Consider the following 121,896-nt stretch of genomic DNA (forward strand, 5'->3'; position numbering starts at 1 on the left):
ATGTGCTTTCTTCTTACCTACCTGGATTGTTTGTCTTGATGATATAACCTTTCCTTGTTAGAGTTGACATAGAAGACCAAGCTGTGTAATGACTTCCTGTATCACGCTGCAAATTACAAAACAGTTTACAGTCTCTTATTATAATCATTTGCAAAGCGGTACACTATTCAAAGAGGCTGCTGGTTTTCCCAGACGTGCCAGGGAGCCCTACAGATGTACTGATACAGTTAGACGTAACAATTCAATTCTAATTAGCAATCTTGACAATTCTTTGTCCTACTTCGAATCTCAAGTGAGACGTCATATTAAAGCTTACAGATGTGCCATGTAATCCGTGAGTAGTACTTTCAAGAAATCGCGGTCTGTATGTCTGACTGCAAGAGTTATCTGGATGAAGATTGTACCCTAATCAACGTGGCACCTAATTTCTGCCTGCTCTTATTTAAGGGATTTTTGCGGCTTTTCATGATCCGCAAAAATAGTTCCCGCAAATAAAAACTACCGCATTTATTTTTCCGCAAAGCTTTATTCCATAGTAAAATTATCAGTACACATCAGTTTCGGCTTTACATGTGCATCAAAAATTATGTTGGTGCTGACGAAAACATCTCTTTTCGAAGTTTTTATAGCATTTCATTGTACCGAAAACAATAATGGTTAACATCTACATGGCGTTTGACCTGTAATTTGACTGTTACTTAATTGAGAAACGAAAATGTCGTAAATTCAATTGAAATAGACTTCCTGAATATCGCAAAATTTATTTCCTGCAAGAAAAGCTATCCTTTACTAATCGCAACAACTAGTTATCGCAAAAAAAAAAATAAATAAAAAATGGCCAATCCGCAAATTAAATTTTATCACAAGGTTCCTCTCTTGTGTCCACCACTACTATCTCAACAGCCAGCATAACTATTGAATAATGCAGCCAGATGGATAATCATGTGACGTGTCAAGCTCACAGTGCACAGGAAAATGACATCAAATTTGGAGCACAAAACTAACTACGCAAAAGAAGACAGGAAAGAGCTTCAGTGGGTTTAAAACAGCGTGCAGTTCATTAAAGGAGCTTTTATGTTGTCTCCATTTACTACGCACATACTTGGTACAGTCGCACATTTGCATCAGTTCTTAAAATATCCAGTTATGGCTGCCAGGCATCACGAGTTAAAGTTAATACTCAAAGGTTCAAATGGCTTTTAGCAACCACACTATAAAGTTGTTGGCATTCTTTCCTTATATGAAATGGAGAGGAACCAAGAGAACAAAAATATTTTCCTTTACACACTTCCCCACTTGCAGTTGAGAGCACATTTAACCGATGAGAAAAGAGAAACCAATTAAAATAGTAATAATATAGGGGAAACAGGGAGAGCGATGCAAGAAAGGATAAAAGAACACGACAGAGACATACGGCTTGCTCATACGCAAACCTCCGCAGTTTCGGAGCACGCAAACGAAACGGGGCATATTCCTTTATGAAATCAAGTCAAGTTTATCGATCGTGACCCTCACCGATACACACGCAGGGTCAAAGAGGCTATCCAAATAAGACTTCATTCTAATAACATCCAGACAGCGGAATTGAAACTCCTGAAGCATGGATACCTACGATCAGAAAGCATAAAAGCCGTTCAACTACAAATCAGACCTCTGAGGGAACATCATCTGTTAGTCGGAATAATAATGAGGATCGAAATGCACCAATCACAGCGAACCAACGTGCATAAATAGCGACGCGTAAACAATCAACCTCATCGCCTGATGAAGACTAGCAGTATTGCAGTCGAAACGTCGCGATCAACATCTCAAAGCAATTCTATCGTGAGACAAACGAATAAACGTTCATTCCTAGCATAAACATTTTTGTGACCTTTTGATAAGATGGAAACCACAAACCATTTTTAATGACCACATTGGGACCGTGAAGATTTTTACCACAGTTTTCTGAAGAACACTCTATTACTTATTCTTAGATATAAGTCAGGAGAATCTAAAACAAAGTCGCTTCAAGTAAAAAGTTGTAAACTAAAGCATTAAAATTAAAGCATTAAGCGCATTCAAGTAGCAGTGGCCAACTATTCACGTAGAGTTCCTCAAGATTGTTCTTCCGTTTTGATAAGGTTTTGGTTTTTACGATGAGTTGATTTAAAAATCTTTAAGGTTTTTGCAACTTAATATTTTTTGGATTTTTTTCATGACAACTTTAAAGATCTAACATTTTGATTAATTTCAAAATCCAAACTGCTTCCATGATGGCGGACTTTTTGTGATGCATGGCACCATTTTGGAGTGATATTACGTCATAATTGACATTAAAAAACACATTTTTGGATCATTAAGACTCTTGGTTTTAGGCCATCGTAACTTGATTAAAAATATGAAACAAACCGGCAGCGGTAATGAACATGCATTATGAAAAATCACATTTTACTTAATTGACGTTTCGTATGCTAAGCTACATACATTTTCTAAAGTATGACCGTTACAAATTTATGACAATTATTTATATATTGCTATGAAATGGGGTTTGGAGCCTAGACTGAGATAATTGATCTTCAGCAGTAACTTAATATTAACGTTTCAGTTAATAAAGCTGACTGCCAACGTTGGCACTTAATGGATGCTTTCAACAACTGGCAAGTATGATTACTATATGTGGCGTGAATACTTTTGTTGAGACATATGGGAATCCTTACTGTCCCCTCCCTTCCCCTCCCATCCCCTCCCACCCGACCCTACCCCACCCAAAGCACAACGCCATTCCTGATTCGAACAACCGGGACAAGACACTCGAGTAAGGTCGTGCGGGACCCTTGCTCATTAATAAATTCATTTGCCAAATTCCTTGACGGAGTGCTATCTTGTAAAGCTTTAATTCACTACATTTTGAACATCGATTCCTCTAAAATTTAACAAGGATATTCGGGGATGATGGAATTACATCATGATTGTCCTTTTACTGACAGATGACCGTTGTCTGTGATGTTACCAGCCCATAAAAGTTTAAATGCAGATAATGCGATTTTGTGTCCAAGTTTTCAGCTAGAACAGCGCACCAAATTAAATGATTCTATAGCTTAGTGATAAATCATAACCTCTTTTGTGCTATGACTAGAACGAAATTTTCGATTTCAAAAACTGCTACAAGTTAATGGCTTCTAAGAGAGCAAAAATGTGAAATCGAAACTTTGAAACGTGCTATCTTCATTTTGAGAAGGAAATTTAAAAATTCGCTCTATCTATAGCACAATAGAGTACACCAAGTTTATGTTCCTCGCGAATCAACTCTTGAAATTCTTTATCGGCGGAGAAAACTTGGACACAAAATTGCAGGTTTTGAGGCTTCCGAAGACCTTCCGAGTCAGTGTTTACAACAACGTGTGATTTATTCAAAGCTGTGAATCTAATTATGATAATTCCCTATGTTCCAGCGCACGTGCACAAAGCTGAGAACAATTACTTGTAATTACTTGTACAAAAGAGTTTAAAAACAAACATTCTCATGAATATTTCGTTTGTTGTTAATGCTCCTAGAAATTCTCGCATAAAGCCAAAAAAATGCTAAAATAATGCCTGATTTCTTCAAAAAATGCCACTTGAATTCCAAAGAATGCTTTGTTTTATTTCAAACAAAACGTACAAACTCTTACATTATATGCTCATATCAACAACAGGTGATACTTAATAATTGTTTGTTTATAAAACTTGGGTCAGAATTAAAACTTTTCCAGCCAAAAGCAACTAAACAGTCATATTTGAAGCATCTTGGCCGAGCAAAAGAAAGAGTTACCGCTGACCACCCATACCTTTTTTCCCGTTGGTGTACACCCACAAGTAACACAACACAAGTAACACAACGCACAAACAGTCGAAACAGACAGAAAACAATCAAATTAAGTAATCAAAATTGTGAAACTTTAGGATTGTTTATCCTTCTGAGTTCTGAGTGCTGAAATCTGGATCACAGTCATGAAAAATGACAGAAAATGCTAGCAATTCTTTTTCAAGAAAAAACGAAAAAAATGCTCGTTTTCCCAAAAAATGCCGAAAAAAATGCTAGCATAATCGAGAAAGGCCTAATCGAGCGGTGGGTTTCATTCTCTATAACTGGCCTGTTTTCTGGTATGGCAACACTTAGGCTAGTGAGAAAAGATGCAAAATACTCCCAGGTACACCGACAAAGCTTTAGCGGATGTTGACGTATTTCCGGGTCAGTATTTTTAGCGTTTAGACGCAGCCGCAGATAGCAATGTCTGTGGGCGACAAGAGAGCTTCCGCTTTCGCTTTCCTTCAATCGTTGCGAGGATCCGATAGGTACGAGTAAAGCTTTTTCATTCTTTGCACAACTCCCTGGCCTACTCTTAAACTATATTTGTTGTCCCATCATCCCTCTATAGTTCAACATGGCATCACACGACTCGGAGCTAATCAATGCCGAGGACCTTGAAGAAGTTAAAGAATACATCAAACAAAATGGCGTTTCAAAGATTAAAGAATTGTTCAAGAAAAAATTGGAGAAATGGCAAGATGTCGAGGTTAACATTGGAATTACTGGCGACACAGGAGCTGGGAAATCCAGTTTTATTAACGCGATACGAGGGTAAGTACATTTCTTCTACGAGTAATGTCTGCATGCTACCAACTGAATAATGCTTTCCATGCAAGGTTAAAAGAAATAAAACAGAAATTTGTACAAAATTCGTGTTCACCACGCACAAACACCTTTGCGACAAGAAATCTTATATTACATCAATAGTTTCAGTATATTTTGTTTTTATGGGCCAAGAATTTAAACAGGACAAATAACGATGTTTGGGAAGCAGTCGTTATTTATTTGGCGAACTGAAAGCGAACCGAGAGTACGCTCTTTTCAAACGTGTCATGTTGTATTGTCGTGAAACAGGAACAATCCATTTATGCAACTTAAAGCTAAAACTTCAAAACGACAAGCTGCGTTTGCTCTCTTAACTCTACATATGTGGTATACCTGGTTGACTAAAACGTTTTTCTCCAGCAATATGTAAGTGGGTGACTCCAGAAAACGAATTTATTTTTAGGAAGCCCACAAAATTTGTTTGTTTATACTTGCAACGCATTTTTCCAATACTCAGGTTACCGGCACAGCTCGGGCACTTGCGAGAAGGAAAATCCGTGATTTCACAGAATAATGCAAGATAGCTACATGTATCTTTCACTATTTCTAGGCCTTGTTTTTGATCGTTTGAACCCTCACAACAAAACGGCGAATTTTTAACAAGGGAATCTAGATAAAATACTTCTTGCCGTGTGCCGATTTAATTCTATTTTAAGCCACCCCAAAAGCCATTTGAGTGCAGTTCTCAACCAATGAAATCGTCTCAATGGAATTTGTGATTGACAGGCTGACGGCCGTTTCGAGAAAGGTCGGAAAAAAGCACAAAATTGCACGCGACAAGACCGAATGGTGGTCTGGGTATTCACTTGAAGTTGGAGTAGTGGAAAACGCGGGGCCGGGGTAAACGCGGGGTCCCGGGGTCTGTGGAAAACGCGGGGTCCCGGGGTGTGGAAAACGCTGGGTCCCACGTATTTTTATTCCAAAGTTGAATTTGTGTTTTATTTGAAAACGGTTCCTAGCGGCTTCTGCTTTGTAAAAGTTCATAGTATCGCTTTGTTTCATCACCAACTTTAGTCGTGAGGCGGAACAATCAAGATGCGTGACATTCTTGTTTATCCACAAGATTGTTCGTAGCTTTTCATGACTTCTTGACATCTTAGTAAAAAAATACAAAAAAATGGCCCAACGTCATTTTTTGGGGGCAGTCAACGTAATAATTACAAAAGAAAGAGAACATATGTAGTGTTCTTCTTATCAGGCGGTAACCGGTAAAATAAACCGCTTGTAACACGACTCTTTACCGCCTAGAACCGCTTAGAAATCATAAAAATAGGTCACCAAGGGTGACATGAGTCTAATGCCGTATGGCATAGTGATACAGATTGCGCGGTTTTCGTAAGCCGGTTAAAATTGGTTAGAGGTTTGTGTTCGGGAGTTTAATTTAAAATGCTTATAGCAAGCTAGGGGCATCGTGGATGATTATGGATGAAAACGAAACAGTCATAAATGTTATATGCTTCACAAAATTTAAAGTATGAACAGGAGTTGATGTTACTTCTTCCGTATTGTCCGTAAAAGCAGAAACGATTAAACATTTGGACAAGATTGCGTGACGATTTACAAAAAGCATGTTCATTACAACAAGGGTTGAAGAACTTCACATCGTTTTCTTTCAGATTTTTCACCATTTTGATGATGACTCTTGAAACAGACTTTTGCAATAAAAGCACTTGAAATAGTGACTGTTACTCCATTGTACTGTAAGCACTTAGTGACAGATTTTCCTAAAAACGGGTGTAAATGCTCACGTCAATATAATGATGACCTTTTGAACGCTGGAAACTAGGCAATTATTATCGAGCTACCATACACAGGAGCGAAGACTGTTAATCATGATGTACAAATTTCGCGAATCATCACTTCCATATCAATGTAACCATTTTATGATTTTTCTAGCTGTAAGAAGAACTTAAGATCTCTGAGAGTCGTAAAAGCATGAAATTCGATTTCAGTGTATGGCAAAGGCCGGGACAGTGTAATACTGCAAAGCGGCCAAACAAACGCATTTTGATTTAGTCGCGTAACTTGATTTACATTTATCCATGTACATCTTTTATTTTTGAAGGTTTTTGTTTGCACTGTAAAGAAAAAATTGGTCAAAATTCGAATGACTTAAATACAAAATACGAGGTAAAGTTTTCTATTTTTTAAAACAAAATAAATATTTGGTCGCATTGTGTAAATAAACGCGAGTCGCCGTCGAAATATTTTTTCTCAAAGACGTCTTGCTTTTTAAGCAAGACGAAAACACAAGTGCTTAACTGAACTGAAAACGAAGATTTATTTTCACAAAAAGCTTACAAATGTCTTAACTGGAAAATTATTACGTCCTGTTCAAGTGTTGAATAATCGTGACTTGAGAAAGAACTTTTAATTATGCGTGGGAACACGTGTCGCTGATTGGCTGTTTTTAATTGAAACTAATCGTGCGTGTCCGTACGGAGTCCGTTCTTGCAGCTGATCATTGTTTTCTACATTACAGCGAACGATTATCGATCCCGAACCATTCCCTTGGGATTGCTAACAGCTTTTTTCATATAACAAAGAGTCTAATGCGCATGCGCAAAGCGCACGCAAGCATTAGACTCAAAAATTCAACAAGTAAAAAGCAAAGTAACGCCACTCGTTTCACCTTTGTAGTCACGATCGAAAATAAATAACAGATGGAAAATAAACGGCGACAAATGCAATATTCATTTACGACTTTGTGCTAGTATTCAATATTCTTTATTTCCCTTCGCTTTCCGAATCTCTGAGGGCTGATACCTATCGAAGAAAGAGCAAGTGTTGGTGGTCTTTTTCAACAAGTGCACATCTGTTGTTGCACAGTTTCCACGGTCGATTCCACAATGAAGCAGCAGCAATATTCGTGCTGTCCTTTCACTTTGTCCGTTGCCAATGAAAACAATCACAAAGGCAAAGAGGTAAAAATAATTTCAGAAGTGAAAAATATCACTTACATATAATAGTTCAGTTTTCGAAAACATGCAAAATGCAGAAAATAGTTGATTGCTTAGTTGACCGTAGCTGACGCGTAGTGAAGACAAAGACAGCTTTCGTTGTCAAATTCTTCTCATTAAGTTCCTAAGTATTTTTTAAACAAAATCCAGACGACAGGTTAAAAGAAGCATCCAGAATACAGTAAATACAACTTTTCAACAACGCCGTTGTGAATGCTGAGTATTTGAAGCAAAGAAAAAAGAGCTGCAGCGATTCGTAGGCTCGCACTATTGAATACATTTTGTCTAGCCGCATATAAAGTGTCATTGCCTTTGTGCTTTGCTTTCAATTAATATTCTCCATTTTTGCTTAAACTTGTCAGAAGCTTTGTTTGTTGTTAATCAGTGTGATCACCGAAAACACCCATCTGTACCAGACATGGTTTTTGTTTGTTTGTTTTTTTGCCCTCGCCTTGAAATTCTGGTCTTCCTGGACCTTGATGGGTTGTAAAAACAAACCCTACTGATATGTGTACCCCCCATGATGAACCCCTAAAATTGAATATGAATATGTTTTCTATAGTTGTCCAAGATAGATGTTCATAGTTTAATGATCATTTGCACTGAGAACGTAGTAAGCTGGGGCAGGGCATGTTTTTCTGGGAGTCAACCATTTCTGGAGGATCGAGAAACAAAACTTAAAACAGTAAGGGACTGCAACGTTGGACCTACTAAGAGATCTGATCAGCGAAAGAAATGAAAAACAAAACAAACAATACAGAAAGGCTGATCATACTATGAAAAAAAAGTAAACTTTGCGAGACACCAGCACGACTAGAACTGACAGAGCAGGATTGCAACCGTGACAGCTGTTTGCCCTTACTGGGGCTTGCCAGCACGGTGTAGCAAATCTTAATGATGTTAGCTCGAAAGCAGATGCAAATAAACTGCACAATAACCCATACACTGTATCAAATTCTGTACTTTGAACTCACTTGTCGCCCGCTCGAGAAACACTCTGGATTTTTTTCTGCCCTGTTCAGTTTGTTGTTTTTTTGTTTTTGTTTTTGGGAGCTCAAAGCATTCTGTTCATTGTCTCTGACTTGCTTAAATATCAGTCTAATATTATATCGTGGCAAAATGTTGTATTCAGTATTAAACAACTGAATAACAAAATACCTTAACAAACTGTTACAATCGTTGCAAAATTTTCAAAAAAACCGGTTATATAGCCCTTATAAAATACAACTCATTTGTGAAACAATGCACAGCAACATGATTTTTCCCGTTCCTAGTGCAACCTTTCGCTCTTCAGTTTTGTGCCCTAGCTACCATCAGAGTTAATCGGGGAGGGCGAGCACTGTGTCAGAAACATTTTTATAATTTGTGAGTGCATTTGGTCAGCTAATGTAACCAAAATGACCTTAAATGGGAAACTTGGGGAATTGAAGGACATATATTGTCTGCAAGATTTGCGTTTCATATAATTTCTTGTTAAAATAAAGCTATTCATGGCAATCCTGTTACAAATACAATAATATTAAATGCATCTTTTTAGACTGAATGACGATGATCACATGGCAGCCCCAGTTGGCGTGACTGAGATGACTGTACAGCCGACCTGGTATGATCACCCAACCAATCCAAAAATAAAGTTCTGCGATTTACCAGGAATTGGGTCTCCAAAATACCCTGACATAGAAACGTACTGCAAGGAAGTAAAGTTAGAGGAATTGCATGCCTTCCTCATCTTCACAAGCACCCGATTTACCGATAATGACAGCCAATTGGCCAAGAAAATTGAAATGATGGATAAGAAATTTTTCTTCATTCGTGCAAAAATTGATCAAGATGTTCAAGCTGAGAAGCGAAAGTGGTTATTCAATGAAGATGCCACGCTAAAGAGAATCCAAACTAACTGCTCTACAAATCTTGCTGAACTGCTGAGGAATGAAGAAGATATTTTTCTGATAAGCAACCACGATCCTGCTAAGTGGGACTTTGATCGCCTAAGTCAAGCCATTCTAGATGCATTGCCGATATATCAGCGAGAGAGCCTAACCTTGAGCCTTAGCATCCTAACAAGCTCGTCAAGCATTATTTTGCAGAGGAAAGTTGAGATTCTCAGAAGGCGTATGTGGATAATTGCTTCAATATCTGCCTCTGTTGCAGTTTTCCCAATTCCCGGATTATCTATCGCCATGGATCTCTTACTGATTATGGAGGAAATCAGCTTTTACAGATCCCAGCTTGGTATTCCACAAGAAGGGTCAGATAGATTTGCAATGCTCAGTGGCACCACCCAAAAAGAAGTCAAGGCAATTTGGGCGACCATGGCCAGTGTAACGCAAGTTGGAGGGCTTGTGGCAAAATATGCTTCTGAACAAGCCGCTGAGGAAGTCACTCGTATGATCCCATTTGTAGGTTTCCTTGCAGCTGGTGCTATGTCTTGTGGTAGCACATATTATTTTCTTAAGCATTGTTTGGAAAACATGGAAAAAACGGCATTGTTAGTCCTGAAAGAGGCTTCCGACAATTTCCCGATCGATTAAAAATTAACTGCTATATTGTATTCAGTGAAACAAGCATAAGCTATATAGTTTAGAATATAACTGTATAATTTCTTGAATGTCTAACGAATTGTCAAAGTCCAGCAAAATATTTCGCCCTTGGACGTTTTCCACCAACTGTATAAATCCGAATGACCATTTTACATGTAACAAGGAAGAGATCGAGGTCATTTGAGTGTCATTTCATCGTATGACAATTGTTTTCTTTCTGTTTTAGAATGACAAGGATATAATGTAGTCATAGTCAATAGGAGTAACATGAAAGTATATGCATGTATTGTAAGCTTTCTTAGAATAAGTACGCTGACTGTGTAGCTGAAGAACTGTGAAAACTTTGGTTTCCTTTAATATATAAACGAAAATAGAACATTTTTCTAATTACTTGAAGTAACTTAAAGATATTTACTCAATATCTACTCATTCTTATACAGTAATCTTATACAGTATAAACAAACAAAAGAACATTTTTTTATAAAAGTTTAGTCGGTTACTTGAAGATATTTACCCAATCTTGTACAGTAGCATAGTTTTTCTTTGTCCAGGTACTACTGTGATTTGTCTAAAAAGCTATTACTTTTTATTTGAACCAAGCATAGACTTTCGTGAATCATTCATTAATAAATTTATAACTCTGAACTCCAAGTGCAACTAGCTACCACCATTTCTAATTGTTGTCGCTAATTTCAAGTGTAAGGTTTCCAGTTACTCTAGTTGTGTTGAGCTGTATGGCTAGAAGTTAACTATTAAATGGTCTGTTGATCCAAGATTAAAGATGCCTCGTCTCTAACACACTCCCCAACAAGTACAACCCTAACAGAAAAAAACCCTCTTCGGCATAAAAAACGGCCTATTACAGAAACCACAAACCGAGCTCATTCGAGTCTTGAGCGCACTAAGGCTATGGCCAATCTCTTCAAAACTGTCACAGGGACCACGCGGGGTGGGCTTTAGCGTCTCTTAGGAAAAAGACGAAAAAAGGCATGTTTCCTCATTTTGTCCGTTTCGATCCAACACATGAATTGGTTTATTTTATAAGGCGATACGGTCCATTGACTAGTTCATTTGCTAAAGGTATGATAATTGCATTTTCATTTTTGTAACAATGAAAGTGAAATTGTCTTTTCTCTCTTTATTCGCTCTGGTATCATCCATTTCCTCTACTTGGCGAGAAAAGTTCGTGTCTTGAGTAGTCATATCGAATTTTGAATTAGTTGAAACACTTTGTCGTTTAAAGCAATATTTTTACAATGTTTTAAGCGCTAAACGTTTGAGTTTGAGAGAAATTAAAATCCAAATTTTCTCGGGGAGCATGCCCCTGGAACCCCCTATCTCGCTCACTCTATCGTGTTCGCTTTCTTTCTGCGCGGGCCCTGATTACGATCATTACGCACAGGGGCCAAAGCCGAGAGGACACCCTTGAGACAAAAAGGCCACTAGTGCACCCAAGAAAAATCATGAAGACTGGAAATTATCGAGGCCTTGTAAGACGCATAGTCACAAAAGAGACGGGTTCAGGTATATTTAACAATTATTCCATAAGCGCGCGTCGGATATGAGTTGCCTATAACTATCTCATATCTAACAAGCGCGAGTGGAATAATTGTTTTATTAAAAACGCCCAAAGAATTACAATAATTGAGCTCCTCGGCTGTTCTCGTTAAAGCGTATTGGCTACCATATTTGTAAGTGTAAAGCCTGCATTCGAGCCAAGTGGCTCATCAGGGCGGAGCTTATCCCGGTTTCTGTAGCATTTAGCGGCTAGGAGTATTTCTACTTCCTCCTGGATGGGATGCTCAGGCTCCATCGCAGGGTTACCCCCCAGCAGTAAATTCGCCGGTACCCATTTATCCAGGCATAACTAATCGATAACATAATGACATCAATGAAATCAATGAGTAATCAATAGGTAATCAGTTGATTACCTTATTATTGGAATATAACGGGGCGTTTTAACAACGCGAACCAATTTACGCGTAACGCGAATTTAAGACAACTTCTGGTTAAATCCTTATAGTAAAAAAGTTAACATCAATAAAATTAACGGGAATTTTTGAAATTCGCGTTAATAACATCGTTAATTTCCTATAATAAGGCAGTCATTGATTATTGCCGATGATCAATAAGTAATCGATGACTAATCGATAGGCCACAAAAATTTTTTGTCATCGACTTAGCCTCCTACGCAGACGTTCTTAGGGCTCGGCACGCGGAAAAACGCTTGCCGAGCCCTAAGAACGTCTGCGTAGGAGGCTATGATTAGTCATTCATTTCATTCATTACTCATCGATATCATCTCATTTAGGTGCGTAATGTAACTGCTTACGCCGGCTGTTTCCCAAAGCCAAAGCAGTTTTACTTTGCTGACAAACATCAACCGAGCAAAATCTACAACCACGTAGTTGATTCTTGTCAGCGTACTTGTTAGTTTCATTTTCAGACTGGTTGGTTCCTGTTTAGTTGTTTTGTTATTGAATTAAGAGTTGGGTTAAGTGAAACATTGCACAAATCATCTGTTTTTGTGATTAGCACTTCACGTCTCGACATGCCGGAAGATAGTTGAACTTTTTATAAAGTGGTAATTTCCTCAACAGGAACGCCAGTTATAAAGACAAATACGTCTGACACAGATAAAAAAATCACAAACAAAAAAAATGCTACCTTATAGTTACTTATTTTCGCGGGAACTTAATTTCGCGAAAATGGACCGGGCATATTTCGCGGGGTTTTAATTTCGCGATTTGGCCAAAAAAAATACGTTTAAAGGAACTAAATTTCGCGAAAATTGTCAAAATACTGGTCTGCATTAACAAGCAGTTAGTCAAAATTGGCACAACTGATTATAAATTTCCACAGCAATAGTTTCCAATGACACTGAACAAAACCATATCACGAGACGAAACCGGCCTAAAACAGTTTGATATGTTCCTTTGTAACAAAGTAGAGTTAGTTTGACGACTGTACCAAGATAATTATGTAGTAAACTGACGGCAACGTTGATTAATCATAACGAATTATATAGAAGGGTATTAAAGTTCGCGTTGTTATTTTTCGCGGGTCTTTAATTTCGCGATTTTTTGAAAATCGCGAAAATCGCGAAAATTAAGTCCCGCGAAAATAAGTAACACTAAGGTACAACAAAGCAAATGTGTCTTTTGTGCGCAGTATAATAGTCGATGAGTTATCAATAACATCAATAGGTAATCAATCGCATCAACGAGTAATCGATGTCATCGATGAGTAATCAATAGGCCACAAAATTTTTGGGCTTCGATTAGTCATCGATTACTCATTGATCATCGCCAATAACCAATGAATAATCAACTGATTACCCATCAATTACTCATTGATTACCAATTGATGTCATTGATCATCGATTAGTTATGCCTGGATTTATACATTTTGGTGGAGAGAGGCACTGTGAGAGTAAAGTGTCTTGCCTAAGAACACAATCCAATGCCCCAGCCAGGTCTCGAACCCGGACCGCTCGATCCAGAGTCCGGCGTATTAACTATTAGGCCACCACGCTTCCTTTACCATATTTGTGGTCAACAGTATATGAGCTCATATACCATTGCCTGTTAACCAATCAAAACTCAGGAATTGCAATATACCATTGCTAGTTTTTAATAAATGCTATGATAGAACAACACGTCAAGAAACAATGATTAAATTTCAGACTTGTTTTCAGTTTTACATACTTTTTTGGTCTAAATTTATCCACAGGATTTGCACACAGATACGTGAAGAAAGTACACTGGTGTATGTAGTTTCACAAATGAGAAGAAAAATCGAGCCTAACAGGAATGATGGAGGGAAGGGGGAGGTGAAGATGGAATCATGGTGTTCTTGAGGGAAAAGAATGGAGGCAAAACTCAGGACCCAAAAAAATCCCTGCACCAAAAATAACTCCCTGTAACACAAAGAAAACCATAAAAAATTGAACGCTCGTGTTTGTTTATTCATCATACCATAATTACGCCAAGGCCGGGCCTAGTTCGTTTTTAATACCCCTCTAAAAATCCCCTATTTAAATCAAGTCACCCAAAAAAATACTTGCCAAATTTTCTAACCCCAAAAAATCCCGGAATCTAAAATTTCAAACCCAAAAAAATCTTTCGATTATCCCCGTCATTTACAAGCCGGAGTGCCCCCCCTGGGGGCCTGAGCTTGTTGGAAATTAATTTAAATATCGTATATGACATTCTTATTGGCCGCTAAATAGAGGTAAAAGCAATAGAAGAACGCTCATCGGGACGGCAGAAAGCTGGCCGCGGCCGCTTAAAAGGGGTTATATTTACAGTATTATACTGACAATATTTTCTGGACTTAAGTAACTGGTCGCTTAATAGGGGGTGGCCGCTTAATGGGTGGCCGCTTAATAGGGGTTCGACTGTATAACGACCAACCGGATTTCGCTTTATACCATTATTCTACCAGGCGTTCCTTTCCGCTCACTCTATCTAGCGCGAAATTCAGTGTTGTTTTCTGTCGATATAGCTGAATATTTTGAGAAAGAAAACAAATTTTTGACGAAGAAGATTGGCTGATGCTGTTTACTCTCGTCAGCTGTTCCATGAAACGCGATTTAAACAAAATACAAGGTTATTTAAAGGTAACTGTTCCCACCTACGCACGGAGTGAATTTCGCAGTCGAGTGACAATTGGCACGTTCGAGCTTGATCCTGTCCTGAGAAAAAATATTAACACATTTCCAACGTGGAATACCAGAGGCAGGCAGCTTATCGAAGCTTATTTCTTCTGTTAAACAAGTGCTGACATTTCTATGGTCGAGGTGAACATACACGTTCTATATCGGTATAAAGACGCCACATTGTAAACACGACTAAACCCGCGTGGAGGTGCTAAAAAGGGCCTGGAAACGGAAGATTTGTTCAAATGGTAAGAAAATTTCCGACGGTTCGTACCAACCGGAATAAAAGGAATACCTCAACACGTATTCCACAATTTTCGAACGGAATTTCCGGAAAATTGCTGTTCCATTTAACTTTCAACCGAAATTTCCGTTTTTTTGGATCAAAACGTAGTCCACAATTTCCGAACGAAGTTTCCGGAAAATTACCTTTCCATTTGACTTCAAACCGAAATTTCCGGATTTTTTGGCTAAATGGTAAGCACCCTTGGTCAGACTCGTACCCAGTCGCTTCTCTTCCTTTTTTACTTTTTCTATGTCCTTCCCATCAACCTCTTCGAACGTAGCGAAAACGAAAAAACGAGTAACGACTGGGTACGAGTCTGGAATTTGGATTTACGGATTTCGGGACGGGGGTACCAAAAACACGGGGATACCAAAGTCACTGTGACAGCTGCGTCATTACGCGCATTCTCTTCCAATAAGAGAAACGATATGGGCTATGGGGACGAGAATGCATAACGCGTTGACATGACGCGTCTGAACGTATACCGTAAAATTCCGGTTATAAGCCCTCCCGCTTATAAGCCCCCCCCGGTTTTAGGCCTATCTATCTGGCAACAAAAACATACATCCGATTATAAGCCCCCCCGGATATAAGCCCCCCTCTGCCAGATGACAGTACTGAACAGTGCTAAATGTTGCTTTATTATGCGTTTGTAACTTAAAAACGTATTTCGAACAACACTCCCGTGGCTCGTTTCGAAACGTTTTTTTTATTCCGCTTATAAGCCCTCCCGGATATAAGCCCCTCCGTTTATAAGCCCACCCGAAACCCCTTACGAAGTTGTATAAGCCCAGGGCTTATAACCAGAATTTTACGGTATGCCGCAAATAAACCGCAATAAATAAACATCTTTTCTCGTCTTTTGTGCTTGCTTATGCCGATTTCTTGCATAATTGCATAACCTAGCTTTGAGACAGTATTTTATTTTTCACTTACAACTGATGGGGAGTTTTGGGGGCGTAGAAATATTTCTAGGCACTTTATGCTATGGAAACCTGGTAAGCCACTTATGCTTGAAGATAGACTTATCAGCACCTCCTCTTCATAGGGGTACTTCTTAGAGAAAACCTATGGGGAGGCTCCACCTGAAAGGGGGGGTGGGGCTTTTTTAGGCTGGAGGTATTTAAAAGTGTAGGGATTTCACATGCTGGAGTGAAGAAAAGGGAGGGAAATCTACCTTTAAGGTATTTTAAAGGGGCTTTCAAAATATGCAGTGGTCAGGGTTCGAATACCGGCAAGCTCAATTTTTTTTCAGGCTTTCTTTTCGCAACTGCAGAATTTGTGTAAATAACTGCCACGATCTTCTCTACATTTATTTCTTTTTTCCACAGTTCAAATATATGAATTTCATATTAGAGTACTTAAGTGTGACGTCGCGGTGTCATGGCAATTAAATTCTCGGTTCTAAATAAAGTCACGCGAAGCTCACGCCGACGCTATTTTGGATATTGTCTTTACTTTTGTTAAGTAAAACCTTTGTTGTATTGTTTAGACTATAAAAGTAGGTGGTTTAAAATCCGAACTTTGAGTTCCTCGCAAAACTTTCATGCTCTACGAAAGATAAAACGCTGGACGTGACTGTATGTGGATGTTTTCGAATACTGTTCGTGTTATTAAAAAACAAAAGGACAAAAATCGAAATAAAACGCTTGGTCTTCAAATCCGGGGGATGACATGTCACAGCAGTCAAACGTGAGTATACCTAACTGTCGTGGGTAGAAAAATGTCTTATTAAATAGTAAAGAAAGGAACTACTCCACAGTTTCTTGTCCTTGAGCCTAATTTGCTGTCTGTGATGTAGAGGAAAAACTGGGACCAACATTAATTTTGTCGTTATAATTTGCTACGATATTTGCTTCCCAAAAAAAGAAGTTGGCACAAAATTATAAGCAATGCGTCGGCTGTTAGTTTACAAGTTATAAAAAGCTCTCGCCAAAGCCTTTAGGTCAAGCCCTCACAATTCCAGGTGTGTAATGGATTGTAGTAAACGTGTTGGCTGCAACAGTTCCTTGTCCTAATCGCACATCTTGTCGCTTTGACCAACAAGCAAGCATCAATTTTATCAGTAATCCAATCATAGGCGGCGGAGCAAGGGGCTCTAGTTCCCCTCGCCCCTACAAAAATTTGGGGCTCATCCCCCTCCACATTTCAGTGCCGAAAGTATTGCTAGTGCAGCATTAATTGACCTTAATTGGTTGTCAAGACACAAATAGTTTTATCAGGATCGTACTCGGCGAAATAATATGGTGTAGAACTTTTAACAAAACTCATTTCCCAATAACGCTACTTTTAGAGGTCCGTACTCTGTTAAGATTTTATTTGACATTACCTGTGGCATCGGCGACTTAAGAGCGTGTCTTCTGCACTCAGATGTCTAAAGAAAACCCAACCCAGCATGATCGTCTGAACTGCCTTGTTATGCATTGTCACAAATTAATTACGGATACGCCGGACGCTGAAAGGGACATTTTGGGAAGTTTGAGTTTGGGGATGCGCCCCCTGGGGGTATGCACTTGGCTTGCAGAACGGTTCCCTCCCCCCAACGTTTCAAAACGCTCCGCCGCCTTTGACCAATCAGAATATTTTGAAGTGTTATCTCAGAAAGGGGCTTCGTAAATGTAAGGACTTCGAAACTTTTCGTTAACATTACCCGAGATCTTCAGTTTTAGTCCATTTGTGAGCGATCTGATCGCAAAATTCTAAGCAATGATCATGCCTAATTTCATAATACTTGTTTCTTTAATATTTTTACTTTATTTTAATATTGATATTTATTTTTGCTTATCTGTGTTTTGGTGTTCCAGGAAGCAGAAAGGCCTCTGAAGAGTATCTTGGTCGAGACGCATTTCTCACTTAGACTGTTCACAGCCCTCTATTTTTTCGTGTTTTTTTTTATCGATGAGCGCGCTAATCGTTTGCTTTTGTGCGTTGAAAAATCGAAAGGGCTGTGGACAGTCTACATCATACTAGCCTTGCACGAACTATGTTGTCCCAATTTTTTTGTTCAGTGTGTGTGTTTTATTTTTAATATCTATGACTTTTTTCTGCTACCCACCCACGGCCCACGACAGTTAGCTCATACTCTCCATAAAATACTCGTTAAGCCAAATTATGCCGACAAAAATGCTCGCATAATCAGGAAGAGCCTAAAAATAAGCCACCCCCGACAGGGTAATATCTTTTTAAAATGGTATTCTCGTTGACAAGTTGTAGTGTTTTGCACAGTTTAATTTTTTTCACCCTTTTCAACATTGGTCAGTACCACCGAACTGAAATAGATTTCTCATGTCACCATGTGGTGATTATGACAGAAATCATGTTTACGTCGTAGAATCATCTCTTTTTTTCCTTGCAGCTAACATGTCATCAATAAATAAAAAGACCAGTTTACAGTTGGTCAGCTCACTGTTAAACAGGCTTCGTACTCTTTTGAGCTTTTGAAATTCTGACTTTCCATGACCTTTTCCATGTCTTTCAGGGTTGCCACTCATTAAAACTAAAAAAATTCCCTAACGTTTCCCTGACCACGTTGCTAAGTCTTGCGCATGGCTTGATGAATACAACTACCGTGATTCCCTGCAGGCGCGCGCTATAGAGGGAATCGGGTATTAGGTGAATTAACAAATAAGCCCAACCTTTTTTTTACATTTGCTTCAGCTTCTTTTGCAGACCATTGATATTCTTCTCTTCATTTTTGATCTGTACGTTTTTCACGGGACTTTGAACGGATGGCATTTGACATCGCCCTAAAAATCCATTTTGTTTTTTGCTTCAGCCAAAATTCCCAGACTTTTCACTGACTTTGACAAAAACTTAGATTTCCCCTGACCTTGAAATTTTTTTTTCCCTGACCGTGGCAACCCTGACTTTTCAAAGTTTTCCATGACCTAAATTCGAAAAAAAAATTTCTCGGAAATTTTCAAAAAAATATCTTTCCTTGCAAAAGATAACCTGCCTAACAATTTTGTAGAATCAATACCATTTCCATGACTGTCCATGACGCACACTTAAATTCCATTACTTTCCAGGCCTGGAAAATGAAATTCTAAAATTCCATGACCTTCCAGGTTTTTCATAACTTGTACGAACCTTGCTGTACAGCTCTGTACATACAGCACATACCACAAAAAAATGAACAAAGTTGATAAAAACGAATTTATTATAACAAAACTACAGCACTCAATCACATAATGTAATTTCAATGTCAAATCATATGAGAATAATCGTGGGAGCGTTTAAGAGTACGTTTGTTTTTCTTCCCGAAAACGGCATAAGGAAAAACTCTTGCCGTTTGCTTCTTATACTACCAAAGTGAATACTTTCGTGTTTGTTGTGAAAAAGTAATTTATATTACATTATTAATATTTTATCTTTTTTCTGATGGATTTATTTAAAACATTAGAGAAAAAGTAAACAGAATCGGCAGCATTCTGACCTTTACCGCTTCCCATTACAAAACTGAAGCTAAATCTCTCTATTATCCGTGAAACTGTTATCGAGTCTCTCTTAGTCTTCAGTGTATTAAATTAAAAATATCGACAGCTTCTCTCCTGGTTTAAACCTGGCAACGAATGAACTCACTGAGAGTTGCCGAGGTTTATTCGACAGCAAAGGTTAGCCGCACAAGTTCCAAGTTCCCTCAATGGCTGTCTAGCCCTTTCAGTGTGTTTGCCTGAGTCAGTGTAACCAATTCTTCATGTATTAAAATTTTCAACAAAATAAGGGACGGACCATTATTTTTTTGGAGGGAGGGGGGGGGGGGAGGATGAAAAATATTGAAAAAAATTGTTTGCAGGGCCTGGAAAGACAAAATAAATTGTTTGCAAAAACGATATGAATAACAAAAAATAGTAAGAATTTCGAAAAAAAATGTTTGCAGAGGTGCATAAACTAAAAAAAAAGTTTGCAGAGGAAAATTTTTCATCCCCCCCTCCAAGAAAATATTGGTCCGTCCCTAAGTCAAACACTCTTCCGCAACACCTTCAGAAGTAACCAACACCACAGAATGATGGTATTCTCGCGTTTTCAGCTTAGGGTAGGCGAGCAGAACAATTGATAAATCAATTTACTAACAGACGGTCCCAGTGCCCTGTAGGTTTAAAAGACAAACGACACTAGATTAAGCTTAACAAGCTGAATATCTAATTAGTAAATATTATAGATGTGTTAAACTTACGTTCCCTTTGCTTCGTGTGGCCAGCACTCAGCCCTTAATGATTCTTATTTTTACAGCAAACCTAATATCCTAGCGGTTAAGTTTGTTCAAACGTTATAAGTTTATTGATCCTAAGGAATCTAGAGGTATACCTACTAAAGCCTGAAAATTCTTTCATATGCACTCAAAGGTCTACCCCCAAAACACAAATCACTGCCATACTTTAAAGCGAACATCAAGTACCTTTGGTTCTTGCCACACTTCAGAGCAGACAGGAGTAATTCCCTCTCTTTCACACTATCTTGCGCCTTGTATGCATCTAGCAACCTAGCCACATAGGTAAAACAAAGTATGTGTAAAGAACTCATAGCTTCTCATCTACCTCAATTCCTTTCAACGCCAGTGAAATTCCTGTTTGCACCATACATGAACCAGTTTTGAATTTCATCAAGTTGGGCTTGTGGCTTAAAGCAATAGGTTCTTGGAGAAGCCCCTCATTAAAAGTAGAAGAACAAAACGCATTACTGTAAATAACGAATAAAAAATGTTTTAGATTATGAAATTCTGCTCGGTACCTTTTAGGAGTGGGATATTTCTCCAAGATGGCAACAGCTTTATCAGGAGATACACCGCTCAGTTGCATAAGCTGTTTGGCAAAAACCTCACTCACTGTCATCACCTACAAACAACAATCGCAGGGAAAGGAAAACAGTTATTAGCCTTGTAATCCAGATTTTCTCCAAAGAGCACGGGAAACTGGGTTCGTGATTAAAATGACACGCAAAAACGATCCAAAATCCGACGTCTGAAAGGCAAGTACTAAGTCCTGTCTTCAAATTAACGTTTTTTTAGTTTGAATAAGATGTTTCGCCTGAGAAACGTTGGCCACAGACTGCGTATGCTGTTTTTCTTCTGTTTATAATTGCTTTGTAGTAATACTCCTACGTGTGATTATATCAACATTCGTTTATGACAAAAGAAAGGTTTTGTGAAGACTGCAAGTAAAGTATTCACAAATCCATTTTATTTGTATTTCCAGGCGGAAGTCCATACATTCCATCTACTCTTTAGTAGACAGTTTAAACTTGCATTTAGTCAATAAAACCACCCCCTCCCCCCCCCCCCCCACACACACACACACACACACACAAAAGGAGCAAAGCCGGTTTAAAAGAATGTTACGTCGAATGACTTCTCAAGGAAATCGTCGTCCCGAATAATCGGTCTACATTGCAGTTCCTTTAACACGTCTGTTACAAATGAACCTTGGATTATTGTTGTTGAGCACAAAACTGCCAAGTGAAAAAAAAATCCTGTTACCTTGTTTTTGACAGTCGAGTCGTTAAAGTCTGGGAAATTCATAAGGTACATTTTATCGTTTCCATTGGTGCTATTTGACCGCGCTTGCTCCAAGCCTCCTTGGGGACAGCTGGCAAGGGTTTTATTCTGTGCAGAAATTGGACGATAAATAAAAGAGCATGAAAATTACGAAAAAAATGTGCATGGCTACATTGAAGGACTTGACTGAGGACTTACCGAGTAAAGTCTCTGCAGATACCGAGTCATGACCGTCAAATAAGCGACAGTCTCTTTCAGGTCACGTGTCCGCTTCACAAAAAAGCCATCCACTACCTAAAGGCGTTCATAAACAATACACAAATTTATTTTCCTGTTTGCAAAAAACAAGACTTAGTATGGTTGCATGGACCAAGGAGAAAGAAGTAACGCTATTTTCTGTTAGTTATGTTTACCACGTGACGGCTGCTGTACGCTATAACAATTATTATTGCCAAAATATTGTGAAATAACAGTGGTAGGTGATAAAATAGGGATGACAATAATTAAAAGTGGATAAAAGTGTAAAGCGTTTCGATGAAGGATCACTAATAAAAGTGATCGAAACGTTTTACATCTGCACCCCTATTTATCGGCGTCAACCCTATGTTATTATTGATTACGCCTGATTTATGACCACTGTATTTTTAATTTGTGAGGTGTTTAAGTTTTTTTTGTTTCGAAACCAAACATTGATTGTAATTTAACTAAGTAGTTTATTATCTTTTCAGATTTTTACGTGATTTTTTTTTAGATGCAGTTCCCCTCTGGATACCAGCCTATGAGCTGAATGAGGTTCCTAACGTTACTCTAACATGCCGATATGAAATCAACTGCTGACCAACCTGAGTGTTAACAATAGCTTGTAGTAGTGTACTCTCTGGAAGACTCATGTGCTGAATGGAACCAAAATCCTCCACAAGGTAAATTGGATGATTAAGGCCACAATGGCGAAGTCGAAACTATAACAATCAAGCAGGGAAAACATAAAAGTTTTAACTTTCGAAGAGAGAATTACAGTAGTCAAGGTAGGCAAACTCAGTTATTAGTTCTCTAAGTATGGTGTTACATCACGTGGACATTGAACTTGTGCTGGGCATATTCAACAAATTTCAAAGAATCAAAATCTCCTTCCTTGTCCTTTTGAAAGCAAATGTAAATGTACTAAGGTACTGGTGGCCGATGTGGTGAATTCAATTTTCTTGGCTTTGAGATGTCGCAATACATAAGCTATCAAATAAAATGCTGACATATCGACATACCTATTGTAAAACTTAAAACAAAAACATTTGTTTACTCTACATGTAAATATTTAGAAGAGTTTCAGAAGAAACTAACTCTCATTTGCGTATTAAAAAGAAAAAGTGAAAAGCGCGTAAGATTTGTTAATTTCTTCTTCGCCACTTTTGCGTCAGTGTAAGCAGAGGTTAAATAGAACAAAATTCAATAAAAAAAAATAAGATGTAACTTTTTGACAATACCTTTTGTTCACGGAAACGACCATCGATGATACTGCCACAGAGATCATCCATTCTCTTCCGTTCAATAATATAATCCAAAACTAATTCCCGAGCCACTGGTACTGACAAGCAACCTAAGTATGTGCACAGAAGACATGATAACCAAACTAAGAATTACTTGCTCCAAACTACATTAAGTAGACACTCATCGTGTTCTATTGGAAATCCGCGAATCTGATTGGTTCGCCCAGTGTTTTCTATTATAGTCCCTGTATACGCGCAGTTCTCTGCTGAGGGGACTGTTGATAAAATAATAAAGAAATCTTTCCATTAGGAAATAATGTTTTCGTGCAAATGTGACCAAACTTTTAAGATAACTTGCGCTTCGGACTAAAGAGGTTTATGCAGATTCATCAAAGTTCCTTAAATATAAGCAAAATAGAGATCTTGTTTGGCTTTAACTGGAGTCTAGGAAGACTACACTGTACCTGGTGTTGGAACAGTTCTTTCTCGGGCCACCCACAGAAAGTCGCCCAGCTGAAGTTTGCGAACATCAAATTGCACTCCTGAGAAGGAATTCAAATGAACATGCTCAAATCTTTCTTGTTTTGAAAAGAATGGTCAGTTAAATGGTGATTAAGAATAATAGTTAAACGTATAGTTGTAAAATATGAAAGCCAACATCAAACAATAGTGGATTTGTTATTTGCGTTTGGTTTGAAATTGTTCAAACCAGTCTGATCCCCGTTATTAGATTACACAGAACAAAAACGAGAATAAAATCAGACTGTTTGATAACGTTCATACCAGAAACAAAACTAAACTACAACAGATAGTAATGCAGCTTTATATAATAAGTTGATTATGTACCATTGTTCTTCAGTTCGGGTACAAGAGCATCTTTTCTTGACTTAGCCTGTCCTCCTGTTGTCTCGATTACATCAACACATAAAATAACATCAAATGTCCCTACGAGAAAACAATAAACCTTAGCCTCTACTCAAATGTGTCTTCAGGACAAGTATTATGCAGTAAAAAACTCTCTTTTAAGTCGTTTAAGCCGTCTGTGTCGATCATCTTTGTTTAATTAAATCCTCTCCCTTCTTCACAGATCCTCGCTTACTCGAGCTAACGACAGTTATTATTCTAGTAATTTTGAGCATTGGTAATGAAATTGATCTAATAAACGGGTTTGTTTATTGATAAGTTCTCTTTGCAAAACAGACAATTAATTTACTGTCTGTCGATGACAATCAGTTAAAAAAATATCATATCAAATGAGCTTAACGTTATAAATTATCGATTGTCTTTGGTCTTCTCTTCTACAAACACATACCTGGTCTCAGGACAAAATCAGGAGTGAAGCTCGCGTCTTCTTCTAAAATTCTATCAAACAACAAAAAATTATATTTATTATACTGTACTTAATGTACATGCACAAATACTATATGTATTTTGCAGTTTTTCATATACAAACTCTCTTATTAACCTTGTTTTTTTTCGGTAAAGCATAGATAAAGTCATTTCGTTTTTTATGTTGATTTATGGCCCAAGCGCGATCAAGGGAACAGGCCACAAATTAACCAGGACAAAATCCGTTTGTTGAAATTAGAGAGCAAGAAAACGAACTTAATATTCTTCTGTAACAATTCCATTGCGAAGACAGTGTTATTGGCATTACTTTCAACATTAATACTTCCCTAGTTCATACCTTGCAGGTTTACGTTCTTCTTCTTTTCTTTCTGCTATGCTCGTAAATCTGCCATGGCTACTTGCAGAATTGTCATGGAGATCTGAAACCTTTTCTTTTAAGTCTACACACAGTTTCGAGTTCCTTGATACATCCACAGTAGATAAACTGTCAAAGTTATGGTCAGATGTCAAATCAATTGAGGCATGTGATGAAGATTTAATTGAGTCAGTAACAAAGGTTGCAGCACTTCCTGTTAATACTGGTGACAAGCTGTCTCCTGTTACAGTCTCAAGCTTCTCAGCTAATGTACAACCTGCATCTGTGATGGAATATCTAAAAACACAAATTGACAGGAATACACCTCACATGTATGTAGGTTTTGCTTCATCTGCATCATCCGAGACGCAATACATAGCCCGAAACATATTGGCAAAGTCACACTGGTTTGACGTTTGTCCATTTATGGACATTTTAGTAGGCTGAAGAAGTAAGACCATTAACAAGAGTGCTTCAGGCAAGTGGCACACAAAAAACCATAACGTTAACATGGAAATTCACTTTCTATGCACTTTGATAGCTCTCTGTGTACGAATATGCTGAAATCTCAGTTGCAGCCCAAGCCTAATTATATCTGTTGCCTTATAAGTTCATTCCCATAACTGAACGACATACATTTCACTAAATATTTGTTCTGGGAATTTGGAAATTATTATGTCAAGACAATATGTTTAGCTAGTTAATGATTAACAATGGTAATAGGACTGAGTGGAGTCCAATTCGGTCTGTAATCATACGAGTGATAAACAAAATCGGACGACCGCGAAGCGGGAGTCCGATTTGTTTAATCACGAGTATGATTACAGACAGAATTGGACGACACGAAGTCCTGATTACCAGTTAATCAAAACTATGACAAAATTTGAGAAACAAACTAACCTTTAGTCAAATGGTTTAACGTTTTTATAAAAACTGAAAAACATAGCAGTTTACTCAACAAAATGCACAACAACAGCGCGCGCAAAATGACGCGTACTGTCCAATTACACAGGCATGACGCGTTAACTGCCCTATTACACTGTCCAATTACAAGCATGACGCGCACACTGTCCTATTAGTGCTCAAATCGGGCTGCTGATAACCAATCACCGATCGAGAATTTTGTTATAGTTTTGATTAATTTTGTTATTGTTGTTATCACCTGTCATTTGACATTGCATTGACAATAAAAGTAGAAATATTACTGAATATAATGCCCCTTACATTTTTTCCAAACATTATTGATGAATAGCCTTAACACACTCAGCTTACTGATCTAAACTATCAAATAATTCTTAAGGTGATTCCAATGAAAAAAAAAAATTGTAACCAAAATTTCTTCAAACTTTGCGCAGTTGTTAATTACAACCAGTACACCAAATAAATGAAATAAAAAGACGGGGTTACCATACTTGTTTTTGCGCTCTAAAGCTATAGTTTATAAGTACTTTGCAAGTTTATAAAAGCAAAAGTTAATGCCGAAATTTTGCCGTAAAAAGGAAAAGTAATGAAATAAAAGGGCTTTTAAAGCAACTATAGGGTTCCATTGAAACACGTAAAAACGGATCTTAATGAAGATTCAATGAGAATATTTCAAAATCGGAAAATCAAAAATAGTTAAAACTTAGATATATCATTGAGAGTCCTTTTCTTCTTTAAAATATATAATAAAAAGGGGGTCACCATGCTCGTTTAAAAGAAAACGACCATTGATTTCCCTGTCGAGCTTCTCCTCTTAGAAACCTCGTAATGCTCTGTGCGCACACGCGCTCGTGCGCGCGCAAGATGACGCATACATAGAGGATATTACATGGTTGCGCGGAGATATGAAATTTATCTTCGAGTGTTCAAATCGATATCTCACGAGTGAGCGCAGCGAACGAGTGGGATATTGATTTGAACACGAGAAGATAAACTTCATATCTCCAAGCAACCATGTAATATTCTGTTTATTATATAAACCTACTAATTACCATGTTTTTGACGATTTTCCGAAGATTTCCGACCGTTTTCCGAGGATTTCCGAAGATTTTCAAAATGTTGTCGGAAGGTTGTACGAATGTTTCTGAACATTTTCCGAACTTTTCCGAAAATTTCCGAAGATATCCGAAGATTGCCGAAGATTGCCGAGGAAGATCCGAGGATGTTTCGACTTAATATCGATTTTCTTTGGCTCATTAAGCATTGAAACAGGGCACACTTGCCAGAAAATGTTCCGAAATCGATATCTTCACATGTGAAAATAACATGTTATTTTCACGTGTGAAGATATGATTTTTTCGTGCGAAAGATTTCCTGGTATTTCACTGATGTTTATATAATAAAATCGTATACAAACATGTGACGAGGGATTGCGTTCTCAGCTGGGTTCTTTGGGACTCTCAGTTTAAATAGGGTCAAAATTAAAAAACCTTTGAAGCACACACCTATCCTAAATTGACGGGGCACGAAGACCTTTATAGCAGTCCAAAGTTTATATTTGGGTAAATTGACTACACATCAGCCACCTGGGTTGCATCGCATGTCAAAATATCAGGTTGCAAAAATAGTTAAACTAAAACGTACTTATCTGAAATAATTTACAGTTGCAAAATATTCTTACAGTAAACAAAATATTGAAACAGACTGGTATTTAAACAACTCTATTATGATTCCTTTATACCTAGCTGGATTATTTGTCTTGATGATATAGCCTTTCCTTGTAAGAGTTGACATAGAAGACCAAGCTGTGTAATGACTTCCTGGGTCAGGCTGTAACAAATGAATTCAAAAGTTTAAATCCAGCAAGTTTCCAATAATTGCAAGGTACGGCATTTGTAAACCCTTGTTTCCGGATCCAGAAAGCATTATTTACCAGAGAGCCTGATGGATCTGATGAAAGACAGAGGGCGTAAACTTACTATACCTGCCCGCTGTCGCATCTTAGGTTAAAGTATCGTTAGATTTTTTTTTAGTACAGATGATAAGCTCCCAGATTACAACCACATACAGTTTCGATGGGATGTTTAGTAAACTTGACCATGGGTAAAATTTATGTTCTGACATCTACTTTAATATTTGTCGGCCAACAATTTAGCAAAAATTTACCAACAGCCTTGTATGGAGACTCTTCTTCACAAATGGCAAAAGTGATGACGAAGCAACCAATAACTCAAGCTGCTAATCCAGCAATTTTATATGTATTGAAGGTGAGTGAATTGTGAATAGCCACACCTATTTACAGCAGGAAATTTAGTTCTTGCATTAATCAAAAGGGCTTTTACAAACTGGACATGGTTTTTTACAGGGCCTACTATAAGAGTAGGACTATCCATAAGGGAAGCCTCGAATCAAGTGGCTCATACTTGCCGGAGCTTATCCCGGTTTTTGTAGCATTAAGCGACTAGGAATAGTTCTACTTCCCCTGGATGGGATGCTAGTCCATCGTAGGGTACACCCCCCAGCATTGTTGTGTCCCAAAAACACAACACAGTGAAAACCCGGTCAAGCCTCGAGCCCGGACCGCTCCCACGACTACCCAGACATACTCTAATTGTACGCTTTGGTCACCTGTGGGTTTTTAATTTTAGATGGTTTGATCTATAATTATAATAGTGCTTAAATACTCGTATCTGATTGGTTAACAGCAAAACAATTTAGCCCAAATTTTATCGCTAGCTGAACAATTAATTGTATCGCTCAGAAATTCACGCAAAAAAAAACACGGCTGCACCACGTTCACAACTCGTTTCCAGTCCACTTCACTCGCGGCTTTGTTTTTAAAAAATCGTCAACAAGTAGCTATTTTTTTAAAAAAAGATAGTGTTTCGTTTCAGGTTCGCGGAACAATAAGCATAATAATATGAGTGATAAGTACGGCGGAAACGCTTGAGGAGAGACGGGTTTGTGAAATATTTGAGGAGACCCTTGCAGGGCGAGAATGACGTTTTTTGCACACCAGCAATTTCCTTTGTCCTAATCGCTTTGCTTTCAATTTGCCCTTGAGCGGTTTATATCTACATTTTGGTATAGCTGGTCAAAAATTAGATTCTCAAAAATATTTGCAGTGTGGGATTACCGAGAAAGTCGATAGTTATTCAGGTCTAGCTTACTGCCATTCATTAAAACTGGGAAAACCCTTGCCTTCTTCCAATCATGTGGGAATATTCACGTCGAAAGTGATCGGTTGAAAATGGCGGTAATAGAGGAGCTAAGACGAAATTTTGTCAAGCCCAGTAGCCTTTTTCATGTCAATTTTTCTGATAAGAGAAAGATATCATTGATAGTGAATTCTCGGGACCCGAATGAGGTGCTTGTAGGCTTTACGAAAGTTAGCGGGTCTACAATTGAATTATGAATTTCCTTTTAATAGCTAGTTCTTCGCCAACTCCATGCAAACAAACACCAGACAAGCGAAGCCATCGTGTCTTTATTTGCTCTTCTAAGCGCTCTATTGGTGGAAATTTACAAAGTCAACCAAAACGTCCAAAAGGATGGAAATTTTGCTAGAATGTTTACATAACAACTAAACACGGAAGGGCTCTCTATATTGTTCAACAATACATCGCTTTAATCGAAGTTAAAAGTATTGTTGTCTTCAGATATTTCTATTTGTAATAAATTTCCGTACTTTTCGTTTTCCTGCTAATTATAATTACGATATTTGCAGAACATGTTTTTACCAGGTTGTTTGGTTGTGCTAAAACGTGTTGACATTGTGGTTACAAGCGTTCTTCTGATTCTGATCCTGTTTCTACAGAAACAAAACAAAAACCGTGCTGAAAACGACGAACGTTGACGGTTCTTATCGACGAATTTAACCCGGAACAGAATTTAAGAAACAAGAAGGCATTAAGGTAAAATTTTAAGTAGTCTTTTCAATGAAAAGCACACCTTATCGACTTTTAAAGCAAAGATGACACGTAAAAACGAACATTCGCTCGATTTAGAAGCTCGTATTTATGGTAGCATTAAGCTTAACATCAAAAGGAAATTGGTTTTTCTTCTCGCAACGATTAATTGCACATGTGAACAGATCAGACTTTTTCTAATTTGCACGAGTGGCAATTAGAAAAAGTCTGATCTCCTCACTCGTACAATTAATCCCTTTACTGTTTGGTGATTTTCGTAACATCTTTCGCAAAGTAGTACTTTTACCAAAATTACTATTTTGCAAAATGGGGTTATAATATTCTTAAGCCAATTGATGTCACTTTCCACGCAAAAAGTAATAAGAGACCTTCGACGTTGTAAACTCGAATTTGAACAGAAACACGATTTTCCTGCACGAAAAAAGAAAAATTTAACGCAGGCATCACAACACACAATCGAAAGGAAAACCGTAACATTAAGCCGCAAGTATATCGATTTTATTACTTAGAAGCATTTTTGTCGTCAAATATTTCTATTTGTAATACATTTTTCTTGGCTTTTTGCCCTTCAGAGGGTACCGGGTACTAGGGACGGTTCATTTTTTATGAGGTAGGGGGGGCTGGTGGAATTTGAGGGGGGGCCATCCCAAAAAAATTGACTTTAAAGGGGGGGCCAGCCGAAAAAATATGGTCTGTAAGGGGGGGTCACTAAAAATAATTATACTTTTAAGTGTTGTAAAGAGGCTTCTGTAAGAGTAAAAAATCTTGTCAGAATGCCCAAAATGACATTCCTGAGGTTCAGAAAATTCTAATTTTCCCGGGGGAGCATGCCCCCGGACCCCCCGACTTTGTTATGTACCAAACGCCATTAACTCAACCCAACAGCTTATTGGTTACAAATGCAGAAAACCCATACTAATAGACGGCATCCACAATAAACAGTTGAGGCAATGCCAGCTACCGGTATTTGGGAATGTGATTTTTGTACACTGATACATTCTTTAGTCACAAGGCTCGATATATTTGAATTTCACTTCATTATTGTTTTTTTTTTCTTTTTTTTTGGGGGGGGGGGGTCATCGGAAAAAATTTGGATTTCGAGGGGGGGCCAGGAAAAAATTTTCGATGAAGAAGGGGCGGCCATTATATATAACAGTGACTATCTATCAAATCCCACCAGCCCTCCCCCCCCCTACCCCATAAAAAAATGAACGGTCCCCTAAAAGCTTAAGTGCCTCACACTTTACACAAACTTACACGAGATGCTGTATATAATTATTTTTAATTCTTTTGCAATGTTAAAATGTTATTGCAAGTCAAAATACAACAAAGACACACACGAGAGAAAACAAATTTGTTACAAGACTCAGATCCATCTTCAGTAGAATACGAAAATTTTTGCGATGGAATAATGGCCCTGGTTTGGGGAATAAGGGAAGCGTTGTTTCTTTTGGAATAACCAGCGAAATTTCTCTGGAATATTTTTTGCTTGTCTGGAAACAGAAGGGGAAAAATGGAAATTTGAGAGCAGAAATAATGGACGTTACATTATTCCTCTTCAGTCCCTGATTCGGTTGTGAGGGAGAATAACAAACATGATGGCCGTGTTCCACGCCGCGTCGGCCGGTGGACGATGGGGATGTTCCACGGACCAATTCGTAGTGTATTGATTGAACTTGTCCACTGCGGGAAGGGCCAGGGACCGGGGGGTCAAGCTTTTTAACTCTCCCTAAACGAAGGCGCGAAATAGCTGATCGTGATTACGTTCGTACTGTGTTCTAATGAGGCAAAAATAATCTGAAAAAATTCGGGAAACTGAGCACGCTTGGTTTGACCCTAAAAGTTTCGCATTTTGTGGTTGCGGTTGTATCATGTAAATTTGCCATTACATTTCAGACATTTAGCCCCATCGTTCGTCATGGCTGCTAAGGATCCGGGTAAGGATTGGGAGTCAGAATATGCCAAGGGTGTTAAAGAATTCCTTGATAATTATGGCGTTGCGCACATTGAAAAATATTTTAAGCAGAAATTGGATGGATGGCAAGATGTCGAGGTAAACATTGCAGTAACTGGCGGCACAGGAGTTGGAAAGTCAAGTTTCATCAATGCAATACGAGGGTATGTACATTTCTACACCACGAATGAATTATGCAAGCCTATAGCCAGACTTTTCTGACAACCGAGGCAACTGAGAAGTTCCGAATGCGCCAGCCGCTGGAAGGTCAAATTTCGAAATCTAGAAGCACGGAAATGGGCTTCCAGAAAAAAGAAACTCTTGCATATTTACGTACTTACTTACTAGTAATGCATAGCCTCTTACAGGAACATGAAAAAAAAATAATTAATTCAAGATTTTAACCGAAGGCAAGTGTTTTGGTTCGCCTGTTACTAGCTACGGCCTAGTAACGGACTTAAACGAAAGTACAATGCTGTCAAATCAAACAGAAATAACTTCATAAAAAATGGAATGGTATACATTCTAAAGAACTTCTTATTCAAGAATTGATTTGCATACAACACTTAGAAAATTCTACTTGAATTCCACTTGAATCGATCGAATCGACAAGATTCTTCTGCGTTTATGTCGACCTGTCATTCCGGAAGTCGATTGTTGTAACACTTAGAAAACATACAGGGTATACAGCGACTCGAACCGACAAGACCTGTCATCCCAGAAGTCGATTTACGCGACACTGCCTGGCTGACTTGCCAAAAGACGATTCGCGAATCGTGTCATCATGATTTAAATTGACAAAGCTATTTTCGTCTCAAAGTACAATAACATGTATATATTAGTATGTTTGTTTGTATTTGTAGACTTGATGGCAGTGATAACATTGGCAAGAGAGCCAAAGTTGGCGTGACCGAGACCACTAAAGAGCTGGCCGAGTATGTTCACCCAACCAATCCCAAAATAAAGTTCTGGGATTTACCAGGAATAGGTACTCCAAATTACCCTGAAAAAACATACTGTGAGAAAGTAAAGTTGGACAAGTTCGATGCCTTCCTAATCTTCACAAGCGACCGATTCAAGGAGAACTACTTGAAATTGGCCAAAAAAATCAAATCGATTCACAAGAAGTTTTTTTTCATTCGCACGAAAATTGATCAAGATGTTCGTAATGAGAAGCACGAGAAGCGCGAGCAAAATGAATCATTCAATGAAGATGCCATGTAAAAGAGAATCCGGAGCGAATGTTCCGAAAATCTTGCTAAACAGCTGAGGAGTGAAGAAGATATTTTCCTGATAAGTAACCACTTTCCTGCCAGGTGGGATTTTGGTCGCCTAAGTAAAGCCATTCTAGAAAGAAAGTCTGACCTTTGGCTTAAGCAGCTTGTCCACCGACATCTTAAAGGAGAAAGCTGAGATTCTCAAAGGACGCATGTGGATCGTTGCTTCATTATCAGCTGTTGGCGCAGCTGTTCCAGTACCCGGATTATCCATTGCCGTTGATTTCGGGCTGATTTCGCACGAACTCAGCTTTTACAGATCCCAGCTTGGTTTTCCCAAAGAAGGATCGAGTCATTTTTTGATGCTCAGTCTCTCCACCCAAGATGGCGTTCGTGCAATTTGGCAAATGATAGCGGATGTCGTGAAATGTAGCAGCACACTTTTGGCAGCCAATGCTTCAGAGCTAGTCGCTGAGGAATTCGTTCGCTTTATTCCAGTGGTGGGATCTGTTATTGCCGGTGGTATGTCATTTGCTAGCACATACTTCATTCTCAAGCATTTTTTGAAAAAAATGGAAGAAATGGCATTGAAAGTAGTGGAAGAAGTTGCCAAAAAAATTGTTGACGACTTCGAGATGGATTAAGCTTTTCTTTAATCTTGCATTTGAATTGTTTACAGCTTTATTGTACATTAAGTGTACTAAGTGTAAGCTGTAGACTCGTAAAGGACTGATTTAGTATACAATCCTTAGAATCTTAGAAATCCTTCGCTTTTTGCGGGTGACGAAGTACGCCTCTTTATATTGTCGTATGTCAAAAAAATTGAGAAAGCACAGGAATATTCTTCGTGTCCTGCACTTTTAAAGGCCCATGTTCAACACTGTTTCAACCGTTTGGCTTTGCGGCCATTTTTTACTGTTTTGAAACAAGATTGTCTCCCCAAAACAGTAACACAAGATCACGCAGCCAAACGGGTGAAAACAACCACTGACATCGCAAAGGTAGAATGTTAACTTGATCTGCTTGTCTTGTATATGCCCGGTGTACAAAAACAACTTCAGAATTTAAGAATGTTTTTACGGTCTTAAATTTAACTCTTCAAGCCAATTGCACACTAAAGTTTTACTTGGTAAAATTAGCCAGGATTTTATTTACCTATTTAAATAAATGTTACACATACCTAGGGAATTAACACGGGGTACTGTTTACGAATATCTGTGAGCTGTGAGAATAAACTGAACACGACAATTTTAGATACACATTAAAAAAATGTTAACCCAAGCCCTCTGTCCAGGTTCAATACTAGTTCAAGGAAATTATGATTGTTCTCAGTCACTCAACCATGTTTACCTTAGTGAATTTTCTCGAAAACAGAAATAAGCAAGACAGAGGTCTACAGAAATACAAAAAAAAAGACAAACATGCAGTCAAAGAGACACAGAGAAAATATTGCCCAGACTTCCTAATGTGTCATTGCTTCTAGTTCTAATAAAAGGATGGAATTCAGGCAATTTGGCTAATTTGAATGTAATCTATTATTAATTTTACTTGTTGTGTACACATGTGCAAGGCCACCCAGAAAGACATTTTGTCAGAAACCGTCCATAGGTATCCTTAAATGGTGAAATAACCAGTGGCAAAAACTAATCATTCCTCTTCTTGGAAAAGAACCTACATACAAGCAAAATTTTTCAGTCAACCTCTCAAGTTTCTTTTTCTAGCAATTAATCCAGCAATCAGCACCTTTTAATTAAAAAGGGTAACAGATAGGACCTGGTTCAAACAGTATATGTAGAGAGGGATAGAAAATTACACTCTCAAAACCACTTTCCCAAAACATACCACTTCAGGAAATATTCTTGTGGGCTCATTATTTTCTTGGAGCATTTTTCCCTTAATAGAAGTTCTAACATTATTGCGAGGAGACCAGTGGCTGAAACACTGTCTTCTCACAGAAACCGATTACCTAAAGGAACAGATAACATTAGGAATAGATTTGTTGAGTCCTAATAGGAATTAATGGAAGAGATTCTAGTATACATAAACTTTTTTAGCCTTAGTTTGATGCGCTATTTGACAAGAAGACAACTCTAAAAAGAGCATCGCTTATTTCGATTACTCTGAACTAATGACTTGAGTGTTTCAAGCGTGATGAAATTTCGTTGATGTTAGCAAGTAACAAGGGTGTAATGTAGTTATTGTACAGCTCTAGTTAATAAGAGTAAAGTATGCAAATTAATGTGAACGCATAGAGAATAAGCTTTTTTAGAATAAGTAAGCTGGCTGTGTAGCTAAGGAACTGTGGAAACTTTGGTTTCCATTTAAAACGAACAATAGAACATTTTATTATTAAAGTTTACTTAGATACTTGAAAATATTTACTGGATCGTGTACAGTACTGTAGTTTTCTCTTTTTTTGCGTAAAAGTTGGGTCATGGTCGTTTTAATTAAGATGCATGTTGTCCAGGCACTACAGTGAATGGTCCCAAAAACTTACAGTTCTGAAAGTTACTTGTAATGAAAAGAAGAACAGACTCAGTTCGGATTCAATAGATAATTAATAAGTTTATTAATCTCAATAAGTAGAACTTTGCCAAAAAAGCTGCTCCTATTTTAAAAGTGTTGTCACTTGTGTAGTTTCAATGACCATATAAAATTATTCATTATTACTCTTGTTGTGTATGGTACAAGCTAACTATTAAATGGCGTGTTGTTCGAAAATCAAACTGGCTTCATCTCTGACTCGCACTCTCCAACAAGTACATACTAACTCTGCTTTGTAACGGGGTGCAAAAGCTTCAAATGGACAAGACACCAGCCATACATGTACTGAAGGTAAGTATCTGGTATCTTCTGACACTTATTTAGGATGTATGTCTGCTTATTTTTAATACACCTTCTTACTTTTAATCACCTGATTAAACAAGACTGACGGGCAAGACTGCCTTACGTCAAATTCCTTCATTACCTAAATCACAGTTTGCTGAAAACCCTCCCTAAAGTGGAGATGTTTTGAAAATGCATCACTGTTGCGAGCTATTGTTTCAGTGCAGACAGGTAATTATCCTGTACCATGAAGAATAGAGACAATCATGAGCCTTAAAAGCCGTTGCATATTCTGGGGTATTTTACGGTTCGGGTTTCCCGGCGTTCATTACGGCTTCCAAGTTTTCCTGCCAAAAGCCGGCAGCGCACTCTGTTTTATTTATTCAGCTCAGTTTAGATTTTGAGAAAAAATGTTGAAACATGAATGAAGAGTTGAACGAAGTTATTCTCTCGAATTCGACACCTAATATCAGAGACAGAAAAGTATGGCGGTGCCGACGTCGAGGAATTTGCCAAGCAGCGACTGAAACCCAGGAACGGTTGAGTAAACAGCTTTGGATTGCGACCTGGATGTATCGCTTTTTTTAACATGTGAAATAAGCTTAAATCCCCGGTATTGAATTCTATTTGCAAGGTTCATTGCCTAAAATTCTCGCTATATATTATAATAATAAGATCACGTTGCGGCTTTCACAAGCCTGTTAACTACCGGCAGCCCTGCATCCTGGTGATACATAATGCATAACAAGCTGAAAATCCAGGTTTACCCTACAAAATTATATCGAAGTTATTTAACGCAGTAAAGTGGACGTTTTTACAGGATTTTTAGCGTCAGGATGCAGCCGCAGACACCAATGTCTGTAGGCGAAAGGGAACAATTCTGGGAAAAACCGGAAGTTTTCACTTTCGCTGAATCAGTGCAAGGATAGAAGAAGACTGTAAAGTGGTGGTTTTTATCTTCTGCATTACTTCCCGGCCTGTTAACTTCTTATATCGGAAATTTGTACTCAAAGCGTCCCTTTGATATTCAACATGGAATTTATAAACGACTGGGAGCTACTCAGTGCAGAGGACGTGGAGGAATTTAAAGAACACGTCGATCAAAATGGTGTTTCAAAGATGGAAGAAGTTTTAAAGAAAAAATTGGAGAGATGGCAAGACGTCGAGGTTAACATTGGAATTACTGGCGACTCAGGAGCCGGGAAATCTAGTTTTATCAATGCGATACGAGGGTAAGTACACTCTTAGCACGAGTCATGCATTTTTTTACAGTCAGTTGAAGATGTTAAAATCTGCTGTAAAGCTTATTTAAAAGCTTCTGTCAGAAATGAATGAGACAAGAGAACCCTCACATTTGCTATTAATACGAATATTTTTTCAGTTTTAATCTTTGACAGTTGATTATCCTTGCGTTGTATTGCTGCACAAAGTTTGGACACTGCAGATCAAATTTCAGAGTGTTTTCCTTGTATATTTAAAGCTTTCTTTGCGACATGACCATCTCAAATACATCTAAATAACATAGCATATTTCAGTGCAATCCGTGGACAGTGTTTCCACAAGATTTTGCTTAATATATCTTTGATTATCAAGTTGCTTTATACGAAGTATATTTTAGTTTCACTTTACAGACGGAACAAAACCGGAAGTGAAAAGCGACCGAATTTTCAGAATCGATACGCTGTGTTTCCTTAATAAAGCATTGTTGTGGCCATCAATTTAAATATTTAGAAAGGCTGTGGTGATCCGCATTTAATTTCGCTTTACGAGACACCATCTTGACAGTTTGTCTTCTTGCTCCCCAAAACACGTGATGTGGCAACGCGCTAGTCAAAGTAAGGAACTTGATACAGTGTGCGGCTCCATTGTGCAATCTATTTGCGTCAGCCCTCTGAGCTGGTGCTCTCTCCTACTTTTCATCGCTTCCCATTTCCCAGAGGAAAGAGGAGCTGGTGTCATTTAGATTTGCTACACAGTGCACAGCTGTCCGGGAAGGCAACCCTACACTATCAGTCCTAGTCGTGTTGGTCTTTTACCTAATATTAGCCTCGCTTGTTTTTTTTTTGAGGGGGGGGTGAATAGGTATGCGGTACTTCACTTGCTTTTCTTTAATCTCTTGTGATTGACTCTTATTTGATTAACCTTTACATAGGTATGCCAATTCATTTAAGCAAACATTTTCTGTTTGGGATTTATAGCAAACACCATTCTTTACTCAGGCTCATTGAGGGACTCAACATTGAAAATGACCGCACACGAGTAGTATACTATACAAAGATTTTGTGACACAGTCATTCTAGGTTCCTGTACCAAGAAAATTAAAGCAGGAAAAAAAGGAAGAACGTCTATTGCCAGCCTAGATGGGTCCATATAAGGAAAAATTGTACCCTCGGTCTACAGTCTCGGGCTGTTCTCAAGACCTCAGGCACAGTTTTTCCCGATATGGACCTCATGGCCAGCAAATACAACATATATTTATTTAGCAGATATTTATTGAATGCGTCTTTTAGACTCGATGACGATGATGATGCAGCAGCCCCAGTTGGCGTGACTGAGACGACTCTAGAGCCAACATGTTATGATCACCCAACCAATCCAAAAATAAAGTTCTGGGATCTACCAGGAATAGGGACTCCAAATTACCCTGACATGGAAACATACTGCAAGAAAGTACCTCTGGAAAAGTACCATACATTCCTCATCTTCACAAGCAGCCGATTTACAGAGAATGACATCCAATTGGCCCGCAAAATTGGAACAATGAATAAGAAATTTTTCTTCATTCGTGCAAAAATTGATGAAAATGTTCGAGCTGAGAAGCGAAAGAAGTCATTCAATGAATATGGCATGCTAAGGGAAATCCGCAGCACCTGCTCTTCAAAACTGGCTGACCTCTTGACAACTGAAGAAGATATATTTTTGATAAGCAACCATTATCCTACCAAGTGGGACTTTGCTCGACTAACCCAAGCCATTCTGGATGCATTGCCTAGATATCAACGAGAGAGCCTTACTTTGTCCCTTGGCATCCTGACAAGCTTATCAACTGAAGTTTTGCAGAGGAAAGTTGAAATTCTCAGAAAGCGTATCTGGATGGTTTCTTCAGCATCTGCCGCTGCCGCAGTTGTTCCTCTTCCTGGATTATCTATAGCTGTTGACCTTGCAATGATTATGAAAGAAATCACCTTTTACAGATCTCAGCTTGGTCTTCCAGAAGAAGGGTCAGACAGATTTGTGATGCTAAGTGATGACACCCGAAAGCAAGTTAAGGCAATTTATGCAACTGTGAGCGGTGCCTCGCACGTTGGAGGGCTTATGGCAGCCTATGCTTCTCAACAAGCCGCTGAGGAAGTCACTCGCATTATTCCATTTGTAGGTTTGTTTGCAGCTGGTGCTATGTCGTTTGCTAGCACTTACTATTTTCTAAAACATTGTTTGGAAAAGATGGAAAAAACTGCATTGTTAGTCCTTAAAGAAGCTTTCATCAATTTCCCAATTGATTAAGTCTTCACTTCTTTATTGCATTCATTGATATGTATTCGTATATGATTTTGAAAATTTAAACTAAGTTTTCTACCAAATGAATAAATCTGAGTGACCATTTTACATGTAACCCAAGGTAGAGATAAAGGTTTTAATTTGCTGTTTTAGAGTGACAAAGATGTACTGTAGTCATAGTCTCGTGCACAAATTGTAAGCATTCCTAGAATAGAACATGTACGCTGGCAGTGTAGCTGAAGTTTCTTTTATAAATGAAAATAGAACATTTTTAAAAATAAAAGTTCTACTCAATTTTATACTGACAGTAGTACAGTATTAGTTTTCTTCCAGGCTTTTTTTGGCAAAAAAGATTATGACCATTTTAATTGAGATGCCTTTTGTCCAGACAATGATTGGTCCAAAAAGCTTCGAATTCTATAGTTGAAACAAGCATAGACTTTCATGAATCGTTCATTAACAGTGCTCGAAATTAGCGGTTGTCCGGTCGTCCGAGACGACTAAAAGTGTGCTCGGGCAACCAGGTTTTAAGAAAATTTAAGGCCTGGTTGCCCGAGAAAAAAACCGCCGGACAACCCAAGAATTTACATTACCGTGATCACCCAACAGAATAAACCAAAGAAGTTATAATTTTAAAACATGAAATTAGCTCTCTTCTAATCGATGGAATATACCACAATTCTTAAAAAAATGGAAATCAAAGGTTGAAACAGTAAATTGGACGTTTGTCGAGTTCAATTAAGCCCGGATAAGCTTGCCGTGTTGTCTTCTATAAAAAACGTACATCGAAATACTTTGGTGCACGCGTGTTGAAAGTGACTAATTAATTACTCAAGCAGATTTGCATGACTTTGAAATTGACAACATTTTGGCGCGTTTCCTGCCTTCATCTTGAGTGAAATTCAATTCTTAGCAAAGTTTAATTCAAGTTTCTTTTATATTTCAATCTATAGTTCAGAATTTTTGGCTTCTTTAAGCGAACAGATTTGTGACCCATGTGTAATCTGAGCTTCTAAAAGTACGAAGAAGTATTTTTATTAACGCTAAAACTAAGTAAAAGTGTTATGTTCATTAAGTATAAAGGAATTCTGCAGTTTTTTTAGGATGAGCCTGTTTCACACCGTTGCAAATTGTAAAATAAATGTTATCGTCTCATGGCCTGAGAAAAAATATATATACAGCACTTATACGGACAACCAAGCCCTCGGAAGGGCAACCAAACTCAGGGGTTAGGTTGTCCGGCATTTGCCATAAGGACAACCTGGATGTTTTTCTTATTTCGAGCACTGCATTAATAAGTTAAATACTCTGAACTCCAAGAGCAACTAGACGCCTCCATTTCTAATTGTTGTCACCAAATTCAAGAATGTACTAAATGACCAATTGCAATACAGAGCATGGACACAGTGTGTTCCACCTAACTGTTGTATTTGTTTAAGGTTTGCTGCTACTCTAGTTGACTGGAGCTACATGATGTATATGGCTACAAGCTTAGCTATTAAATTGTCAGTTGATCCTTATCTCTGATTCACACCCCTCAACAAGTACAAATGAAATCTGCCTTGTGACAGAGTATAAAGGATCCAAATGGACAAGGCACCACTAATACATGTATGTGTACTTTAAGTTATAGATTGCCTTTTGCTCTGGTGGCATTCGATTTTGTAATCTTTTTTATCTTCTGGGATTTTTATTTTGGATTTTTGTCTACTGATTTTCTAAATGTACATACTGTAATTGTACAAGTGGCAGTTATACAACAATTTACAAAAGGCCTGAACTGGTCCATCCATACTTAATTGGAACCCTTTTATAGAAAACGTGTGTCATTTTTATTGAAATGGAATCTTTTGAAAATTCTCCCTTAATTGGAGATGTTTTAAAATGCAGTTGTTGTTTAAGCCTGGAAATTAACGGGGGAAACTTGTACATGCATGCATCCCTGGACTACTGTTAACTGAGTGTATATGTAATAAATTGATAAAGGGGAAAAACTATCATAATGTCAAAGAACAGGTGGACCAAAATTGTCCTTCTGGATATTCAGGAATTATCTAAAAAGAAACAGAAGAGGGAAATGGGAAATGTAGTTTTATCAAATTATGCAATTCTAGAGTAAGACAGTACTGTATGTACAATTTCTTGTATCATGGGTGGCACGTGTCTTAATTGTTGAATTCAAAAAAATAAGACAAACAGAACGTGGAGAAGGCATTTATCAGTGCTAGAAGATAACATGTTTTATGCAATGATGAGCTACCTTCTTTGACAAATCAGTTCCATGTTGCAGAAGAGAAAAACATTCAAGCCCTAAAAAAAAATTTGAATTTTTTTTACCAGGCCAACCTTGCTACTGCATGCATAAGTAAATGTAAAAACAGGTTGGTCTGTCAAAACACAGTGTGCATCAGCTCAAGAATGTCCCTGGATTTCCAAACTGCCATTTTTTTTATGGCAGGGGCAAGAAGTCAGCCATCCCCTCCATGCCCCCATCCCCCCTCCTCCCCCCCCCCCCCCACAATTATAGCAATCTGTTATTTTCAGCATTCAAGGTCTATGGTGCCAGCGTATACTCCTATATTGAGAATAAAACAACTGGTTTTATTCTGCTCATTTAAAGCAAGAAACAGTGTATATTATTCATTACCATTGTGAAGGAAGCATCACAGAGTGGTTGTGCTTCTTTTTGCAGCTCAGCTCTTGTCATGTATCCCCGATAGTTCAGTCTCTATAAAGACAAAAAAGTGCATGGTCACATGCATGCTTGGAAAGCACACATTTCTTGCAAAAAAGACTAATTTTACCCTCTTAATCTGTCATTCAGACACTTGTGAGAACCAGGCAGAGGGTTGGGGTGTGTGCAACACTCTCTCCCCTCCCCTCCCACTTCTCTGCCCCTCACCCAAAAAGAAGTTGTTTCTACCTTATGGACAAGCATACCCTCAGAACCCTCTAAGACTTGTGCCTTTGGTCCTCATACAATTATTGTACATACAATGTATCGTCCCCCCCCCCCCACAGATCTCCATGATGTCTATTTTTTACACCATTTCCAGATCCTGTCCAGTGATGGGTAAGGTAGGTAGGTGAAGTCTGCATTTAGGCCTATAGTGGCCCATCAGGAAGCTAAGGAGCTTATCCTTGTTTCCACAGCAATACAGTCAAAATACTCAGCAAGTGTTGCCTAGTATTCAAGAACAGTTTTGATTAATAATGGCGAACAGGCTGTATTATTGGTTTCAAACTTTCAAATTTAATTTGAATATTGCAATCATCCGGCCGTAGCCTGAGTGTGACCTCATTTGAAATATTGATTTCTGATTGGTTTCTTTTGTATGTGTTCACGTGCAAAGTTTGGTGCCATTCACTCTCTTGTCATTTGCTCAGTTGTTTTTGCATGGTTTTTATCGAATTTTTCAATAAACAGAAGCTAGCTTTTCGTAAAAAGGATGACAACTTTCTGGAACGAACATTTTCAGATTGTTGTGTTGTTTGAGGAAGTCTGCATACAAGAATCTGTTTACACCATCAGGAAGTGTGCCATGGAAACTAAAGGGGGATGACTACCCAACATATATATCCAAATACCGGTATATAGAGTTCAAATACGTGCCCTGTTTCTCAAAGATTCCTCTAGTTCCACAGTTGTCAACAATCCTAGGTATATTGCAAATGAGGTCACACTCAGGCTACGGTTGGATGATTACAACATTCCAATCAAATTTGAACGTTTGAAAAGAATAATGCAGGCCTTTCACCGTTGATCAAAACTATTCTCAAATAATAGATGGCATGCACTCAGTATTTTGAATGTAAGTGACTTGTATTTCTTCTACTCCCCCTGGATTGAATGCTTGTCTATCACAGGGTTACCCTAGGCTAGCATTAATTTGTTGCTACTCATTTATACCCCTTAGCTAAGAGAGGCCTTTAAAAAGTGTCTTTCCCAAGAACACAGCATGGTAATCCTGGCCAGGACACTGACCATTAGACCATTTGTCTACTGGCAGTGCCTCCCCAAACAATGACCATTTTTTCTTTATTCGGCAACTACACATGTATATGTTACAGGTCAAAATTAGCTTTAGGTCAAATTTTTCAACCTAGGTTATTTGTTTTTAACCTAGGTTACCGGTATTTGTTTTTAACCTAGGCTATTTTTTTATACTAGGTTAATAAGTAGAAAATTAAAATTAAAACACCTCCTCTCCCTCACTGTCTCTAAACCCCCCCCCCCCTCACCATCCTTACTTAACCTCCCCTACCATCTGTTGTTATACCACCCCCCAAGTAGTATCATCTAATTCTTTTTTTTTTCCTTTTACTAACCTGCACTGGATTTGAACTCTCGACCTTGAGATTTTCTGTCCAACCCCTTATCCACTTCGCCACAAAGGAAATGTTGGGTGACCCACTATTTTTTAAAAAATATATGACTCTAATCCAAACCCTAACCCTAATAATAACCATAAATTTTATCTACCTTTAGGTTGAAAAAAAATAACCTAGGTTAAAAAAACATTAACCTGAATTTAAATTTGACCTGTAACATATACATACTGCCAAAAATACAAAAACATTGAATTTTGATTTCCACAATTATCAGAAAAAGACAATTCCCCAATCCAAACTGAGACCCCACTGACCTAAATGATAAACCTTTATGTATACCAAGAGTTAATTTCCACTGAATCTAACCTGACTTTGCTGATACAGTGTCAAGATCAAAGCATATGGTCCTGATCTGTAGGCTGGAACATACTCTCGGGCAACTTTTTTTCTGGGCTGCTTTTTCTGAAACAGATGACCAATGTGGGAAATTCAATAAAATAAGTTATGAGTAATAAATTTAAAAATATTTCTACACGGCAAACCTAGTGTAATGAGCAGAGATAATTATAATGAACCTCTGTAAATAATAAGACTAATATTACTTACTCTAATAACCTAGTTATCTATTAATTACTATATATATGTTGTGGTTTAATTTTATCTTTGGTTTAAAATTTTTCAAACCAGTTGGATTTTTATTTCTTTTTGTTTCAGATTATGATAATAAATATGAGACAATGAAAACAAAACAAACTGGTTTGAAAAATTTTATACCAAAGACAAAATTAAACCACAACATATACATTGTAACATGGCAGGTTAATAAAGGGTATTTTTTTTCAATACATTTTTATGTACATGACCTGTACCTTTGGCGGTGGCTTTTCAATATCTTCACTGTCCAAATCCACTAATGGTGGAGGTGGAACACACATGGAGTCCTGCAGGATAGGATTCATATCCCTTGAATACTCCTGATCCTCTGATTCATCACATTCAACATCCTCTGAAAGTCAAATATTCACAGTATTGTAAATTAAGAACTTGGAATATTTTACACAGTTTCAAATAAATATACATTTTTATTTAATATCTGAAGACAAAATAATCCCAAATATAAACAGCATGTGTCACCATGTGAAGGGAATGTCAGTTAGACATTATTGCATTGTTCGCCTGGCGCACGCTACTGGTGATCAGTGCTGTAAATTTGACTTTAAAATGCTGTAGTTAAGCTGTCCAAATTGGGATTTTGTTAAGATTTGAACACAACTTTAAACTATCAAAGAAATGTCTTCTGGAAGACTTATTTTCTTTTTAAAGTGTATCGTGACGAAAAATAATTAAAAAAACACTGTTGAAAACGGCTTTTTTTTGACATGGCGCGTAACATTTACGGTCTAACATAGGCACATTTAGGATTTCTCGACTTTAATAAGGAATACAGTAATAAAACTTCCTAGAGAGAATCTTTAACCTATGTCCATTCTGAATCTTAAAAAAAAGCTCACCTTATAAAAAGCTGAGGACCTTTTTTTCACCTGATCACTTTTGCGACCCACAAGATGATGTCTTCGTTTTCACCGAAACGTGCATTCTAAAACTCGCTTGTTCTTTCTATCCACTTATCTTTGTGTTTCAAAAACACCATATCTCTAATTGACATAAAATCAGCTTTTTGTCAGTCATAGCTTTGCCGAGATTATACAATCCCTTTTCAAAATAATACTATATTTTCGATGTTAGACCATCGTTTCCTAACCACAAAAACGCTCTTTTCCGTGCTAAAACCGTGCCTAAACTGTGCATAAACTGTGCCCAAACTGTGCCTAAACTGTGCCCAAACCGTGCTTAAACCGTGCATAAACTGTGCCTAAACTGTATCAGAATCGTGCCTAGACTGTGCCTGAACTGTACCAAAACCTAAATCGTGCAAGAGAAAATTTCTCAACAAGAGTTCTGGCCCGAAATCAAACTTCAGTTGTCAAGACAAGGTAAGGTTTGTATTAACATTGTGTAACTTTAAAGTAAATTTCTATAATAAAATGAAAATTGATCAGATTAGAAAACTACATAGAAAGAAGTCAAAAGATACAAATCAATTGCTTACCTTATAGTTTATTTATTTACTAAAGATCTACAACTTGCAATTGCGGGTAGATGTGCCCATCCTTCACGGAAAAAAAGAAAGCTCACTACGAAAGGATGAAAGGTTACTTTCTTTGTAACTGGTTGTTTTATGCAGCCAAAAGTTATACGTTAAGTGGAGGATCAAACCGTCTGAAGTCAAATTGAAGCGCAAATATCGAGCGATACTTGATCTTTTTTAAATGTTGTAAAAACTGATGAGTTATACTTGTTCTATTGAAATAAATGTTGTTGCAACCAGAAGTCTTAAAGTCTCAACTAAAAAGCTTGCATAAATCATGAACCAAAAGGAAAACAGGGCGATATTCCTCTCTGCTTCAGAATGAACCACACCAGCCGGACTTTTCTTCTCAAGGATTATACTTTCAACCGTGAGAACCAAAGTTTCTGATTGGCCAGTCTGTAATTGCATTAAAGTTAAGTCAACAAAGTCTGTCAACACAGACACTTCGTCTAGGGCTTGTCTAGCTAGCATGCAAATGCAGTTCTACGATTTCGTTGTTGTGTAAAACAAGTTTTCCAGTTAAATGTACAATTATGTAACAGAAATTGTGATGGTAGTTCAATGTTGTTAACGAGGTAAAAAGCCATCAGCTGACATCAAGTTTTAATGGTCTGGAAAATGGAAATCACCAAGAACCTATCCTGTTGGCTTGTATATTCAGTACACGCTGCTTGTCACGCAAAGAAATATTTGCTAGCAAGATCATGAATTGAAGCAATCGTGAGTCTGATAGCACATACAAACATTCTTTATTTTTTTGCCACTTTCACAACCTGTTCCAAGGTGTTAGGAAAAATTTTCATTCAGTGAAAAAGAGGAAAAATCGAAACGCATTCACCTTAACGCGATCGTCTTCGGCATTTTATTAATTAAAATGCGCTGAGAAAATCTTTAAGTTCGTTATTGTAGTACATTCACAATGCATTGAAATCTGGCGTAAAATGTGCATACTCTGTGCCTACAGTGTTCCCAAATCGTGCCAGAACCGTGCCTAAATCGTGCCAGAACCGTGCGTAAATCGTGCCTGAACCGTGCCTAAATCGTGCCTGAACCGTGCGTAAGTTGTGCATGAACTGTGCCTAAACTGTGCCCAAGCCGTGCCTAAATTGTTTTTATGCACACAAACCGTGCAATTCGCCGAAGCACGAATATCGTGCTGTTACGGTCGTGTACACCAGTAGCGTGCGCCAGGCCTCTAGAAAACTAGATCCATACCTCCCCCATTGCCATTTTTGGTTTGAACACCAAACCCCCTTCTGATATTCCAATACCCGATTCCCTCTATAGCGCGCACCTGCAGGGAATCACGGTAGTTGTATTCATCAAACCATGCGCGGGACTCAGCAACGCGCATCGTTGCTGAGTCTCACGCAGGGTTTGATGAATACAACTACCGTGATTCCCTGCAGGCGCGCACTATAGAGGGAATTGGGTATTTAGCTTCATACTTTCCTTGAAGAATTTGGTTTTTGAGACCCTTGCCACATCAGAATTTCCAATTAGGTACCCAGTTCTATCTGTGGGAAGGGTATGGATATTTTCTGGAACCACACATTTAAAAAAAAGTCATCTTTGCAAAATTTTGCTAATTTTAAACAAATGTTTTTTAGGAGCTTAAGCTGAATCCTGAAAACTTAATAAACACCTTATATAATAACTCCCTGTAAAAATGGTGCATGTTAGGACTTGTAGAGAAACTAACACAAACTAACTGGAAACACCGGTAATTTCTGAGCTCTCCCAACATAGGTCATCTCTTATCATTTTACACACTGCCCAGACACTCTTAATGTATTGTACCATTTCACCTATCTTGTTTAATTTCTCTACCAGTCTTAATATGCAGTATTTGTACAATATTAGCTCAAGACAAAAATATTAATTAAGTTACACACCTTGCTGAGTTTTTGCATTATGCTTTGCCATGGCTTCATCAAGCCTTCGAGCAATCATTCCACCTGATTGACAACAAAGTAAACACCATCACTGTTATTAGTAAAGAGATTATGAATTGTAAAGCTCATGCCATAAGCATTTGATGCTTTATGCATAAAAATTTCTATAGCTACCTGCATTTTTGACAAGACAAAACAGCAATGTCCAACAACTTGTTATAGGTAGAACATGTCATTTTGAGGTAGGTAATGGAACATAGCCAGTTTGGACAGGGCAGGGGATCACAGGTTAAGATGTATTAATATATTTTGGTAGTTAGTACTTGCCAATGTTATCAAGAATCATTGCTTCTTCTCCGCAGCTTAGTGGTAATGGATACTTCTTCACAGCTGCAGCAGCCTGGAAAAGCATGCAAAGTCATTTGATGAAAATGTTCATGATACCTCAACCATGCACTTTGTTCTATAAAGAATGATCAACACTGTACAAGTGGACAATGTTCACATCTACAGAGTTGAAGGATGCATTTCACACACTAAAGAAAACAGATTATTGTTATCATTAAAAATTTCTCACGTTTATCTACATGTACATGTATACAGTAAAACAGCTATACTTATTAATATTAATAACCTACTTTTGGTCTACCAGTATTCGCTTTTTTCACAATCCCATAATACATTCTTGTTTACCCCTCAAAATATTAACAAAACCATTGTTTTCAATTTCTCTTTTGACTATATTCTATTGTATGTCAAAGATTATAAATCTCAAGAGAAATTGAAAACAATGCTATTGCAAAAATTTTGGGGGGTAAACAAGATGAATTATGGGAACAGTGAAAACAGAGAAAGCATGAAATGACTAGGAGTATTGTTACTGCCATGGATGGATTGTCAGTCCAGTCAACAGGTAACACCTCAACTTTTCCAGGTTTTCCAACAAAATGCTTGTTTACCTTCCCTGCAGCAGAGGCCGCTTTTTTTCTTATTCCTTGGGTTCCTTCCTTTTTGGGGGGAACTGAGAAGGCCCAGGGACTAGGCTGGATGTCATACTTTCCGGGGGGGGGGTTCCAGGACATCTACTCTGTACTCCCTGTACAGATAGATTCTTGTGCATCAAAATCTGTTCTTGGATTTTGTGTTTTGTTGGAAAGTCTGAAAACCAGAGTTTCAAATCCAAGTCTGGATTTCCCAATTGAAAGCACCCTTAAGATACTAGACAAAAAATCTACTGATTAAATCTGAGAGATGTACATAGCTATGATGAAATATGTATGCAGTTATGTTTTGACAAGGAAAAAATGCTGACAAATATTTGTAAAATTACATTTTAGGGTTTACATGTACTAGCAAAGCTACTTAACATGACATGAGCTGACATGGTCAGTATAATATTGGTTTAATGAATATGATCATTAAATACCTATCTTTGCCTATTTTGACTTAATTAAATTATTATATTTATAAAGTACGAAATGATAATAACTGAAACTTTGTTGTTTTTTGTTTAATCAAACTTCTCTCCTTTGCATAAAGGCAAAGTACGTAAATTTAACTTTTGTGGCATGTTTGTGGTTTATTTCTCTCTCACCTTCGCGTAGGTGTACTGTAGCTTCGACTTTTTCTGCTTCGCCTCATCCCGCCACTGCACCAACCACTTCAAGAAAAGTGGGTTGGGGCATCCCCGCTGTTTTTTAGGAGGCATGCCGAGAGAACAGCAGTTAAGGATTATTTGTTGCCAAAGGAATCAATCCGATGAACAGAGAGGTGCTTTATCAGATCAATTTGCCCGCCATCTTTGATCTTGCCATGATAAGACCGCTGACGTCAGGCTCAGCTCGTCAGTCCATGATCCAATGGTTGTGTTCTGTGGTTTGTTTCGGTGGCTTCCCGTCGTGACGGCGGCAGGACGTAGCAACAGAAAACACGTTACTTTTCATGACGTCTTGGTTGTTTGTCTTCAAACATTGTTTGCAAGATGGGAGAAAAAAGCCTCGTGGAACTGATGTAAACATGTGGGCATACAAGGCTATTTACGGAGGTTGTAATGTGCGACATAGTGTAGGCGGTTGAAAGGACAGAATGAGCTGTGTTGTTGGGCCCGCTTATGCCACAGCAGATGTCAAACAGACTGAAATCACCGTCTTTGTACAAGAGAAGTTTCCAAGCGCTGTCCTACACCAGGTTTTATCGCTGGACACAAGTGATGACGACTTTTCAAGATACGACTTCATTTGCATGTGAATAGGCGAGATATGACGGCGAATCGTCAAATGGTTTCCCTTGTTTTACGTTATTTCTTCCCACAATCACCGGAGCCAATGCTTTTAAATTTTAAATAGATCTGTGAGGATTTTCCATTATGCGCTGTCAGCTCATTGGTTCTTGCAGCTCATTATGTATTCGTACAGCATATTTATTCCGGAACTAAGAGCGGATACGGGGTGTTTGAACTGAATAATGAACGCTTGAATCAGGTGGAAAAAACCTTCGCTTGGCAGATCTGGCAACAACGCGCCACTAATTCCCTCAACCGCCTGTATTAAAGTTACCGCCTGAAAATCAGATTTTCGTGATCCTAGCATTCAGTATTCACAACTATTCATACAGATTCTTGTTGCTATATGAACATGTCCGTTGGCCGTATGAATTTTGTGTATTTTTGTTCCACTGTTTCACGGTTATGATGGGACACAAGAGTCTTTCCTCGCACGAAGAACACAAAAATGGCCGCCGTACTGATGTCGTTGTTCGCCGATCAGAACGGACCACTCTCTATAGGAGGTAGGTTGACATTGTTTGGGTTTTTTTTACATAAGAAAATTAAACTTTCTTCTGTCACGGAGAAATCGAGTAAGTTTTTAACTCAAATTATTCAGAATGTGGCTTTAATAGAGTGAGTTTAGCCTATGTTAGTGAATGATTCTAAACTTACATTTTTGGCCTATGAAAAGCTTTGCGGATACTATTTAGTGATGGCAAAAATATCTTAAAACTTTTGAATGAAAGAACAAGTTCGAAAATGTGGTATAAATTTTTAATTTTACTCACTAGGCCCCACGTTGTCGTGAAGTGTTCCAAAAAAATCGAATTAAGATTGTGCATCAAATGGGCTCGTCTGTTTCTCGTTCAAGGCGTGAAAATAATATTCTTTTGTCACTGGAAGTTCGGTTAATTTTCTATTGAATACTGGACTATTGGGAGCCGGTGTATATTTCTCTGAGACATAAACGTTACAAAATGAAAAACATAGGCAAACAGCAACGAATTTGAGAACTTTCGAACGTTTGAAGTTTCCTTTGTGATTTGCTTCGCGATTGTCATTTTGAGTTTTTATTCATAAGCTCTTTTATAAATTTCTGGTAAGACGTGGTAGCTTTCTTAAAGCGTACAGAAACTACCTTTATATATAATACACCAAAACAGCAAGAGTCTTTAAAAATACTCTTGCACTCGCTAACAGAGTTTTGGATTAGTTTTACGACCCATCAGGCATAGACAAATGTCAACAATCAATTATTTATTCCAGCTTGTACTGTATCGTATATGTGGACGAGTTTTTGCCTTAATACAATTGTGCATGTCCTTTTCACTTGAGGCGGTTCTTCAGGGAACCATATACTGCTCGTCTTTCTTCCAAAAATGAGTTTTTCATGTAATTTGTTGATAAGAAACTCTAGATCAACAGATCTTTGCGTGGATCAAGCCGTGTTTTTGACCTCGCGACGGCCGTGTACAGTTTGAAGAAGCGCGGGCGTCGATTGTGGATTATTTATATGCAGAAACCATACTAACCATGTTTAATAAGCTTTTAGTTTTTCTACTATCAGTTAGAAATAATAGAACGATTTCTTTGCTTTGGAAATGTTGTCACCGTCTTGAGCAGGTGTTTATGCGGAGACCACAAGTTCTTTTTTCCAGCTGCATATCATCTTTGGCAGATTTGAATCACTGTCGAAAAAGAATTACTAAAAAGACTTTATTCGTTGATGGCAATTATTTAAACTTTTCACAATTGAAACGCTTAAGTGTATATTCGAAAGAAAACCCATTTTAATGCTTGTTGAAAATGACATGTTGACTTCTCTATCCTGGAAATCTTCTGAAGATTTTTTTCGTTCGAATTACAATATTAAAATGCATGATTTAGAAGCGGCGATGGTCGTTAAGCTTGTCAGAAGATGTCTGTCAGAGGTAACCAATGTACAAATGAAGGTTTCATTTATTTTGTGTTCATTTGACGAATTACAGGGAGGCACGCTGTTCAGTGAAGAAAATGACTTAAATGTCTATTCAGAAAGATAATTCCTTAATTCATTTCAGATGGTTTATTACTTGCGTGTAGCCAAATCAAACTTATAATAATCAGTATTCTTCATTTCTTATTATTTGTTTAATTTACAGAGACTTTTTTCACAAGTATTGTCAAAATTTTTAATTTATATTCTGAACCAAAATCGCAAATGCCAACTTACACAATAGCCAAAGAGAATATTGGAGATTAATGAACCCCAGTTAGTTGGCCATCTATAGCTAGGAAAATCTCAAACTAAACTACATAAAGATTAACTAATAATATATTGTTGTCTACCTGTGATTTACTTTTCAAAACTAATAGTTTGTCCTGAATGTAGTGTGATTTGCATAATTTAAAATTTTGTGTTAGATCCCACAAATGTTTTCTGTTGTATCATTAGTTCAACTTGGTCATAGAGCAGTTTTCAATTGAGTGTCGTAAAACCAAAACCAAATTATTTACTCTGGCCAATCACAAAGGACACAGACAATCCATTGAACCAATCAAAATTCGAAGAAATTTTTTGCCGGCCCAAGGGGGGGGAAAGGGGCGCGGGGGTGTTTTTTTTTTTTTTTTTTTGTTGGTTGGGAAGGCGGGAGTTTTTTATCTCATCTTAAGGTATCAATAAAAACAAAAAAAAACCCTTTTTTTAAAACCCTATGGTATATTTCCAACAACATACTATCCATACATGTAGTATAGAGAATGGACCAGTAAATGACCACAAATCTTGTCCAGCCAATGGTCTGTGAATTTTAATAATTTTAATTTGTTGTCTTCAAGATCAAGGCAGTTGACTTGAGCTTGCAAGCAGACTCAAATTGACAAATAAAAAAAATGTATTTTACAATTGGTAAGTTGTCCAGTTTGAAACAAATGCTAAAGAAAAAGGGAATGTGATACAAGGAACAATTTACATGACCTTCAGAGCAAAAAGTTTAGACAGAAAGTTAAGTTTTGGTGGCTCAGTACATGTGTAAAGTGCTACATTGTACATGGATGGATATCAAACACGGTCATCACAGCTCACAAACAACAATCAAAAAAACAAGAAAGAGGGAAAAAAAAAAATGACAAAAAAAAAGCTGCCCACGAAGCCGGCCCAGAGCCGCAAGATGCCGGGACCGCTGCACGAGGAAGACTGCCCAGAGGCGCCACACGAAAGCGGAGAGGCGCGGGAACGCAGAGCCGGGAGAGAGGGAGCCACCCGGCAGAGACCTGAACCCGTGGCCTTGAATTAATCTCCTCTTTGTTTTAAAGGTGTTCAATTGTCAGTTGCCAGACTGAACTAAACTGCTGATGTTGCTTTTGACCAATGATAATGAATAACTCAGGTAAAATTAATATGTACATCTCAGTGTTACATATCAATACAGTTGAACCTCACGCTAACTCGAACCTTTTCTGATTCCCCTCCAGGCTGTTTTATTACTAATTTTACCCTTGATAACTCAAACTCCAGATAGCTCAAACCTTTTTTGATTTCCCTTGAAGGTTCAAGTTATCGAGATTTAACTGTATAATTTGCTATTCCTTTCTAGTGTGCATGGATAAGTACAGTGATTCCATATTGAGAGATCTGGATTAAAACCCGGGCCTGGGTCAACATTTAACAATCATCCTGGAAAATCGTGGGGAATATAACCTGATACTTAGCCAAATTATTGACCTAGTGGGCTAAATTCAGACCTTAGCTTGCAAGATTGAGCAGGATAATAATTATTGCAGTTATAATTAATTACTTAACAAATTATCAACAAAATGAGTTTTATAGCTTGATAAACTGTCAGTGATGATGCAGTACTTTACAAAACCCTGTTGAAATATTAGCAAGCTATGTATCATCATGACGTATTTAACACCGGGCGGGATGCCTGAACTAGCTGGGAGCAGCGACGGAGAGAGGATGAACACAAGCGAACACGAGAAAGAAAACTGAAGCCCAGAGGACCGACACGACGGGAACTGATGACGGAGACAGAACGGACAATATGGGCAGCGCGCGCATGTGTTGAATAATAACACAAGATATCTGTTACATACGAATGATAGATACACTGTATCAAGGACTTCCTGACCATATATGGGCATCATGATAACATGTTGAATCATAAGTTTTGTTATTGAGCAAGTTACTTACTTAACCCTCATGGTCCCTCTCTTCACCCAAGAGTAAGTGTTGTGGTTGAAATTAATTTTTGGTTTATAATTATTTTTTGGAACTAGCTTGATCAATATTCATATCCATTATGGTACGGTACAAAGGAAAATATAAATCAAACTGGTTTGAAAACATTTGAACCAAAATAGATTAAAACCACAACATAAACACCTTATTCTATAGTTTTAAGTTAAGGACACACCAGGGGACAAGTCGCAATGACAGGTCTCTGCGACAAGTTGCTCCATGCGTAGTGCTTCAAAACAAGTCACAGCAAGGCACTTGTTTGGTGCACATGTACACGCAATAAATTTCGAAGCGTGGGAAAGTTGAAATAGTTTTCCAATATGAATAATTATAATATGGCGAAAATACATGATGCTCTCTCATTGGTTACCGGTAATTTGTAATTTCCTGCTATCAGTTGCACAAATTCAAACTGATTTGAATTTGGTGACTGATCACAGCGACCAAAATCTGTCGCAGCGACAAAGATTGTCACACAAATGCACCATGTCACACGAGGCAACATGTTTTAGCAACTTGTCCCCACGACACGTTGCATTGTGAGCAGATATTTTTCTAATGCAAAAAAGTACAATCTGTTATATTGTCAAAATTAATAAGGATTTATTATTCCAATGCATTTTCCCCCATTATTTATTTTAGAATGAAGCACTACTAACAGTTGTACAAATGATGTTAGGGTGGGATAGGAAAGATGGGTTTGGGCGACCTGATTGGGGTAGGAGGGTAACCTGTGGCATGTCACTGACCAAATTGGATAAAATGAAAAATATGTCTCTTCAAGGTGGGATAGCCACACCTCTACTTGCCTTATGCTACAGAAACCAAGGACTATCTGACTCTACCTTTTGCTAGGTTTAGAGCAGACTTATCCTAAGTGTACCTTACCTTTGTATTGTACAGTGTGGTTTCAATTGGGTTAAAATTTTTCAAATCTTTTTTTTTTTCATTGTCTCATTCATAATTTTATAATAATCTGAGACATGGGAAATTACTCGGTAAATCAAACTAGTTTGAAACGTTTAAACCAAAAATAATTTTAAAGTGCATCATATTTATGTAGATACATTGTGACGATTTATTTGAAGAGATATTCAATTTTTTTGTACGTTGACTGTTATTGTTGTTTTTATTCAGTAGCCTTGGTGGCTGGCTTAGCAACAGGAATTCCAGTAGTGGTTCTGGTATCAATATACATGGTCTATTGCTGCTGTCGACGGAAGCAGCAAGATGATCGTCTACAGGAACCTCGTCTGTGGAGGATCAAGGATGTACACTCCACCCATGACCCATATATACCACCTTTTGTACCAAGAATTGTACAGAAATTTGTACAGCATTCTCATCGTGGAACTCATAATAGTAGTAGTGCAACATCAGCGCAGACTTCACCTATAGAAGAGAAATCATTTTTCAGTGAGGATTCTGGCTCATATAGGACAGCCCCTGATGACGCAGGGTTGCCAGATAAGAGACATAGTTTGGGTAGTTTTGAGGCTCTCAATGTGCCAACAGTTAGGCGATCTTCCCTTCTTCAACTTAGTACTTCAAGTGGAGACAGCTCTGAAAGTATATATGAACAGAGAAAGAGTTCAGATGTCTCTAAGTCTCCAAGGAACTTTCCAAAAAGTAGTAGCAAGTCTTTTGAATTTGTCAGGCCTATTCCAGTTAAACCACTCATAACAATTACTAGAGTAGAATCAAAGGATGATATGAGTACAAAACTGCATGTAGGTGACGTAGATCCAAACGGACAGAGTCATTCAGATTCACAGGTCCTGCCCATCAGGAGGCCACCAAAACCTTCTCGTAGTTTAGATAACGTGTCTGTGCCATCAAGGTCAGGCAAGGAGAGGAAGGGAAGCACTGACAGAAATTTAGGAGAAAGACGAAAAGCCAGCATTGGCGCTGACGGTGGGGAGCAAAGTAAACAAGCAACTCTTTCTAAGATTCCTATGAACATACCTTCCCAAGTCATTCACCCGCGTAAGGACACAAGACGAAGAAGTTCACAGAGTGGACTTGGCAGACTGAATGTGTCTTTGCAGTATAAACAGACAACATGTGACCTGTTTATCAAGGTGAGCATTCAGGAAAGCTTTTCCCAAGTTTTGAGATGTTTTATGCTGTGGAAAAACTGTAAACAAAAAGAGAAATTGAGAGATATGTCTACTCCATTGGAAAGTTATTTCATGTTGTGCAAATTATGTTCACTTGATTCCAAATAAAGTCACAATTGGTGCATTCAATTTCCATCATCCATACGGTATACCTTAATGTTACTTATCTTAGCAGGACTTAATTTTCACGATTTTCATTTTTTCGTGAAATTAAAGCTGCGAAAACATATTTTTAATTAACATTTTTAACATATTCTTAACAGTTTTTAACATAGTTTTTGGCCAAATTACAAAAATTATTAGTACCGCAAAATATGCCCACTCCATTTTCGCAAATTAAGTTACCACGAAAATAATGTAACAATAAGGTACATTATGGATTTCCTGTGATATCTGCAATAATTTCACATTCACATTGAGTTAGCAAGAACTGTGAAATGGCATAGTGTTTTAAATGTATTCAGTGGAATGTATTCTTGACTGACCTGGGTAAAACAAAAATTGATGTGTCATCAGTTTGTTGAATAATCAAACAAGTGTTCACGCTCAGATGCAAGCAATGGTATTTCATGAGTAACATATTTAATATACTGGTAAGATGGTAAATTTCCTTAAGCATTGTTTTTATTTCTTTTCCACACCTAGATCCTACAAGCACGAGAGCTACCAACAAAGGACCTGCGTAACAATACATCTTCTCCGTACGTACGAGTTTATGCACTCCCAACACGGAGACACAATCACAGGACGACAGTTATAGAGAAGAACCTACATCCAGTGTGGAATGAGCTGTTTATCATCAGTGGACTCACGCTGTCAGAGATAAGACAACTTGCGTTACACTTTCTAATCATACATCACCAGCCAGTGTCACGCAATGTTGTAATAGGAGAAGTGATGATGGCATTAGGTGGAATGGACTTGACTGGAGGAGAAGTTAATGTCTGGAGAGAACTCAGACCACATCAGTTTCAGAACGTAAGTCAAGAAGGTTTAGTTTATAAATACTTTAGTAGTTAAATCAAGTTGAAGTTAAACAGTGTTGAAACATTGCTATTTGCTTACTAATAAATCAATTTTGATTGTCTTTATGTTTACTGTCCTGTTGGGTTTCAAACTTTTCAAATAATCTGAGAAGAATTGCAAACTGTGCATGATGTTCAGGGTTACCACAGGTCAGGAAATGGTCAGGAAAAAATAAGTTTCCTGAAGTTCAGAGAAAACTCTGGGAATTTTATTAGGAGTCAGGGAAAATAGACATTTCAAAGAAAAGTCAGGGAAATTTGAAATTTAACACTGCTGATTTAATAGTACTATTGAAGGTTCAAAGAAACATTTATCAGTCATTTCAGGTCAATGGAATCTCAGTAATGTTTTTTAGAAGCAGAGGCTGGAGGCTACCAAGGCTGCAAATAATTTTTTTCACTTGAAAGAACATATGTCCTACTAAGACACCATGTTGGTTGGACAAAACAAAACTGTGGTCAGACAGATTTTTATTCATTGTTGCTGTAAAATGATGTACAATCAAAAAATTGTCCGGACATCATGTCCGACCACACTTGGGATTTCATCGGACATTAGCAAATTTTGGTCGGCCAATGTCCGATGACTGACTGTTATTTGCAGCCCAGGGCTACTACTATTATCTGATATTTTGTATTCATTTGGAAATTTAGATGAATACTAATGAATACAATTTGGAAATTGTATTCATTTGGAAATTTTCCTTTTATCAGGGAAAAGTTAGGGAATCTGTGGCAACCTTGATGTTAGTCAGCACTCGGCCAAGCGAAATTAAACCAGTTATGTCAGGAGTAGCATGCTAACACTTAACTGTGAGAAAGTTACTTGAAGATGTCAAAAATGAGTCAGAAATTCTATTGAGTGGTTAATTTTGTAAGGCACGTTTAAACTATATTTGTCGATTTTACAACATTGACAAGTTTACTTGGCTTTGGCAAAGAGTTGTAATGTGAGACAATCCTAAACTAAGTTATATTCAAAAATTAATTCCACAAGAAAGCCAACATCTAGATGGAGTCCATCCTTTTGACAGTCTTCGTCTCTTTTTCCTGTAACATGTAGTGATGTGTGGTGGACGAAGAACCCATCTGAAAGAAAGAAATACATGTAGACTAAGCAATATACTGTTTTTTTTTTTTCCAGATCCTTGGAGAGTTACATCTGTCTGTTTGTCATCAACCCTTGTCAAGTAAGCTGTCTGTAACTGTGTTAGAAGCAAGGAACCTGCCAAAGATTAGCAGTCTTAATATAGGAGGTATTTTAATCAACTTCAATCTTGTTACTACCAGCTACACAGATTTAAGAAAAAACTTTGATTACAACTTGCTCTGGTAGACAAAATTTGTCTAATGTTGATGCCCTCTCAACCTTGCTTACCTGGGTCATACTCATACCGCCTGATCTTATCTGGTTTCTTAGCATTAAGTGACTATGAGTATTTCTACCCTGGGAGGTTGGGGGGTACTCCCTATAATGGCCTATAAGGGGAGGCTCCACCCGAAAGGGGTACCTTTTTCAGGCTTCAGGTATATAAAAGGGTAGGGATTTCACAAGTTTAGGTATATGAAAGGGTAGGAAATTCTGTCATTAAGATATTTAAAAAGGCCTTTAAATTAAATATTTCAAACAGACGCAACTTATGGCTGTATTGTCTTATACCGACCGGCCGGGGAAACCCCACCCAAGAGCCGGAGCCGGAGGTAGGCGAAAATATCGAATTGAGCATTTATTAAGCGCTACTAACATAAAAATGTCAAGAAAACATCCTGTTTTAAGTATATGTTATGTCGTGTAGGTATATGAAAGGGGTACCTTTTTTCAATAAAAGGTATACGAAAGGGGGTGCCTTTTCTTAGTATCAAAATTGGTATATTAAAGGGTAAGGGGTTGGACCTCAGGGCGGCGCCTCCCCATATAAATTTTTTTTTAGTTCCCTTCCCCCCGGATTTCTACTCCCTCCTGGATGGGATGCTAGTCCATTGCAGGGTTACCCCCCAGCATTATTTCACCAGTACCCATTTATAAACCTGGACGTCAACACAATAACCCAGGCCAAGGCTCGAACCCGGACCATTTGATCCGGAGATCAGTGCACTAACCATTGGGCCACCATGCCTCCCATCTGCATAACCATACATTTATTTTAAATACTTATAGATTCACATTTTGAAATCAAATAAAAATGCAAAGTTTGCTTCTCAACTCCATAATTACTGTCATACTTAACATCAATCTGTTGTTCTTTTTATAGTATTTTAAACAAAAAAGGTACTTACATTTATTTAATGGCTCTTTCATAGTGTTAGAGGTGTTGAATGGTAAATTCGAGACTTTGCGAGATGGCAAGACTGAAACATTTTCTGCAAGCCTGAGACTTTCTTAGCGTGGCAAAAGAAGTAGAGTCTCCGAGGAGGCATCCCAGAAGAATTCTATGAGACTCCCTCAAATTTGGCTAAAAATTTGTTCTTTTTTGACGGACCATTCACCAATTAGTGTACATCAGTGACTGAACTAAGCAGGGTCATCCCCAGGTGCAGATTTAGTGAAACGTTCATTGCAAAAGTTTGCCAAAGGTTTACAACAAATACAAATTCAAATTCAAAAGACTAAACATTGCTGATCTAATTTTCCAGATCCATATGTCAAGGTAGAACTATTCTCTGCAAGCCACAGAGTTTCTAAGAAGAAAACTCGTGTGAAAAAGAAAACAGTCAATCCCAAGTTTGCTCAGACTTTTACATTTGATTTGGGAGGAAAGCTGACACTGGACCACATGACTCTGATGTTCACTGTACTGGTTCAGGATTCAAGTGGATGCCATGAACGGATTGGCCAGGTAGTACTAAGTACAGCGGCAGGTGATGGACCAGAGTTTGATCACTGGAGTCAGGTCATATGTAATCCACATTGCCCTATTGATCAGTGGCATATGATACATGAGTAATAAGCTTTGGGAATCACGGCCAGCTCAAGGTCTAGTTGTTGCTTAAAACGGTTATGCTTATTGCTGGTGTGTTTGAAATCAATTATTTATTTATTAAGAGTAAAATGGAGGGCTGCTAAAACAGCTTCTCACAATACTGAAGGTTTAAATCGCATAACCCATTGGCTAAACAGGCACCATCAATTGATAAATAGAATGTCCTCAAACCGTTTACATTTTTGAGTGATTCATGGCCAAAAGGTATTAAACAAAACTGTCAATAAATCAGCTTTGTTGAGATTTTTTGTTCAATAGAACAGCTTCTGGGTTATGCAAAAACAATTTTACTGTTAGCTGTCAGTTCTATTGTCTTTGATAGTTGATTTGGTGCTTTGTGCCTCACCAACTTAGAAACCTACTGTAGTTCACAGTCTAATTGTGTCCATACTCCCGCCTACAGAGGTGTTTTTTTTTTTTGGGGGGGGGGGGGGGTGGAGAGGGTTGAAACCTGCCCCCCTCCCTACTGGACAGTTTAGCTTTATACTTTCCTCTTTCTCCCCATTGCAATTTCTGATGACCCTTTGTGGGGTGGGTATGGATATTTTCTGGATCTACAGTTTTTAAACATTGGTTATCTGGCAGATAATGGACAAACAAAGAAATGTTTCTGCAAATATAGTTGTTATCATCTAATAACAATTAATGAACTATTAAATTCCCACATGCCTACGAATTAAAGGCAAAATATTTATTTTTCTCTCTTTTCAAGTGGCTTTTGTGTATGGGAGAGGGACTGAGTTCCAATTACATGCCTGATTCATTTGAGGGAGGGCTTCATCAACGGTATGTTTACACCCAAACTTAAAAGATCAAACTTGACTTCTGTGGGTAATGCTGGGAAACTGTGTTTCTTAAATCCTTGTTGTTCATAAAAGTTGCATGTATCAAAATATTTCACTCATCTTCTGACATTCACCAATAATGATATTCACTTGAACAATCAGGGATACACATTTGCACTGTGTGCCATACTTGAAAACCCAGTCAAATACCCTTAACTATGACAAATAAGATACCTATGAATGACTCATGTTTTTAAGTCTCAGCTGTACTTGAATTAAATTTATAAATCTCATACTGGTCTTTGAAGTGCAATTTTAATTACCGTTCTCTATGCTAGAATTATTACTGACCCAAATTGAAGTCCATTTTCAACTTCTGCAAAAAAGGAATAGTATTGGTGTGGTAAAAATTAAACTCCTGATTAGTAGTCAATAGATCACTTGTAAGAATTTCACATATCTTACATTATTTCTTTCCTTTCTTTGCATAAATCTAGTTTACAACATAAAAGTATAAAACATTGCAGAGTAAAACTGCTGGAGCGATCTGTAGTCATAGCTTAAAGTATAAAAATGGTTTAAACAGATCTAAAAATATAAAAGGATACTCTAAATTTTCGATCGCCTTCTGCGGTCTTCTTCAGAGGATGATGGATTTTGCAAGGTTCGCAGAATTTGACCTTGCAAAATCCATCATTCTCTGAAGAAGACCGCAGAAGGCGATCGAAAATTTAGAGTAACCTTTTATATTTTTAGATCTGTTTAAACCATTTTTATACTTTAAATTATTGCAGAGGCTTATTCTTACACAATACCCCAATAACTGTTACATAATATTACCGGTAGTGAAGTGTGTAATTCCATTATGGTATGATTAGTAGAGAGGGCAATATTATTTAACAGAGTGCATCAAAAGTGCCATCGTAACTTGCCTAGTGTGTTATCTCATTGAGATGTGATTTAATTTATCCCTTAGTGCATATTCTTTGTGGAAAATCTTTCTTCTGTAGGGCTTGTTGGTTCATCTCTTTTAGATTGGCTCTTCCTCACATTAGAGTTTATTCAGGATTTGTTCCCAAAGTCAAATATTACAACCTACCAAAAATAATAATGTTTTTTTCAGGCACATTGGTTAAATTATATTTTCAGATAATAGTAGGAGAAAAGGTCTCTTTTTATGGCCTTTTTGATTGGCAAACCTATATTAACATTCTTTCCAATAACTTTATTATTTTTTTATTTGTTCTTTTTGGTGACTGTGTTTGGCTTTCTTCTCAGTTTCAGTAACTTTTCAGAAGAGTATTTTAATATCGATCAAAAACATTAAAGAGATGGTTGTTCCTTCACAGTTTATGATCAAAAAATAATGCAAACTTCCTTGTTTAGACACAATATTCACAGGCAGCCTGCAGGGCTTATTCCTGAAACCAAATACCTGCAAGGTCCTCAGTTGTGCCGGCTAATGAGACTATTTCTGCAGTAACTTGGATTTTGTGCATATTTATATTGAAAACTCCATCACTTCTTTAATTTCCTACACCTCTAAAATGAGGTATCTTTTTAGGACATTGTAGATGGAGAGATTGTGATTTGGCCCACCCCCCCCACCTACATTACGTGGGAAATGTAGGTTGGGGAGGGGAGGGAGAGCAGAAACTATGATTGTTGGTGGAACACAGTGAGGCAGGGTTCCACGAGTGTAAAGCTCAGGTGGAAAATTAAACTTAATATTACAACAAACTAGTTAAAAATATACGTGTAAATTGGTTGCAAAATAATGTCATGGGCTGTACTCACTTGACTTTTTAAACCTACTTAGAAAAAAGAAACACTTTGTGATCAAAAGTTCTCCTTTGTTAGGCTTGTTATCACTGTTAAGGTAAGAATTTGATCTCTAGCAGGCAGGTTGAAAGAGTCAATTAAGAACAGGCCCAGAATGGAAGAAATTAACAAACAAATTATTTATTTTGAAAATAAATTTAAGAGTCATCCTTGTTATGAAAGAAAGATCTATTAGCTATTTATTAGTATGACTACTATTTAATATCTTATTTAGTTATTAAAACTGATGGAATGAAGTTATATTGTGGAACTAATAAAATTTATTTGGAGATATATGAACTGTGGTTGAACAATTATTGTTACCTTACCTTGTTTGTTTGCCTCCTAAGATGCATGTTCTCTTGAGTTGGTCCTTAGAAATTATTTATACTTGATGGGAGAATTTAATACTAGAACACGACATCCCCCTCCCCTCCTCCTCCTCCTCCTCTCTCCGGTGACCTTATAATGTGCATATTAAATAACTTTGAAGTGGTCACTATTCACTGATCACCGTTTGGGACTGACGACTTATTTCGTACAAATATTCTTCGCACGCTATACGTACCTATGTTGCCAAACGTCAAGAACGGCGCATTTTTTTCGGTATACCTTCTGACCGAGAAAGCTGCTTCCAACGAAAGCAAACAAACCTTGCTCGGTCTTCGAGCGACGAGGTCGGGAAAGAAGGTCCCTGGGGCCGAGTTTGAGATGAGCGGCTCATTGATTCCTACAAGACGAGTTTTAACCGGCACGAAAAAAGAAATGTTCAAAACAAACAACTCAGTTCATGCAATTTATTCAAACTCCATTTCCCTGAAAGAATGAGCTACGTAGTCATTCAAAATATCAACTAGTCTCACATCATCGTGACTTACAATGTACTAAGTAGTATAATGATCTTCTTTAACACGCTACAAAAAAATGTAAGCTAAGTTTGTCTCACCCTCCAGAATGTAAATAACTTTGAGTACAAATTATGGTCAAATCTTATTAAACACAAAAGAAAAATTTGATGACCCTCTCTCCCACTCGTGCTAAATAACTCCTCCGTCCCTCCCATGGTAAATAAACCCACATGAATTACCGAACTGAATTTATCATAAAACAATCTCCTCTTTGGTTTACTGTGAAACTATAACCAGATAGCTCCCAGTATTGCGTTGCCTGTTGGCCCCTCCCCCAAAAAACATGACGTCATAAAAATAGTAAAAAATAAGGAGCTTCAACTGTAGCGCCTTTGAATCTCGGTCACTTCAACATTTACAGTCCCTTTATTCGTGCAATACTTAGACTTGTCAAATTTCTATTCCCTCGTACGTGAAATTCAAAATAGCCAACGAGAGCCAAATTTGTAAAGTTGTACGGCTGTACTGGCAGGTTTTAGTAATTGCTATTACCAAAAATAGTAATTTTTGCATTAGAAACGAATTCAGTTCCCAATGGAAGGAAATGTTGCCTTTGTGAACGCTCTATAACGTTAAGTTTTAATTCTCTTTCTTCCTTGCCAAAAACTCTTTTTCTTTGTTTTTTCCCAAAAAATAGTAATCTTTTGCATTAAAAACTATTAATGATTTCTGTTCTCTCTTCGGCGCGAAAGTTGGGAACGCCCTTAAATCTTTCATTTTTTCTTTTTCAATTCCCCGTAGTGCAGCCTTTAATGGCTTTTGATATCGTGTGAATAATAACAGAACAAATGTCACCCATAATAAAAATATAAATTTTGCTGAGGTACTGATATTAATGTTTTTGTTAGTAGCCGACCCAGTTTTATTAAATTTCTTTGAAAACAATTATAATATTAGTTTTATACCCACTGATCTGTTTTTTATTACCAATATTATCTATTCCCATTGTCCCGGCTGGATATTCTTTCATAAGAGTTTCTAGAAGGTCTTTCATTTTCTTGAATTGATGATGCGCTGCTTCCCCTGCTCGACACAGAGTATCGCGGGCGCAGTTTAGTCTCTGGTGATGAAATCTCTGTTTCTTCTTCTCGGAGAAATGGCTTATGACACGAGAAAAGCATGCCGGGATGGTCATCCGGGACTTTCGCGCAAAGCTCCAGAATCAGAAGTAAGAAAGTAAGTCCAGTGATGAAGAAAAACACACAGCAGACTTTATACAGTGACCGATATTCGCTTCTCCGCCATTTTGGGTCATCACCGGGCACAAAATCCCCAAGTCCTATGGTAGTTAGAGAAATAAAACAGAAAGTACAACGCTTCGAAATAGTTCCAGTCTTCGAGCATCATGAAAAAAATGGCGGGTACTAGTATCACAAGTATGACCACACCGCACATGATTAGCGAGAGATGAAGAAAGCGTAGGTATGCTGGAGGGACCCCGCGAACAGTACAAGTACTGCAGAGAAACTTTTCCAGGAAATCTGTTAACTGAAGTAGTCGTTCCACTATGGCTGTTAACATGATGGCCGTCATGGGGATACCAAAAACTGCAAACACCATACAGAACACTTTGCCACCATCGGATAGGGGAGCGATGTTTCCGTAACCTACAAAAAAATGTTAATCATCAGTATTTATCTCTATATGATAAACACAGAAATGTTCTTCCGATGTCATTCAGTATGAAACGCGAGTTTACTACATGGGGGTGGGCGGGGAGGCGACGTTTTCTCTTTTTATCTGTAACCCTACGTTCTTAGCAAACCTGGTTGCTATCCACTGAATAGTAGTTTGGTTTAACCAGTTTTCGGTGTTATCTGTAATCACCAGTTTGAGCGATCGAATTAAGAATAAAAATTTCTTTTCCATAAACGCCGCGTGGAACTATAGAGACAAGAAAACTGTGAAACCAAAACTCGCTGACATAGTTTTAAAACAGCCTTAACACCAAGGAAACACAAGTAAATAAGTATATACAAAGGAAGAGCAAGGGACGGCGTTTTACTGTATCTCTTTTCCTTACTTTCTAGCTGCTAAATATGTTTGTTACGTACTTCCCCAGGTTTTTTCGATGCTAATTTTTACACTTATGCTGCTTCCCAATATCAGATAACGACGCTTACGAAACAAGATTGGGATACCTGTCATCCTCTACACTGCGCTAATATCAAGTTAATAGAACACTTGGGCTAAATGGATAAAATGTTAGATCGACATTCAATGTTGTTGACAGCGCAAGGTTTTTCCCAGTTTGATTCCTTTCTGAATTTCCTGACTATTAAACCTCGTTACATCTTTTAAAAGACATTTTAAACCACTCAGGCATGGAAGAACAATCAAAACTTTGTGCAAAACTAAAAGCGGTATTCTGATCAAGTGAATATTTTCAAATGAAAATTTTTCTCTAAGAGCTGAAAAGACCAACATGCACGAGAAAAGTTTCAAAAGAATTAAAAAAAGAAGAAATGCGAATACGGAACTTACAGTGAATTATATTCTTTAACTCTTTGTTCTCCCTAGTTTTTGCTGCATATTTCGTTTAATATCAGTTCTGAGAGTTCAGTAGTACTCCAAGAGCCGATGTATCACACCTAGTTTCCCCAGGGAAAAGGTCCCCCTCTGATTGACAATTTGTTGATATTGCGGCAAAAGAAATTTAAATAATAATAACTTTTTATAATTAAAGTAAAAAGTGATGCAACCGATATTGCAGTTTGAAGTTAAAACAAGATACTTCCAATAATACGGAATCGACTGCACGCATTTTTTTTGTTACACGAGAAGTTTTTTGGGAAGGTCGTGTGAGTGGGGCAGAATGGAAGCAAACAGTTGAACTGAAACACAAAACAACATTTTGCACAAGAAGTAAAATTTCTCATCTACGGCTAGCACAGACAAGTCTGTTTGAAAAGAAACATGAATAATTATATTTTTTCAGTAAAGAAGATGGAGTCGTCGAGCAGCTGAATCACAGATGCATCGCTCTCCCATTAAACTCAACCGCTCCAGTGTTTACCAATGTTAACAGATGCGACATTATGTGTCGTATTAATAACACAAGGCCACACTTAATAGCGAAATGTCAACGGAACTACGTGGAGAGAAGAATTATTCCGCTTTCAAGCAAAGCTTTCGTGATAACGTAGTCACTGAAATGATCTCTGGTAAATGATCTTAACGCAGTTCGAAAATCGATCTTATTCCCCCTGGGCTTATTCGCGATCAACTTATTGCGATTGTTCTTCAGTCTACTCAAGTCATGCCTAGAAATGACCAGTAATCAGATGCGAGATGCTTCGCAAGAAAAAACGGAACCATGACTCCGAACGTAAATATTGCTTAAACTAAATTTGCGCATTGTAAATACTCTTGTAAATTTGAAATTAAAAAATCTCTGATTTCGGTAAAGGTGATGAAGGATTTTTAAACTGCGATTTTTTGCGCGCCAACACTTGTTTTAGCGAACAGGTGTTCAACTGAGTGAGAAATGATGGCATCCTTCCTGATAATTATCTGTTCTTAGCTAAAGAATTTATTGTTGGTTCTTTTTGCTAATTATTCGTAATGGTCTCTGATGAGACAGCAAACATTCGTGACGCAGGCAGATTTGGTCAATCTTTGGTTCTCTTACAGTCTGAATTGTTAAAATTGCAATCGCTGTTAGTTGGGAAATAATAATAAACAGAGTAATAGGAAAAAGTTTGTCGAAATCAATATGATCGAAAGGCTTAAACTCAATACTTTCACACGATTAATTTCAACCGACAGTTTTAGGGTGGCTTAAGGAGGGAAAATAACTTGTTTAATCCCATTACTGGTAAATACGGGTTCCAGTAGACCTGCCGGTCACCTGCAATTAGTAATTGGTCTTACCTATTGTGGTTACGACAGTCCCCGCAAAGAAAAACGAGCTACCGAATCCCCAGCTTCTCTTGTCGCTTGCATTCCCAAGTGGCGGTATTCCCATATCTTGAGCTGCCACGACATGCTTGACAAAATCTTCCAATTCCTTGTCAGTAACACAGGGATGCCTCACAAGGAATTCGTCTCGTTTCTTTCGCAGGTCTGACAAAACACGCATCTCATAAGGTCCCTCAATCGACGAGAAGATGGCAGCACCCACCGAGAGGTAGAATATATAGACCATCACAAGAGCTATCAGACGAAGGGTTGCGCGTTCCATGGACGAAATTTGTAGATCAAAAATCAACTGGACTTCTAAATGTCGATTGCAGTAAATGCGGTCGCTCTGAAGCTCCTTTTATACGATCACACCTATATTTAGGTTCTTACCACCGACAGATCTCAATATTGTAAAACGCTTTCACTTGCCAGCGTTGGATTGATCACTGTGGTGATTTTTTTGTCGTTAAACGATGCCAAATGTGTCAATCAGGTAATAAATCAACATAACAAAAACCTTGAAACCAATGTTTATAGCGAGAGCCCACGAACTCTGTACCGTCAATCAGGGTATTTATATCCTAAACGTTTCCTGATATAGCAAGTCAAGATGCAACAAAAGGCTGCTGGAATTCGGCAGAGTTAAGTGAACTCTTTTAACAAGTTTAGTGTGTTGAGATATGCTCATGAAATTGGACAATTGGTGCATCTATGCAAATATTGGCATCATACATTTGCATAAGACTCTAGAAAGTCATGCTCAAGGGTGTGAACACAACAATCGCAAACTGACCACTTTCTAGCAAATATTTGATAAGAAATGTTGGAGTTTTGACTTCCTTTGTATTTCTGGGAAAGATGTAATCAAGAAATCGTCAAGATATTCTATATACAAAGCCTTTAATAAAGTTGTCACCATGCTCAATACTGATTACGTAATTATTTTACGGCAGGTAAAAGCCGTGAGATACATTATTTTTAAACAGCCTGATTCTTAAATAATGGTGTATAATATTTTCTTTATGAACTCACTCTTGAACACAACAGTCTCTGCAAACCTGCGGAGTTTCAGTATATACCCAAGTTGGTCCAAAAATATTCTGACCTTTATTCAGTATCTTTTGGGTTATTTTATGACAAAAGTTTCGTCATGTAAGCGTAGTTCTTCAATATATTTTTTCGTGACTTACACTTGTAACAAACATTTTCCGGCGCGCTCGTTTCCAACCTTTCACTTCTTGACAATCAAGTATAGTTCCGCGTCATCGTACAAAAAGTCAACAAAATATTGGGAAAGTGGTTTTTTTTTTTTTTTCCTGAGGAAAGTGCGCGCTGTGACTTATTTAAAGCTGTGTTTCTGTAACTCTCAAGAAATGAAGAAAAAGTGTCTTGGTAGGATATTTTCTAAAGCAAATAGAAAATTAGAGAAAAAGAAACGGTCGAAAATTAGAAAATAGAAAATTAGAGAAAAAGAAATGGTCGTGAAAGTTTTGGAGAGCTTGAAACGGCTGTGGGGACATCCATCTTGGAAATGCTTGTCTACAGTATCTTGAATTTGTTCTCTCAAACTGCTTGCAGTCGTGTTTCAGTTTAATACTCTCTAGAAAACCTCAACTTCTTAAACTGAAGAGCGCCTAAATGGGCCTTTTAATGTTGTGACGTAATTCATACGCATAAAATACTAGGGGTTGACGTCACTTATTTCAAGATATTCGTATGGTATTTTTATACAAGGAATTAACTAAATAAATCCACCCCTTCTCTACGTTTCGTCAGTTTAAAGCGTCAGTGCAGACAAGTACGGTATCAGCTTATACTATTGTTGCCTGTGTAATAAAAGAACAATATAAAGGTACTTACTTGTAAGGTTTGGAATTGCGGGAGCAGCAAATTCTACTCTGTCCAGCGCCGGGGGCCGTACTGCAGGAATGATAAAGCAGATGTTTATTGCAATGCATCCTATCTCGGTAACAGAAAAGAAAGGATTCAGTCAAATAGAGAGCATAATTTACATTTTTTAAGCTGAAGAAAGTCACGACAGCAACCGAAACGTCCCATCATAGGTTTTAAAGCCAGTGGTCAACCCTTTTTAATCCATTTTTAGATAGCAGCTCTACGCCAATTGGGTAACTCATCAATGGACAAAGTCTTTGTCCATTGTTTTTGTTGTTGTTCAAGAAAAAAGAGAAAAAAGAAAGGGAAAAAAACGGGACTGAAAAACAGGCGTGATATTAATTAGGAATTCTATTACTCGAGGTCAAATAAAGTATGCAAGTATGTAAGTCTCGTACAAATGTGTTATTTGCATGGCCTGTTTACGAGTCATAGGTTGGGCTGCGGAAATTGTCTGTTTTTATCCCCCCGATAGTGGCCTATTATATAAAGCTCGAAAACACAGTGGAAGTCTACATCTACTGGATTGAATCAGCAAACTGACGAACTCATAGAAAGAAATCATAGTATGATTAAAGTTTTTTGTACTGAAGAACGAAGGATTAACCAATAAAAACTAGAACGACGTAAATGTAGTTCAGAACAAAAGTCTTTCCTTGTTCAGTCATTATAACGCTGCAGGGTTGATAACCAAACATCGATCAGGTCTCGTTAAAAAGCCGTAGAAGACAAGAAATAACATCAAGCAATGTTTATTAACTGTATTCAGTGAATTACACTTTCATTTAGCAGGATTGCATGCTTTTAACTCTCACTTTAGGAAACTCATCCGCTTCAGGAAATACTGCAACAAAAAAGGTTAAGTCTTGTCACTTTATAAAATCAGAAGCCACCTTCGTCATTTGAATCGCAAACCTATAAAATAGAGACGGTACGTTGAATACAACTTCAACGATAATCAGCATGATAATTAAAGTCAGATTAATTTTGACAGATGAATTTTGACATTCTTTAACACGCTGTTGACAGTGAGAGACACTTAAAACATTACTAGTATCAGCCTGACTGTCTGTTACATATGGAGACATGTTTAGTTTCTATTATGCACTATCCAAGCATTTCCGCTATTTGTAAAAACTGGTAATAGATACGTAACTCGTGGTGTCGAAGGCTAAAACGGAGCTGACAAGAACAGATTTTTTTTATAATTATCACAACATTTGTTTTCCTCAAAACCCATAGTTATAACAATCTTAACGATTTTCCTGGCACTAAAATATGTCTTTAATTCGAAAAAGCAGTTTTTCACAGGCAGGCTTGCGTTATATCAAGTAAAAGGCTTGGTTCATACTCGGGTACACAATTCTGTTTTAGCTTTAAGATATAAAAGGCAAATGGTGACTTAATCTGCTGCAGTCATTTTGGTCGCAGTCATTTTGACCAAAATGAATGCAGTGTCACTTTCTTTGAGGCTGTTTCTGTTGCTGAATGTCGTTTTCTCTTTCCTCGAGAACTCCCCGCCTCGACAGTAGTGCGACAATCAGAACGGAACACAACATTCTCGCCAGCTAACGATCGATCTGAATTCTCCTCTGACACAATCTCTTTTATGGTCGCCTTATTCAGGCACAGATCAATGTGTTTGTTAAGTTCGATCATAGCGTCTCCACCAGGTTTCAATACTTGGTCTTTTCCACAAACAGGGCAAAACAGAGGTAAGGGCTTTGCAGTCTCGTCTTGCAAAGTTCCAGCACAGTTTTTTGCAGCACCAGAAACTGAAGACGACAGCAGGACCAGAAAACGGCGATGTGTTCTTTGAAATAGCAGAACAATCGGATGTGAAATGTTGAGCAGCGGACGAATCTTCTTCAAATGCTTCTGGCAAGTTTACATTTTCTTTTGAAAAGTACTGACCAGGCGTAGCAAGGCAGGGAGTTTCCTCTGTGCTTAACTGCTGGGTAGGTACAAAAGAACTGGGGACCTCAACGCATGGGAAATTCTGTTTTTGTTTTAGAAACCCTGTAATCGTGTTCTGCTTGGCTTCTTTTGACGAATCTGAGGTGGTATCTTGAAAATTTGATAAGCGCACTCCCATAAGCCGCAGTCTAAGAGGATCAGGAAAACAGGCGTTTATTTCATTTTTAAGCAGCTCTTTAGCGGCTAAGAAAATTTCCTCATAGGTGGAAACAGGAATGAGTGGAGACAAAGACCGAGATTTTACTTCAAATTTCACAGTTTTAAGCTTAATTGTAACAGTCTTTCCTTGAAGTTTCTTTCCTTTCATATCTTCTGCCAGTGACTGGCAGAGTTTATCACACATCTCCAATAACTCATCAGGCTTGCTGATCTCTGAAAATGTCGTCTCCGTTCCAATGCTTTTCCTTTTAGAGTCTGCTGCAATGAAAGCGTTTCCCAGGCCCAGCGACACCTGTATTAAGAACTTGAAGCTGATTGGAGAGTGCAGAAGATATAGCAAGTCTCGTTTTGTGTACAAATCTTCACATGTCTCGATTCCAAGGGCTTTCAGCATCTGTTCGCTAACTCGCCCAATGCCGCTAATTTTCCTAATAGGAAGACTGTGTACAAACTTCAACACAACATCTCGGTCTGGTTCTAAGAAGAACTGTCCGTTAGGCTTGTTACGATCTGAGCAGACCTTTGCTAGCATGAGATTAGGAGCGATTCCAGCGCTAGCTGTTAAACGTGTTTTCTGCTTAATCTGAAAACGTAACTCCCTTACAGCCTCTTCTGCATCGTTGCCAAATTCTACATAGTCCCCTTCTGCCTGTTCGGTCTGTTCGCTGTCTTGATCCTTTTCATTTTCTAACTTTGGCTCATCCTGATTTTTCGATCTGAAAAATCTTTTCTTCTCCTTATTTTCCTGCCTCTCTTTAAGGTGCTCTGTTAGATCTAAATAGGCCTCATCTAAGCTTGCCATTGCAAAATTAGGATCATACTCCGCCAAGATCTCTTGAACTTGACGGCTATATTCCTTGTATTTGTCAAAGTGTGTTGGCACGATGATCAATTCAGGACATAACTTCTTAGCTATAAAGCCTGGCATAGCTGCTCTTACTCCGTAACGCCTGGCCGGGTAGTTTGATGTTGACAGCATTGCGTTACTACCAACTGCCATGGGTTTGTCACGCAATTCAGGATTGTCCAAGATTTCGACTGCAGCATAAAAGGCATCCATGTCGATATGAACGAAGGTACGACTTAAATCTCGAGTCTGTTCCAATTCTTTCACTATTGAGTTGGTGGTTTCTAAAGCTTCTCGTCTTTGTTGGTGAGTGAGCTTTTCAAAGCAGGCAGTCTGTTTAGCGATCCGCTCAGCGACTTGCTTCTCTTTCTTCAATTCATTTTCGAAGTACCTGGAACCCTTGCTCGCTTCAAATATGATTTGGTTGATTTTTTCTTTATCTAAACCTACCATGCCTGCTTTGTGATCATTTAGCTCCATTCTGGTCAGAGTTTTTTTGCTGCTATCTACTGACTTGGGATCGTTTTTCTCAACGTCTTCCTTGGTCTGTTTGAAGTTCCCGCTGGTTGAATTCTCTTCCATTTTTAGACGCTCTTCCGATAAAGTGTTGTCATCTTTATGGCACCGAAAGCTTTGCAGTTCGTTTTCTGGTGCACTGAATATTTCAGCCCAATTGTTACCTTCTTCTTCGTCTTCTAAATCATCGAAGTTTTCTTCATCGGAATTCCAGCTGCAGTCAGCCATTTTGGTTTTGCGAGGTAACCAGGCCAAATTCCTTTTCCCGCCAATAAGGATAATAGCTTTCATAAACAACAAGCTTGCCGAACGACAAATAGAACTGCATTGGAATGAAGAAATTGTGACGGCAAGAAATGGCCAAAAAAAGACCGAATTCGCAGTGTCAAGTAATTCCACACGATCATTTTGGTAAGTGGTTATAACGTGAATCGAACTGTTTTTAATTTTTCTTGATTTTACCGCCACGTAAGGATTTATACGATCACGAACCATCTTGCATATTTTAATCTAATGTGAGTTCGTGATCAAAGCTTGACAATTTGTTTTATAGAATATGAGCTTTTGAAGTGATTGTGTCACAGTGAGTCGTAAACTGACTCAAGTCATAAGCTAACTGTACTTGATTGTAGAGACTATCTAAGTGAAAATATTGCAAACAATAATAAAACTTGTTAGATTTTGCACTTCATGTTTGAACACGCTATTTCAAATCAATGACTCATTAAAAAGCTGCTGATCTTCTCGCCTACTGTAACGTTTAGTGTGTTGTTATTTGTGAACGTCAATAATAATCAACACAGCAGGAAGGGTACTCTTTTCACATCTCCTTGTATAAGAGTGTGATTATGTACCTTAGCCTGTCATCTTGAAATTAAGATCGACCAGGTGGTTTATGTGATGGGCAGCTGGTAATATTTGCATTGAATTAAAATCATTTTTTACTCAAACCCCTGAGCATGCTTCCAACTACTTTTCCCAGGCAATAACACTATAAGACAGGGCCATTCTATTTTATATCCACCCCCTTCCCTGTTGACAGATTTTTCTGAAGGGTTTTTGAGAGTCATTTCTGAGAGGGTAGCTCTTAGTTGATCTTTTAAATATTTCTGAAGGGGTTAGGGAAAGGTTGGCTTTTTTCTGATGGGGTAAAGAATTTTTTTCTGAGGGAGGCATCATATCAGCACATTGATCTTTTTTTCGACTTTCCTCATCAGCTAGGTGTGTGTGTGTGTGTGTGTGTGTGTTGGGGGGGGGGGGGGGGGAGTGTGGGGTATAAAATGGAATGCCCACACCAGTTGTAAGTACACGACTGCATATACCATAAATTGCTTAATTTTTGATCAGTTATTAATGTAATCATGGTAGAGGAAAATAGGCAATTAAATGTCTCAGAAAGTGCAGGCTTATAAATGTATTAAGTTAAAGTTCATCACAATATTTTATTTTATATTTTGAGCAGGAGATGACAGTCCTGTGTTACTCAATATTCCACAGATGCAGAAACCTTTTGATTATGGTAAGCTCGCAGTCAGTCAGGTCAGGTCGACCAGGATTGGTTAATTGAATTGGATTAAATTGCATTGTTGGTTATTTTTAACTGATGAGGGTCTAAATCATGAAGGAAGGCTGGTGGGGGGGGGGGGCATGACAGCTTAAAGTGTAGGAGAGTAGGTTTTGATCTGGGCATTTCACAGTAGCACGCAATAGTATTTTACAGGTGATATAAATTTATGACTAATCAGTAACTATTAAACTGTAAAATCCCTAAAACCATCCTCTTTCCTCATTAGGATGGCAGAGGGAGATTATTTATAGGCACATAGGATCTGGCAGAAACAGCGATGTCATTTATATAACACCCTGTGGAAAGAAACTGGTATTTTTTGTTTTTGTTTACATTTCTATACAATTCAGTTTGGGAGCCGAGGTGGCCTAATGGTTAGCATGCTGAACTCTAGATCAGGCGGCCCAGGTTCGAGCCCTGCATTTTTTACTTGGGCAAGGCACTTTTGTCTCAGTGCCTCTCCTAATCCAGGTGTATAAATGGGTGCTGAAAAATTTAATGTGGGGGGGGGGGGGGGTAACCCTGCAATGGACTAGCATCTTATCGAGGAGGGAGTAGAAATACCCCTAGTCCCTTAATGCAACAGAAACCGGGGACAAGCTCTGGCCTTTTTGAGGCCCTGCCAGAGGGTAAATTCCAACAGGTGGCATGGCCCAAAAAGTAGTGGCAGCACCTTAAATGAAATTGTGACAAACAATAATCTTTCTCTCCTAACTCAGACAAGTAACAAAAAGGCGTAGAATGACCAATAAAATAGCGACACTGGACAGCGACTTGGGAATCCCTTATCGGCCAAATTGGGCTTCAACACAGACTTTTTAACTGCACACGCAGTTCATGTTCTGCACTTGGTTTTTTTAACTGCGCTGCGCAGTTCTTGCTCTGCACGTCCTTTTTTTTTTTTTTTTTTCTCAGTGACCAGACTGATGCCCCCGCTCGGCCAGGTTGGGGTCATGCAAGGTTTAAAAGCTAGAAAACACTTACTAATGGGAAATTTTCAAATGCTTTGGTCTTAATAAGCAATTGTTTAGCGTGAGATGTCCGATTTTGAAGCGTTTTATTCAAACAAAATTCTAAATTTTCATGCCTCGAAAGAAAAATATATTTCAGCGGGCCAGAATCTGTGAATAAATACCATTACGTTGATGTTAAAGAATGTGCTGACATGACAAGTTTCACTTTCTATCGGCTAGACATCGAGTCACGTAATGTATAGGGAATCCTTTGGTCTTTACTTAATAACAAATATATTGTGAAGTATTTCTCTCTTAAGTGTAATCTATTTTTTGGCTGTACCATTGACAGGATTTTAGAGATAGGAAGAAAAATTCCCTTCACAAAAATGCCCTGACTTGTAACGCTTACGTCATTGGGTAGGCTAGGGAAATTCCCAATACCGTTACGTTGTTGTCAAATAATGTGCCAGCTGACATGACAACCCTCACTTTGACAACTTTGCGTATCCTCTGATCTTTTTCTCCTTTTTTGTCTTTGCAAAGACTGTTAAGTGTGAATTATTCGATTTTGAAGCGTTTGACTCATGGAAAATGATAAATTTCCACGCTTTCAAAGAGAAATATAATTTAGCGGGACGGAATCTGTGAATAACTACAAATACGTTGGTGTAAAAGAATGTGCTGATATGACAAGTTTCACTTTTGATCGGCTGGACATCGAGTCACGTAATTTTTCATAGCTATTATTAGCTACCTTCCTTATCTTTGCAAATCCTTTAGTCTTTACTTAAAAAATTCAGTGTGAAGTATTTTGAAGCGTTTGAATCAAAGAAAATACTAAAATTTGATGCTTTAAAAGAAAAATTCGCTTTAGTGGGCAAGAATTTACATTTATTTACATTACGTCTGTGTCCTGGAATGTGCTGGCGTTAGCAAATTTTTACTTTCACAAGGCACTGATCGGCAAGAATCACGCAATGCTCTGAAAGCTTTAAATCTGCTACAAACGGAAACTAAACAAATCCTCTGGTCTAAACTTAGCATGTTAAGTGTGAAATGTTCGACTTTTAGCGTTATTTATTTTTGGAGCTGTGTCATCTATAGGATTTCTGAAATCTGATGGAAAACCACTGAGACAAACATGCCCTGACTTGCAAGGGTTACGTCATTGCTCAATTAATTCCACGGGGAATTCCCATTCAGCAAAACACAGTAATTTATCCTCACTGCAAACCTCATTACCACATCGTGGTAGACTAAGTTATGGGAGGAGTCTGCGACTACTGTGGCAGCAAAGGTTTGCAGCGAGCGTAAAAAGGGAGAAGCTCTGTCAACCGGCACCAGGGGAGGAGGGTGGGGCGACAAAAAACTTCCCACACGGGAACGCCGGCAAACTGACCACGATTGAGGCAAAAACCAGGAATTTAAAGGAAAAGAGCGCAAAGCATCATGCCCGCCCCGAGGCATGAAGGCACGAAGGAATTCCAGAGATAAAACATCGAATTCCGCGATGCGCTAATTAAGTATGCAGTGAGAATAGGTCTAGTGTTGTTCTCAAATTTGATTTAATTATTTGCTCCAATATTCCATTTTCGGAGCTGGTTATTAAATCTTTAAACGGTAATTCAAGACAACACTGGATGCTGATTTAAAAGATTTTTTTGTTTCACGGATCAGGATCGTGGGAATTAAATTTGGCCAGCATTAGCATATAAGAAAAATATTTAATTTCGGATGGAACCAGTCAACCATGAAATGTCACGCAAGGTGTTTTCCTACCATCTTGTTTGTCAGTCGCAACATTGTTCGACGCAGGTAAAGGGGATAAGGGGGGGGGGGGGTGCATTTTTTGTGTTCCCCCCACATGGCTCCCCTAAAGTGCTAACAAAACCAGCGCAGTTGTACGCTCTAAGAGCTCTTGTTTTTTCTCAGTGACCAGACTGATGCCACCGCAGGCCCGCTCGGCCAGTCACGCGTCACGCAATGTTTAAAAGCTAGAAATCACCTACTAAGGGGAAATTTTCTAACGCTTTGGTCTTTACTTAGCAAGTTTAGCGTGGAATGTTCTAGTTTGAAGCGTTTGACTCAAAGAGAATACTAAATTTTCATGCTTTGAAAGAAAAATATATTTTAGCGGGCTAAAATCTGTAACTAAATACCATTACATTGGTGTCAAAGATTGTGCTGACATGACAAGTTTCACTTTCGATTGACTAGACATCGAGTCACGTAATGTTTTAAAGCTATTAATCGCCTACTTTTCAAATCATTGCAAATCCTTTGGTCTTCACTAAACAAATTTATTGCGAAGTATTTCTCTTTTAAGCGTTATCTATTTTTTTGGCTGTGTCATTGAAAGCATTTTGGAGATATGAAGAAAAATTCCCTTCACAAACATGCCCTGACTTGTACCGCTTACGTCATTCGGTAGGCAAGGGAAATTCCCAGTACCATTACGTTGTTGTCAAAGAATGTGCTAGCTGACTTGACAACTCTCACTTTGACAATTTTGCGAATCATCTGGTCTTTACGTAGGAGATGTAGTGTGAAAGAAAAATATGTTTGAGCGGGTAAAAGTTATAATTAGCATGTTAAGTGTGAAATGTTCGACTTTTTAGCGCTATGTATTTTTGGTGCTGTGTCATTTAGAGCATTTCTGAAATTTGAAGGAAAACCACTGAGACAAACATGCCCTGACTCGCAAGATTTACGTCATTGGTAAATTAATTCCCCCGGGAATTCCCATTCAGCTAAAAGCAGCTCTTGTGTTCATCTCAAATTTGATTTAATTATTTGCTCCAATATTCGGAGCGAGTTATTGAATCTTTAAACGGGAATTCAATACAACACTGGATGCTGATTTAAAACACTTTTTGGTTTCACGGATCAGGATCGTGGGAATTAAATTTGGCCAGCATTAGCATATAAGAAAAATACTAAATTGCGTATGGAACTAGTCAACCATGGAATGTCACACAATGTGTTTTCTTACCATTTTGTTTGTCAGTCGCATCATTTTTTGACGCAGGTAAAGGGGATAAAGGGGGGGGGGGGTGCATTTTTCGTTCCCCCCACATTGCTCCCCTAGAGTGGTCACGTGACCAGCGCAGTTTTGAGCTCTAAGAGCTCTTGTTTCACTTACAGTTAGAGTTGTCCGGGTTCGAGCCTTGGCTGGAGCATTGCATTGTGTTCTTGGGCAAGACACTTTACTCTCATAGTGCCTCTCTTTCCCCAGGTGTATAAATAGGTACCAGCAAATTTAATGCTGGGGGGTAATCTTGCTATGGGCTAGCATCCCATCCAGGGGGAGTAGAAATACTCTTAGTTCCTTCATGCTAAGGAAACCAGGATAAGCTCTGGCCTGATGGGCTACTACGAGGCTAGTATGCAGACTTTACCTTTTACCTCAAATACAGTTAGTTGATGAAAGCTATGTAAGTAAACCTCATAGGGGTTATAATTTTTAATGTTGAACAAGGGAAATTGGAGGGAGAGAACAAAGGTATAGTTTAATGAGAGTTTGTTTTATTTCAATTCAGAGTTTAGACTTGGCTGTGTGAAATAAATCCAGCTAATAGCATTCTCTCAACAATTTTCTTTTTGTAGAACTGTCGAGCTGATGTAGAAAAATACTGTAAGTATATATCTTAGAAAGATTGCTGATCTATTTTTAAAAAAATCACCAGATATTAATTTATATAGCCCTATTGACTTCCTTAGCTAAACAATCAAATTAACTGGCCGGTTCAAGTATGCACACTGTTTAGCATGTTTCGCCTCCCATAAGTGGACACCACGATGTTTCAATGTCTATGTTGTAGTTAATTTTTGATCTCAGTTAATTTTTTATTTTAACTGGTTATTTTTTAACTACCGTAGTTTTTTTTATACCAGGTTAATAAGTAAAAAAGTAAAACACCTCCCCTCCCTTGATGTCTCATAACCCCCCTCCACCATCCTTATTAACCCTCCCCTACTACAGTATCTGCTATTATCCCTCTCGTCTAAGTACTATCATCTAACTTTTGTTTTCTTTTTACTAATCTGTACCACTGGATTTGAGCTCTCAACCTCAGTGGATTTGCTGTCCAACTTCTTATCCACTTTTCCACATAGGAAATGTTGGGCTCCAACCCATACCCTAACCCTAGTTACCTAGTTAAAAAAATCAACTAGTTAGAAAAATTTACTGTAACATCTACTTAAGGTGTAAATTATCTACTAATGTTGAGCTTGAGGAAAGCGTAAATGAGTGGCGTCTGCTAATTAGTAAGGTGAAAATAAAGGAATGTCCTGAGCTCGGTGTGCTGGTATCAGCTTATTGGAGGCATTTGTTATCGTACATTCAACTGAGTAGTGGTTAATTATCTCTTTCCTCAAAACTGAATGCTTTTTGGGGAATCCTAAAGGAGGGGGTGAATATAGCTTTGTGGATTGATGGTTTTTTTTGCGATAACTTATAAGCAGATTTTCAAAAATGATGTGGACCACAGATCGGCTGAGAATTTCAGCCCGGATTCCAGTCTCTGCCAGTCTTGAAATTCAGATTTGTGGATCCCATTTTTAGAAACAAAGCATAACGTTATGAAGTGTTATCTTCATATAAACAAACAGTGATAGGAAACATCTTGAAAAATCAACATCAAAAAACAAATCTCTACAGTACATTGCAGTAAAAACACACCACAAAATGTTTGCAAGTAATTATGTAGATTTACAATTTGAAGGAAAGTGATGGTGGATTGTCAGATTGCTCTCCTTCTAAAGACAATAATTATTATGGTTATTGAAATAAGACAGTATAGAAACTAAATACAGTCGAAGCTCTCTTAACAGACACTCGTAAGCGGACAGCTCTACTTACGGCCGCCTTGTTTGAAACCCCGTTTTAATGTACACTTTACTCGTAAAGTACAGTTAACTACAAGAGCGTAGCATTATTCAGTAAATATGCCTTGGCCACAGAGTTATTTTAATTGATGTATTGTATTATAAACATTCCGGCGAACTTGCTATATAAACAGTGGATGCTATCAGCTCCATTAATGCTATTAATGGAGCTGTTAATGCTGTTAACTCCATTAATTAGTGCTTATGTCAATCGTTGATTCCATTATCAGTTTTGGCCATCCGTAGCATATCAGGTCTCAAGTGAACAATGCGTGCGTGCATGTGCTTTTATATACCAGTCTTTGTTTCTACTAGCACGCAACACACGCTATCTACTGTTACTCGTAAGTTTGCTTTTCCCATCCCTACCCTCCCTTTACAATAAACTTGGACTACTGGCCTGGGTGCACACCTTCCACTTAGCCATCGCCCGTGGCAGGTTGGGTGGGTCCCTTAGCCCACCTTATCTTTAGCTACCTAGCTGGGTCGGGGGGCTTCATTCTCTGGGTGAGTTCGCTAACCACCCCATTCATTCACTGGGCGTGCCCGCGAACCGCCCAAGGGTTGCTGTCGCTATTCACTTTATCTGGGTGTGTCCGCTAACCGCCCAAGTTTGTGCTTTGGGGTTTGTGTCCGCTAACCGCCCCACTTAGTTTGCAGGGTGCTGTTCGCTAACCACCCAATTACGCTTCTCAGGGTGTGTTGCTACCACCCTCGCTTGTTGCTATCCCAGGGAGCACCCAGTGTCCATAGTCCCATTTACTGCCAGTGTTGTGTTGTCTTTATTTGTAAATATGAGAGCGAATTTGTTGTTAACACCCATACAAACTCTGTATTTTTACATTCTCGTAAGCGGACATTCCCGTAAGCGGCCGCGGACACTTTCAGAGATTGCGATTAAGAGAGAGATTAAGAGATTAAGCTCCCGTAAGCGGACACCCAAAAGAAAATCCTATAAACAACCTCTGTATCTCGTTTTTTCTTATTAACTTTACATCGCCATTCGTCACAATGATTTTAAAGTAATTTCAGAACCATATTTCAGTGTTTGTTTTGTCGTCATCCACGTCCGGTTACATCTGAAACACCACTTGTTAGCTGGGCAAGCTCCTGTAAGCGGCTACTATCCCCTTCACCTCTAGTGGCCGCTTACGAGAACCATTCTCGTAAGCGGCCAGCTCCAGTTACGGACACTTTTTTCGCGTCCCGAGGGTGTCCGCTTACGAGAGCTTCGACTGTATGACAACACAAGTTACTTTGCATGTACACTTTTTTTTATAAGAAGGCAGATTTCTTGCTGACAAAGGGAATGCACTTTCTTCAACTTTTGTTTTCACCAGTGAATGCAGAGCAGATCAGTTATTTGTCTCCAGATTGGTTTTCTTTTGACAATCATGTTCTGGTTGGAGGAGGCGACAGAGAGGTACAACATACATATTAAATAATATTTAGAGAGTCTAGCTATTGGTTTGTTGGTTTTAAGAACTATGGTCATCAAACCAAGCTGTACTTTTAATAATAAATGTTTACTTGTGTGCATTTAATTGAGGCTGTGGAGAGTTTTTAACACCTGTCAATTTAAATTTCAGATATCACGGACCATGTCAGTCACACCCACACAGGAACCTTGGAGAAAATCTAAGTAAGCTGTGGGCATTTATAATTAATTTGTTTTATTTTTTTGTTGTTTTAGGTCTATGATCAAATGAGTATTTCAATTTGCTTTCTTTTCTTTTTTTTCAAGCTGGTAGTATTTACCCATTGGCTTCCGTGCTGGCCAAAACCGGCCGTGACAAACGTTGCTCTTTCTTTCAATTCTGACGTCATCATCTTTGATAAAACATAGGCACGCTAAGCGTGCAGGAGTTATTTTTTCAATTTATGGGGTGGCTTGGGGTGAAACTGGGTGATTGTCCTGTTGGGATGGTTTATGCCATGGGTTGAGCTATTTGTGTATGGCGGCCCACGAAGTCACTTTTTGCACAAAATTTGCTTGCAAACAAAATAACTTTTACGTGCATTTTGATACATCAGAACTGTTTTATTCAATATGTAAATTTTCATCATTTAATTGAAAAACAAAAACTAATTCAATTATCAAAATGTCACAAAATAGCACGTTCTTATTCTGTTAACCGTAACGTGTTACTTTTGTTTGTTACGGAATACTTTTGGCTTTTTGCCAAACACTGAAACATGATATTGTTGTTTTTCTCACTTTTGTAACACGAGACCTCTGTTTTTTAAAAACGAACGTAACACGATACCCTTGTTTTTCTCGAAAAAGCCACGATTCCATATAGACATTTAACGAAAAGTACTATAATAAACGAAGTAATAAACGCATCAAATCAAAAACCACTTTCTTCGGGAAAGTTCTTTAAAGCGCAGTACACCTGGAGTATTTGTTTTCTGTCAGAACTGTTCGACAAAGATTTTCGTTCATTCGCAACCTAATTGAGTTATCGAATTGTCACGGAATGGCACGCTCTTATTCTGTTTTTACTCTCGATCGTAGTTGCTTTTAACAGCAAAGTTAATACTTGTACCGGTTCATTAAATGTTTGAACGAGATGTTTTACAGTTGATTTCAGTTTACTTTGGCCGCCCGCTTTGCGAAGTTTGTTGGGAAATTGGAAACTTTGTTATGAAGTTGCCAATTACGTTACGAGTTTGCGAATCAAATTGCGAACTTCGATAAGTTCCCAACTTCGGCCCGACTGAACTTTCGAAGTTTTGGTTGTTGAGGAGAAACAAGACATGTTGCTCGAAAGTCATGGCGATTTCTGAACTCGAAGATTTTAGAGCTTGTCAAGGAAAGTTGAAGTGGCTTGAAGTGCAAGACAACGTTTCGCATCAGCGATCACGCAAGTGATTTGGCGATAAATAAATTTTATGCAGGTAGAAATTTGGTCAAATTTTAACTTTTTTGTATGAAAACACATATTTAACGATTTCTGTGAGACATAATCTTCACTGTCTTCAATTTCAAGTCTTCTGTGTTTGTAAACCGGATGAAACTGGATGGTTTATTGATTTTAATCGAAGCCGACGCGACGCGACAGACTATAAATTTGTTCGAGACAACATGTTTACGGCTCGCTGAACATAAAAGATTTTTATTTTAATTTTATGACATTTGTTTTCAACAGTTTAGCGTAGCAAAGCCCTTTTTGATAACATAATTATAGAAGGTTTTATTAATTTCGGGCCGAAGTTGGGAACTTTGTATCGAAGCGCACAATTTGATTCAAAAACTCGCAACCTATTTGGCAACTTCATAACAAACTTTCCAATTTCCCAACGAACTTCGCAAAGCGGATGGCAAAAGTAATGACCACATTATTCTTCAAATCTGCTTTGTGCAAATGGAAAGCTAGCCTCTCCAAACGTACGCTCGAATAAGACGAATAACAAGTTAGTGTTGGGCCTTTTGCTCACGGCGTGTGCGTTGTAAAGCAGGCGGGCGTTACGAAAAACGTTTTTAATCCAGGGTTAAATCACAACTCACCGATTCCGCCTCTTTCTAATCTAAAAACTTCGAACGAAATTGCTGACTACGTCAGATTGCTTCCCCTTTATAAACTGTAATTTTATTGGTTCTGATAGTACCTGAAATCTGATTGGTGTGACAAACACACATACTTCACTGACCCACTGACTGATTACAAGGACACGACGACTAAAGAGCTATTTTTGAAAAAATAACTCAAAAAGGCATCACTTATACTCAATCTCTGCAGGAGGAAAAGATCTTTCCAATGATGCCCAAATTAGAGTGATTGGCTCAAATGTGCTTGAAATACCCACAAATAAAATAATTACTTAGAAATTTGGGGTGGGGGGGGGGGGGGGTATGGTTTTCAAGCAGTTTAGTCTGGGATAGGGTATAGAAACCAGGGAGTTTTGGTCTAAAACAGGGTATAATTTGCCGGGGAACGGATGAGCAGTAAGAGAAAATGAGTAAGAATTCACAACATTTCGTTAAATTTCGCAATAGATATGGGACAAATGAGGAGAGAACGGCTACGTAAATGGGCGGGAGGCGGGAGTAAAATATAAGTGGGAGTAAAAAGCACAGGAGGCGAGAGGTTCAGACACCCCTGTCCCCCTCCACTTGGCAAGACCCAGTGCAGTACATACGTATGTGTGTAGCTTTTTTCAAAACTTTGTGTGTTTTTAGCAGCATGTACTCTCTTGCCACCTAAACATATATTAATTTTCTTGGAACCTCAGTTGGTTCCAGATGGTACTACACCTGGGTTAAATTATTTATATACTACGGTAACTTTATTTCTAATCTAGGTGGTCTACAGTGGTAATATGTACAAGATATTGTCCAAATCGTAATAATGCCAGGCCGTCACTACAATGCACCATTTGCAAGTCCTTCTTTCACCCAGAATGTGTGTTTCTGTCACCAACTGACATCAAGAAGTATAAAGACTGCTACATTTGTACAGTGAGTTACATCCCTTTATTTAGATTGCACTCATTTGTAATCTACTTAATTTGTTAGTGTGCTAACATAACTGACAACTAATAACTTCAGGAGCATAAGGTCTGTATCACACACCTGCCATAACACATTATACGAGTATCAACTCTAGAGGTCAAAGTGTGATAAAATCACAATTTTTCATGTATACTGGTTCGCAAAATACATCTATACCATTTTAGGAAAGTGTAAACTTAATATTCTACTCAAAGAAAAGAATTTTATTTTCTGTACTTCCACTTTTGAAGAGCAAAGCCTTGGGATTGAGGTTGTCTTTTGGCCAATTTCAAACATAATCTGAAAACTCTTCTGGACTTCTTAAAAGTCTTGGGAGAAAATCTTCTGGTGTTGTCAGAAATTGAAAGAACAGAGGTTGTGAGATTCCCAGGATTTTTCCCAGGAAATGTTAGTAGATGTAGTATTGTCTAGAAGAAAATTTATTGGCAATTTATTGCTTAGAAGTAACATTTTTTGCTTAGATTGAGATGGTTCCTGGTTCATTTGACATACCGTAATGTCTTTCTAACACATCCACTGATTTATATTTTTTTTGGTTAATTTGCAGCACTGCTTGCTTGAAGCAAATCCAAATGCTTTAAAAGTCAAAATTAAACTATCAGATGTATGTCCTGTTCTGAAGCTGTCATTTGATTGCCTTCTTCATATCTTGTCTTATCTTCCCCTCATTGATCTGTGCAGGTAAGAAACACAACCAGAAAGAGTAGTCTGGATGGGCCAATTGTCACATGCGACAAGCTTACGACAGGCCTGTCACATGACTAGGACCATTTACACACGCCCGTCTGTCGGGAGTATGTAGTAGATTGATTTACATGACACGTTGTGTGTTGTAGTCATGGCGTGAGCGTGTCACATCCATGCGATAATAGTAGGCAAAATCATACGGTGTAATTTGCCTCTAAAAGTGATCAATTCACACCGCTTAGTTACCACAAGTGTACTGAATTAATGGTTTCCCGTGAGTTGTTGAGACATCAGTCTAACAAGCTGTTGGGAATGTTGTGGTGATGCAGTAGGAACAGTTCTAATAAAGCTTATTTTTGATTTATTTAACTACATGAAAAACCCAGGGTGAAGACAAACTTAAAACAACAAACTGCATGATCTCGAGCCGTACATAAAACTTCTTGACAAACCTGTCACTCATTGTTTTTACAAAGGATATATTTAACAATGCTAAAGTCACAAAAAAGTCGCATTTTCCTGATTATGAAGGTAAGCTTTGGACAACTGTCCCATCCAGAAGGCAGATGAAAACCTTAGGTAGGAGCTGAAAGTGTGGGCTACTTAGCCCATTTATACAGACAAGATTATTTTTAAGACAGTTACATCTTAATGGCAATATACCAGGTGTAATGCCACATACACTGGTTGTTTCTAAAGTTAGAGAAGGCTTGCAGGGGGGGGGGAGGGGGGGCACTTGTTCAAGGGGTCAATTTCCTCAGGTGACAATCATTTCATTTCCCACCTTAAGTCAAACCCTTTGAGTTACATGTATGTATGGATCCAAATCACCAGTGAAAACTGGCCATTAATTGAGTAATGCAATATTAGCTTATGGATTGCCTTATACCAAACACATAACTTTATGTTTTGTTTTCGTTAACTGTAGTGCAAGCTGTGTTTGTAGTATGTGGAATCAAGTATCATCACAGCCCACCCTGGTAAGAAACTTTTTCAATATGGCTTGACGACAGCACTTATCTTTATGCACATGTTTTGTTTGTTTGTTTGTTTCAATTTAGAGTTAAGCTGATCTGTAACAGTTGTTAGTTTTTATCGTGATTGCAAACAATTTTAACACAAAAGCTGACACCTGCATTGTTTTAATGCTAGTTTGCTTGACTTTGTATATTAATGTTTCATTATTGAAATTTGGACGTTTTAAAACCTTTTATTATATAAACATCAGTGAAATACCAGGAAATCTTTCCAGAAAATAACATGTTATTTTCACAGTGAAGAATCGATTCGAACTTTTCTGCACGTTGCCCTGTTTCAATGCTTGAGAAAAGAAAATCGATATAGACTCCTCGGACTCCCGACCGGAACGACGGAAAAGTTCGGAAAATGTCGGAACATTTGTGCGACCTCGGACAACATATCCGAACGGATGGTCGGACGCGACCGTTATGTTTAATAAACAGAATAAGAGAGATCTCCGGTCAATCAATATCCCCCGCCGCGCCACCGTGAGAACGTGACACGAAATTCATATCCGCCAACCATGTAATATCCTCTATATCTTTCACAGTGGAGAAGAGTGTCACTGCATGGTCTGCAAGTGAAGAACTGGGACATGGCAGCCAGGTGGATGGTACAGTTCTCTACTCAGAGACTGGTATGTTTTGTTAATATTGATTTTTAAGCAGTGACGTACGTCAGTATGACATCATCGCTTGATGTTGGCAAGCAATAAGCAATTTTACGATTATCGAGCAACCGAAGAGCACTGGTAACTACAGGACTAATGAGACGTAAACAGAGATTAAGTTTAGCACAACAAGAAATCGCCGCGAAGAACACAAAGCAAAGTACTCCTGGAAAGTTAGACATCTTGGCCAGTGTAAAACAATTACGAGACAGTATTTGACCTTTGTCGCTTGATCCATGTTAGTTCCAAGTATTCTGGTACATAAGTGCTACTGTATTCTTTCATCTGACTTTGTTATAGCTGAGTTTTGTCTATTTTATTACGTTTTGCCATGTACTAACTATGGAAGTTAATTTTAGCAAATAAATTACTTCTATGGGCTAAATGACAAAACCATAGCTTTATTTCAAACAAAATGCGTTGAAATTAAAACTTACAAACAAACGAGATTAACTTTGAAAACTTTTCAGTCAACAGTATTTCAAAAAGCCATTTCGCAATCAGTTTTAATGCTCTTCAATTTTTGTCCATCCATACCTTCTTTTGTATTTGGAGTGTTATTGAAATGTTCTTTCACTGTTTTATGTGGTTATTTTTACATTCCACTCAATTTAGTGGCCATTTTCTTGTGTCTAAATTTGGCTAAAATCCGTGACTCAATTCTTTTAATTTAACGTAAAAGTTAAGCAAGTGAGTTGAACTAGAAAGAACAGGATATTTTTAAAACAATGACAAGTTGCTGTAAGGGATTGTCCAGGAACTCTGATTTGTTCTTTGTAATGTAGGACTTACGGGGCCTTGTACATGGCAAGAACCTTGCTGATTCGTGGTCAACAATTGGAAACGTGTTGCGTCAGTTATCTGGGCTCAAGTGGCTGGATTTTGGTCTGGTACCAACATGGATTCTTCACCAAGTAGCAGAATGTTTACCAGAGTAAGCAATTATTCACTGGAACTTCTGATCATGTACCCAGTAATAGCATAAAAGAGCTAAATGGGACCAGACATGACACAAAATAGTCGTAAAGTTGGGGACAATCTCAGTAAAGAAGTTTGCAAAATTAGGCAAATATAGACCTTCATATATTCATTGCTTATTTCAGATCATGTGATGTGCTAGCCTGTGTGCTCTGGAAAATTTCTCTTAAATTATCTATCTGAAAATTATTCATTCATTTCCACGTGGATTTTTTTTAGTTTGAGAGAAATAGTTCTCTTGAAAGGGTAACATCACTTGGCCTAAAAGGGGACACTCGAACGAACCAAAAGGGTCGATTACTTAAGACACGTTACAATAAACCAGAATGTAACACAAATGATTAAGTTTGAAGAAAGTCGAAAACGTTATATTTCAGGACTTCTTTGTGGAATAGAGAGAAATTTAGTGTGACCATATATTGTCTGAGTCTGAGTCTCCTCTCCATAGAGGCCTTTCTCTTTCTTTATACTAGGTTTTATGTGTAGTACCAAGGCCCCGTCCAAAATGTTGCATTTTCGTCTATCGTCCACAGTGATGAGATCCAAAACACTTATCACTTTCCTTGAAAACACGTACATTTCAAAACAGGCGGTGATGAGCAGAGACGTTTGAAAACGGTCTCCTTATCGTATTAGTGTGGACGGCGAGAACAAAGGATTACAAAAAAGCTGCGTTTTCGATCGTACCAGTGTGAACAATAAGCAAATTAAAAAACGCATCGTGAAAAACGCATAAGTGTGGACAACGCCTAATTGGATTGTTTCATGTCACTTAAGAGCTCATAACACATATTTAAAATACTTTCTGACATAATCTATGTTCCACAGCCTGGAAGTGTTAACTGCAGAATGGATAAGTGACATTGAGAGTGAACCAGCAAGATGGTATGTTTTATATTCTCTCCCTCGCCCCACGCCTTGCGTGCTATATACCAAACCAGTTACTTAGGACATACAGAATATATATCTCCACCACCCGCTTCCAACTCTAGCTTTTCTGCTAGCTACACACTAAACCAATTTCTAAGGGCATAGAGAATTATCATTTATGCCCCATCGTTTGTTCAGTGTTGTGTGTAGTATGAACCCTTGCCCAGTTTAGCAATCTTTTTTATCAGCTGTAGACTAGGAGTAGTCCGTCATTTTCCTCAAGGTTAGTCCAGTGGGCGAGCACACGAGGGCGTGCGAAGAACAGTCACCTCGCTCGAGTCTCGCGCACTCACCACTTAATCCAAGGCCCGGCAAAATGAGGAAACATGTGTCGATAAGTGTTTCCACGTTTTGCCATGGTCCATTGCTGCGCGGAAACACGGAGTTTTTCTGCGGTGTAGCAGAAGCAAATTTTGCTTCTTGGAGACAAAAATTTACGCTGGAAACCATGCTTCCCTTATGGCAAAACTGGGAAACATTGGGGAAACATGTGCGCGCTACGAATGTTTCTGGAAACACGTTTCCTCGGGTTGCCAGGCTGAAAGACTACTCTGGTCAAGTCAGCTGACCATAGCACAAGGCCGCGCGCGAAGATCTCCTCGCACGAGGAGACGCGATTTCCGTGCGCTCGCCAACTTGACTATAGCAGGGCGGGAGAAGGCTGACTATAGTCAGCTGAACAAAGCATAACATGTATGGTTTAAATTATGTACTGCGTTGTTGCTATTGTTTCAAGTCATGTGTACCACTACAGCAACATATATCTGTCGAATTTGTTTGATTGAGATTATGACTGTTTACTTTTGATTACAAGGTCGTACACATCACACTTGGATTTTGGGAAACTTGCTCAACTCACTTCTCTCAAAAGACTTCAGCTGCGAGCAGCATGTGGTGGCTTATCACCTCCGTCATTTGCCTTCAGTGGTGGTCTGGCGGCGCTCAGTAATCTTAAAGACCTCACTAAACTGGTAAGCACACAAGCCTTGCATGTTCTTCACACCTTACTGTTATTTTAACCACAAGAGCGGCCATGCTTCATCTCTTACCATTGCTTCAGGAGAAATGCCAGTAGGGATGGTGGAGAAATGTGGCTGTATTGGCAGATTAGGCCATATCATACTTTCTGAGCGAGTTCCTTCCAATATGGCTGGGCCCAGTCGTTCAAATCACGATTAAGCTAATCCAGGATTAATGTGAGTTTTATTTTTAGTTTTATAACTTTTCAGCGGGTTTTTCAATTATATTTTTCGTCCTTCAGTTTTGACGTCTATTCTCTCAAACTTCACAAAACATAGCATACAAGCACACTTTATACAAGAGAAAGTAAAACCCTGATCATCTTTTAATCCTTTTTTGCATGCATTTTATTGATTTATTTACGTTAACGTAACGGCATCACATAACAGTACACTTCAAATTCGTTACGTTACATTGCACTTCGAGTAGAGAACTAGAATTTTACATTACACTTGGGAAATAACTTTAGTGTACACTACTAACTGTACTACTACCATCTTTTATTCCTGGAGTAGTGTTAATGAGTCCAGTCCTGGTCAATAATCAATAATCAAGTCCTTTGCAAGCAAATAAATTTCCTTTCCATAGTTCACGAGCTTTTTTTTTTTTAATTTGTTGAGAATTTGAGTAGACAGAGAAGAGCACAAATTTGAAATGAAGGATTTGAAAATATATTAAAATTTTTCTTTTGATTTTCAGTCTCTAACCACTTTAAAAAATGCCTCAAGCTATGACTTTGGATTTCTCAGAGATTTGTCCAATCTAGAGGAACTTGAAATAGGAGATTGTTCCGACTGGGACAGCAAGGTAAGAACTGCTTCACAAAATGTGAAGGTTTGAATTGGAAACGGAGTGGGCGGAATTTTAGGTCCCTGTTCACGCTTAAACTGTTTCAAGAATCCGAGTTTTTATTTCATTAAAAACGTTTACTGTACCGTACAATTTCCCTATATAAGAACGAATAACAAAAATAAAGTTTATCCTGCAAATGTTAAAAGTGATCGGATGCTCATCACATGGATATAATGTAAACAAGAGCGATATTATGTGACGTCACTGGAGCGTTTTTTCGAAGTCATTCGTCCACGCTCGTCAGGTTTTTATGGAAACGTGGTAGTCTAGGAGAAATTTTTGTCAGTGCACACAAGTAAAGCTGTGAGGTTTCCCTTTTTTCAGACTTACGAGTGTCTTGGTTCACTTACAAACTTACGGTGCTTACGACTAGAGTGTGGGAGCTCTCACGATGGACTGGCGCGAGCCTTGAAAGGCATGCACAGGTATACCAATAACTACAGAATAACGAAGGTACACAGGTATACCAATAGCTGCAATAGTTCTTTGTACCTACTTTTCTCATTTGCGTAACTTAATTATCAGAAAGTATTTAAAACTATTGTTATCGGATCAGTTGAAATTTACTTTAACAGCTTACTCTATATTCTCAAGACAGGATAGGGTTTCTTTTCTGTATGTCCTCAGCGGCAGTTATTTATTATACCGAATGTCTGTTCTAGAATACCACTGACATAAACCCTTTGCTGTTTGTTAGGCTTGTTCATTTGGATCTTATAATGTTTGGTGTCTCTTCTACTTTGGCGGAAGCTCTTCAACTGCTACCAAGTCTTAGAACTCTCTCTGTATGGCCAGTTGAGGTATGCTAACCCGTAAATCAGCGTAGAATTTGATAAATGAGGTAGTGTTTCATAAAATCTTCCACTTATTCAGTCCATGTTTGTCGCTAGACTCAGTTGCAGAGGCCATAGTTAAAGTTACTTCACAAACTCATTAATAAATCATCAAGTTAAAAAAGAAAATCATAACCGTGAAGGAGGTTCGGATACCCGGTCTTAGTTAGCATAGATTTTTACGATTTTTACTCCGTAGTTTTTCTTTCGATTGAGAAGCGATATATCAAACACGAGAGACTGTGTTTCATCGGGAGATCCAAACACCGAGAAGAGAGTTGAAAATACGACGCGCAGCGCAGTATTTTTGCGAAATTCGAGGTGTTTGGATATCCCGGTGAAACACTGTCTCGAGTGTTTGATGTATTACTTCAAGATCTTCCTTAGTAACACGACGAGGTCACTAAAGATTTACCAACAAAGAAAAATCAATGCAAGACCTAGAGTTTAGCACTGACCATTCATCCTTTCGTTGGCAAATGGCAATCATCACTTTTACAGGGTGCCTTGTACAGGTGTATAAGAAATAAACGCGTCAGTGCGCTTCTACCACAGTTTCAAAAGTCCAATTTAGATATATCTATATTCTAACTTGGCTCCGAGGTTTAGGGGAATGGAACAAACAGAAATAATTCATTCTCTCCTCATCTTCGATGTGCTTTTATTTGTATTACGCCTTGCAGCTAAGTTAGAATTCTGATATATCGAAATTGGCCTATTCCGAAATATTTCGAAGCAAATTTTAACAAAAATTACTTAACACCCGATCGCAGTTTCCTTCATAAAAAAACACTGCATGTCGCTCTATGTTTGCACCTGGTAATGTTTGCTCCCTTGTTAATCCACAGGATAGTGCAGTCAACAGTCACTGCTTGGAAGCTGTATGTGGACTTGCTGATCTGTATTGCTTGGACTGGGGTGTTCTTACTGGACCACAAGTATCAGTTTATACGGACTCCAGTTTCTTCAACTCTAATTCAAATGGCGTTTACTCCAGAGATGAACCATTATTGCCTATTGCGCCTCACCTGTGTTCTAATTTAACATCGGAATTTAAGATCCAGAAAGATTCAAACGGAAATCCAATGCTATCTATGAACGAATTGAACCGCATCTTATGCAAACGTCTTCCTGCAACGGACATCCGGGTATTTAAAGTTCCTGTAATGTCTGCAAGCAGATTCTACTTTACAACTTAGCAGCTCTTCTAGGATACATATAAGCCGGGTTCCCATAGATTTTTATCAAACTAAAACATATTTACATAAGAGCCGCAAGTTCAGTTCAAGAAAGCAACCCGTCAGAGCGGGAGAACTCAGACATACAAGGAATCTTACTTCAGATGTTGCCACTCATTAGAACCCAAAAATTTCCTTTTTTTTTTTCTCAAAAAATTTTTTTTTTGATTTTTTTTTTTTTTTTTTTTTTTTTTTTTTTTTTTTTTTTTGCCCTGTAATAAATACTTGTTAATGCGAGTTTTCTTGTGGCAAGAGTTTAATTCTACCATTCTATGCAAAGCTAATTTCAAACTGCCACTTAGGGGGCGGTTTTGTTGGCGAGATTTCAAATGTCAACTCTCGCTCTTTCTTTACTTTAGCTGTGCAACAGTAAAGCAGGCCACTTAATGTCATTCTTTGGGATGAACAACTTATCTTTTTATTTATTCCTCGCCGTTTTGCCTAAAAGCGCATTCTTTTTGCAGCTTTTTGCGTTCCCTTGGGTTTATTTTCAAAGAAAGTGCATGTAGCCTTATGTGGTTCTGGGCGGGTTGTTCGAAAGACGATTAAGCTAACCAGGATTAAAAGATAATTTTTTTTTTTTTTTTAGTTTTTTTTTTTTTTTTAAAAATGGGGAAAAAAAAAAAAAAAAAAAAACAAAAAAATTTAAAAAAAATAAAAAATTTATTTTTAATTTTTTTAAACCCGCCTGGTCTGTGAACTTACCACCTTGTAAGAACAAAATAGCTACATCTTTATTTCTATCATTAGTATTTATTATTATCATACGACATACGTGTAACCTAGCATTTTCGCATATTGGATTTTTAAAATCTTTTTTACACTATTTACAAAGGGCCATAGAATCGGTCCAGATCCAACTAGAATCGGTTTAGATTTATTTTCTAAATAAATCCCTGACTTATTTACATACTGTGTTGTTTTTCTGTTTCGCCATTTTAGCGGTGGCAGGAGTAGGTAACACTCAACGCAAGTTTGTGAAGGATTCTCGTTGGTTTTTACGGCTCTTTTTTTGCTGAAATGCGCCATATTTGATTCTCGCGGAAATAATTTTTCCTGGATTCTTTTTATGAGGCTTAATTTCCGCTGCTTCTCTAGTGCAGTCCGTCCTTGTCGAGGAAGCTCGGGAGAAGGAGTGCGGGCTCTCCTCTCCTCTGCAGTTGGTATTACAATTCAAGCGTAATTCTGTATTGGTTGGCTTTTTAGAAGTGTTCCACCCATTTTTGCAACAAATCCAGCTAACTCTTTAGATTTAATATCAAATCAACAGTTCTCTGTAGGCTGTCCTCTAAGTCGATGAGGGATTGTGAAAGTTCTGCTTGAATATTCCCAGTAACTGAGTCCGTGTGCTGCTTCTGTTGGAACACGAAAATAAAGCTATGTCAAGCCATTTGAGATGTGCAAAATTATCTTCTCAAACTCGTAATAATTCATCAAGTTGAAACAAAGAAAATCAGAACCATAACTGTGGTTTGTCTATAGTGATCTCAGCATAAACTTTTACGACTTTATTTCTCCGATGCTTCTTTAGTTTTAGTTCAGACTGAGATAGATGTATCAAACACGCCAGAGAATGTTTTTTTACAATTCCAAATACCTCGAAGTTCAAAAATACTCCGCTTCACTTCGTATTTGGAATTGTGATGAAATACTCGTGTTTGTTACATTTCTTTATATCGACTTCAGGAAAACTCTAAAACTAAGGTGTAAAACATCAGAGGTTACAAAACACCAAACTGGAAGTTTAAAGAAATCTGGAAAAGATTACGTCAGTAACGTAGGCTAAATATTTTAAAATGCATCACTTGTGACGTAGCTCTCCTAGAAGTTTGTGTTTTTTCGTTTTTTTTGGTTTTACATGGTAGTGTGGAACAGATTAACGAAATTAATACCAAAGTTTCCTGACCTTTGCTCTTGTAATCAACTGTTTGAGAGTAAGTTTAGCTGAGGACAGAAGCTGTACTGCTTCAGACTTGTTTTCTTTACACTGGCTCACTTCCGTGTACACTGCAATGACGAAACTATCATTGAGACAATTAAGTACAACGTCACACTCAACACGGGAACTTTGATACCGGGATAATTACACGTACTGGAAGCAAAAGATCAAACTGAGAGTCTAGTCAGTTGCTTACGAGGCTCCCCCAGGGGTGTCAGGGAACAAGGGAACATGACCAGTAACTTTGTGGGAACATGGGAACAAAAGGACAATAAAACTGGGAACAAAATCATATTTAAGGGAACAGGGAACACCAAAATCGAAGAAATACTTTTAGGAAACACGGGAACACAAGGAAAACTATGTTGGGAAAAGGGGAACATCACCGCCCCCCCAACGCCCGGGAGGGCAGGCCCTCGCTTATGGGTTATGAAAAGGGTAACAAGGTTACCAAGCGTTTGTGAATATCTGCCCGAGTGCTGAAGCCACGACAACGAGTCGGCAAGCGAAGCGAGCGGGCGGGGGGAGTCTTGAGCAGAAACGCAGCTTCGCCACTCGCGCGTGTATTCCCAAACGTGAGCCTAGGCCATCCCAATAAAATGTTTCGTTTCCCATCGCACGACCGACCCATTTTTTTTTTCGAAATGAAAAAAAAAAAAAACAAGATTCACTAGTCAAAGAGGCAAGTACTTTAATTTACACGCACACGATCTTGTTTTATAACAACACTTGGTATGATGTGATGTCTTTAAGTTTTTGGCTGTTTGTGCGGGATTCGTTTTAACATTCTCAGCAAGGTCGACTGAAACAAAATCTTTCGGTTGTTCATCTCTTGGCTTCTTACATGTAAATGAACCCAGACCCCTTCAAGTGTTCATTCTTTTTTTTTTTGCCCGACCGACCCGCCATCACAAGAGACGGGGCGATGGGAAACGAAACATTTTATTGGGATGGCCCTAGTGGAAGTAAATTGGTAACAACTTTATCAAATCTGTACAATTTCAAGGCCAACAAGACCATACGACAATTGAAGCAGTAACAGTAACATTGATAGGTGCTTACCTTGACTGAGGTGAAGTGTCAACTCTATTACTGCCTTGAACTGACTCACATCGTTCTCCCAGCCTGGAGCCTGGGTTCTAGTGCGATGGGCCTTCACCAGGAAGTTTAATGCCTGCAGATATCGAACGGGATTTAGATACAGTCAACTCTCTCTAAAACTGACACCTTCGGGACCGGCTCCAACTGTCCGTCTTAGAGGAAGGTAAGTTACAGTAAAATGACTGAAAAACGGCTGGGATGGGACCAACACCAGGTGTCCGTCTTATGGAGGTGTCCGTCTTATAGAGGTGTCCCTTAAGAGAGCGTTGACTGTTCCCACAAATGTGGGAACTTGGCGCTTTTGAGCTCCCTTAACTTGCATTTACCTCACGGATAGTAGAATGGAAAGTAAACTGTAGGTTTAAGACGAGATCTAACGGCTTAACTCATGGTGACATCAGGTGACATGCACGAGCGCTCTATAAACCAAAGGTGCTGACCCTACCCACCCCTCCCCTCTGCTCCCCGCTTCCACTGTCAGGTAATCAAACAAAATTTACCAGCAACCATTTGTACTACTGGGTGGACTCTATGACAGCTAATAACAGCCTACGGTTTTACTGTAAAGTGTGTTGTTGTTCCACATACAGACCTTTTCTTTGTCTTCTTGTGACTCGCCATTCCAGTACAGGTCCGAGTAAAGTTTCCACACCTCAGAGTTGTTGGTGACCTTGAAAGATGAGACAACTGATTTATTATCTGACATATGCTTTTGAAGACAAATAGCACAACACTGATTATTATACATTGCAGCCGCCATTTCTATTCTCATTGGTCGAGAGCCTGCAGCTAATCACGTGACATCGAATTCTGACGTCATATCTACAGACATTGCCTACACTACAAAAGCGTTACGTACCTGAGATGTAAGCCTCCCCATCAGCTTAAGCATCTTCGGTCTAAAAACTGATGCTGAAAAGTAAAATTAAATTGGTTTGAAAAATTTACTCTAACACGTAAAGTGTGAAAAAGTAAACGAGCCTCAAAATCCAGGCCCTGGATGTTGAGGCTCGGGGTGAAAACAATCTAGCCATGAATTACTCCCAATAAAGGAATTACGGAAAGAGGAGGTAACCAATTGAGGGAAATAAACGCGACGACACAGAAAAACACTTGAGACAAGGAAAAGTTTCAAAGTGTACAAGAAACAAGCCGATACTTTAGCCAAACGTATGGTTCAAAGCGAAGGAACGACCGCTTCGAGCGTCTTCACAGTTTCGGATCCGGCAGATTCCATCCTGATGAAATAATGCCTAGAGAAGAACGTTAATTGTATCGAGAAACTAAGGCCAAAATAATGGAAATTAAGGTCGCGAAATAACGCCCACTTATTAACGGCGCGGAAATTCAGAAAGTTAACAAAAATTAACGCGAATTTTTTGAAATTCGCGTTAATTTCATGAAGCGTTATTTACCTATAATAAGGTGTTTTTAAAATAAGCACTTGTAAAAGTAAAAGATTTGCACACCTGGTTGTTCCTGGTAGTCCAAAATTCCCTGGTTTACCGCTTTCACCAGAATGCCCAAAATCTAAAACAACAAATCATGGGAAAGAATGTTGATGTTACGGAGAAGACGAATATTAACGTTAACTACAAAAAGCTAAACAAAAGTGCGCGAATACACATTCTTGTCTAACCTCTGTATCACAGTACTTTTCACGCAAGTCCATCAAGCGATGATACGCTGAGATAGCGTCACTGATAGCCCCAACATCAGCGCTGACCTGATAAGGAAAGATGGACGATTATTTCACACTTGAAATCTATACACTGGTTGAAGATGAAGTATTCAACATGACACGAGCATGGGACAAAGAAAAAATAAAAAAAGTCTGAGTCCCCAACGGGAATCGAACCCATGGCCTCCCAGATACCGGTTGGGCGCTCTAACCAACTGAGCTACGAGAGACTCGTTGTGAGCTGGGCCATTTTACTAGGTTGATAAGTGACACGCGTCCTGCATACTGCTAGGATCAGCAATGTCGAATTCATCAAGTTTGTAGTAAATAATGAAGATGGTAAATTTTAAGCTCGGTAATAAATAATGAAGATGAAGTATTCAACATGACACGAGCATGGGACAAAGAAAAATTCTGAGTCCCCGACGGGAATCGATGCTCGCTTTGTCCCATGCTCGTGTCATGTTGAATACTTCATCTTCATTATTTATTACCGAGCTTAAAATTTACCATCTTTATTATTTACTATACACTGGTTATGTGGAGTTGTGTAAAGTTAAGGGGCTCGAGTAAAGCGGTATACACTGAACTGCTGCCGGGAGGTAAATGAAGGGGGGGGGGGGGGGGGGGGATAGATAAAGGTACATGAAGCATTATCTTTCAGCGTTCCTCGAAAGAAGGACAGAAGGTAAACAAATTTTTTTGCTTGCGAAACAAGCTGCCAAAGGTAGACCTGTCGACCAATCAATCGTCCCTCCCTTGCATGTTGGTGCACTCTGCGTTAGACTAGGAGCCGGTACTGGGACATTGTTTCATATCATTACACAGCGACAGTTATTCTTGCGCATTATAAAGTATATTTCTCTGTAAAATCATGTTGGTAATTCTTATAATTCCTCGGTGCGTGACCCTTCTAATTTCACGTATAGTATATGAAAGAATTCATATTTTTTTAAAAACAGCAGATAGATGTAAAGTAAAGAAATGTTCCTCGCAGTGAAATTGCAATTAAAGCAGTGCAAATAAAGAAGCCTTAAATAATACAATGCTTTAGCGGGATTAGAACCCAGGACCTCCGCGATGTTGGTCCAGTGCTCTACCAACTGAGCTATGAATCTATGAAGCCACACATTGGAAGCGAGGTCAGTTGTTGGTTTCTTTTTTACTTCTAGTTTATTTGAGCTGTTAAATATGCAAAAATATGACTTACCACTAAGAAGTTCTCCCACATATGCCAGCTCTCATAGTTTGCTTTCAGACCCTCCTTTAGGGCAAGGTGTGCTCGTCCCCTACAGTTATACACAAAATACATGGTGAACAAGTTACTATTTAATTTGGGTTCCTTTTTATAAAAAAAAAACTCGTGAAAGAACCCAATCTAAATAAATAGTCTGCAACAACTGCGAGGGCGTAGCAGAGGGGGGGGGGGGGGGGGAAATGCCGTTTCACGCACAAATTTTAACCAAATTTATGACACGTATTTTAAAACAGCAGAACTCACCAATCACGTGTCTTTTCTTGCTATTTTCACGCGTCACAGTCTAATTTTTGCCCTTTTCACGTGTCAGGTATAAACCCTTTGCTACCCTCAACTGCCGTGTAACAACTAAAATCCACTCACTTTCGACCTGTCTTTATGTAGATATTGGCGAGATTATTCCAGGCTTCCCCATGCTGTTAAGAAAAGTGTCATATGTTAGACTGACTAAAAATGTTAAAAAATTGCAACTTTTACAATACGCAAATACGACGCTATCAGGTGTTGATAGTAACGAGCAGCAATGCAAAACAGTATGCAACGTTTACTCTGCGTATTTGCATATTGCTTTCTTCCGAATTGCGCAAAAGCATGGCTCAATCCAGCTCCCTTGTGTTTTCGCGGTCTTTCTTTACACCAATAAAAATTGATTCTGCAACGGAACTCTCCAGAAATGAGCGGTTGGAGGTACGAGATTGGCAAACTTTACTGAAAAAGTGCCGCTACTACATTAAAACATCTCTAGAAATAAAGGATTTAGTTTCATCAAGATGTTAGTACTATACCTCACTATCAAGTGACACACAGCGATGAAATGCTTTGGAGGAGAGTTCTAAATCATCTGTCACCATTGCAGCACAACCAAGAGAAAACCATACTCCTTGCTACAGAAAGATAACAACACACAATGTACTGAATGATGATCACAGAATTGACGAACTTAAATATGCAACTTGTTCCACAGGCAGCCCAAGCTAACCATAAGAGCCAAAGACCTCAAGGATAAGGATAAGGATTTGTATGGGAATGAAAAAATTTTGTTTTACGATGTATAAATTGGAACGTTTTATAAATAAAATTATTGACTTACACTGTTGCTGTGTCGTGTTCTTTCTTGTTTGCAAGCTTCTCGAGCCAATTTGAAGAGATTTGGATGAGTTATTGCTTTGCGAAATTTTGAACACGTGTACATTATTAAATATTCCCAAGGCTGGACACTATTTTCGACAGCGTCTCACTCGATGCGAAATATCTTCCGTAAAATTGTTCAAATCACAAAAGAATTTCCACCACCGTAATCTCCGGTAATTTCTCTTTTCTATCATTGTCGCTTTGGTTCCGACTGAGACACTGCTCTAGTGAAGCGTAGAAAATTCTTTCAAAGTGCGCTTTTTGCTTTTCTTGTTATGTGCGGCCCATCAAATCACACACAAAATGGCGTCAGGTCGACAAAATTGACCTCAGCGGTGGAGGGGCATGGCGATATTGTCACTAACTCCAATATACGCTGTGAGACCCGGAGAGGTCGATTTTCTACAAGAAATAGAAAATCACCGGCACGTGATTTCTTAAACGCCGATTTTTATTTCCGGTAGAAAATCGACCTCTGGTACTTTGGCTTTATGGTTAGCTTGGGCTGCCTGTGCTTGTTCTTAGGGGGTAATTAAAGAGCGAATGCTACGTCAGGAAGTCAAAACAGTGTTTTGCTTCTTTTAGATCAAAATTAACTGGTTTCAATGGTGTGCTACAGATCTTCATACCTAAATACCACCCCGCTCCCCTACAGCACAATGCACTACACTGTTCAGTTGCCTCGTTTTAATTAATTTCTGACATCTGTCAGTTATCCAAACTTCTCGATCAATCAAGAAACAACAACTGCACATGACTAATTTTCGATTCTTAAACTAATTTTCAGAAACTATCGATAGTTTGTACGAAAAACTATCCAATGCTGTGACCGTGATACATCGACTGTCGCTGCCCAGAAATTACATGAGTTGGTTTTCTGTCGCGCGCAGTTTGGTGTTAAGAAGAATCACTGGCACTTTCTGTAATACTTGTATAATAATTTGAATCAAAATCATACTGGTGTATAATGGAAAAGAAATTCCTATTTGACTTTCAAACCATAAATGACAGAGCTCTTAGCGAAAGAAATTTTTGCGAACTTTATCTTAGCAAAAGAATCACGTAAACGTTACTCACCCACGGCTCACAAAGCAATTAAATTGTTTATCTTTTTTGCTGAAAATGCCTTATAACCCCTGGTGTAACTTCATTTATGGTATTAGAGGTCAGAATATGGGAGAAGTGTGTTGTGATTGGAATATAGAACATTCAAAGCATCTTACTTAATGTAACTTGCGACATACCTGTAACGAGTTGATTTCCAGTGACTTTTGGAAGCATGGTATTGATTTAGCATACTACAATATAACACATAAGGCTTGTTAGTGTATGCTATGAACTCCTACTTAAACTAATAATATGAAAACTTATGTGCTACAACTTGTGTTCACACCATATACTAACTATAAGTAGATATTTGGAAATCCACAACTTTGATTGGTTCTGTCTCATTGATGTCTATTTAACAAATAGATTCCATTTTGCCGTGCGTCTGTTCAGTTATAGATCACAGATGACGTCAAAATGTGGTAAAAACAAAAAAAGTGTTCTTACCACATTTTGACGTCTTCTGTGATCTATAACTGAACAGACCCACGGCAAAATTGAATCTATTTGTTTTATATAATAAAACTCTGATTTGGACTATGAACTCTGATCACGCGCGCGAGTCACACCACCGCGTGACGTCATCTATGCGTCTGTACTCTAATAGATCATAAGTAAGAACCAATCAAAATGTGCGTAGAATTCAGGTTATTATACAATTGTCGATAGAAAATCATTGATAATTTTTGCGGGGCAAAAAATTGTTTGAATCCTTTAGAGTGTCTACTAGAACAATTAGACTACTCTTCGCCAATGTTCGCTGGCTCGCAGTCTTATTCAATTTTTAAATAAAAATCAAGATGGAGACAAGCCTTTTTACCGATGCCCTTGAAATAAAATAATCTACAGCAAATGAAATCTAGAAAATCACAAGAAACGATGTCTGCATTGGTAAACAAGTGGTAAAGGGAAATAGCACAGACTAACTCAAGGCTATCTATTCCTTATTTTCACGTCACACACAAAAACTACCATTCTCGTCCCCATAGCCCTTTCGTTTCTCTTAGCCGGCTTGCCACGAGAAAACGGAGGGCTCTGGGGACATAGGATTTTTGAATTAATTCGAATTTTTTTGATTGGCTGTTTGGAACAAAGAATTCCTAAACGGAAGTCGAAAACGTAACGACTCTCTCATACATTCTTTTGAAACGTCATGACTGCATACATGAAGACCGGAAGTCCTAGAATCTAGGACTGGAAATCCTTTGTCCCCAGAGCCCTTTGTTTCCTCGTGCCAAGGCCCAGCCGGCTAAGAGAAACGAAAGGGCTATGGGGACGAGAATGAAAAACTACTAAATCAAAAATCTCTGAGGTCTCATCCATCGGTTGAGTTAAAAACAAGGTTGGAATGTGACAAGCTTCCTGCATACTGCAAGCATAAGGTTTGTGAAAAATGTAAATTATGTAAAACTACTGGGGTAATCTGTCCACAGGCGTTTCTTTTCATCCTTAGCGAAGCCCGCATTTGGGCTCATTCAAATCCCCCATGGTTTAAATTATGATGAACTTAGAGAATAACTTTTTGTCATAATAATAAGTTCCAAGCATGCTGATAAATAATACAAGAACTTATAAAATTTAATTCCAGAAAAAGCAAACCCGCTCGCAAGATAATTACCTCTTTAGCTCTTAAATGTAAATATCCCAGAGATCTTTGAGCTCTTGAATTGCGATGCCCTGATAGTTCCCAGGCCTTCTCGTAACAGCTAGCGTCCTACAGGAGAAGATGGAACCATTAACCGACACCCTGCATAGCTAGGCTGTCCTAACAGCCTAGACAGATCCTTTGTGAAAAGGTAGGTAAACTAACTTTAAGTGCAATAAAATACAGCTTGGTTAACACAAGTGATTGTCTGTTAGTGCCCTTGAACCGCAGTGGTGCACACAGTCAAAGTTTATCCCGGTTTCTGTAACAGAGTGAATAGGAGTATTGTATTGCAACTCCCGTAAAACTCGTCTTGCTTGTGTGGTTTGTATGTTCCTTTTTCAGCTGAAAACCACAAACTACTGACAGTCACGTGACTAGCGCCATGCATGCGTCATTGGGGTTTGCGGTATTGGTAAAGGTAAGTTTTCACGTGAGTTATTTAACTCAGCACTTCACTGCCTACATTTTACGATATCTTACATATGAATTCCTCCAGCATTAAAAAAGAAGCCTACAACGATTTAGCCTTCCACGCAGTCGTTCTTAGAGGCGATCGTGTTACACTCCTTTCCTCGTTGGGAGGAGTGTAACACGATCGCCTCTAAGAACGACTGCATGGAAGGCTAACAACTATGAAGTGATGTAAAATTTGAGATAAATGGACAAATATTGTACTTTTTACAATTGTTTGAAACAGGAATGCTGTGCAATAGTGTTATTCAATATAGAAGAGCCACAAAAGATGCTCAGTTTATTTATATTCTAAATTGCAGTCAATTTCTGACGACAAAAGGGAACCTGCTAACGCTGCTGGAGATAAGTAGCAACACACAACTGGATCCAAAGATTTCAAATAAGTGCAAATTAATGTTTCAATTACACATGCTGTACTGTACCTTTAATGTATCACCTAACAGACACCATAAAAGTACAGTTTCTTTTGTCTTCAGTTGATCTCTAATAAGAGTTTCTGCCTACAAAAAATGAAATAAATATTTAAAAATACTAAACATTCAAACTTCTGGCAGAATGAATTAAAAAACTGTCTATTCGCCCACTTTAGGCAAATCAAACTGGAATTCTTATACACTGCTGTAACCTGGGCCTGATATTAGAAAATGCCATGTGGAATGGATTTTGTTGCTGTCTTTGAATTGGAATTTGTACCAATACTCACCCTTCCTTCAATTAGAGTTCAGTTTTTTGTTTAAATAACAAAAATTTAATTTAGATAATAAATAATATATTAAAACTTATGATGGATATTTGAAGAAACGTTACTAATTTCTATGTGAGGAGTTTCGAAGAAGAGATCAATGGTCACAGACAGAAAGGCACTGTAAATTGCCAAGAGAGGTCAATTGTCCAGCCCCAAATCAGGACTAAGGAATTGGACTTTTTTCGAAGTTTCATCTGTTTTTGCCATTTTTGGACTTGACAAATGTCTCTCACCTTAGCATACCACCCTAAGCTCTGATAACAAAGCACAACATCCTCCCATGAATGCAAGTGTTGGAAAATCTCCACAGCACCTTTGGTCACACCCATCTCAAGCAGCAACTGAGCTAAATCTCTCTAATGGAAACAAAAACAGAAAATCCAATGATCACAGTACAATTAACTTGGGCTTGTCACACATTCCTCCCCCAATCTACCCTGGGTATCAGAGGTTTTGTCTCACATGGCTGATACTTTAGCATTGACTGTGACCAGAAACCAGGAATGTATCTAAGAAAACACTAAGCCGGCTCATCAACAAACCCAGCTGGCTTTCCTGGCCTTGGCAGCTCTAAAAGTTTACCTATAGGTAAGTCTGTTTTCATGTGACATTACAGCCGGATTTAAGTTCTATTTCAGCTGGATAAATTAGCCGGCAGTCAGCTCTTAGCGACAGTCCTGAGAAACCACAAAGCAAGGCCTCTGGCACACAGGATACCCTCAGACAACTTATCTTTGCTTGTTAGACTGTTCACAACCTCTATTTTTCAACACAAAAAAAAGAAAGAGACGAAATCACAAGCACAGAGCGTGAGGCATCGGCATCCAGTTCTCTTGCAATTCTTTTTTGTGTATTCAGTGAAAAACTATTAGAAAATAGAGGAATATGGACAGTCTTATAAAAGACAATACAGCTAGGAAATATCATTTCAAAAAGAACGTAATTTTACACCACATAATTCATTTAGTTTATTCACTACAACAAGATTTAATGTACACAGACATATTGTCACATTAGCTCTTGAGGTAACAAGTCACATGAAAACACTACCAGAGTAAACACAAAGAATATACCTGAAAAGTCCATTTTGGTGGCAGAGGTACACAGTAAAACAGCATGTGCCTATCAGCAACCTGCAAAAGTGACAGATTACAGAGTCATGCACTACAAACATTTTATCATGTGCATTTAGTTATGGTACATCAATATTCTGGACAATTCTTACACCAAGCCGCAAAAAAACAGCTTACCTTCGCAGAAGCATTTTCAATGGAGTCTACAAGAGCCTGCAAAAGAAGAAAGAAATACAAGTTGCTTACAATAAGTAGAATATAACATCATACATGCAATTGCAGCTATGTTAGAAAATAATCAAGAAATACTGATGTAATGAAACACAACTGAATTGTTAACCTGTAGTTGCATCATGGATCTCTCCATTCTTCTTGTTGAATCCTTTTCTAATTTGCTTCTCGTCAATAATGCTGTCATCTGTATACACCAAGCCCTCGGCCTACTTGTGATCACCTGTATAGCAATTGTGCTTATCATTAGCCAAAAACATCTGGGAATTTCAGATGGAAAAAAAATTCAGATCACTTAACAGGGCCATAGGCAGGATCTTACATGGGTGGGTGCAAGCACCAGAGGTGTGAGCCTCTCGGGAGGTAGGGGGCATTCTCTCTCGGGAAATTTTGAAAAATCAAGTTGTGTAAGTCCACATTTCCTGCATTTTGAGTCATTTTACACCCACTTTTAGTGTTACATGCATAGACTGTGGCTTTCTATCGACATCCATCTTTCGATGTTCCAAACAAACAAGATGGATCGAAATCTGCCAATCACAGCCCACTAGCATGACCTTCTAAAATTGTGGGCTCATTTGCATGAAACCAACACCGGTATGCATCGGTTTTGATTGGCTCATTTTAACGTACTCAGAAAGCGGGTGTAATCCTCACTCCCTGATTAGGCGGACCTTTGTGGGCCGTGGGTGGGTGTGGACACACCCATCGCACCCCTGCCTACAGCCCCTTCTTAATGATCTGAAAAAGTATGCCCACAGTATTTTTCCAGCCGGAATGTAATGCCATTCATTTCTTAACATTTTGTGTGTGCATGTTTTTTTTCCAGCTCCCAGTCTTCTTTGAAGACAACCAACAAAATTAATTTCATTAATCACAAAAAATTAATAAATAAGTGACATGGGCATAAATAAGCTGTTAAACCCCAGTGCCAACAGTTTTTGTTTGTTTGTTGCAGCAAATGGTAAGCACTTTCATCTTGATAGAAAAAAAGTTACCTCCAAATATGCCAGCACGTTTTCCTTATTAAGTTTACTAACTGCCTGACTCTTCTGGTGTTCACAACTGAAAAAAAGAATAAGTTAAGAATAAGAATTTGTTATCATACATATTTGTATACCGTTCCTTTCAATATATATATAACAATTTTAATTTCCTTCTTTAGTGGAATTGTTCGTAATATTGGTTTTTATAATGCTAAAGGTTTACCTTACAGTCTAATTATGTTGGAGATTCTTATGGCCAAAATGGCCACAGAGTCACAGTGTTGTTAAATGATTAATTTGAATTCTTTGATTTAAATTTTGAATGTTAAAATAACCTGATCATTCGACTGTAACCTCCATGCAGACTATCACACCTGACATCAAAATTATTTTTACATGGAAAACATTTGGTGCAATACCAGCCATTCTGACTACAATGATGGGATATTAATTATACAGATGCAGGAACATTGGGCTTGTTTATAGACGATGTTAACTAGCAGATCTTACGTCAGTCCTAGGATGACGGCTTGATCCAGGCCACTAAGAACAGTTTGGTTACTTTGCTGAATATCTGTATCTTTAAATTTGATTTTATTCAGAAGGACATCATCATTAAGTGCAACATCCTAAACAAGTAGAATAAATAAAAGTATGTAATGTTTATTAGAATGTTAACTAAAACATGAAACTTGTGATTTATTAATAAAAGAGGTTAGTTAAAGCACAAGAACCATATTCTATGGCAAACAGCAGATCACAGCTTGCTCCTGTTTCTGTTTGCTTTTCATTTTCTACATTCCAGCATGTAAGCACATATAAAAAACATTAGACATATATATAACAGTTACATCTAGTATACATATATTGTATTTTTATCGATCAGTACTCAGCATGTTTTGGAGACTTGCTTAGTTACATCCAAGTAAGTCAGGAGTCCTACAATAAATAAACTACAGATCAAGCTACTGACTGGCGTACCCACATCCGCACGCCCAACCAACCAAGTGTCCAAGCGCCCGACCACCCAACAAGCAGGTGGACTGACCTACTGACCTGCCAACCAAGTGCCAGACCCACTAATAGACTGTCGAAAAGAATTCTAAACTACGATTTTCAGTTATCCTTACATTTGGTTCAAGATGGATTTGGATGTTTAAAGAGGATGCTTTATTTTTAACACAGAATTCAAAAGAATAACCTTAACCTATCATACTTGTTTTTACTTACTCTTGGCAGGTTGGACATTTCAGTGGATTCATCTGCAGAATAAAAATAATCACATTTACATTTAGCAATTTAGAAGTGCATAATAAACTAAGCTAAAACCTAAATTCAGTGTCTAGTATAAAATGCAGACCACAATCTGAATCCAGTTTTCAGATCAACGGTAATCTTAATAGTTAGTTTTCTAATATAAAATTTCAATTATGTAGTCTATGGTTAATATTAGGGTTAGGGTTAGTTCACAGGGTTAAGGTAAGTTTTTGGCAGTCTGTGGACTGCATTTTACACACATTTTGGCTAATAAATTGCTTTAAAATGGAAACAAATTATATTATAGTGGCCCTACCTGCTGGACTCCCCAAGGCTAAAGGGGTTGGCATAGGGCTAACAACCTTATCTGTAAAAAAATACTTGTTACAGAAACATTGGCAACAACTTCAAGGCAGCAAGACTTGGGAGAGGAGGGACCCTTCAATCAAGGGAGTATGACGCGATGCAGTGAAAGCCATTCGGAAGCTATGCTGCCGACTCCCCTTCTTACTCCCAAGAGAATGGAACCCCCAGGGGAAGAGAAGGAGAGGTCGCCCCAAAAACAGCTGGCGTCGCGACACGGAAGCAAAGCTTAAGTTAATGGATTTCGCTTGGCAAGATGTTGTGTGGAAAGCCCAAGGTCGAGCTCCCTGGCGAGCTGTTGTCAATGGCCTATGCTCCACCTGGAGCGATGGGCCTAAGTAAGTAAGTAAGTAAGTAAGTAAGTACCTGCTGGAATTGCACTGACGTTCTCTTCTCTTTGAACCAACAAGACTAGTTGAGCATGATCTTTTTCTTGAAACATTGTCCTTTTTCCAAGAGCACCTGTCGCACAACAAAACAAATACCCGCAGCTTGAAAACGTGTTTTGTGATGGCCACACCCTAACCACTGAAAAAAGCCTGAATATGACTGAATATGCATGAGTTACCTGAGAGTTCAACTTGTAAGCCTAAGCTGGACTGAGCTGCACTGAAGTGCTCCTAAAATACAAAAAAGTCTACTGCTAAATAAAATACCTTAATCAACATTATAATAAAATTTAGCAAGCAACACTATCCACAAAAGTCTGGGGAATAAAATTTAATGATAGAGAAGATCCAAGATATTGAAATTTTGAGGGTTTTGAGGGGTTGACTAAGCACTTTATTAAAAAGATATAAAATTAAATTATTTTGTGTTTTCATAGTTGGGTTTTCATCCGTTTTTAAGTTAATATTCACCAAAGAGAATACATCATTACAATGTGCTTTTGACATCTGTTGGAATATTTTAATTAGTACTTATTAAAAATCAATAAGTAAATAATTACATGTAGATTCACATACCCTGGCTCTTTTGGTGTCATAGTAATACAGATATAAATATCCCAGTTCAAGGTGGATCTGGCTTGCAATACTCCTAACAAAAAGGATTGCAAACAAGTGTTAATGACAGAACTAATTTTATAAGTACCTCACAGTGAAAAATTATAACTGCTGGCTACATGATATACCAAGAACAATTACACAACTTCATGTAAATACTTGCCTATTAACACTTAAGACAAAAACTTTTTTTTTTTGTACACGTAATATGCCTAGCAGTTAGTGATCTTGTAAAGAAATGTACAGAAATGTATAAAAAATAATAATCAGCAAGTAGAAGTTGGCCTTGTTTTACTTCTCTGGTCACGTTTACATGGTGGCTGTTTTAAAGGGGTTCTCAACTGAATGTTCAAGGTGCTGAATGACAACTCTAGAGATTTTACTGTATTTGCAAGTGCACTTATCAGCTGATGCAGAGCACTGTATTTATTCGATTAGGTGCCCTGGGCGCTTATTAAATTTTTGGACCTTGAGAGAGGGTGCTTATTCGAGGTGGGCGCTTATTCGAGGCTGGGCGTTGAAGACGTACTAAACCAGAATTTTAACTGTTCATTGAAAGTTTCTGTCTTCGAAAAAGTCTTTTAGAACCAAATTGTCACTGAAGTCAATACTCTTCTTGTACACTTCAGATTTTTTGGAGGAGTGGGGCGGGGTGGGCGCTTATTCGAGGCTGGGCGCTTATTAACTTTTCCTTCCTATAGGGTGTGGTGGGCGCTTATTCAAGGTGGGTGCTTCAGTATTCGAGTACTTATAAATGAATATGGATAAGTTGTGGTTTAAATTTATCTTAAGTCTAACATTTTTCAAAACATCTTGATTTTTATTTCCTTTAGTTTCAGATTATGATAATGAATATGAGACAATGAAAAATAAAAATCACACTAGTTTAAAAATTTTTAAACCAAAGATAAATTTAAACCAGAACAGATACATGTACATGACGTTGAATCCACAAGTTTGATTGGCTGTAGTTCTTAAGCCTCTTAATACAATAAAAAAAAAGCTAATGTCAATGTACTTAATATATATTCACTAGTAAATTTATTGCAATTTTCAAACTTGTACCTGTTTCTTTCCACAGAAAGTAAAGGTGTCCTCTCTTGAACTACATAGAAAAAATGTTTGTGTTGTATATTGATAAGCTTCCAGGGTGGCATGAGTTTAAACCAAACATAGAGTTATACTACAGGACACAAATAACTGTATAATAAGAGAATACTACCAAAGTAATTTTAGACATTCAAAAAAAAACAAATTAAACAGTCTCTGTAACATGTAAATAGCTGACTCAACAAAAGAAACACCTATACAAAAACTCAAGTGTGTAAGCTCAGCAACACAACAAACCTTTGTCCATTAGGTGAAATATTTTATTCTTCATTATCTCATTTCTTTCATCTAAGAGTTGTCTCTGTATTGCCAGACACCTCAAGGCCCAAAGGCAAGCAGACTGCAACAAAGAATACACCCTGTCTGTTAGCTGAAGTAATGCGGTTATGATTTTTACAATCATGTTTTTAAAGTGGTTATAATGCAAAGATATTATTTATTGTACAATCATGTTAGTTATATTATACAGCTGGGCAAATTTCTATAGGCCTGTCGATCATCTACTGTTCTGAGCCTTTGATTGGGTAAGTGAGAAATATATGGTACAGTTGAACCTCTCTTATACAGACACCGAAGGGACAGAAGATTATTACAGAGCAAAGTGTCCATATTAGAGAGGTGTCCATATTATACATGTAGAGGTCACCACAGTGACTATGACGTCACTTTTGACTTCAACAACAGCTCAAAGTAATAATTAGTAACTTAAAATGTTCTAACGCAATGCTGCAGGTAAAAAAATAACACTAAGCACAAATCCGAAAAAATCTAAGATGAATAAAGCGTTACATAATTTGTTGTTTTTGTAACCACAAACAGGAAATTTCATTATGAACACAAATTATATATTATTGCCTGACCACCAGAGTGTCCATAATAATTAAGAGGTCAAGTTTATATGAATTTGTTCTCTGGGGCTGAGATTGAGTGTCCGTTGTCCATATTAGAGAGGGTTTGTTTTATAGAGGTTTTTTCTAAAGAAAATAATATTATGAGAATTTTGTAAGGACATCAGAGATTGTCCATTATAGAGAGATGTCCATACAGAGAAGTTCGACTGTAAAACTTTCTACTGAATAAACTGCTTTTATTTGTAACTATCTCAGACTCAGTCGCAAGTTCAGATAGTATTTGGGATATCGCTGCACTGGTATCAAACATAGGACTTCGTGTACATTATTTCAAGATGATTTATTACGAATGATTAGTCCAGTGATTGAAGACCGTCAAACGATTGTCCTCTGTGCAGGCTTTTAGCCAGGTGGTAGTCCAGGAGTCCTATGGACAGACACTTTTCAGAGAAAATCAATATGAATTACTGTATACAGAAGTTTTTTAGCAAATTTGGAAATCTTTAGATACCTATGCACTCATAACTGCTGAGACAAATGACCTGAACCTTTTTAAAAAGAGAATTTTTAAACATATTATAAATTTGTAAATGCCCCTTTAACTGTAATGTATATAATTTTAATTGCGAATTTTTTATTTCAACTATACCCCCTTTTTTCTGATTTTTTTTTTTTTTCTTTTTTCTTCTTTATTGTAAATATTTTTATCTTTTATCTTTTTAATTTCTGTATGGCGGAAGAGCCCCCAAGGGGGAGCTATGCAATAAAGTATGTATGTATGTATGTATGTATGTATGTAACTGCGGAAAAACACCTTGCATGCTCCTCAGGCCCTCCTATGGGGACAAAGTCAGGCCTAATAAAAATTTTGGACTCCCACTTTTTAAATCCTGGCTAAAAGCTCTTTGTATGCCTAGATAGTTTAAGGAATTGCAACATACATTTATAAAAGAAACACATGAAGCAATAATTAAATGTTTGTAATATTTTATAGACTAAAAATTTGATAAGTACCTGACAGATAGCCAAAGATTCTTCACTTTCAACTAAGATTGTTTTGGCAATCAAAAGAAGCAGTGGAGATTCCATCAAATGACTGTTAAAGAACTGCTAGATAAAATATACTGCATTACTATCAAAGAGGTCTAATGACCTACTCGTGAATGCGTTAGATATATTTGAATCGTTCCGTTGAACAGTATAGTATCAATGGAAAATATTCATTATAGGGATTAATAATAATAATCAACTTTAGAGGGTGAACATATAACAGGTCGCTTAGGTATAGAGTTTCGTTACTCTTTTACTGATTATCCTTTAATAAATCGTGCCGTGCTCTAACCTTCCCAGTCTTTTAATAACACATACATAAAGTCACTGGTCATCGTTTCCGAATGGCAATATTTCATCGTTTGGGAAACGATTGTTTCCCATTTACAGGGGTGAAGTATTTTTTCTACACTTATTTCTTTGAAATGATACCTTTGTAAAGCTGTATTTTTATTCACAGCTGAGGGAAACGAAATTTAGAAAGCGCCCGTGAGCATACCTAATTTGCATAATGTTAACAACGATGGAAGGATAGAAGGATGGACGGATGGCTCAACTTCCTTTTTTGTTCCAGCGATGCTCTTGTTGTGAGCTTTGTTTTGTATGAGCTAGGTTGGTTCAGGTCGTTTTCAGGTCACAATTGTTTTCGAATTATTTATCCAATTGTAATGTTTTGTTACAATCTTGTTATTAATAAAGGTCAGGCTGCATGGTTCAGCTTGGCATAACTACCAGTTGTGTGTGAGAAATTTGAACCACAACCCATACATGCACACATCATAATTTTGTAGTTAACTGTAATAGATACCTCTGCACTAAAACATGTATCAAGATTCATAAGTTAACCTCAGTCTACTGTAGATACTGAAGCAATGAAAATGTTTTAATAGCAACCTTTGGACACTTTTTTCTCTGAACGATTTTACATCCAATATTTTTGGTGTTATTTTAAGTTATTGAAGCTATGAAGATAAGGAGCCAAAATTATACGCTACAACAAGGAAATTTTCAGATAAAACTGTAAAGGAAAAAAATAGTTCCCCAACTAGCTTGAACATCCTTATTGTCGCATTTAACTTTTAACATATAGTACAACTTTTGTACCTCTCCATCTGGACTGAGTTTTGCTATAATCTGCTGAGTAGAGCATTCTTGTTCAGGCATCACAGAAGCTAGTGGAGGTGTTGGTCCAGTCCAGTTGCACTGAATAAAAAGGTCAAGACAAGCCACACCAGTAAAAAGCACCAGCGCATGTCTATAGAAAAAAAAATGTTAACAAGTTTTAATTAATATATATTGCTACACGAAGTTTGAAATTACCTAGTACATAAATGTTTTCTAGATGGCAAGCATTAAACTTTTGGCAAGATTTAAACTATTATCTACTTACGGTACATATAGTAAGGGAGGGGGTGTGACAGGTGCATCTGCACCCCCCACACCCTATACTTACACCTTTAGTGCTCTAACATCCCTTACCCCATAAAAATCCTAAATTAATGATTTTTATAAATGGGACAGACTTTTTTTAAAAAAGAAAATTATTTACTTAAAGAACCAAAAACAAAAATGAATCTTATTAGCCCCCTCCCCCCCCCCCCAAAAAAACACAAAATGCACCCCCCCCCCCCCCAACTGCAGTTACAGCTGACCTGACGGGTGAGTGTCCACTGTCTTGTAACAATAACAAGGTCTCCTTCACTAGCTGATCATTATCTAAAAATAAAACAAAGAAACAACTTGTACATTGGATCCTCCTGCTTTTCTACCGTCCATTAATGCTATTTATTTCCTAAACTGCGTACCGAAAATAACTTATTTATGCTCTAAACTCTGTAATGATGAAAGTCACAAGCAAATAGACAATAAATGAATTTATTGTATTGGAGGAATAGGTCGAGCAGTGCCATAATACGACCTGTACAAAACACAACTTACATAATACAGAAGAATAAATGGTAGCAAAATACAAAATGAGTCTAAACTGACTCTTACAAAAACTGAATTAATTAAATTCCAATGTGCAAAGGAACATAAAGACGTGAGTCGACTTTATCGCGAACATAGCCGTCTTTAGCTGAATCTGATTTCCACCTTCCGTGGACTTTGAAAAGGCGATCAGCAACATTCAGATTTGCAGCGGAAGTAGCTCCTCCGGACCTGAAGCTGTGATTACTAAACTTAGAGGGGTCTAACCCAATAGCTAACAACTTCTCCTTAAGAATTTCTCCCGCTCTGCTAGCAGTGAGGGGCTTGGAAGACAAAACATTGCACTTCAAGTTCTTGTCGTACCGTAAGGATCTGAAAATGAAATTCTGAGAAAACAAAGGAATCCTTGCAGCTTGTAAGTACTTAATAAGGTAAAGACGACTCAGCAGACCGACGCCATGCGGACCACGGCGAGACCGGACAGGGCGAGACCACGACACTGAAGACACCCGGGGCGGCGGGGGCCGAAGGAGAGGGGCGACGCAAGAGAGGCGGACACCGCAGACCAGAGGGGGGACGGAAGGAGGGGGAGGGGAGGCCCGACGGAAGGGGGGAGCGGGCGGGAGAGGGACACGGGAGGCCACCGCACGGGCGGCGGACGCACGGGAGCGGGAGGGCCGAGAGGGGGGGGGGCGGGCGAGGAGGCCAAGGGGGGGGGGGGGGGGGGGGGGAGGAGGGGGAGGGGCGAGGCGCGGGGGGACCGCGGCGACCGCCCACCCCAGCAAGGACGGCACACCAGGAGAGAGCGCACACGGGGCAAATCTTTCTTATGCTTCCCACTTCAACAATTCTAGAAACGCTCTGATTATCAGTATACCACTTAATAGTGTGCCCTTTAACTAAAGGCAAAAAAGATTCTAGACCCAGGGAAATAGCCTTTAGTTCCCTGTAAGAGGAGCTCTTCTGAGCCTCTTCGACACTCCACATCTTATGAGAGATGGTGTTATGAAATTCTAACATGTAGCTGGCACAACCCGTAGAACTCGCATCGGAATAACATACACGGGTATAATGAGACTGTACAGACAACAGGCGTCTACTGTTAAGGGAAGGAATATTGTCTTTCCAAAAACATAGTTCATTCAGAGTGGAACCCGATAGGGAAATTTTGCTATCCCATGTAGGACTTCTTAAAATATCGAAATGAGAATACCTTGTCATGATACGAGTAATATTACCAAAAACGAAACCCATTGAGATAATCTTACCAACAAACTGGGCCAATTTTCTAGCAGTGCTAGAAGGATACTGAGAACGAATTGAATCAATAACCTGAACCGCACTGAGAATTCTTTCTGAAGGGATGGAGATAGTATAAATAGACAAATCAATACAATAACCCAACCAAACTAAGCAAGAAGTTGGCTGCCAAATTGATTTACTGTCATTGGGAAGGAAACCAGAAAGCTGAAGCGAAGTCTTAACAAATAATGAAGCAGCTTCGCAGCGAGCGAAATCACGGGCAGAACCAAGCCCGTCATCAAGGTAAACTGTGATTCTCACAGCATGACTCCTCCAATATCTGACAAGAACACGAACAACCTTAGTAAAAATATACGGAGCTGAGGATAACCCAAAAGGGAGAACTGTAAACACAAAAAACTTCCTTACACCATTAACAACCCAAGAAAACCCTAGAAAAGTTTGATGTTCCTGCAAAATATCGATATGGTGGTAGCCAGATTTAAGATCAAATTTAAACATGAAATGATCGAAGGGAAGGTAAACACAAGCGTTCCTAATATCCTCAAACTTAAATTTCTCTTTCCAAATGTGTTTATTGACATGCCTAAGGTCTAAAATCAACCTCTTCTTACCACAACTCTGTATGGAAACAGACAAAGGATTGACAACATGAGGAGGACTAGATACTTGAACAACTGAGCCTGACAAAAGAAGCTCCTGAATAGCCTCTAAAACAAAATCAGCGTGCATGAGCGCTGAACGGTTATTATCAAAAAATGCATTCTGAGGAACTGTAATAAAAGGTATGGTATACCCCTTGTCAATAACCCGGAGAATGAAATCATTTGCACCTAGAGTAAGCGACCAAAAATTAAATTGAGCTCTGAGCCTACCCTTAACTGATTGAATACGATTGGGAGAATTCTCAAATTCAAAACGCTCCTCGAAAACTAGACCATCGTCTGAAATACCTTCAAGAGTATCATTCACCACTTTCTGGTCAGAAATGGAATTACTGCTGCCCAGAAGAGCCGCTGTCTTTACTTGGCAAACTTTGGAGCTGTTTGTAGGTTGATGGGGCAGTGAAGTATTTGTTGGGGCAATTGACTCTCCAATGACCGGTCTGGCCGCAGGCGAAGCAGATGTCATAACGGCCTTTATCAAAGGCGCCTTTCGACGTTTGAGGACGAAAATTAGTAATTAAAATTTCTTGGAGTAATAGAGGAGACAGTTGATGAAGAACCAGATGACGTGCCTGGACGCTGAACAACCTGTAGAAACGGAAGAAAAGGGGAAACTAAGTGACGGTCGATTGAAGGCACTGAAATGACCTAAAGTGAGAGCACAACACGTGGTGAACCTATTTAAATACATCCCAAACAATAAGCGTGATAAACACGCCTAAATGCGGTACGCATTACGTAACCTCCATTCCGACACATAATACCAACGCACCGAGCATAAATACATTTATTTCCTAAACTGCGTACCGAAAATAACTTATTTATGCTCTAAACTCTGTAATGATGAAAGACACAAGCAAATAGACAATAAATGAATTTATTGTATTGGAGGAATAGGTCGAGCAGTGCCATAATACAACACTGCTAAACGCTAAAGAAAATAAAGAACGGGCAAAGAAAACGAATGAAAGTAACAGATAAAAATACTCAACTTCTGTCCCGACTTCGCAATGCGGGCGTTCTTCTTCTTTCTCAACGCTCTCTGCTCAGCAGCACGGATCTTCTTTTTGTCTTCAGAACCAGAAGCGACTTCGTCAGAAAGATACTCGTCAACTGCGGCCCAACCTGCTTCAGATTTGTCAGCAATTCTGATGAGCTTGTTTCTTCGCTTTATGGCCTTTGAAGCGGAGTTGAGGGAATCGTCGAGTTTAAGAATCAACGCTGAAACTTGATGATTTTCGGGGTTTTCAAGGTCGACGAGAGATTTCAGCGAATCGACAAAAGAAAGACTCTGGGTGATGTGCTCCAAAGTCTCGATATTGAACTCGAACTGCTTCTTGTTGCCGCTAAACTTGAATGTTAAGTTCGATTCGGACTTAAGTTTCTTAACCAAGGAAGAAGACGACTTGAGTTGATCTTCCGAAAGCTCGCGCTTCAAATGCGAAAACTTCTGATCAAAGTAAGACCTTAAGTCTTCAAGAGTCCCAGCAGAAATAGCTTTTGGAACCTCCTCGCCTTCTTTATCAGACATGATAAACAAGCAAAAACTAAGTGACGGTCGATTGAAGGCACTGAAATGACCTAAAGTGAGAGCACAACACGTGGTGAACCTATTTAAATACATCCCAAACTATAAGCGTGATAAACACGCCTAAATGCGGTACGCATTACGTAACCTCCATTCCGACACATAATACCAACGCACCGAGCATAAATACATTTTGACCTCAGTCCAGTAAGTAGTCCCAGGGGGGTACTCAGGATTTCAAAAGACGGGGATAATCAAAGGATTTTTGGGGGTTTGAAATTTACGATTCTGGGATTTTTTTGGTAGGAAAATTTGAAAAGTTTTTTTGGCTGGCTAGATTAAAGTTGGGATTTTTTGGCCCAATTAACAACAAATTTAAGATTCGTGGCAGTACCTTGGCCGCATAGTTCAGCGAATAAAGTACAAACAATGAATGTGTTTCTAATGTTTGTCTTTGTGTTATATCTTTAGATCATTCCCCCTTTCTGAAAAATTTAATGGGTCAGAAATTTTGGGGTTTTATTGGAAGCCCTAGGGATTTTTTTGGGTCTTGATATTTGCCCCCATTCAATCATCCCCTTTACTTAAGAACCCAAGTACCCCCCTCGGTAAGTAGCACCTCATTCTGCAGTCTTCTTAATTTACTGCCCCCCCCACTCCAGCAAAACCACTATTTAATTTGATGAGCCCTCTCCCACTCACAGCACAGAAAAAATTCAGAGCCATCCTCCACTTTCTCCTTCAGACCTCCCCTGTTTCCCCAGCCTGTATTTCTATGTAATAACCAATCCCTAAGGTAAATGGTAGACCCTTTTATAGTACTGTACATGCAGTTACATGTAGATCACCCTATAAAATGTTTTATTTTCCAGTGCCTGAGTGAAAAAGTAAATAAAAATCCCAATACATTCCCTAAGACACAGGTTCTTAAGTGAATTTGACATTTAGGTTCCTTTTGTTAAGACATTCAAAGATTTCTATGGTTAAAAGAACTTGCTATAAAATTTCAGTGCCGCAGAAGCTAATTAATGATATTTCAGGCTCCCACAATTTGATTAATCTATTACTTTTTTGCTTTCCTGACCAGCCAATTCACTTTCACAAGATGAGAGAGAAAGTAATGGAAAACCCCAAAGGTGCTAACATAAATGGAATGCATGCATGTCCTAGGGACATGTTGCAGATGTTGCTGTTAATTGCTGTTAATTTTTGACCTCATTATTTTTTTTACTTCAACTAGTTATACCGGTAGTAAACTAGTTGATTTGTTTTAACTAGGTAAATAAAAGGGTTAGTGTTAGGGTAAGGGTTGGAGTCATATATTTTAAAAATGGTGCCAGGTTTATTTAACGTTTCTTACCGGTAAGTGGCAAAATGGATAAGGGGTTGGACAGCAAATCAAGAGGTTGAGATTTAAAACCCAGTGCAGGTTAGTGAAAAGAAAGGGGATAATAGCAGATAGTAGGGGGGGGGGGGGTAGTAAGGATGGTGGTGGTGGTGGTGGTGGGGGGGGTGGTTATGAGGCATCAAGGGAGGGGAGACCTGTGTTCTATTTTTCTACTTATTAACCTAGAATAAAAAAAAAACTAGTCAGAAAAAAACTAACTAGTAAAGAAAAACAATTAAATGAGATAAAAAATTAAGTGCAACACAGACAAGAGAAATATGTACACAATACAAAAAAGTACAGCTGGAATTCACTGCAATGAAACGTCCCCTGAAATGTACTGTCAGTACTCTATCAATGCGAGACCTTGCCACATATACATGTCCCTTTGCGCTAGCACACAAAGATACATGGAAACATAAAGCATGACACTGTTCATAATTTTTTTTTACCTATTGTTACTGCTGCAGTATGTAACAACTGCTGTGAAGTTCTTTGCTGCAATGCTGTTAAGTAATCTCCTCTGCATAGACAAACTACAATGTTCCTTAGCTCTTCCAGTTCATCTGCAAAAAAATACATTTATTATCGCATTATTATTGTTACAATATTGACTCATTCTGATAAATCTGGATAAACAAATAAAATAAAAAATAGGTTTAAATAAATTGACAAAGGGTTGCACAGTAATAATAATAATAATAATAATAATAATAATTGCCAACGAGACAGCCGAGCCAAGAGGCGAGGCTGTCGAGGCGGCAGAATCATAGAGCCGTGTGCGTATGAGTGTATAGGCAGAGAAAATCTTAAGTTCTGCGCAAGGGACTTTTTTTTTGACCATATTTGGGTGTAAGTAAACCCCATATTTGGGTTGTATTGTTCTTCCCAACTGGTTCCCAGTCTCTCACTCCTTGCTAGAGAGCAAATGACCAAAATGGCGTCCACGCGGCTCGCTGTTAAAATTAAAATTTTCAATGTGGTCATTCATCCCTTTACCGATAAATACACCTTTAGGGAATTCTAAATCGAAAGAGAATACCCTACAGAATATTCGACCGCCGAAAAAATGAACATCAAGGTCTTCAAAGCGATGAAATAATCTTTCGACTTTGGAGTCCTTTGATTTACGATCGAAGAGAGACATGAAAATCAAAAGCGGACTGTTGACTTCAAATAGAGTTTTCTTGACTTATGAGAATGCTGAAGTCGGGTAAATGCTTCCTTTTAGTGTAGATTGTGTTTATAGTAATTGTTTGACCGATGATTTATTCCAAATCAAATACCGTTTATATTTTATTTAGCACGCATTTTCGCTCCGCGTAGGAATAACATCAATACAAAGCGACGCTCACTAAAATTACTGCATGTCATACACACAAAAAGTCAAAAGTTTTTTGCTTCTAACGGCAAATGTAATGTTAACTTGAATAAAAATTTTGTCTCCAAATAATCCTTGACCGTTCAAGTTTTGTTTTCTGTTCAAATTTTCCAAGTTTTGCGTAACTGAAGATGACACTTCGCATGCGAGACTGAAATCTGACCCCTGCATTACTGTCTCTGATTACTGAAAATTATTTTTAAAAAAGCATCTTAGCAGTTTTGATTTTGGGATTTGATTTATAAGAAGTTCTTGAAATGCAACTATCCCTTTTGTGGACGGAAACACTTTAACCATCGCGTGTTGTATTTAAAAAAACAGTGATTAAACCTCATTTATTGCCTACATTTTGTGACATTTTAACGTTGAAAAGAATTTAAAGGTTTGTCAAGAGTTATCAATCTGTCAAACCCGTAGCCTGCGTAGCAGACATCTGTGTACGTTTTTTAGTGTGTTTAAAAGAGTGTGCGATCGCGAGAATACTCGCGCTGGAAACTACGGTGCCTGCTACGCAGGCTATCAAGCCTGTGTCATTTATGAACACCAGAGAAATAGCACTTTTTTCGCATATTACCTAAAATACAATTTACCATATTTTGGTCATTTCAAATATAGTTCTATCAAAAACCATTCAATATCTGTTCTTATGAACAAACATGAGTATTTCGCTCGTTGGCACTTACCGATAGGTACAACTAGTAACAATAATAACAATAAGCAAAGGGTTGCACAGAACAGTTTTGTGACTGACAAACCTGTGGCCCTCGGATTCCCCATCGAATGAGAATTAAAAAGGGTTGGTTTTGGAGGGAGAAAAACCGGAGAACCCGGAAAAATCCTAAAAAGCAAGGACGAGAGCCAACAAGAAACTCAACCCAGGTCTGGGAATCGAACTCGGGCCACATTCAACCCGAGCCAAATTCCATAGATCTCCAGCAAGTTTCTCTCACCTAAGCCCGTATTATTGATCCGAAAAGCATCGATGAAAGAAACGATTTTCTCTTCATTCCTTTCCAGGACAGCTGTTTCTAAATTAAAAAGAATTTCTGTTGACTCCTCAGCCATGTTGTTGCTGCTATTTTGCTGAACACGTTTTCTTCCAGGCGCACGTGGAGCGGACTAGTGCCAGTTCTAACGCAAGTTTTGTGCCTGGCCGCCTGTGACATAAATAAACGGCACGCAATGCGTACAGAAACGATGACATTTCCAAAAGGGATATCAAATGAATTTCAGGAAATTTGTCAAAAAAGTGCAATTAAATAAAGTAACTGACAACTTCTGTGGATTGTTTAACAAAAAGTGCGTTATCCTGTAGCACAATATTTGATATATCATATACGGTACTTCTGGTGAGCGGTCAAACACAAATTGTAAGAATGCAGAAATGCTCAATCATTGACAAAAGTCGTTGGCCCACCCACCCCCTCCCCCAGTTTCAATGTTGGATAGTACAATGTGCCTAAACTTCCCGTGTAGTGCGTTTTAGTTTGTGAGCAAAAGTAAGCAGCAATTGCAGGCATTATTTTTTTTAAAAGTTCAAGCAAGCAAACCGTCTACGATCTCCTACCGGTATACGTTGGATCAACTGAGTGATCTAATCGGTTTGACACATAGAAAACTGAAATTGAAAAGCAGAGACCGATACAAC

The 121,896-nt window shown here is 38.3% G+C and overlaps 9 protein-coding genes across 11 annotated transcripts; 5 read left to right on the top strand and 4 right to left on the bottom strand.

The window, feature by feature from the left end:
• The first annotated feature begins 4,275 nt into the window (after positions 1-4,275).
• On the top strand, positions 4,276-10,197 carry LOC144634352 (T-cell-specific guanine nucleotide triphosphate-binding protein 2-like). The gene is made up of 3 exons (XM_078493276.1): positions 4,276-4,317; positions 4,401-4,603; positions 9,155-10,197. Exons 2-3 carry the CDS (start codon positions 4,407-4,409, stop codon positions 10,146-10,148), a joined length of 1,191 nt encoding a protein of 396 aa, XP_078349402.1. The 5' UTR covers positions 4,276-4,317; positions 4,401-4,406; the 3' UTR covers positions 10,149-10,197.
• Positions 10,198-20,065: 9,868 nt separating this feature from the next.
• LOC144634348 (structure-specific endonuclease subunit MUS81-like) lies at positions 20,066-49,254 on the bottom strand. Its single transcript, XM_078493270.1, has 18 exons — positions 49,101-49,254; positions 47,834-47,906; positions 47,507-47,569; positions 44,329-44,465; positions 43,826-43,921; positions 41,775-41,855; positions 27,445-27,533; positions 24,765-25,079; positions 24,390-24,439; positions 23,924-24,022; positions 23,542-23,619; positions 23,075-23,187; positions 22,439-22,555; positions 21,795-21,890; positions 21,579-21,704; positions 20,834-20,937; positions 20,502-20,585; positions 20,066-20,192 (listed from the first exon to the last, which is right to left on the bottom strand). The coding sequence occupies exons 1-18, from the start codon at positions 49,212-49,214 to the stop codon at positions 20,129-20,131; spliced, it is 1,899 nt and encodes a 632-aa protein (XP_078349396.1). The 5' UTR covers positions 49,215-49,254; the 3' UTR covers positions 20,066-20,128.
• On the top strand, positions 31,504-32,932 carry LOC144634360 (interferon-gamma-inducible GTPase 10-like). Its single transcript, XM_078493292.1, has 2 exons — positions 31,504-31,750; positions 32,450-32,932. The coding sequence occupies exons 1-2, from the start codon at positions 31,551-31,553 to the stop codon at positions 32,808-32,810; spliced, it is 561 nt and encodes a 186-aa protein (XP_078349418.1). The 5' UTR covers positions 31,504-31,550; the 3' UTR covers positions 32,811-32,932.
• LOC144634351 (interferon-inducible GTPase 5-like) lies at positions 36,104-39,432 on the top strand. Its single transcript, XM_078493275.1, has 2 exons — positions 36,104-36,861; positions 38,140-39,432. The coding sequence occupies exons 1-2, from the start codon at positions 36,662-36,664 to the stop codon at positions 39,131-39,133; spliced, it is 1,194 nt and encodes a 397-aa protein (XP_078349401.1). The 5' UTR covers positions 36,104-36,661; the 3' UTR covers positions 39,134-39,432.
• Positions 49,255-49,842: 588 nt separating the features above from the next.
• On the top strand, positions 49,843-62,487 carry LOC144634350 (synaptotagmin-1-like). 2 transcript variants are annotated; one of them, XM_078493273.1, is made up of 6 exons: positions 49,843-50,293; positions 53,067-53,140; positions 55,132-56,075; positions 56,760-57,092; positions 58,284-58,395; positions 59,774-62,487. In XM_078493273.1, exons 2-6 carry the CDS (start codon positions 53,122-53,124, stop codon positions 60,082-60,084), a joined length of 1,719 nt encoding a protein of 572 aa, XP_078349399.1. In that variant the 5' UTR covers positions 49,843-50,293; positions 53,067-53,121; the 3' UTR covers positions 60,085-62,487. The 2 variants fall into 2 exon arrangements, with proteins under 2 accessions (XP_078349399.1, XP_078349400.1); XM_078493274.1 differs by having other exon boundaries at positions 55,135-56,075.
• A 492-nt stretch (positions 62,488-62,979) lies between these two features.
• LOC144634357 (potassium channel subfamily K member 6-like) lies at positions 62,980-68,184 on the bottom strand. Its single transcript, XM_078493289.1, is given in 3 exon segments — positions 62,980-64,941; positions 64,943-65,241; positions 67,508-68,184. Coding segments are annotated over 3 exon segments (984 nt in total). The 5' UTR covers positions 67,818-68,184; the 3' UTR covers positions 62,980-64,566.
• Positions 68,185-70,148: 1,964 nt separating this feature from the next.
• On the bottom strand, positions 70,149-73,163 carry LOC144634347 (DNA polymerase kappa-like). Its single transcript, XM_078493269.1, is given in 2 exon segments — positions 70,149-71,212; positions 71,214-73,163. Coding segments are annotated over 2 exon segments (2,295 nt in total). The 5' UTR covers positions 73,158-73,163; the 3' UTR covers positions 70,149-70,861.
• LOC144634349 (uncharacterized) lies at positions 73,149-93,209 on the top strand. Its single transcript, XM_078493271.1, has 17 exons — positions 73,149-73,340; positions 74,392-74,448; positions 74,723-74,808; positions 79,059-79,086; positions 81,683-81,765; positions 81,932-81,984; positions 84,648-84,804; positions 85,406-85,539; positions 86,474-86,525; positions 87,116-87,202; positions 88,021-88,169; positions 89,042-89,098; positions 89,958-90,114; positions 90,863-90,970; positions 91,340-91,440; positions 91,713-91,815; positions 92,697-93,209. The coding sequence occupies exons 1-17, from the start codon at positions 73,286-73,288 to the stop codon at positions 93,045-93,047; spliced, it is 1,818 nt and encodes a 605-aa protein (XP_078349397.1). The 5' UTR covers positions 73,149-73,285; the 3' UTR covers positions 93,048-93,209.
• A 619-nt stretch (positions 93,210-93,828) lies between these two features.
• On the bottom strand, positions 93,829-121,345 carry LOC144634345 (tetratricopeptide repeat protein 27-like). 2 transcript variants are annotated; one of them, XM_078493268.1, is made up of 30 exons: positions 121,199-121,345; positions 119,320-119,433; positions 113,748-113,811; positions 113,200-113,350; positions 112,060-112,152; positions 110,432-110,534; positions 110,150-110,189; positions 109,046-109,118; positions 108,649-108,700; positions 108,447-108,542; positions 107,691-107,722; positions 106,971-107,089; positions 106,473-106,539; positions 105,584-105,697; positions 105,421-105,456; positions 105,244-105,303; positions 104,404-104,526; positions 103,848-103,925; positions 102,922-103,017; positions 101,441-101,494; positions 99,851-99,949; positions 99,429-99,481; positions 99,018-99,096; positions 97,766-97,852; positions 97,596-97,656; positions 96,986-97,038; positions 96,719-96,796; positions 96,088-96,199; positions 94,993-95,093; positions 93,829-94,441 (listed from the first exon to the last, which is right to left on the bottom strand). In XM_078493268.1, exons 1-30 carry the CDS (start codon positions 121,311-121,313, stop codon positions 94,325-94,327), a joined length of 2,520 nt encoding a protein of 839 aa, XP_078349394.1. In that variant the 5' UTR covers positions 121,314-121,345; the 3' UTR covers positions 93,829-94,324. The 2 variants fall into 2 exon arrangements, with proteins under 2 accessions (XP_078349394.1, XP_078349393.1); XM_078493267.1 differs by having other exon boundaries at positions 112,060-112,155.
• Between the last annotated feature and the right edge of the window lie 551 nt (positions 121,346-121,896).

The sequence above is a fragment of the Oculina patagonica genome, chromosome 13 (genome assembly GCF_052425735.1).
Source record: "Oculina patagonica isolate OP01 chromosome 13, crgOcupat, whole genome shotgun sequence".
In the NCBI taxonomy this organism is placed as follows: Eukaryota; Metazoa; Cnidaria; class Anthozoa; order Scleractinia; family Oculinidae; genus Oculina; species Oculina patagonica.

What these genes read in the sequence shown, in the direction of transcription:
- LOC144634348 (XM_078493270.1), bottom strand. Translation starts at nt 49,214, where the DNA reads ATGCCTCCTAAAAAACAGCGGGGATGCCCCAACCCACTTTTCTTGAAG. An exon ending in AAGAACTGTTCCAACACCAG is followed by an intron (nt 23,188 to 23,541) that starts GTACAGTGTAGT and finishes GCACATACTTAG; the next exon opens with GTTGCTTGTCAGTACCAGTG. An exon ending in ATCTGCAGAGACTTTACTCG is followed by an intron (nt 21,705 to 21,794) that starts GTAAGTCCTCAG and finishes ATTTCTGCACAG; the next exon opens with AATAAAACCCTTGCCAGCTG.
- LOC144634345 (XM_078493267.1), bottom strand. Translation starts at nt 121,313, where the DNA reads ATGGCTGAGGAGTCAACAGAAATTCTTTTTAATTTAGAAACAGCTGTC. An exon ending in CTTTCTGTGGAAAGAAACAG is followed by an intron (nt 109,119 to 110,149) that starts GTACAAGTTTGA and finishes CCTTTTTGTTAG; the next exon opens with GAGTATTGCAAGCCAGATCC. An exon ending in AGTTGATTACAAGAGCAAAG is followed by an intron (nt 94,442 to 94,992) that starts GTCAGGAAACTT and finishes GTGTTCCAACAG; the next exon opens with AAGCAGCACACGGACTCAGT.
- LOC144634349 (XM_078493271.1), top strand. Translation starts at nt 73,286, where the DNA reads ATGGCCAAAAAAAGACCGAATTCGCAGTGTCAAGTAATTCCACACGAT. An exon ending in GAACCTTGGAGAAAATCTAA is followed by an intron (nt 81,985 to 84,647) that starts GTAAGCTGTGGG and finishes TTTCTAATCTAG; the next exon opens with GTGGTCTACAGTGGTAATAT. An exon ending in TTAAAGACCTCACTAAACTG is followed by an intron (nt 90,115 to 90,862) that starts GTAAGCACACAA and finishes TTTGATTTTCAG; the next exon opens with TCTCTAACCACTTTAAAAAA.
- LOC144634360 (XM_078493292.1), top strand. Translation starts at nt 31,551, where the DNA reads ATGGCTGCTAAGGATCCGGGTAAGGATTGGGAGTCAGAATATGCCAAG. An exon ending in TTCATCAATGCAATACGAGG is followed by an intron (nt 31,751 to 32,449) that starts GTATGTACATTT and finishes TTGTATTTGTAG; the next exon opens with ACTTGATGGCAGTGATAACA.
- LOC144634352 (XM_078493276.1), top strand. Translation starts at nt 4,407, where the DNA reads ATGGCATCACACGACTCGGAGCTAATCAATGCCGAGGACCTTGAAGAA. An exon ending in TTTATTAACGCGATACGAGG is followed by an intron (nt 4,604 to 9,154) that starts GTAAGTACATTT and finishes GCATCTTTTTAG; the next exon opens with ACTGAATGACGATGATCACA.
- LOC144634351 (XM_078493275.1), top strand. Translation starts at nt 36,662, where the DNA reads ATGGAATTTATAAACGACTGGGAGCTACTCAGTGCAGAGGACGTGGAG. An exon ending in TTTATCAATGCGATACGAGG is followed by an intron (nt 36,862 to 38,139) that starts GTAAGTACACTC and finishes TGCGTCTTTTAG; the next exon opens with ACTCGATGACGATGATGATG.
- LOC144634350 (XM_078493273.1), top strand. An exon ending in CATGTGACCTGTTTATCAAG is followed by an intron (nt 56,076 to 56,759) that starts GTGAGCATTCAG and finishes TTCCACACCTAG; the next exon opens with ATCCTACAAGCACGAGAGCT. An exon ending in GACCACATCAGTTTCAGAAC is followed by an intron (nt 57,093 to 58,283) that starts GTAAGTCAAGAA and finishes TTTTTTTTCCAG; the next exon opens with ATCCTTGGAGAGTTACATCT.